The 113004-nt window shown below is 36.4% G+C and overlaps 15 protein-coding genes, 1 long non-coding RNA gene and 2 pseudogenes across 23 annotated transcripts; 8 read left to right on the forward strand and 10 right to left on the reverse strand.

Annotated features, from left to right (window-relative positions):
• The first annotated feature begins 3266 nt into the window (after nucleotides 1-3266).
• LOC140021514 (uncharacterized) lies at nucleotides 3267-4029 on the forward strand. Its single transcript, XR_011825343.1, has 2 exons — nucleotides 3267-3674; nucleotides 3764-4029. It is a non-coding gene; the product is annotated as an uncharacterized lncRNA (long non-coding RNA).
• LOC140021513 (uncharacterized) lies at nucleotides 3831-7790 on the reverse strand. 2 transcript variants are annotated; one of them, XM_072072528.1, is made up of 3 exons: nucleotides 6834-7790; nucleotides 4600-4940; nucleotides 3831-4004 (listed from the first exon to the last, which is right to left on the reverse strand). In XM_072072528.1, exons 1-3 carry the CDS (start codon nucleotides 7319-7321, stop codon nucleotides 3907-3909), a joined length of 927 nt encoding a protein of 308 aa, XP_071928629.1. In that variant the 5' UTR covers nucleotides 7322-7790; the 3' UTR covers nucleotides 3831-3906. The 2 variants fall into 2 exon arrangements, with proteins under 2 accessions (XP_071928629.1, XP_071928628.1); XM_072072527.1 differs by lacking the exon at nucleotides 3831-4004 and having other exon boundaries at nucleotides 4169-4940; nucleotides 6834-7774.
• A 4760-nt stretch (nucleotides 7791-12550) lies between these two features.
• LOC140021472 (pentatricopeptide repeat-containing protein At1g59720, chloroplastic/mitochondrial-like) lies at nucleotides 12551-14689 on the forward strand. Its single transcript, XM_072072384.1, has one exon. It carries the CDS (start codon nucleotides 12611-12613, stop codon nucleotides 14594-14596), a length of 1986 nt encoding a protein of 661 aa, XP_071928485.1. The 5' UTR covers nucleotides 12551-12610; the 3' UTR covers nucleotides 14597-14689.
• Nucleotides 14690-15241: 552 nt separating this feature from the next.
• On the reverse strand, nucleotides 15242-20253 carry LOC140004077 (uncharacterized). 2 transcript variants are annotated; one of them, XM_072072385.1, is made up of 4 exons: nucleotides 19504-20253; nucleotides 16565-17149; nucleotides 15974-16265; nucleotides 15242-15583 (listed from the first exon to the last, which is right to left on the reverse strand). In XM_072072385.1, exons 1-4 carry the CDS (start codon nucleotides 20107-20109, stop codon nucleotides 15543-15545), a joined length of 1524 nt encoding a protein of 507 aa, XP_071928486.1. In that variant the 5' UTR covers nucleotides 20110-20253; the 3' UTR covers nucleotides 15242-15542. The 2 variants fall into 2 exon arrangements, with proteins under 2 accessions (XP_071928486.1, XP_071928488.1); XM_072072387.1 differs by having other exon boundaries at nucleotides 15308-15580.
• A 5412-nt stretch (nucleotides 20254-25665) lies between these two features.
• On the forward strand, nucleotides 25666-28079 carry LOC140021475 (LEAF RUST 10 DISEASE-RESISTANCE LOCUS RECEPTOR-LIKE PROTEIN KINASE-like 1.5). The gene has a single exon (XM_072072403.1). The coding sequence runs from the start codon at nucleotides 25884-25886 to the stop codon at nucleotides 27882-27884; it is 2001 nt and encodes a 666-aa protein (XP_071928504.1). The 5' UTR covers nucleotides 25666-25883; the 3' UTR covers nucleotides 27885-28079.
• A 79-nt stretch (nucleotides 28080-28158) lies between these two features.
• Nucleotides 28159-32287, reverse strand: LOC140004531 (uncharacterized). Of its 3 annotated transcripts, none has more exons than XM_072072405.1 (14): nucleotides 32061-32287; nucleotides 31786-31938; nucleotides 31592-31690; nucleotides 30830-30931; nucleotides 30494-30637; nucleotides 29917-30011; nucleotides 29713-29842; nucleotides 29534-29638; nucleotides 29188-29294; nucleotides 29053-29104; nucleotides 28828-28917; nucleotides 28670-28754; nucleotides 28537-28601; nucleotides 28159-28415 (listed from the first exon to the last, which is right to left on the reverse strand). In XM_072072405.1, the coding sequence occupies exons 1-14, from the start codon at nucleotides 32148-32150 to the stop codon at nucleotides 28329-28331; spliced, it is 1404 nt and encodes a 467-aa protein (XP_071928506.1). In that variant the 5' UTR covers nucleotides 32151-32287; the 3' UTR covers nucleotides 28159-28328. The 3 variants fall into 3 exon arrangements, with proteins under 3 accessions (XP_071928506.1, XP_071928505.1, XP_071928507.1); XM_072072404.1 differs by having other exon boundaries at nucleotides 28537-28616; XM_072072406.1 differs by lacking the exon at nucleotides 29188-29294 and having other exon boundaries at nucleotides 28537-28616; nucleotides 28828-28910.
• Nucleotides 32288-35709: 3422 nt separating this feature from the next.
• Nucleotides 35710-39869, reverse strand: LOC113716398 (uncharacterized). Of its 2 annotated transcripts, none has more exons than XM_027240716.2 (14): nucleotides 39566-39869; nucleotides 39285-39437; nucleotides 39091-39189; nucleotides 38331-38432; nucleotides 37995-38138; nucleotides 37401-37495; nucleotides 37197-37326; nucleotides 37018-37122; nucleotides 36669-36775; nucleotides 36534-36585; nucleotides 36309-36398; nucleotides 36151-36235; nucleotides 36018-36082; nucleotides 35710-35896 (listed from the first exon to the last, which is right to left on the reverse strand). In XM_027240716.2, exons 1-14 carry the CDS (start codon nucleotides 39653-39655, stop codon nucleotides 35810-35812), a joined length of 1404 nt encoding a protein of 467 aa, XP_027096517.2. In that variant the 5' UTR covers nucleotides 39656-39869; the 3' UTR covers nucleotides 35710-35809. The 2 variants fall into 2 exon arrangements, with proteins under 2 accessions (XP_027096517.2, XP_071928561.1); XM_072072460.1 differs by having other exon boundaries at nucleotides 36018-36097; nucleotides 39566-39813.
• A 472-nt stretch (nucleotides 39870-40341) lies between these two features.
• Nucleotides 40342-41570, reverse strand: LOC140021491 (glutathione S-transferase U17-like). The gene is made up of 2 exons (XM_072072461.1): nucleotides 41147-41570; nucleotides 40342-40988 (listed from the first exon to the last, which is right to left on the reverse strand). Exons 1-2 carry the CDS (start codon nucleotides 41462-41464, stop codon nucleotides 40605-40607), a joined length of 702 nt encoding a protein of 233 aa, XP_071928562.1. The 5' UTR covers nucleotides 41465-41570; the 3' UTR covers nucleotides 40342-40604.
• An 8142-nt stretch (nucleotides 41571-49712) lies between these two features.
• LOC113715607 (glutathione S-transferase U17) lies at nucleotides 49713-51045 on the reverse strand. The gene is made up of 2 exons (XM_027239851.2): nucleotides 50458-51045; nucleotides 49713-50282 (listed from the first exon to the last, which is right to left on the reverse strand). The coding sequence occupies exons 1-2, from the start codon at nucleotides 50890-50892 to the stop codon at nucleotides 49911-49913; spliced, it is 807 nt and encodes a 268-aa protein (XP_027095652.2). The 5' UTR covers nucleotides 50893-51045; the 3' UTR covers nucleotides 49713-49910.
• Nucleotides 51046-54018: 2973 nt separating this feature from the next.
• On the forward strand, nucleotides 54019-57517 carry LOC140021669 (HIPL1 protein-like). The gene is made up of 7 exons (XM_072072958.1): nucleotides 54019-54392; nucleotides 54485-54642; nucleotides 55010-55807; nucleotides 55958-56174; nucleotides 56367-56545; nucleotides 56686-56927; nucleotides 57030-57517. Exons 1-7 carry the CDS (start codon nucleotides 54302-54304, stop codon nucleotides 57421-57423), a joined length of 2079 nt encoding a protein of 692 aa, XP_071929059.1. The 5' UTR covers nucleotides 54019-54301; the 3' UTR covers nucleotides 57424-57517.
• A 1119-nt stretch (nucleotides 57518-58636) lies between these two features.
• Nucleotides 58637-63625, reverse strand: LOC113715604 (uncharacterized). 3 transcript variants are annotated; one of them, XM_027239847.2, is made up of 4 exons: nucleotides 63494-63625; nucleotides 59902-62346; nucleotides 59326-59524; nucleotides 58637-58993 (listed from the first exon to the last, which is right to left on the reverse strand). In XM_027239847.2, the coding sequence occupies exon 2, from the start codon at nucleotides 62248-62250 to the stop codon at nucleotides 59992-59994; it is 2259 nt and encodes a 752-aa protein (XP_027095648.2). In that variant the 5' UTR covers nucleotides 62251-62346; nucleotides 63494-63625; the 3' UTR covers nucleotides 58637-58993; nucleotides 59326-59524; nucleotides 59902-59991. The 3 variants fall into 3 exon arrangements, with proteins under 3 accessions (XP_027095648.2, XP_027095649.2, XP_027095647.2); XM_027239848.2 differs by having other exon boundaries at nucleotides 59902-62337; nucleotides 63494-63597; XM_027239846.2 differs by having other exon boundaries at nucleotides 59902-63578.
• Nucleotides 63626-65303: 1678 nt separating this feature from the next.
• LOC140021540 (wall-associated receptor kinase-like 20) lies at nucleotides 65304-66780 on the forward strand. The gene is made up of 2 exons (XM_072072623.1): nucleotides 65304-66353; nucleotides 66461-66780. The coding sequence occupies exons 1-2, from the start codon at nucleotides 65501-65503 to the stop codon at nucleotides 66511-66513; spliced, it is 906 nt and encodes a 301-aa protein (XP_071928724.1). The 5' UTR covers nucleotides 65304-65500; the 3' UTR covers nucleotides 66514-66780.
• Nucleotides 66781-67545: 765 nt separating this feature from the next.
• On the reverse strand, nucleotides 67546-72737 carry LOC113717343 (hydroxyproline O-galactosyltransferase GALT6). The gene is made up of 7 exons (XM_027242147.2): nucleotides 71568-72737; nucleotides 70695-70927; nucleotides 70325-70615; nucleotides 70110-70238; nucleotides 69834-70007; nucleotides 68173-68280; nucleotides 67546-68087 (listed from the first exon to the last, which is right to left on the reverse strand). Exons 1-7 carry the CDS (start codon nucleotides 72388-72390, stop codon nucleotides 67878-67880), a joined length of 1968 nt encoding a protein of 655 aa, XP_027097948.2. The 5' UTR covers nucleotides 72391-72737; the 3' UTR covers nucleotides 67546-67877.
• Nucleotides 72738-79187: 6450 nt separating this feature from the next.
• On the forward strand, nucleotides 79188-80432 carry LOC140021537 (glycerol-3-phosphate acyltransferase RAM2-like; annotated as a pseudogene).
• Nucleotides 80433-80629: 197 nt separating this feature from the next.
• On the forward strand, nucleotides 80630-86470 carry LOC140021535 (exocyst complex component EXO84A-like). Its single transcript, XM_072072612.1, has 7 exons — nucleotides 80630-81083; nucleotides 81682-81779; nucleotides 82171-83215; nucleotides 83446-83958; nucleotides 84152-84340; nucleotides 85096-85232; nucleotides 85414-86470. The coding sequence occupies exons 1-7, from the start codon at nucleotides 80934-80936 to the stop codon at nucleotides 85574-85576; spliced, it is 2295 nt and encodes a 764-aa protein (XP_071928713.1). The 5' UTR covers nucleotides 80630-80933; the 3' UTR covers nucleotides 85577-86470.
• An 827-nt stretch (nucleotides 86471-87297) lies between these two features.
• On the forward strand, nucleotides 87298-90929 carry LOC140021538 (uncharacterized; annotated as a pseudogene).
• LOC140021536 (uncharacterized) lies at nucleotides 90521-96509 on the reverse strand. The gene is made up of 9 exons (XM_072072613.1): nucleotides 95626-96509; nucleotides 94340-94423; nucleotides 93709-94188; nucleotides 92857-92992; nucleotides 92579-92741; nucleotides 91827-91955; nucleotides 91408-91602; nucleotides 91076-91198; nucleotides 90521-90928 (listed from the first exon to the last, which is right to left on the reverse strand). Exons 1-9 carry the CDS (start codon nucleotides 95819-95821, stop codon nucleotides 90821-90823), a joined length of 1614 nt encoding a protein of 537 aa, XP_071928714.1. The 5' UTR covers nucleotides 95822-96509; the 3' UTR covers nucleotides 90521-90820.
• A 4629-nt stretch (nucleotides 96510-101138) lies between these two features.
• On the reverse strand, nucleotides 101139-104934 carry LOC140021027 (uncharacterized). Its single transcript, XM_072071742.1, has 11 exons — nucleotides 104602-104934; nucleotides 104470-104514; nucleotides 104280-104378; nucleotides 104071-104181; nucleotides 102987-103161; nucleotides 102857-102913; nucleotides 102451-102584; nucleotides 102295-102354; nucleotides 102128-102205; nucleotides 101536-101609; nucleotides 101139-101281 (listed from the first exon to the last, which is right to left on the reverse strand). Exons 1-11 carry the CDS (start codon nucleotides 104671-104673, stop codon nucleotides 101197-101199), a joined length of 990 nt encoding a protein of 329 aa, XP_071927843.1. The 5' UTR covers nucleotides 104674-104934; the 3' UTR covers nucleotides 101139-101196.
• Between the last annotated feature and the right edge of the window lie 8070 nt (nucleotides 104935-113004).

The following is a 113004-nucleotide window of genomic DNA, read 5'->3' on the forward strand; positions in this document are numbered from 1 at the left end:
ACGAAAGAAAGAGAATAATAAGAAGTTAAAGAGTGGTGGGAAAAGTCGAAAAATAAAGATAAATTACTACAAGAATGGACGAAGAGAGGGGAGAAAAAAGAATGAGATTATAGAGATATGACAGGAAAGATGGCACCGTAGTAAGAGATCTGAAAGTCATAGCTAATTAGCAGGTAAGAGAGAATATAAAAGGTGATAGTTTTTAATAATTTTGAAAATTTTGAAACACATCTTACAAAGATTATTTTAAATATATATTAAAATTTATGAAGAACATTATTCTATAAGCACTCAACAATTTTAGGATTACAAAATGAGAGAAAATTTTTCTAAAATTGAGGAAAATGAATTAGTTATACTTTATATTTTTTAGGGTAAACTACAAAAAAGCCCCTTGTGGTAAACTTAATATACAGAAAACCTCCCCATAATTTCAAAATATACAACACGACACTTCGTATTTTGAACTAAATTGTAAAAGTGACGGAATCCGTTAAACTTAACGGAAATGACTTATTGGAACCTAAAAAAAAAAATTTTATACCTAATTTTTAACAAATATACCTATTCTATCCTTTAACCCTCTATTATCTCTATCTAGAGAATAAAACAAATGATTTTTTTTATCTATCTTTTGCTTAATTATATCAGGGCATTCTGGTCATTTCATCCATTTCCGTTAAGTTTAACGGATTCCGTCACCTTTACAATTTAGTTCAAAATAAAGGGTGTTGTGTTGTATATTTTGAAACTATGGGGGGGCTTTTCTGTATATTAGGTTTACCACAATGGGCTTTTTTTGTTTTTTACCCTATTTTTAATGTTAAAAATTTTGATATATGGGTATAACATGATATATTGATAAATAAGTTTACAATTGCTCTATCATATAAATCAGTATAAATTAAATTATTTTATTAAAATTGTTATCATATATTGACAAACAATAGGTTAACAAAATTTGATTTCAACTTATTTAAGATATTAAAATTAAGAAAGTCCACTTTGTACTTAAGAAATAAATTTTTTTTTAACATGTTAAACATACACTTCTTTAAATTTTTTTGTCTTTTTTATATACTTTATCTTATACTATAATATATATATATATAAGTATTGTTTTAAATTGAAATTGAAATATAAATCTGTGGATAGCACGGGTTAAAATGCTAGTATTATAAAGTACACATATATACACCCACTTTTAGTCAACGGCTTTCTCCCAAAGATCTTATCCAGTGGAATCAGGGCTCTAAATCCAAAAAAAGAACACACACACACACACACACACACTTGCCTGCAGGATGCGGCTCTGCAATTTGGAACATAGACGATGCCTACATTCCTGCTGATGAAGAAGGAGAAAAAAGTTGACAAGGAAGATCCAACAATACAGAATTTAAGTAATTAAATCAGAGTTTGGATGCTGCTAATTAATAAAGAAGTCAATTTGGACTAAATCCACTACAGTGGTGCGATTAATGCAATGAGCCTGGCCAAAACCAATACAGTGATATCCCCTGAAAAAGGTGTCTGCAGGTGTACTAATATAACCTGCTTAATCTATTAGCGCATATTTGCAAAACATTTTCAAATGTGGGGGTTTTTTTTTTTCGTAATCCAATAGGTTCGGTGATAATCCAAGATCCTCATGCTTGCCTTATGCGGATTTTGGATACGAGTTAATTAGAAGATGGCATCTATGTGTTTATCGCTCATCCACTTCAGTTACCCAAGTTGTTGGCGTGGTAAATAGCATCCAAAATCCAGAATCAATCTAATTAGAACTTAATTCCATGATTGAATGGTCGAGATTTTATTAGTCCACGATGCCATTATTAAAAAAAAAAAAAAAAAAGGAACAATTTTTTCCTAATTGATTTCTGAGACTAAAATATCCAGAAACAAAGTTGAACTACAAGCATATATTTCCAAACAAAAAAAAGTTCATTACTCATCGTTAAGTATTTTCTTGGCTTTAATTAATGAGGTATTTTCTCATTTTGATCGTCTTAACCTTTGCACACCCTCTTTCTGTTGCAAGAAAAATCAAATAGAATGAAAAAGTTGCCAATAATGCTCAAGCTCAAAGGTTTTTCTTGAACGGACGGTGAAGGACTAGTTAATAGATTCTTAGCCAAGCGGGAAACCCATGGAGATTATTCTAGCCCAAACCACCACCTACCAACAATTTTCAGTCAGTTAGATTGAGGATTATTTATGGCATCTAAAGTGAGGTACAGAGGATTAAGAATGAAAATTCTTCTGTTTTGCGGCCAAAGGCAGCAGAATATATACGTGCAAAGCAAAAGTTATCTTTAGTCTTTAGACGTGGCGCTGGTAAATAGGATGGATGGAATACAATTCAAGGAGCATAATAAAAAATAAAAAAAAAATAGATTCCTCCTGTGAATGCATAAGCATCAATCCTGATTCTAACTCAACGCCAACGGTCTACGTTGATAAAGGCTCCATGGAATATAATCCTCGTCCAATTGCTAGAAGTTTTATTTTGAAAATTTTACTAGGATAATTACCTTTTGCAACATTTCTTTTTTAAATCCTCTTGCTACATTGACTAGTTGTTTGTGTGTGTGTGTGTGTGTATAAGGATCCCCATCCAAGAGTGATCCAAAGTGAGTGATTTTAGGGGGCTTATTGTTCCAAAGAAGTTGCAAATTATTATTCAGAAAAATTAGAAGATGGAAACCGAGGGTCAACAAGGCGCAGGCCTTGAATGAGGGTTCGCGTTTAGGAATGACAACGGGTGCGGGTGCCCGCGGGCACCTGCCCCGCGGGGTCTATTATTCCCCCCGCCCCGCCACCCATTTGGAAAAATATATATGTATATATATATGTGCATAATTATATATATAATGATATTATCAATTATACTACTAATTATACATGTCTATTAATAAAACTTATTAATTATTTATACTAAATTTATTAATACATTTATATTAAATTCCTAACTACACTTAATGCAATAACATTTTTTTCTAAAAAAAACACAATAATAATTTAATATTTGTATTTGTATCAAAAGTAAAAACTTAATTATTTTAGTTATATTTGTTTTATCATATTAGATTGTATTCAAATAATTTTTGTTTAATTATTTTTATGAGTTTCAATTGTGAAGTTACAATGAATAATAATTTGATGATATGTTGATATTTTAGTACTTAATTATTTGCTCAAATTTAATTATATTAAAATTATATAATAAATTTTTTTTAACTCCGCGGGGCACAGGATGGGGCGGGGGAATTAATAGACAACAGGGCGAGGGGCTGGGGAGGGATCCCCTGCCCCATTGCCACCCCTATTCGCGTTGCCTTTGAATTTGAGTTGTTCTGCAAGCAAGCAATGATGATTATGTCCGAACCCGATTCGGCACTGATGTGCAGCAAATGGGCAGAACACCCAGGAAACTGACAAACTGGTTTCCTTTTTTGAATGACTGCTATGCATATATATACACACCCACATATGTATATGCTACAAATTATTGCTGTAATCTATCTCTAAGTGGATCCTTTTGTGCTGTAAGATGGTCGGGGTCTTCTACTCAGCATCATCGAGTGGAGCTGGTGAAGTCACGGATTCAACTTTCAATGATCTTGCTGACAAGTACAAGGACGTTGCGAATGAATGTTGATGAGATGGCTGTATGTCTCTCCCTATATATATATATATATATATATATATATATAGACTTTGCACAATATGCTTAACAATCGGATATTATATCCAACAGGATGCAGTTCCGCAATTTGGAATACAGACGCCGCCAATGTGCATACTTGTGAAGGATGGACAAGAAGTTGATCGGCTTGTGGAAAGAACTAGAAAGGAAGATTGAAAAACTCATTTCGATGGAATCAGTACCCTAGGGGCAGCTTAGTTGTATGACCTGAATAAAGGGCAACAACTAGAGGAGGATTTGATTTTGCAACCCCGTGATGCTGGCAATTCAATTCTTCTGTCGTCTTCAATATCTGTGATAATAAAATTAGCCATTATACAGATGCGCTTGTATTCAATCAAAGTGAATCTCAGCGAAATGACCTAAAGATTATTTAACGCCATCAAGCAATCGAAAGCCAAGTCTTCGCCTATGAAACACAGATGATAGATATCCCAGAAACCAAGTCAACACAAGTTTTCACACAACTGGATCAAGATATTTATGCCAACAAAATACGAGGTTGACAACCTCCACCAAATCCAATATACCATTATTCGGTTTCTATTCCACAGATTTGAACATTGAACATCAAAATTAACATCGATCACTAGAACACCAGCTCAATATGCTACACTTGGGGCCAGACACAACTCAAATATATTGCACGCGACCGAATTAAACTATACTCCTATTATGCACAGTGTTTCCTACCAGTCCAAGCAAAGTTACGATGTATTTACATCCAGGTGCATTTCCACTATAACTGGTTAGCTATATTCTTCAGTGCTTCATTTTGGACTAATCAGCAGTCCTCCCAAGTACCCTCCGCAGTTCAGATTTTTGTTCTGAGCTGAGCCTGGATGGGAATTTTATATCAAACTTAATCCTCAAATTTCCTTTCTTACCAGGTTCTTTTGATATGGGCATCCCTTCATTTGGGATCCTCAGCTCATGGCCAGGTTTGACAATATCTTTGACTGGGATGCTCAGCTCTCTCCCATCCAAGGCTGTCAAGCTGAGAGTCTTCCCAGTGAGAGCGTCCAGCAAGGAAATCCTCTGATTCATGACAAGATCATTGCCATCCCTCTTGAAAACAGCATGAGGTTTTTCATCAACTACAAATATCAGATCCCCAGGAGCACGACCAAGTTCGTAGTTCCCTTTCTCAGGGAATGTAATCTTTGTACCCTTCTTCCAACCTGGTTTAATATGTATTGACAACACCTCTTCCACGGTCACAGGCTTGCTGCAATGATAACTACAACATCAGGCCAAACTGAATAGTACAACAAATATTGGTGGTTTTTATTCTAATATAAGATATTAAGTATACCAGAGAGAGCCAAAATTCACAAAACCAATTTACAGACAGCTTTTCCAGTGCAGGCACATTTCAGACACAAACATACCTCTGACAAATACTTGTTTATGGACTCATAACATTTGACACATGAAGTCAGGGATGCTTCCCCATAGAGGCATGAAGCATCACTCTACAAGAGAAGGGGATATGGATCCCCAAGATTAAGTTTATAAAATAAAATAAAATAAAAGGTATGGCCCATATGTTAGAACACTGTCGGTGAAATGTGAATTATCTTGTGCCATATGGTTCTAAAAAACTTACATACACAGAACAAATAATCAAATGAAAATTACATGATGAAGCATTGGAAGTAGAGACCATTCTTACCATGATTACTACCAGCCTGTCACAATCACTAAAGGCATCCTTAATTCATTATCTTTGGACTTTATCATATTTATATATCCTTGTAGAATCATCATATTTACATATTCTAGAAAAAGCCTTTCAACCCATTGTGTTGTTAACATTCACTTGTTATCTATCAAGTCATTTTTATATGGAGATATACAGTACAACATCATCAATAGACTTCTATATTCAAGTGAATACAGAGTGCAGCTAAAGGATTAGCAATTTCCCATTAAGGAAGTGCACGGGCCATATTCAGCAAACCAGGTTTGGATTTAACGTCACTGGCAAAGGACATTATCACCTCCGGAACTACAGTTTGGTCTGTTGTTTGTAGGTAAATACCGTAGAAAGCAGCAAGTGAAAATCTTCCCAGGGATAAAAATAGAACAATGCATAAATATGCTTTTAGCTAACAAGTTACAGCCCTCGTGAGACCTCTCTTAACATATTGCAATATTACACTCCTCCAAGGCACAAATAAGAAAGATCCACTTTCCACTCATAATGTGGAAGATTCATATTACTAGATATCACCCATAAGACATCTTTTACAAACCCGTGCTGACTACCATGGAAACTGATTATCATTTTTTCTTCCTGCAGCATTTCACATGGTCATTGCACATTCCAAATACACTAACTTTAATCTCATCTCTCTCCACAAGTCATGCCTTCGTGCAGACGAGGGACTTTCAAGTCTTACCCTTACCATGATAATTAACCGACAAAGTCACCAGAGCTTGTTCCAACTGTAGACATTTGAGGACACAACCAATAACATTCGTCTGGAGGCATTACTGGCATTGCTAGCAAAAGCAAAATTTTTCAAAACTTTTACTTTCTTTCTGAATTACCACATTGTTCATTACCCAGCAAGGAAAAGTTTTTTTCTCTTTCCAAGTATCCTAGTGGAATCACAAGATTTCAGCACAACAAAAAGGATCAGGTCTACTTTGGGATGGGCGACTAGCCTCAACCATCACAGTTCAACCATGAGAGATATTTTGTCACCTCGACGAGGATTAAGTTGAAAACGAAGGGTCAAGATTTGTTGGCATCAAAATGCTAATTGGTTTTACATTTCTCTCCACGATTGTCGAGGCCCTCAGCCCATAGCCTGTCAAGCTAATATTAACAAGTTGGAATCCAGCTATATTTAGCAAATTCCAGAATTCAACTCCCATCCATCAATTTCAAATTCTTCAACACTCGATTTCATCAAAAAGCAATCTTTAGTAAAGAGAAAACTAAGCATGAAAAAGGAAAAAAGAAAAGTGCCAAAACTAACATCTAAAGTAACGTCTATTTCTCTGGAGAATTCATCCAATTCCAGCCATTTTCCAATAAATAAAACCAACAAAAAATGGTAAAATTTTAAAATTAAAATGTAGAATTAGAGAATCAGAGATTATTACGGACCCGTAGTCATCAAGGACGATCCTGGAAATCTGCATCTTCCTTTTAGATCCTTTATACAGCTCCTCCAAGCTACAGGGAAGCTTATTCTCCATCGGCGCAGCCTTCTTCAGCTCTCCATTGCCGCCGCTAACAGCATAATTCCCGTCGAATCCACCGAAAAACTCAGCAAAAATATCATCCGCATTCCGAGGGCTAAACTTAAATCCTCTCCCACTAGCAGCGCCACCAGCACTAATAGGTGAAGCAGTAGAAAACTGGCCGGACTTGAGGCCTTCCTCGCCGTACAAGTCATAGATCTGCCGCTTTTGGGGATCGCTTAAGACATCATACGCTTCTGAAATCGTCTTGAACTTGGCCTCCGCTTCTTTCTTGTTCTCGCTGTTCTTATCCGGATGCCACTTCATCGCGAGCCGCTTATACGACTTCTTCAGGTCCTCTTCGCTTGCATTTTTCGGTACTTTCAATAAATGGTAGTAATCAATGCCCATTGTTTTGTGTGCCTGTTTGTTTTCTTTTTTTGAGTAATGTTCTTGGAGAAATGATAGCTGGGTTTTAAAAAGCGAGGTCGCTGAACTTCGATGCTGCTGGGAGTCGGTTGGGAATGTAGTAGTAATAGGGTAAATTAAAAAATTTGGACTTGAGTAATCCGAGAAGAATGTGGAGAGATATAGGGGAGGGAATATCGATGATTGGTTGGATTGGATAAAGAATAGAGGACGAGGAGGAGAGCTCCGGCGAGTCGGCCGGTCGTCAACGCTGAAGGTACGCGAATGCGCAGACTAGCTAAACGGCGGATGATGCGCTAAGATACGCAGAGAGCGAGATATTTTTAATGGGAATTTGTGTGGGTGACGAGGTGGTGAGTGAAGGTGGCGCCGCGACGCGAGAGATAGTGGAACAAGATGTATGGGGGGACAAGACAAGTGACTGAGTGAGAGGGGATTCAGATCAATCAGTAAATTGTGTGTGTTACCAATACTGTTTACTTTACACTTCAAACCAACTAATCACGAATTGTATTTGTATTTGTAGCACATGAATTAGTATACAATTGTCAATACCATATTACTCTAAAACTAGTGGGAATACCCGTGCTATGCACGGTGCTGACATTATTGAAAAAAAAAAATAAAATGGTGAACAAATAAAGGTGAACAAAATTTATCAATAAAATTAAAATATAATACCTATTTAACAATAGAATGTATATATCATTCAAGAACCGTCTTTTTCGGTTGTATGAGAATTTTTTGTATCATTGTATGAGAATTGTTAACAAAAAAATACAATAGTTAATATAGAATAGCATCAATAGAATTTAATACAATTGTGTTGTAATCAAATGAAAAATACGCACCAATTGAATTGTTATTAGCACCCATAGTTAATGAAGTAATCCCTATATAAAAATATTTTGGTACATGTAATAATTGGTAATCTATAAAATAAAATAAATTGCTAATCTATAAAATTGCTAAGTTGTCTATAAATAGCATCAATAGAATGTAATACAATTGTATTTTAATCGAACAATTGTAATACAATTGTATTGTATTGTATCTATAGTTGATTTAGCAAGATAGTGCAGCCAAAAAGTGTGTATGTAAGATGAGTATGACGATATAAGAAACTGTATATTTACCATAATCACGCAAAATCATTGGTGATGTGGATGCCTGGCGATCTTGAGGACATTAGATTTTTCATTTCTTTGATCTATAAATAAAATATATATTAAATTAAAAATCAATAGTTTATGTATTTATTTTATGTGTAAATAGTGATACATTGTATGAGAACTGTTAACCAAAAAAATACAATAATTAATATAGAAATAGCATCAATATAATTTAATAGAATTGCATTGTAATCAAATGAAAATAATTACAGAGAAGTGGTTACTTGAACTAAGGAATGCAGTTTTAAATGCTCAAAAGTGTCTTGACGATTGCACATATGTCAGGGGCTTGGTGAATTTTTTGCTCCTCTTGAATCATTTTCTTTTTTCTAATTGTAATATATTACTTGCAGGTGTTAAGTAGGACTTGGCTCTAACATTTCGTTTAAGTACTTTAAGCAATGAACTATTTATTCCATGAGTTGAATTGTGCTGTTGCTAGATAGATGAATCACGTAGTTGTAATTGTCATTGTTGATAAAGAAAAGAAAGGCTAGAATGCAATTTTGCCAAAAGGATTTCTGACGAAATTAAATAGTAGCATCTGAATTGTTTTTCTCCAATTATAAACCATTTTTAATTATCAAAAAATCTTTTTTTTTTATTTCATGCACGATCATTTTTGGAATAAAATTATGAAAATAACTATCGTAACACCTATTTTATGTGATAAATGTACAATAAAAAATAATTAAAAAAATTTCAGTAATACAAACAAATAAAATTTTATAATATACAATTTATGTTAGAAATAGTAGAACCCTCAATCATGAACCTATACCATCTGCAATGATATAAGCAAGCAATACCTTTTTATTTTTGCTTTACAGTGTAACAATAAGCAAATAACCGTTCATAAGATTTTGTAAAAAATTTTCAGAAATAATGGATGGTCAGAAAATCAATGCAATATCATTCATGACAAAAAACAAAGCAAAAACAAAACATACTTAAAAGGCAGAGGGGACTGACCTGGAAAATTAAGCCGGCCGCAAGAAGGTTGATTTCTGCTGGAGTATCTGCACATAATATCTTCCACTACTGCTCACAAAAGAAACAAAATCAATACATTTACAAAATCAATAGAGAACCCAAAACAAATAAGAAACTGGGAGAGAGGGTGAGAGAATTAACTCGATAAGTTAATTAAGTCAATCAGTAAAAGAAGAATTTGTAGGAGTAATTGTAGGATGAGTTAAAATAGTGAAATAGTGGGAGTGAGATAGTGGGAATATTGATTGGTGATAAGGTGATAGTGGAATAGTGAGAATATTGATCGGTGATAAGGTGGGTTATAACCCACTACTTTTTTATGTATTAAAATAAATACAAAAATATGAGTTAAGATAGTGGGATAGTGGGAGTGAGATAGTGGGAATATTGATTGGTGATAAGGTGGGTTATAACCCACTACTTTTTTATGTATTAAAATAAATACAAAAATTTAGAAAAAAGTATGACAAGTTTAGAAGGCATTGAGAGGGTTTCTGCTAAAAATCCCTTCCTGAATACATATAGATATAGATAACTTCATTTTACGATCAATCGAAAAAAAAATCTTCAAATAATTTCCGATCAAAACACTCTAGAATGAGAGATTTAATTATGCAAGACAATTAGCATACCATAAAACTATATTTGAGCATAAATTAGTCTGTTTACTTTCACATAAAAAAAATAAATACTCCCTCCGTCCCACTTTGATAGTCCTGTTTCTTTTTTCACACAGTTTAAGAAAAAATAGTTAATTTTGTTGGAAAAATAAATTTAGATTGCTATTTTCCTAAAATACCCTCACATTAAATAGAGTACAACTTTATGGGAACTTTAATTGATGGTAAAAAAAGAATCAACTCTCATTAAATGGGGTAGGTTTATAGTAACAACAACTTACATTGAATAAGGGCATTTTAGGAAAATTAAAATACGACTACATTTTTCAATTGGAAAGTGGACTACAATTTGGGACAGACGAAAAAAGGAAAACAAGACTATCAAAGTGGGACGGAGGGAGTATTTTGTCTACTTTTAGTTATACACATTAATTAGATTACATACATTATTTGATATAAGCTTACTTAGAAATGAAATGAGTGTATGTAAAAGTTATTGTACATAACTGAAATAATTACATGAAATTCTATATTAACTCAAAATTCATTACAATTGATACACACATATCCTCTGGTTACATTTATTATTAGATTATGAAATTAGTATTTTTTTTTTCGGACTCTCAAATTGTAGCAGTTTCGAACATTTAAAATCTTGACTACTGCTATTATTTGGATGAAAATTGAATTGAATAATTTACTAAAAGAAGTATAGAATTGGTCTTTTCTTTTCTCATAAAGATACAAAAACGACAAATCAAGGTTAATTGCGATTATGTGATGAGTAGATAAACATGTCTTCTGATTGGCGCATTTGATTTGTCCGACCTTTGGATGGTGTTTAGGCCCTCCATCCATGATGACGTCAGACACGTGGGGTTTGGGAGTGGGCGTGGGTGAGTGGGGGTGTGGCTGACGGGGCTGTGAGGGACGGGAAATGTGGGGAAGGGGTGGGGGTTGAAGAAAATGATAAAGAAAGGCGAGTGAGCGGTAAGGCAAAGGAATGGACTGTGGAGAACGTGCAGGCGCGTAGAAGGAGGCGTGGGGGTGGGCCGACAGAGTATCTTCAATTTCAAGCGTGTGCGGTCGTTACGGAATCTGTTTTGGCGTCGCTGGTTGGCAACTTGGCGACTGGACGCCTGGCCCTCTTACGACGTCGTCTCTTTGTAAACCAGATCATGGATCTTCTGCGGTCCTTGTTTGGATTGTGGTTCTGCACGGGGAAAATTTTTATATTTTTTGTGAACACATTTCTCAATCATCTTTTTATTTTATATATACATCAAATTGTACGGTACATTTTTTTTTTTTACAAAAATTCTTAAAAATAGTAATCCAACCACAAGAAGTGCATTAAAATCACTCAAATATAGGGCGTAAAATCCAACACTCTAGAGTTGAATTTTGTTTGTTTGTTTGTTTTAACGGGTTCAAAATAGTACTCAAAGTTTATTTTTATTTAATTATTGAGTTGAACTCAGATGATATTTCACTAAATAAAGTTTGACAATTTTAAATATAAAATTGAAATATGATAGTACTAATTGAGTTAAGTTTGAGATGAATTTGGAATCTTATCTTAGTTGACGAGCAAATATTTGAAATGAGTACAAATCAAATATTGAGCTATTTGATGGTTTAAACCTTGTTTTCTATCAATTGTTACAATATATGATTTATCTGAAAAATCCATATGGATACGTGGATAAAATGACGATGAAAAAAAAAATTTCTTGGCTTTAGACCCTACTATTGATTTTTTTGATATATTTTTTTAAAAATTTCCATTATTGCGAGGTAGCATGAGGAGGCCCATGGGCAGTGTTGGAAAAAGCTCCACCTGCATGATTCGGTTCAAACCAGTGGGCCAATTGATTCATGATTATTATTATAGTACTAGGCCCACATGAAACCCAGCAGTGTCAATCTAGTTCAAGTTGGAACCCAAGGGATCAAAAGGCAGATAGGAAGTAAGCTCACTGGACAGACACAAGAATATGTAAATATGAATTGTTGGAAAGTTGATGGTCTAGAAGATGTGTCTGTGACTTATTGCTACGCACCTTTTCTCCTTACCCCAAAACAAAAACAAAAAAAAAAAAAAAAAAACCCACCACACTAAAGAATTTCACACGTATGCAAATATGTAGCTCTTTGTTTTAATTGTCAACAATCTACACATTCTACTTTGTAGTAAGAATGGATTTTTTTAAAATTAATTTTGGACCAATTTTTATTCATTCTTTTCAACACATAAGAGTTGTACTTTTTTTTTCTTTTTTTTTAATAATAAACAAAAATTAACATTATAACAGAAGATCACACTGAAACATGATAATCAAAACTCTGAGCTTTGAAGAGGAAATTGGAATAAATAATCTCTTACTTTTTTTTTTTTTTTTTTGCTTTGGGTGTGTGTTAACCAATTGCTAGTGTGGGCCTGTGGTCATGCAGTCCACTTATCGTCTAATCTGCCTTTCATTTCAATGGCCCACATTCCTCTCTTCATCAATGGTGTGCATGTCAGTTGGAAGAAGCCCAACTCTTTTGCCAACTGTTGGCAATTTGTCTGCCGACCAAGAAAAGGTCGGGTTCGGGTTCACAGTTTAATCGAAGTTTTGGTTCGCGCCAGAAAGGCTCCAATGATTCTTGCCGCCGCACCCGGTCCGCCACCTTCTGTCACCGGCGCCATCATCCCAACCATCCTTTCGGTCAGCTCCCCTGCCCATCTCCTCCACCTGTTAACCCAATGCACCACCGTTTCTCAGCTCAAACAAATCCATGCTCACGCCCTCCGCACCACTCCCCCACAATCCGACCCAGACATATCCCGCCTCTTTAAAAAAATTCTCCAATTCTCGTCTTTGCATGACCTCAGATACACTATAAACGTGTTTAAACGGCTCCCAGATCGTGACTCGTTCACTTGGAACACTCTTATAAGAGCCCATGCTCATAGTGCAGACCACAAAGAACAAGCAATTATGCTATTTTATCAAATGTTAAACGAGGAAAATGTTTTACCTGACAAGTATACTTTCCCATTTGTGCTAAAAGCTTGTGCGTATTTATTTGCTCTATTCGAAGGCACGCAAGTTCACGGACAGGTTTTGAAACGGGGGTTTGGTTCAGATGTATATATTAACAACAGCTTAATTCATTTTTATGCTTCTTGTGGATGTTTGGAGTATGCGAGGAAAGTGTTCGAGGAAATGCCGGATAGAAGTGTCGTGTCGTGGAATGCTATGATGAATGCTGTAGTTGAGGTGGGGGAATTGCAGGGTGCGTTGAGAATGTTTTCTGAAATGCAGATGCTGTTTGAACCTGATGGATATACGGTACAGAGTGTAATTGCTGCTTGTGCTGGTTTAGGGGCGTTGTCTTTGGGCATTTGGGCTCATGTTTATGTTTTGCGGAAGTGTAAATTTGATGTAAATCTTGAAATTTTAGTAAATAATTCGTTGGTGGATATGTACGGTAAATGTGGATCAGTAAATTTGGCTGTGCAGGTTTTCGAGGGAATGAGGAATCGTGATGTAAATTCATGGAATTCAATTATTCTCGGATTTGCCATGCACGGGAAGTTTGAGGCTGCTATAGAATACTTTGAAAGAATGGTTAATGAGGGTGGATTTGTTCCTAGTTCGATAACATTTCTTGGTGTTTTAAGCGCATGTAATCATAGAGGTTTGGTTGACGAGGGTCGCAAATACTTTCATAAGATGGTTAAGGAGTTTGACATTATCCCTGTTTTGGAACACTATGGTTGTCTTATTGATCTTCTATCTCACGCTGGCCTCATTAACGAAGCACTTGATACTGTATTCAGCATGCCAATGAAACCCGATTCGGTGATTTGGAGGAGTCTTCTTGATGCTTGTTGCAAGAAAGATGCAGGACTAGAGCTTAGTGAAGAAATGGCCAGGCATATGATTGAATGTGAAGGCAGCGATTGCAGTGGTGCGTATGTCTTATTGTCAAGGTTGTATGCCTTAGCTAATCGCTGGAACGAGGTTGGCTTGGTCAGGAAACTGATGGCAGAAAAGGGTGTTAACAAAGAGCCTGGCTGTAGTATGGTCGAAATTGATGGCATTGCTCACGAATTTTTTGCTGGGGATACATCTCATCCTCAAACTACGGAGATTTACCAGCATTTAGATGTGATTGAAGAAAAGTTGACTTCTATGGGTTATAGTCCTGATATTTCACAGGCAGCTATGGTAGATGAAGGTGGTGATGGAAAAGGGCGGTCTCTTCGGTTGCACAGCGAGAGACTAGCGGTTGCATTCGGACTTCTGAACCAAAAACCAGGAGTGCCTATTCGCATATTTAAAAATCTCCGTTTCTGCAGTGACTGCCACAATGTGATCAAGCTAATATCCAAAATTTTCAATGTAGAAGTAATTGTTAGAGATCGTTTAAGGTTCCATCATTTTCTTGATGGGTCGTGTTCTTGCATGGATTATTGGTAATTTGGCTTTGTAATGCGCACTCACATTCTAAACCACACTGAATTCTCAAGGCCATTAGCATAGCATTCCGCCGGTGAAGAGGTTAACCATTTATTGCTCTGTTCGTACTCTCCCTGGTGCTGCTACCGCTTTAGGACCCGCGCGTGTTGCTGGAACTGGCAATGTATTGATGTCATGGCGCTGTAGTAATCTCCTCTGATAGTCAAGATTAGGTAGCATTTCGAACAAACAAAAAGTTGTGGCAGGCATAATCGATGTCATTATTGTTTGTTTCATTGAACCCTATCTACTCCTACGAGGAGGATCAATCACTCCACGGGACCTTTCAGCTGGGAATATGAAACGAGTAACAGGGGTCAAGGAAATGTTTCTCTAAGGTATATACGTATGAAGAGTGAAGACAAGACATGTTCCGTGAGTATATGGCAATGTTAGGTGAATGCTTTTATCAAATTGACATTGAAGTTTACTAGCTCGTTTGGCATTTTGTTCTCTGCATTCTTCCACTAAGTTCATCAACGAAACAAACAAATATTGGAGATTACCAAAGATCAAATTTCAGTTTTAACCTCAAAGACGTTTACAGCAAAATATTTGTAGAATGAATAGGATACAAATACAATAATAAGAATAAAAACTCCAGCAGAACAAAAACCTCTACAGCTTTTTTTTAAAAATCCCAAAAAAAAAATTACTACAAAATTAATTCCCTTTTGACAAAAAAAAAACTACAAAATTAATTCCCTCCATTCCTCCAAAATAACAGAAAGGACAGCCTAGCAGGCACAATTTATGACGTGTAACATATTTACAGACGCTTTAAGAATTCAAAAATATATCCTCTCCAGGGCTCCCAAACATTGGGCGAACTTACAGCAATAGCAGGCATAAACGTGTGGAGTGGCATTTCTGTTTACGCCAGTATTGTATTTCTCTCTAATTTGTTCTACAATGACAGGACTGGTTTTGGGAAACTTCTAGCCACTGCTGCACGAATATATGAGGAGAAGAAGTCAGTAAATACCTTGATTATGTATACATTAACAGATAATTAATATGTAGATGCATGATCTAAAACCAAGTTTTGAAAGGAATGCAGCTGGCCCAATGATCTGATCATGGAGGATGAACAAATTTAACAGGATCAGCACATCTGAACTACCACTCACAACTTGGAAGCATCAAAATTATCTAATTTACTTAGCCACACTTGGAACTTCAGATCACATTATGCAAGATCATAACATCTAAAACCAAGAATTCGATTCAATTGAGTGTCAGAAATTTTTGATATAAGCAATCAGCGACGGAAAAGAAGCACATTGGATGCAGAAAGATTAACAAATTATTGTTATAAAGTTTAAACAAAGTTCTCGCCTTTGGATGAGGATTGGGCTACAATGACGCGCATAGTTGCATTATTTGGAGGAAGCTGCAAACGAAGAGGATAAAGCTTCCCATTCAACGGACTCCTTGTACACACCACAATATCCTCAAGCCCGGTCTCTTCTTCCAATCTTTTTGTCAACTCCTCCACGCCATTGCTTTTGAACGAGATACAAAGCTCCTCCACTCCCTCGTCAACTTCTCCATATCCATCAGCAACACTATAATATATCAACCTGCCTTCACCTCCCTTACGTGGCGAACTTCCCAAAGAATCACCAGACTGCACAAAATTCACAGAATACTACTGTTAAATTTCATACTAAAATTCTCTCATCTTATAATAATTACTTATTTTATCATTGGTCAGGGGATTGCCAGGACTAGGACTCCGTTCGCCTGTACGACTGAGCAGGCATTTGACTACAGAGCTACTAGTCCGACGGCCCCAAAATCAATAGTATGAAATTTCTCCTTCATCTTTGCTAGAATTACCAAAGAATCCCATTGATAAAGTCACAAAGATTGATTAATTAGCGTGAAATAAAGCAAGCTATTGAGGAAATGAAAAGATTAAAGTACCTCTTGTCTAGAAAAGCTTGCAGATTTGGAGGAATGTGTGGAGGGAGAAGACGATTCGGAATCCACATGAGTTACCAAAGGCGGAGGAGGTCTAGGAGCGGGAGACTTAACCACAATATCGACGACATGAACATCCCACAAAATCCAATCTTGAGTAGAAGTACGATGAGGAATATCATGAGTAACCGAATTTCTCCAAGGGGGCAGCCCACCATTAGCTCTCAAGAACTGCCCATACCTCGTTTTCAGCTTCACTTGATTCCCATCCTTAATGGGTTCCCACTCAACCGAGGAATCAAGCCGCTTGGGGTGCGTTTGAACCACCTTACGCCCCGTCCATCCCAACAAAAAGGGCTGGTTAGAGGCGGTTAAGTACGCGTTGTAACAGCTCTTTAAACGGATAATATTCTCTGCGTTATCGACAAACTCAACCGTCCACCTCGCCGCCTTGGATGAGCCGTTACGGTCTTGAGTAACTGATTCTTCGTCTTCTTCAGCTGTCAAGTACTTGTTGTGCGCGCTCTTCAGCCGCACTGCCTTGGCGTTGTGAAAGAGTTCCATCGCTGTAATCTTCAGCAGAGGACTCTGCTTTTCGTCACCAAAAAGCAAAATAAGTTACGAACTAAAAAATGGTCTCGAAAAATCAAATTAATTTCTGGTTTTGTGGAGGGTTTTTTTTTGCTGAAACGTTTAATGGGATCGAAACTTGAGAGAGAATGACGAAGAAATGAATGCTTGGAATTTTGGTCTCTGGCCTGGAGAATGGCCGATGAAGGTTTGCTTTTATAGTTGGCTAAATACAAGCGGGTGGGAAATGAATAATATATTTTTAATCGGGAAGGAGGGATAACTACGAGCATGTACGTTGTTCAAAGTAAGTAGTACTTGGTCTGATTTGGGGTTTGTGGGTTTACTGGAAATTTCCGCAAGCAAAGTCGGCGCCAGCTAGCTCTAATAATAGCAATGGTTAATCTGACGCGTTCATCTTTCTTCCTTCTCGTGGCTTAGACCGAGTTTGACAAAATCCTGGACTCCATTCTATTTTGGCACCTGGCCTATATAGAAAGGTAAAATACTACCCGTGTTTGTTTTGTGCTGCTGAGTTTAGCTCTAATAGTCTCGTTTTCTTATGGACTAATTCGTTTGGATTGCTGAAATTTATATATATAAAAAAATATTATAATGATGTGATATATATAAAATAAAATATATTTTAAAAAAAAAATGACAATCTTTAAAATGATCTCTTTCTTTCTCGTGCCTGAACATCAGTAGTGAGATTTTAGGTTTCATAACAAAAGAAACTAACTAGCATGAGCATGAGCATGTTTATTGTTAAAGAACCAATCTTGATCACACACCAAAGAAAGAAGTCTTGGGTTCAGAAGCAACGTGGAATATGGTGCGGTTGCATGATTTACATGTGTGGTTGCGTAATGTTCTTATTTACTTCCCCAGGACGACAATTATTAAATACAGATTAAAAAGAAAGAAGGATTACCGTATATAAATCATGCTTTCAAACTATAATTGCCATTTGGCAGGTCAGATTGAAGTTGCGGGAAATTAGGGTGTTAGATCAGGTGATATTCGCAACGGATCTTCTGTCTCACACTCTGTGCCACTCTCTGTGCCACTTTTTATTATATTGCTATTTCTCCTGCATAAACATCATGTTTTAGTTCTTTTTTGTCTTCTTAAGATCCAATAACTATTAATTGAGTAATACATAAAATTTAACAAACTCAAAAAATCAAAATGCATAAAAAATGAGATTTTTTTATGAATTTTCTGCTATATTTTTTAATTTTCTATTATATATTGCTTTTTTGAAACTGTTGTATTTATTTTTTACTCAATTAATAGTTATTGGATTTTAAGGAGACAAAAAAGAACTAAAACATGATATTTATGCAGGAGAAATAGCAATATAATAAAAAGTGGCACAGAGTGTGAGACAGAAGATCCGTTGCGGGTGATATTCGGTTTCGCTGACTAGGAAAGAATATAATCTTACGGCCTTTACAAGTCAAGCGGTGCATTCCAGCAGAAGGTTCTCTGCATATTCGTTCCCTAGTCTACTTACTATCGAATGAATCTGGTAATCATATGCGGAATTTCCCCAGTATGCAATCTTTAAACGCAAACGCGCCTTTTCCTTTTCAGATTCAACTTTGGAGTAAACCGCTTATCATCATCATTTCCTTGACGCAAAAAAAAAAAAAAAGGGAAAGGAAAGACGAGACAGGTTTAAGTGAATCTCTTTTCTTTTCTTTTTTTTTTTGTGTTTGGGGGTATCCATTCCGGTAGTTCTCATGACAAACAGTAGTATCGACTTACCTATATACTTTTTTGTTGTCAATTTAATTATCCTTTTTATGCACAAAAGACGGTGATATGTTCACCTCAAGAAGACCAGAGAAATTCCAATTCATTCTGTACCCCCCTCTCTAAATTTCGTCGTAAGAATATCATAAAATTTATGCATTCATTAAAAGCTGAATAAAACCTCAATGCCTAATAAGTTTATTTGTTTGTTTCAATAAAAAAAAAATACTATTAGTTGTTTTTTTTTTTATCTCTACCCATTTTCCTAATTGCTCCACGCACTCACGGACGACATGCGCTCCTAACTTTTTTGTGACCCGCTCATATTGGCCTCAGGCCTTGTACTCAACTCCACTGCTCCACCTACCTCTTTAAAGGGCGGAAAAAAATCTAATGAGTGTCTAGGAGGCAACTGGCCACCGTCAACGCACTATAACCATTTTGACCCTTAAGGCAACTGAATTGACCCTCAATGCAAATCACCATATTAACACCTAATCAAGCTGTAAACTTCTCATTTTAAGATGATAACATTTTTTTAATCTCAACTCTTAAAAGATTCTTTGGGAAGAAAAATAATGGTAATTTTGGGAAGTTGGAAACGTACGTACCTTTCTTGGAGTTGTAGATGCTCTTGGAGAGTTAAAACTAGAACGTATTGACATGGGGGACCCGAGCTCCAAGCCGGAGAGTTCATCAGAGACAGATGAAAAACTCGAAACAATCGACAAGTAATCATTAAGATGCTCATCTTCCGGGACATCTACAGCCTCCACCTCCCACAGAATCCAATTATAAGTTGAACCCGTCTGAGGTTTATCATGAGTTATCGAGTTTCTCCATGGCGGAGTGCCTCCATTAGCCCGCAAATATGTACCTCCATAGGCCCTTAACTTCACCTGAAATCCATCTCTAACCGGCTCCCATTCAATTCTCAAGTCCTTCATGTTTTCCGGCACGGTTTGTTGGACTCTGTTACCGGTCATCCCCAGAAGAAAAGGGTCGTTCGAGGCGGTCAAATATTTCCCGTGGCAACTTTTGAGGCGAATAATATCACTAGTACCGCGGTCGACGACCTCCACTAGCCAACGGGCTTTTTTCGAGCCACCGTTCCGGCTCTGTCTTGTGCTTTCTTGATCATCGTCCGCCACTAAATATTTGTCCAGATGACTTCTGAGTCTAACAGCTTTCGTGTTATGAAAGAACTCCATGACCATGAGAAAATTTTCCAAAGAATCAGAAGCTTAGAGCGTGTTGCTATATAGTGATGGTGAGAAGTTGAATATGGTTTTAATTAACCAAGTATTAGATTGGTGGAAAAGAGGGCTTTGTCGGATGGTATTTGTACCCTTGCCAAAGTATTGATGATGAAGAAATAGGCTAAGAAAATAATTTAGTGTATATATATAGATAGTAGTATGGTACTCTATTTTATAGTCATATATTTTTGTAGTAGCTTAATACGTAAGGTTGGGAAAAGGTGTGAATGAATTATTGGAGGTGTGATTAGTGAAAGAATTTCCTTGGCTTTACCAGGAAAAAAAAGAAGAAAAATCCATGGTGGAAGAAGGACCAAGAAGATTTAGGAGTTGACAAGGAAATTTCGAGGTGGCATCATCGTCTAATCTCAAAGATCACGCCCTAAAAAGCGTGCGAGGTCTTAAAAGTCTTGTTTTGATACGAGATGTATCCTGCGAGTAAATTCATTTATGGCTGCAGGTGGATTTTTTTTTTTTTAATTTTTTGGGTGTGGGTGACATGTATATATAATAGTAGTATTTTTTAAAATTTTTTATGATAAATCATAATCAAATAATATCATTGAAGAATAATTTTTTGAAGGAGAAATATAGATGAATTTAACTCCGATCATTATTTATTAGGAGACATGTTATCAAGTTAGTGTTATATTTGAAAAAAGGGACTTTTTTCCATCTTTGTAGGTAAAAGCACTACTAGTTGCTCCTTATTGATTGAAAATTTTAACGGAAAATACAACTTTATTACGGACTGTAGTAAAAAGAAAGTGAAAGGCATCCATTTTGAAAATAATAAAATATATAAGACTTTGTTTGTTGGTAAGCACAGCTCATCAGCTGTATCTTTCACAATATATGCTCCAAACCCCAATAATTAGATAGCAAAATAAATTCATATTAGTTACCATTCTCCTCCTTTAGCTAAACTCACATGGATTGGCCATTTACGTGATAGATTTGTGGTTGCCACTAGCTTGATTACTCAATTTCTAAACTAAAGAAAATGTTGTAAAAGTCGGTTGATCTCCTTACATGATCTCAATTACGTTATTAATTATATTATTAAATTATAACTAAAATTTTATATTATGTATATACATGTATTGTATATATTCATAAATTTAAATATATATATATATATTTTTTTTATATGCGGGGAAGGGACGGGAAATGGGGCGGATGTGCGCTGCCTCACCCCCGCCCATTTCAAGCCGGGGGAAATTTTCTCCCCATACCCCCGCCCTGCCCCATGCCTACCCCGCGAGCACCTTGCCCCCTTGCCATCCTAGTTTATAGTCTATAGGCTATAGCATGAAGCGTAATAGCAGTTGAAGATACAAGTAGGCTCCACGTGTCCCTTCCAAGACTCATTTTGATTAAGAGGAATATTAGTCAATTGATTATCAGATTTATGATTTGATTATCAAACTCTCTCACGAGTCTAATTGCTTTCTCATAGCTTTTCGTGGTAATGAAGATAGCGTAATCCTTCTCATAAATTCATAGACCTCGTATAATATCTCTAGACTTGTAATCAAGGTTGGCTATCCCCGCATTAACAAATCATTTATTTTCTTCGCTAATTAAATCAGGATGATAGAATCTGAGTGAGGCGGATATTTTCTCCAGTGCATTGCTAGAATAAGCAATAGTAATTGTTAGTTTGTCAAAGTAATTAACGGAGAAACGGGCTCCTAAATTGCAAATCTCCTTGATGCCTTTTCTGGCTAGAGTCCGCTATGAATTGATTGCTCGACGAATAAGGCACTGAACCTCCTAGACTAATGATGAATGCAAAGGACATTTTGGAGCAATTGCATTTAAAAGGCTTAAAGCCCAAGTGCCTCAGAGTAGGTATCAAATATTAATGAATGATACTCCATTCTTTCTCGTCCATCCATTTTGATAGTTCTAGTTTTTTTTTTCACACAGTTTAAGAAAAAATAATCTACTTTGTTAGAAAAAATAAATTTAGGTTGCTATTTTCCTAAAATACACTTACATTAAATAGAGTACAACTTTATATTAATTATTCATAGAAACTTAAATTAATGGTTTATGAGAACTTGAATTGATGGTTAAGAAACAATCTACATTAAATATGGTAGTTTATACTAATAGCAACCTACTTTGAATAAGGGTATTTTAGAGAAATTAAAAGATAACTATATTCTTCAATTGAAAAATGGACGACAATTTGAGACAGACGAAAAAAGAAACAAACAGCACTGTCAAAGTGAGACGGAGGGAGTACAAAAGATAACACAAGTCGACTTGATTAATAAAGAATCATGTCCTAATCCGTGATGGATGGCAATTAGAATCAAATTCACCCAAAATTTTTTTAAAAAAATAAAAATGATATATATATATATTGTTGCTTCTGTGGCCCTGGCAGGTGAGCGGGTATATCGGTTCAACAAGTTTTCTGCAATTTAGTAACTTAAATTACTCATATCATATGATTAATGATACATAATGCAAAATATAGATCTCAATTTAGGCTTAATTTCTGGTGGGTGAGAGGATAAGACATGTACAGGACATTGCTATCTTGAATGTCTAGTCTTTAGTTTTCATGTAAAGCCAATTGCTTGAATGAACATATGTTGATGATCAAAATCATTCCAAGTGCAGCACAAGTCTGTTGCTTTGTATATGTAGTTATTTGAGATGAGCATATTCAAGAAAATTTTCCATTTTCTAAATGATAAGATGATATGGATCGCCATTTCAAAAAACAACAGAACCAGATGGAGCTGGAACGCAGGATGAAGGATGTGATAAGAAGGGGCTTCGAGAACTGTTTAGCGTAATCCTCGAAAACGACTGGCACTTGTTTTCCTCCGCGCAACAAAACCTATAGACCATGAGCAGAAATTCCATTTCCATTCCAACCGAACATGTCCAGAAACATGTTCTCAACAACATTTATGGACCAATAGTTGGGACGTTAGTGATGGTGGAAAGGACAAAAATATTTACAAGTGTTTAGATAGGGAATTATTTGGGATAATTTTTTTTTAAAATAGTTGGGACGATGCAAGTAAGATAATTTTTGGTGTTGGAAACTTGAGGCCCAGGCATTAATGCGGGCAAATAATGCGCGTGAGACCCAGTCGAACGCTGAGATTTCCGGAACGCATTCTAATTTTCTAGAAGGAGGAGGCTAGGACCGTCGAAGTCCGAAGAAGCCCACAATTCAACAAATGGGAGTCGTAGCGTTCAGACAATTGAATTGGATACTTGATGATGCATATTGTTTGTTGCCAAATTGCACGCAATTCACACTCTGATTTTCCCAGGCGCCAAGAGCGGGTTTCGATGTTTGCAGCCACCATTCGCATTATTGTTTGTCCTTTATCACCCACAGTCACGTGCGGCGGTCTTTATATATTATGATGTATCTTAATCTTAATTAAATAGCCAATTAGTTCTAATTAACAAACATGAAAATTGCTAAATTAGTTCAACTCCCACGCTCACCGCTATATGTGCGTGTGGCCCGTCTAAGTGAACTTAGGATGTTGACAACAAATACTCTATGAGATGATGAACATAATACTATTGAGTAATAATGGGATACAGAGTGTTGTTGGAAATATTATTTAAGATTAATTAGCGCAACACTTGTTATGATGTGTTATATGTTACATAGAAAGATGATTGAAAAGGTTTAAAAAAAAAAAAGAGTTATTAAAAAGCATGTTTTTTTATGTAAAAACGCTGCCAAGTATATTAGTAGTGATTGTTGATGTTTCTTACTCTTTCCATTTAATAAAGATAAACTCACTTTCGTGTATTCGTTTCGAATTATAAACTTATTTTTCATTCAAAAGGATAGCTAATTTATTAATTTACTAATACGTCCATATTTAATATATATTTTTATCAACAAACATGAGTCATATTATATTAAGGAGTGATAAGTGCCAAAAAATGATTAATGAACATGTGTCTCATACACTAATTTGAATGGAAATATATGAGTTGATAAAAGTACAAACGAGAGGCAGCCCTAAGTGCAGTCAATCTTTTTTTTTTTTAATTTGATTTCATCGGATTCTAAAGAGTGTGAAAGTGATGGAACAGTTAAGTGATTTTTCTTGATTTAGTACGCAGGCCTGAGATTGGAGTGTGATAAAACAAACAGAGCCACAGAGGTCAATGGGAAAAAGATGATTATATGACTACTGAGATAACAGAGATAAATGGGAAAAAGATGATTTCAACATTCTAGGCTTCAAGCTGATACCGATGTTTATTATTTTTTTTCCTAAATAAATTTTTGATAATCTCACTTTAAGATTCCACGTTATCCTCGAGATCTGAGAAGAGCACAAGCGGAAAATTTCACTTAATCCAGCATTTCTGAAGCCCTGAAAAGTGTTTCGGAAAAAAATAATAAATAAAGAAGAAAAGAAAAGAAAAGAAAAGAAAAGAAGAAGGAAGCCGAAGACAGCTTCTTCAAAATTGATCTAAGCTTCTTGAAAGCAATTTTGCAGATATTATTATATAGCTCTGCTGCCTCGGGAGAAAAAGGGTGGAAAACGAAATGGGAAATGGCCCGGCTACAGCATGGAAAACCCATCCATTTGCTAACCAAAACTTGTGGAATTAAGATGTAAATGGCCACTGAGAATGAACCATCTATGTGACAGAGATGTTCATCCCATCATCATATGGCTGAAAAATTATTCACACTTGGTGTTCTGAAGCTGTCGCTCTCATAACATAACGAAACAATCACCACTCTTGCTTGCAAGTCTTTCACCACAGTGCCTAACCATTCCACTCCCAGTGCCTTTTAGATTGGTGGAGTTGAAAATTTGCATCCTTGCACATCCCACTAAGCAAAATGGCTTCATAGTAGTATTAGTATGTGTCTGCTGACTCTGCTCCAAAGCCCATGCAACAAGGTCCAAATCTGTGTAATCTGTATCTTACCTAAATTCGAAATGATGAATGACGTATAGTCTGCTTAACGCTGATGCTTTGAGCTCACAAGCGTAGTTTTCTTTTAAGCTTTTGTCTTCTTGGATGGGCAGAAAACTAGGATTTGAACACTATGCTAATTCTTGAATAATACATCATACGGATTTCAGATACAGATATTGTCAGATTAAGCAGTTTTCTGTAGTAATGATCACTATTGCTGGAATATAATGCTCTAGTTAAAAGGCTCTTGCTTTTTCAGTCAGATGGTGCATAGATGAATTTACTCACAACGGAATTGTTACTACTAGATTTTTATCGCCAGAAAGAACAGTAGTAGTATCTGAATAGATAGAGAGTGATGAAAGAACTTTCGCTTCACTTCCATCTTCATCCTTCTCTACCCCTATTGAGCCATTGTACATTCCAAAGTGAAGCACACTCTCGCAAAGAAGCATGCCATCAATATCATATTTGTGATTCCTTCCACGTAGAATAGAATAGAATACAAGCGAAAAGGTGAAGTTTTCAACTTGGCCAAATTTCCACGGTTTTGGTCTCCTTAGCTAGTGACCATTCCTTTTGGGGTTTTGTCTTCACCCCATTCTCTTCACGTGCCTCAGACACTTGACTCCTCTCTCTTCCCTTCCTCGAGACCTCCCCACTTCTCTTCTTGTTCTCACATCGGCGGTGCCACCACAAACGACCTATGCAGTCAACCCAAAAGGCCAAAACTAGATCAAGATTTAGATCTTCCTCTCCTCATTCATGACTGTGCTTCGCAGTTGGGCTCCACAATGTCACCCGCGCCACCATTAAAACCACCAAAGCCACTCTCTCTGCAACCGCGTTCGGCCGCCACCACCACTATCTCTCTCTTTCTGCTCTTCCTCCTCCGCCTGCCCTCCTCGACAGCAGCTCATATTTGCTCAGAACTTCCCTCCGAAACAGCCAAATATTCATGTCCACCTTTCACTTACGCCCCGTCTTTTCCTTTCTCCTCGCATCCTGGCTGTGGTCATCCATCCTTCCAAGTCAAATGCTCACTTCCACATGCCATCATTTCCATCAATAACCTCACCTTTTCCCTCCTCCACTATGAACCCAACTCCCCTTCTCTCGTCCTCTCCCCTGCAACAGTTCTGCCGCCATCTTCACACTCCAAACAAAATTGCTCTGTTCAGCATACTCTGTTTTCCATCCCCAGCAAACCAATCTCCCTTGTTGGCTCCCCATTTCGGTTATCTGACTCGTATTGCTCTAGACTTTCAGTCGTCAAACCTTGTCCACCTCCAAACCTTCCAAACTGCAGCCATTGTTCTTGGGAATGCAAACTTATCAAGAACCCCGTAAACCTTCTTCCTGAATGTAGATCAGAACACCAAGAAGACTCTCAACAGGGATGCCGAGGTGATGTTCTGGGATTTCTTGACAATTTCTTGAAACTTGGAGTTGAAGTTGAGTGGGATGAAGACCAAGATAGCTACTTTACGAGCTGCAAAACCTGCAGGGCTAATAATGGCTTTTGTGGGTTCAATTCTTCGGACCCTGGAATGCCATTCCTCTGTTTCAAATCCCCAGCTGCACAAATTCGTGAAAAAGGGGCCAACAGGATTGCAATCCTGTGCATTCTTTTGTTGTTTATGTGTTTCTTGATCATATTTTTTGTTGCTACTGTTATTTTCAGGTCTAGGCAAAAAGGATTGGCCTCAGAAGAAGATCCCACTATTGTCTTCCTTCGGAGACACCGCTCAGCTAGTCTCCTTCCACCAGTGTTTACTTATGAGGAGCTTGAGTCTTCCACAAATCATTTCGACCCAAAACGCAAAATTGGCGACGGAGGATTTGGTTCTGTCTATTTGGGCCAGCTTAACGATGGCCGCAGAGTGGCAGTAAAGCATCTTCACAAGCACAATTCAGGCAGAGCAGCTGGGGAAAAAGCATTTTCGACAAAGTCATTTTGCAATGAGATCTTGATCTTATCTTCACTCAACCATCCCAATTTAGTTAAGCTTCACGGCTATTGTAGCGATCCGAGAGGGTTGCTTTTAGTGTATGAATATGTACCAAATGGTAGTCTCGCGGATCATCTCCATGGAGCGACGGATTTATATGCAAAGGGCACGTTACCATGGAATCTAAGAGTTGATATCGCGCTACAAACTGCAATGGCCATCGAATATTTGCATTTCTCATTAGTGCCACCAATTGTTCATAGAGACATTACCTCATCAAACATTTTTGTAGAGAAAGATATGAGAGTCAAAGTTGGTGATTTTGGGCTATCAAGGCTACTGATTTGCTCAGAAACCACGACGGAGAGGGATAATTCTTCAGGGGGTGTTTGGACTGGTCCGCAAGGTACACCAGGATACTTGGATCCTGATTATCATAGGTCCTTTTTGTTGAATGAGAAGAGTGATATATATAGCTTTGGAGTAGTGTTGTTGGAGTTAATAACTGGGATGAGGGCCGTGGACCAGAGGAGGGAAAAGAGGGAAATGGCACTGGCTGATTTGGTCGTGTCAAGGATACAAATGGGACTGTTGCATCAGGTTGTGGACCCTGTTTTGGTCGTAGATGCTGAGGCAATGGAAGGTGTTGGTGCTGTTGCGGAGCTGGCTTTTCGATGTGTGGCAGCAGATAAGGATGACAGGCCTGATGCTAGGGAAGTGGTGGCGGAACTGAGGCGAATTAGGGGCCGCCCCCGTGTGGTTGCTGGCGGTGGTGCTGGGGTTTTCAGATCGTCCAACTCCAGTAATGTTGTTGTTCCAGATAGTATTGGATTAACGAGCTAAAACAAGACACGTGAGCTTTGACTATTGTGGAGTTGAGAGATTGATCAAATTGTACGTGCCCGTAATGTTCATGACTTTGTTTACTGTGCAGCATTTAATTGAATACCAGTGCCGGCCTGTGTGCCACTCGATGCCAAATTGTTCCCTTTAGATTGTAACGTTGGCAGAAGACCAAGAAAACGGTCTTTTACTTTCTCTTTTCTCTCGTGTGGTTTTTCCTGGGCAAGTACGAGATTATAATCTCTTAACACTGAACTACTTGGAGCTAACAGGCTTGAACAAAAACTGGAACTATTACGCCTCTATGATTTTACCACCTCGCGGTCTCATTCAACAACTATTCATAGACTAGGAGATCATTAGGGTACAGAAATGCGGGACTTACAAGTAAAATATTCAACAGCCAATGCTAAGCATTTAAGGATGTACGTCCATCTAAACCATCTATGTGAAGTATGCGACCGCTAATGCACTGGCTCTCTCTCCAACGTTTGCAGCTTCTGGCCTTCCTAATGTATGGTAACATTTTTCCTGGAAAAACAAGGCAACACCAAAAAGACAGTAAGATCAGTATGTGTATTGAATTGAGAATGCTCACAACTCGGTAAAATTTTGCTCAAGCGGATGGTTTAAGTGGTGAACAGAGGCGTACTAAGAGGCGCCACAAGAATGGGGCTCCTTCTCTCTTCTTTAACTGCTTCTCAATTGCTTCAGTTGCTGCAATTGACAACACTAATTAAAGAAATGAGGCACCACAAACATTGATCAGTCAGAAATTGGCATACCTTTGGTAGTTTCTCCTCCATTGATCAACAAGATGATCCAAATTTCGTTGAAAACATCAAGTTGTTCATCTGATGCTCCAATAGCCTAATCATAAATAAGTTTTTGTAAGTACATAGAGATGAAGCTAAGCCCAAATGGCTCCCCCTCTCCACATTACCTTACAGTCAATTGCATCAAATTGAAGTCCAAGCAATTCTAGGGCCTTTTCGTTTTCACCCTTCCCATACTCGTAAAGTGCTTCTGCAAGCTAGAGTAGGAGAATTAAATCACAAATGAAAGTTGAAAGAGGAATATGACAAAAAGTACATGATTCCAAATGCAAGTACATAAAAAAGACCATAGCAAATCAGATAGTGAAATGGAGGAGGAAATGGGAACAAACCAGCATCCCTTTTTGCATCCGCTGTTGCTTCTTCTTTGACATCAGAGAGAGCCTGCAGAATAGAAGCAACAAATGATGTTGCAGTGATGTGATTGACAAACTATATGCAAGAAATCATCAGAGGAAACCCTAAACCTGGATTTCAATCCTGTTAAAAGATCTTCAGCTTTAGAAATCTCTCCAGTATAAGCTAAAGCCCACACTATCAACACATCAAAGTGCCACTCGAGACACCAGAAGGCCTAAATAAATTGCAGGAGTACATCATAACATGTTCAAACCACTCGAAGGTTAACATGTGTATTTAAGTAGAGGAGAAACAGACAAAATGAATTAAGTTATCAACCGAGATGATAAATTAAGCAAATAAAGATGGATAACTGACAAGGAAAATATCGAACACCCATGAATTTGAGGAGGGCAAAAAAAAGCACTTAATCACAAGTCAAAAAGAAAATTGATTAAAAAAACTTTTCCTTACTTTATTAGTCAGACATTTTGCTAAGACCTTCAGACGATCTTCAAAGACTTTTATATAACCTCTAACATATATCCGCAACAATAAACTGACAGCATTAAGGTAGACCTGCATGCATGAAATCAGAGTTAGAATCTGGGAAACATTGAAGAGGCTCGGGGAGGAAAATACATTCAACATACCTCGACTGGACTGGCATCACTTCTTTCCAATTCTTTCCAAATACATTCATCATAGACCTCTGCTACCTTGTCAATTGGGGAATTACCTTCCAAGTAACAAAGAGCAACATGCCACCAATTGTGAGTGTGCCTGACAAACAACCTTATTCAGCCATCTAAAGAATTGTAGCAATGAAGTTGAGGATTCTGTCATATCATACTTACATAAACGATGACAAAGGACTCCATGATTGTGAACATTCTTCCATGAATATCACTGCTTCCTTGAAATGACATTCATATTGATAAACATGACAGAGCTGCAACAAAGTCCATATTAAAGGACTAGTCAAGTCTGATGTCAACAAAACAAACTTCAAGCAAATGATAACAAATGGAAACTCTTAAACAAATTACTACATCACTTGAATAAGCTATTAGTTATAGAGTTTTAAAATTATATTAGCCTACAAACCAGTATATTTTTTATTCTTTCCCAATTCAGCAAGAGCACTAAAATCTGAGTCAATAATCATATGATTAACAAAAATTAGAAATAGTTATGATCAAAGCATAATGGAAAGATGGGGGTTTACCAGGAAGGAGCTGACAGAAAATTGGAACTTTCTGTTTAATGAAGATTGGCAATACAAAATAGGCCAACGATGTTAAAATGATACTCATTAAAAAATTTATTATTAATGGAAATAGAATATGAGGATTCAAGATGTTAAAGGTGGCAGATTTCTCATTGATGCATGCGAAAGACTGAAAAGAGAAAGATGTATTATATTTTATTTACAGCATGTTGAGTCCAAGGATCCTCCTTGTTGATTTCAAATCCCTCTTTAGCAGCTTTCTCAGCATCTACCATTCGACCAAGCTCTAGCAGAGGGAAAGCAAGCATGCCATAAATGAAATTTGCTTTTTCATTTTTTGATAGAACCTGTTAACCATACAAGAGATAAGTTTCAATCAAAACATGGACATTACAAAATATTCAATCACCCTTCCATGTTTCCCGAGTTTGGCAACAATGTTTTCAAACGTGTGTGATAATTTCTATGTACAAAGTTGATAAGGTATTCTTGATGACTATCATTGGTAAAAGAAAATAGAGAAGCTGATTGGGCACAACCTGTTGAACAAGTTGCAGAGATAGATCAGGTCGACCCATATAGAAGCACAGCACCTGTGCCCTCGTCAGAGATACTAGATCTCTTGGATAATCTTTCAAAAACTGCAAAACAACATCGACTGTATTTACCAAACGTGCTATATTCTCACACAGATACCAGATATTAAATTGATCAAAGGTAAAGCTTAATTGATGAGGATCTCATCCTGTACAACGTTGCTTCTTTATGTACAGAATGGATTCTTACAAACGCATTACAGCACAGCCATTCAAGCAAAAAAAATATGTAAGACGTGTGATTTAACTACACGAAATAACTTTAAAAAACCATTCCATTTTGGAACAGGTACGGGCAGAGAAAAGATGGAAACCACTTCAAATCATAGAAACTGCAGTTTCAAGAAGAGCAAATAACATTTCCAACTGGTAAATAAGCTTCCTAAGTAACCACCACATAAAGAGAACTCCATAACATTTGATTAGTTGGATTTATTCTTTCTGATCTAAATTATGCAAGCAAAAAGTTGCAGAGCATCTCTTTAGTTTAGTCAAATATCTCCTTGCAAAATTTAGCATGTCAAAAATCACCCTTAGGAGAGGAATTGTCCATTCATGAAAAACTCAAAAGCAAAGTCCCATTAGCTCAATAGTTACGTTTACAGGAACAATTACAACGGCCTGCGTCAATAATTTGCAACCAATCATACTGAAACCAGGCCTTAAAAAGAAAAAATGAACCTGAGTGAGGAAAAAGGAGTGTACCGTGGAATGTAAATCAACAGCAACATCATCATCTCTATCTGGCGAAATGAAATAACTAACAGCATCAAAAACTGCTTTCTCGTATCCACTAGCATTGTCCTACGACATTATCAACAACAACTATGCAAATTTTGACGAAAAATCAAGAAAGATGAAAAGAAATAAAAGAGTAAATAAATTAAGGAATGTCATACTAGACAAGAATTTGCAGCATCAAGGAAAGTAGGAACTCTAGAAGGATCAAAGGAACAGAGAAAACTAGCTGCCAAAACATTTCCCAAAACACAATCCGGGTCGGCTTTAGGAGCTTCCAAAATCACATCCCTTCTTCTTCCATAGCTAAGTACCTAAAGATTCAGTTCAACCTTTCATATCATGGCATAGTAAAACATATGCAAAACCCACTATGTAAAATTGCCAGGAGAAGAACGTAAGAAACCCAGATAGGAAAAAAACAAAATCAAAGGACCTGATGATAATAAGAGTTGATAGCAGCTATACAGGCATCCGAACTAGTCTTCACTTCATAACCCCACTGATCCAGTTTCACACCTTCCATTTCTTCGTCTGTGAGGATCTTTCTCCTCTGCCAGCTTGACTTAGAAAGGTAACAAGGTAGCGTGGTTCCAGTTTCAGTTTGGATGGGTTGGGTTACAGTTATGGAAAAGGACCTTAGGTACAGGCAGAAGCGGCAAGCGGGCTCCAAGCCTCCAACAATTGGCTTGTGTATCCAAATGTAGCCTTGTTTGGATTGCAGTTTTTCGTCGGAAAATTACATCATTTTCCGTGATCACATTTTCCTATTACCTTTTTTCTTCACATACATCAAATCGCTACAGTAATTTTTCCATGAAAAATCATGAAAAATACAATCCAAACACAACCTAAGTTGTCCTTGTATCCTTGTTCCCGTGCCAGTTATCCCTGCGTGTGATATTTGATGGTCCCGATTTATCCAAATTCCTGGTTTTAATAAGCGCGAGCCTTCGCCTGTTTTTTTTTTTTTTTAAGAAGTGAGGAGAAATCTAAAGAGGCTTGTGTCATTAGGCCTGTCAAAGATCCGGATTGTCTTGACCGGACTCGGATCGGATCCGTCAAATAATTTCGAGTGCGGGTAGAGATATAATTCCGTTACCCAAATTCGAATCCGTTTTGTCAAACAAAAAATGTGTTTCGACAGGAAATTATTTGCCCCAATTTATTTGCTTACATCATCATTACAATTTCCAATACACCTTTTTATCTTCTTAATTACCTTTTTATCCCATATACATCACATCACAAAAAGTGTTACAGTAAAAATATTTCAAATAATTTATAATCCAAACACACTGTCGGATACGAAATATGGTATTTCGACCCGTATTGAATCCGAACCCGGATATAAATTGATTAATAATTTTAAAAAAATATTTATTAATATAATACCCCAAATTTACTTCTCTGATTATTATCCATATAGTCAAATACACCAAAGACAAGTGTTGTTGCAAAAATAGGCTTTTGATGGGCCGTTTTCGAGTAAGCCCGACCCGGATCCAAGTAGAAGACTCGTCGGGTATTCAGGTCAAATCCGGAACTAGTATAGTATGCCGGGTCTGGGTCTAGATCCAGACTTTACTAGTGAACCTCGACCCGGACCCGGCCCGTTGACAGTCCTATGTGTTAGGGACTAACAGGTACACAGACTTTACTAGATCAAAGAGGTGTTTTGACACTATTCTTAAATTTTTTTCGTTGTAGGTAAAATTGGAACCTCGAAACTTAAATCCCACCTTAGTGGTCACTGAGCCAAGCTCCGTGGTTGAGCCTTCGCTTGTTCATTTGTCCAATCTTGGCAATTTGGATTAAAGCATATGTTAAAGATGTGGACGTTCAGGAATCCAAAGCTGTACCTTTTTATTGTCCCAGTTATTGGTTAATGGGCAAATGCGTTACATTGCGCAGAATTACCTCGAAGAAGGCTCACAGAACGATTGGACACCGTTAAATGTCCTAGTTTGGGCCACAAAAGTGCAGGAACGCCAGTTTACTTGCATATTTCTACTTCAAGTTGCACTTAATGCCTTGTGCTGAGTTCTTGAGCCCCTCCCCACTTTAATAAAATTCCTTTCTGATCTTCCTCAAGATTGGATATCAATTTATAAAAAGAAAAGAAAGGAAATAATTTGATTTTAACTTTCAGCAAGGTGCAATGTAACCAAAAGAAAAAAAAACTGTTTCATCGGTCATCCCACGAAATTGGAATCAGAAGAAATAAGTTTTTTTTAAAAAAAAAAAAAGAGAGAACTTCCATTTATGAATGGAAGCTCGCCCATTACAACTTTCATTTGGGAAAGGAAGCTTCCCCGTTTCAATTATTCTCGCACAATCCAAACAATAACAAAAATGATGACCACTCGGGCCATCATTGATGGGCTCCTTAAAATATGGGCCTTTTTCACTTTGAAGAAGCAGCAGCGGCCCAAGCTTGGAACATTTTGATAAGGTTAACGAGTTCCTCAGGCTCGGGTATAACACCATAACAACTTTATGAGAAGTAACCTCTCAGCCCATTCCACCAGGGCTGGTATCTTGGTTTCGTCCAGTATTTTCAAACCTGTAAATATTTCTCCAGCCCTTACCCATCCCAAGTAGCAACCCAGAACAATATCAAGGTAACCAAATTTTTCTCCACCAAAGAAGCCCTTCCCTTTGCTTGAATTCACAACTGCATCCTCCAACAATTTTAGGCCTTCAAATAATTTCTCTAAGGATGGCACGAGGATAGAAATGGGGCGGGCACACGGGATCCAAGTGCTACTTTTCTAGTGGCAATTCAGTATCACTTCTATATTTATGTCAAGTGTCTTATTTATTTAATTTGTCATGTGTTGTTTATTTAAATTTCTTCTACTATCATGTGATAAGTGGGATTGGCACTGGATTTGGCACCGAGTAGTGGCATAGAGGATCCCAACTGGGATAACAACTACCAATGGTATATTGGTATTATTTAAGTCAAGATTGGTTAATTTTTTGGGATAATTTCAGAAACCTCCCTGAGGTTTCTAACAATTTCATTAAGCTCTATTAAAGTTTAAAAAATTGCACATACCTCCCTTATTATTTAAAATAACAATTTTACCCTTAAATATTTTAATAAAATTCTCTTATTTGGTATACTTATATTTAGAATGAGTTTTAAAATTATTTTTTCATTCTTTTTCCTTCTTTTTCCTTTTTTTAAAAAAATTTTTCACCAATAAAATTGTAGAACTATTACTACTATCTTTAGGTTTCTATTATAACCAAATATCGAATTAATGATTTTTTTTTTATGAGTTAATTTTATATGTGATCCAATATTTTTGTTGATCTTTGTTTTCTATTTTTTGGTATTAAAATTAATAATAAATTAAAGGGTAAAAAATAAAAAAGCCCCATGTAGTAAACGTAATATATAGAAAAGCCCCTTATGATTTCAAAATATACAACACGACACCTCATATTTTAAACTAAATTGCAAAGGTGACGAAATCTGTTAAACTTAACAGAAATGAACGAAATGACCAAAATGCCCTGATATAATTAAGTAAAAGACATCTCAAAAAAACCATTTGTTTTATTCTCTAGATAAAGAGAATTGAGGGTTAAGAGGTCGAACATGTATATTTGTTAAAAATTAGTTATAAATTTTTTTTTTAAGATTTCAACATGTCATTTCCGTTAAATTTAACGAATTCCGTCACCTTTGCAATTTAATTCAAAGTACGGAATGTCGTGTTATATATTTTAAAATCAAGGGAGACTTTTATGTGTATTAGATTTACTACAGGGGACTTTTTTGTATTTTACCCAAAATTTAAAAAAAATTACCCAAAAGCACTACTAAATTATAGTAATAATCTAACTATTTCAAAAATTTATAAATTTTAAATGAATTATTTCAACATTTTCCTTCTATCTTATAAATCTAAATCTATAATAAAATACTATAAAAAATATCATATCATGGTAATAAAATTATTATTATAGTTTTTTATCAAATAGTAGATATGGATATGAAAAATTTGACACATTTTCCTTATAATTATACTAAATAATCTAATAATTGTATAGAAATAAATTAAAACTCATTCCACAAGAGCATTTTTGGGCATTCATTTAAAAAATTGTCCAAGACAATATTCAACAGCCAATGCTAAGCATTTAAGGATGTACGTCCATCTAAACCATCTATGTGAAGTACGCGACCGCTAATGCACTGGCTTTCTCTCCAACGTTCGCAGCTTCTGGCCTTCCTAATGTATGGTAACATTTTTCCTGGAAAAACAAGGCAACACCAAAAAGACAGTAAGATCAGTATGTGTATTGAATTGAGAATACTCACAACTTGGTAAAATTTTGCTCAAGCGGATGGTTTAAGTGGTGAACAGAGGCGTACTAAGAGGCGCCACAAGAATGGGGCTCCTTCTCTCTTCTTTAACTGCTTCTCAATTGCTTCAGTTGCTGCAATTGACAACACTAATTAAAGAAATGAGGCACCACAAACATTGATCAGTCAGAAATTGGCATACCTTTGGTAGTTTCTCCTCCATTGATCAACAAGATGATCCAAATTTCGTTGAAAACATCAAGTTGTTCATCTGATGCTCCAATAGCCTAATCATAAATAAGTTTTTGTAAGTACATAGAGATGAAGCTAAGCCCAAATGGCTCCCCCTCTCCACATTACCTTACAGTCAGTTGCATCAAATTGAAGTCCAAGCAATTCTAGGGCCTTTTCGTTTTCACCCTTCCCATACTCGTAAAGTGCTTCTGCAAGCTAGAGTAGGAGAATTAAATCACAAATGAAAGTTGAAAGAGGAATATGACAAAAAGTACATGATTCCAAATGCAAGTACATAAAAAAGACCATAGCAAATCGGATAGTGAAATGGAGGAGGAAATGGGAACAAACCAGCATCCCTTTTTGCATCCGCTGTTGCTTCTTCTTTGACATCAGAGAGAGCCTGCAGAATAGAAGCAACAAATGATGTTGCAGTGAAGTGATTGACAAACTATATGCAAGAAATCATCAGAGGAAATCCTAAACCTGGATTTCAATCCTGTTAAAAGATCTTCTGCTTTAGAAATCTCTCTAGTATAAGCTAAAGCCCACACTATCAACACATGAAGGTGCCACTCGAGATACCAGAAGGCCTAAATAAATCGCAGGAGTACATCATAACACGTTGTTCAAACCACTCGAAGGTTAACATGTGTATTTAAGTAGAGGAGAAACAGACAAAATGAATTAAGTTAACAACTGAGATGATAAATTAAGCAAATAAAGATGGATAACTGACAACGAAATATTGAACACCCATGAATTTGAGGAGGGCAAAAAAAAGCACTTAATCACAAGTCAAAAAGAAAATTGATTACAGAAAACTTTTCCTTACTTTATTAGTCAGACATTTTGCTAAGACCTTCAGACGATCTTCAAAGACTTTTATATAACCTCTTACATATATCCGCAACAATAAACTGACAGCATTAAGATAGACCTGCATGCATGAAATCAGAGTTAGAATCTGGGAAACATTGAAGAGGCTTGGGGAGGAAAATACATTCAACATACCTCGACTGGACTGGCATCACTTCTTTCCAATTCTTTCCAAATACATACATCATAGACCTCTGCTACCTTGTCAATTGGGGAATTACCTTCCAAGTAACAAAGAGCAACATGCCACCAATTGTGAGTGCGCCTGACAAACAACTTTCTTCAGGCATCTAAAGAATCGTAGCAATGAAGTAGAGAATTGTGCCGTATCATACTTACATAAACGACGACAAAGGACTCCATGATTGTGAACATTCTTTCATGAATATCACTGCTTCCTTGAAATGACATTCATATTGATAAACATGGCAGAGCTGCAGCAAAGTCCATATTGCAAGGTCCATATTAAAAGAACTAGTCAAGTCTGATGTCAACAAAACAAACTTCAAGCAAATGATAACAAATGGAAACTCTTAAACAAAATACTACACCACTTGAATAAGCTATTAGTTTATAGAGTTTTAAAATTATATTAGCCTCCAAACCAGTATATTTTTTATTCTTTCCCAATTCAGCAAGAGCACTAAAATATGAGTTAATAATCATATGATTAACAAAAATTAGAAATAGTTACCATCAAAACATAATGGAAAGATGGGAGTTTACCAGGAAGGAGCTGACAGAAAATTGAAACTTTCTGTTTAATGAAGATTGGCAATGCAAAATAGGCCAACGATGTGAAAATGATACTCATTAAAAAATTTATTATTTAATGGAAATAGAATGTGAGGATTCAAGATGTTAAAGGCAGTAGATTTCTCATTGATGCATGCGAAAGACTGAAAAAAGAAAGATGTATTATATTTTATTTACAGCATGTTGAGTCCAAGGATCCTCCTTGTTGATTTCAAATCCCTCTTTAGCAGCTTTCTCAGCATCTACCATTCGACCAAGCTCTAGCAGAGGGAAAGCAAGCATGCCATAAATGAAATTTGCTTTTTCATTTTTTGATAGAACCTGTTAACCATACAACGGATAAGTTTCAATCAAAGCATGGACATTACAAAATATTCAATCACCCTTCCATGTTTCCCGTGTTTGGCAACAATGTTTTCAAACGTGTGTGATAATTTCTATGTACAAAGTTGATAAGGTATTCTTGATGACTATCATTGGTAAAAGAAAATAGAGAAGCTGATTGGGGACAACCTGTTGAACAAGTTGCAGAGATAGATCAGGTCGACCCATATAGAAGCACAGCACCTGTGCCCTCTTCAGAGATAATAGATCTCTTGGATAATCTTTCAAAAACTGCAAAACAACATCGACTGTATTTACCAAACGTGCTATATTCTCACACATATACCAGATATTAAATTGATCAAAGGCAAACTTAATTGATGAGCCTTCATCATGTACAACGTTGCTTCTTTATGTACAGAATGGATTCTTACAAATGCATTACAGCACAGCCATTCAAGCAATAAAAATATGTAAGACATGTGATTTAACTACAAGAGCATAACTTTAAAAAACCATTCCATTTTGGAATAGGTACAGGCAGAGAAAAGATTGAAACCACTTCAAATCATAGAAACTGCAGTTTCAAGAAGAGCAAATAACATTTCCAACTGGTAAATAAGCTTCCTAAGTAACCACCACATAAAGAGAACTCCATACATTTGATTATTTGGATTTATTCTTTCTAATCTAAATTATGCAAGCAAAAAGTTGGAGAGCATCTCTTTAGTTTAGTCAAATATCTCCTTGCAAAATTTAGCATGTCAAAAATCACCCTTAGGAGAGGAATTGTCCATTCATGAAAAACTCAAAAGCAAAGTCCCATTAGCTCAATAGTTACGTTTACAGGAACAATTACAACGGCCTGCGTCAATAATTTGCAACCAATCATACTGAAACCAGGCCTTAAAAAGAAAAAATGAACCTGAGTGAGGAAAAAGGAGTGTACCGTGGAATGTAAATCAACAGCAACATCATCATCTCTATCTGGCGAAATGAAATAACTAACAGCATCAAAAACTGCTTTCTCGTATCCACTAGCATTGTCCTACGACATTATCAACAACAACTATGCAAATTTTGACGAAAAATCAAGAAAGATGAAAAGAAATAAAAGAGTAAATAAATTAAGGAATGTCATACTAGACAAGAATTTGCAGCATCAAGGAAAGTAGGAACTCTAGAAGGATCAAAGGAACAGAGAAAACTAGCTGCCAAAATATTTCCTAAAACACAATCCGGGTCGGCTTTAGGAGCTTCCAAAATCACATCCCTTCTTCTTCCATAGCTAAGTACCTAAAGATTCAGTTCAACCTTTCATATCATGGCATAAAACATATGGCATAGTAAAACATATGCAGAACCCACTATGTAAAATTGCCAGGAGAAAAAACCCAGATAGGAAAAAAACAAAATCAAAGGACCTGATGATAATAAGAGTTGATAGCAGCTATACAGGCATCCGAACTAGTCTTCACTTCATAACCCCACTGATCCAGTTTCACACCTTCCATTCTTTATCTGTGAGGATCTTTCTCCTCTGCCAGCTTGACTTAGAAAGGAAAGAAGGTAGCGTGGTTCCAGTTGCAGTTTGAAAGAGTATTGTTACAGTTATGGAAAAGGAGCTTAGGTACAGGTGGAAGCGGCGAGCGGACTCCAACAACGTAAGCTGTCCTTGTATCCTTGTTCCCGTGCCAGTTATCTCTGTCGTGTGATATTTGATCGGGTCCCGATTTTATCCTAGTTCCTGGTTTTAAAAAGCGCGAGACTTCGCTTGTTCATTTGTCCAATCTTGGCAATTTTTTATTTTATTTTTATCAATACAGGGGTACGGGCCCGACTAATCCCTGCGTTCAAAAATCCTTAAAGATGTGGACGTTCAGGAATCCAAAGCTATAACTTTTATTGCACCAGTTATTGGTTAATGGACAAATGCGTTACATTGCGCAGAATAACCCAGAAGAAGGCTCATAAAGCGGTTGGACACCGTTAAATGTGGGAATTGGGCCACAAAGTGCAGTAACGCCAGTTTACTTGCAAATTTCTACTTCAAGTTACACTTAGTGCCTTGTGCTGAGTTCTTGAGCCCCTCCCCACTTTAATCAAATTTCCTTTCTGATCTTCCTCCAGATTGGATAATCAATTTATAAAAAGAAAAGAAAGGAAATAATTTGATTTTAACTTTCAGCAAGGAGCAATGTAACCAAAGAAAAAAAACTTTTTCATAGGGTCATCCCACGAAATTGGAATCAGAAGAAATAATTTTTGAAAAAAAAAGGAGAGAACTTCCATTTATGAAAGGAAGCTCGCCCATTACAACTTGCATTTGGGAAAGGAAGCTTCCCCCTTACAATTATTCTCGCACAATCCAAACAACAACAAAAACAAGGGAAAAAAAAGAAAAAGAAAAAATGATGACCACTCGGGCCATCATTCATGGGCTCATTAAAAAATGGGCCTTTTTCACTTGGAAGAAGCATCAGCAGCAGCAGCGGCCCTAGCTTGGAACTTTTTGATAAGGTTAACGAGTTCCTCAGGCTCGGGTATAACACCATCCACAGCTTTATGAGAAGCAAACCTCTCAGCCCATCCCACCAGGGCTGGTGTCTTGGTTTCGTCCAGTATTTTCAAACCTGTAAATATTTCTCCAGCCCTTACCCATCCCAAGTAGCAACCCAGAACAATATCAAGGAAACCTAATTTTTCTCCACCGAAGAAGCCCTTCCCTTTGCTTGAATTCACAAATGCATCCTCCAACAATTTTAAGCCTTCAAATAATTTCTCCACTGCAGCTGCTTTTGACTGCTCGTCCGTTGCATTTCTAAGATCCCGCACCAATGGAAACCACTGCCACATTTATTAAACCCATTGACTCTTTTTCTTAGAATGTAGTAGTAGTACATGACAACTGAAGAATATGCAGAAAAAGTCGCATATATATATATATATGATGTTGAAAAGAGGGAGGGGAGTGAGTGATGAAGCAAGAGAACTTATAGTGGTACCTTTTCATCAATGTAAGCGGCCCAAAAGCGAGCTGTGGCGCGGTCATAGGGATCAGAAGGAAGGAGAGAGGGAGGACCAGACCAGACCTCATCAATGTACTGCACAATCACAAGTGACTCGGAGATGGGCTGATCACCATGGATGAGTACTGGGACCTTCTTGTGAACAGGATTAGACTTAAGAAGGAGCTCGCTTTTCTCTGCCAAGTTTTGTGGGATGAATTCATGGTCTATTGACTTGAGGTTGAGGGCAAACTGAACCCGGTTCACGAATGGGCTCGGACGTGCACCAAGAAGCTTTACATCACTTGCTGCCATGGCTAGTTTTCTTTCGAGCCTTTTTTTTTTTTGTTTTTTTTCAAATCTCCTTTAAACACAAAAATAAGCTAAAAATTTCACTTTGCAGAATATTTAGGGGTGAAGTTCCTGAAGTATAATAGTAATATTTATACTAGTAGCTACGAAGCTTGCAAGAGACGTCGGATTGGTGATGAGTAACTGTTCTTTAAAGTCTCAGGAAAATTTTGACTTTCCTGCTGGACAACAACTACTGATGGTATATTGGTATTATTTAAGTCAAGATTTGGTCAGTCAATATTTTTTTTTTGGGATACTATTGTGTCAGCAATGACGATTGGTATCAGGAGTTGACGGATGCGAATGCAATTACGTTTATGTCACGGTTGACAATGACGATTAGTAGTAGTAGTACAGAAAAAACGGAGATGCTTCTTCCCCAGCTTCTTTTTTTTTTCATTTTTATTCATCATATCAAAAGGCACAGAAGTTTATGTCACTTTTGTTTTTTTTTTTTTGGTTGGTTTGATCACCAGTACGGCACGGTGCCCAAAAGATTGGAATCTAATAAAACCAGCTTTTCATGTCGAAAATTGCGGAACTTTGAATGGAGAATTTCTAGCCAGCGGGACGAGGTCAAGAGTTCGAATTTTACCTCTTACAAAAATTGTCATAATATGTGACGATTTTTGTTGACCATTTTCGATGAAGTTTCTACTCATATTGAGCCCCCTTCCCCTCCCTCTAAAATAGGTTAATTTAGGTTATAGGAATCCTATCGTTACGATAAAAAAAAAAAAAAGAATGAAGAATTTCTACGTGTAAGCTCATCAGTAGTTTGATACGCACGTATGCATATATGTCATGTGAATTAAGGATCCATTTCTCTCTTTTCTTTTCAAAGAAGAAAACTTGTCACGTATGCATACATGTCATGTATGTGAAGAAGGATCTATTTCTTTTAAAAGAAGAAAACTTTGAATGGAGGGTTTTTTTTTCTTCCAGATGTTAATCACACTTTTTTTAAATATATAATGACCACTTCAATTATCATTTTCATCATATGATTTTTATTTATAATAGTGAAAGTGTCATCATTATTTTTAAAAAAAAAAGTTGGGTCGTGTGGCTAATATGTGTATTTATATTTTTTTTTTGATTTTTTGAGTGTCTGGTTCTACGCCGTCGTAACTGATGTCTGACAGAGAGAACGACAACTCACCATTTTCGTTAGAACTAAGCGGCAGCCCTTTTTATCAGTTCTGTTTTCTTCAGTGTGGGGACTGGGGATGGTAGGGTCAGCCGCGAGAAGATTCTAAGTCGAAGGCGATGCGACAACTGGGGTGGTCTCTTTGACGACGCCGGTTAACTCCTCCAAAAAACCGCCCCCCCTTCCCGCCGGGGAATCTTTTTCTTTCAGGCGCAAAGTTGATCCTGCATTTTCGGCTGCAGCTGAGGGAATCCCTTCATTGTTCATTCTCTCTTGAAGAGGTTGCTTCCCATGCCATGGATTCTTAAACGAAAGAATCCCATCTTTTTGAATTGCATGCTATACGCAGAGTGGCCTCTCTCTCTCTCTCCCTCTCTCTCTTTTATTTAGCAAGGCTGTTCGAAGATGTCTCAAGCACTCTCTAATATTTTTCTGCGGGTTTTAAGATGTCTTGATGATGTTTTCTAACCCAAAATGTTGTTCGAACTATGGCTAATTATACGACGCAAAGTGTAATAGGTGCTTGTACTTGTGGGAAGCTTAATTTGCGCTTTGATTTTCGAGGCCCATGTGTGTTATATATTTCACATACATGAATAACTAGTATGAATACCCGTGCTATGCACGATACTTGCGTTATTGAAAGAAATTAAAAGAGATGATAAATTTGAAAAAAGTTAAAAAAATTGTACCAACATAATTAAAATATAAAATTTGTCTAATAATAGTTCAAAGTATGACAAAATGTGTAGATCATTCAAGAATTGCGTTTTTACAAAAGATGGATCTTGAAATAATAATAAAAATTTATATTAGAAAATAAATGATATATGGATAGAAATAAATGTAATTGCATATTTTATTTGATTTCAAAATGACGTACTTACAAATATTATGCATTCGATTTGATAATCCTGTACAAAGATGCGAACATTTTTTACACCAATCAAACTTTTAGTATGAAAATTAATAATGGTGGTTTAATTAATTTTATTGAATTTCATGGAGTTCGTACTCTAAAAAAATGTTCAGCGAATCTTATATTTCTTGGAAGTGAACTTGCTGAACCTTTTAAAATATTTCAGTGGGATCACTACGGTGTAGGATTCGTTTTGTGATTAGTTGTTTGTTCCTTTGTAATTATGCAAGTTTGAAACTGAGACGCCATTAAAATCAATGATGGAACTAAGGAGGGCTAATAGGGGCCATAGCCTCCTACGTTTTAAAAATTTTAATTCATATTGTGTAAATATTTGTGTAAAATAAAGTTGGCCATCTTAATTTTTTACAATTTTAGTTTATATTATAAGAGTTTATATATGTGTGTGCATGAATTAACTACATTTGAATTAATTTTTTCTTTAAAAAGTTATTTATTTTTTATATCCTTTTATAATTAACGTTAATATTTGATGTTTTTAGATGTCATGTATTTAAATAGATAAAAATTATTTTATGAAATGCTTACAAACATTCTGTATTTGATTTGATAATTTTGTATAAAGGTGCGAATATTTTTTACATCAATCAACTTTTAGTGTGAAAATAAACATTGGTGGTTTAATTAATTTTGTTGAATTTTATGGAATTTGTACTACACAAAAATGTTCAACGAGACTTGTATTTCTTGAAAGTGAACTTGGTGAATCTTTGAAAATATTTCAGTGGGATCACTATAGTGTAAGATTCATTTTGTGATCAGTTGTTTTCTCTTTTATAATCTTGCAGGTATGGAATTGATACGCCGTTGAAATCAATGATGTAACAAATGGGGGCCATAGCCCTCCCCCTAAGTTTTAAAAATTTTAATTCATATTGTATAAATATTTGTGTAAAATAAAGTTGGCATTTCTAATTTTTTACAATTTTAGTTTATATTATAAGAATATATATATCTATATATATGTATATATGTATGCGTGTGTGTGTGAATTAACTACCCTTTGAATTAATTTTTGAAAAAAAATTATTTATTTTTTACATCCCTTTATAATTAAAAATTAAATTTTGATATTTTTAGATGTCATATATTCAAATAGATGAAAATTATTTTGAACATAACACATAAAAATAATTATGTTAAGAAAAATTTTAACCCCTCCAGAAAAAAAATCTTGATTTCGTCAATGATTGAAATCCTTGTAAGTGGGATTTATCCATTGTGAGAGTATGATATATAGTCTTTTTTTCTGTATTTAATTTATGTAATGGCAAATAAAAAGGGTTAGTGACCATTAGTTTTGTGAATGATAATGAGAGTAAAATATATTATAACAATAAGATACATAGAATTGTGAAAGTTGTAATTCAAACGAGTTTCTAAATTTTGGATATGTGATTTTCGTAGTTGTGAGTTTTTTAAATTAATAATTAGTTGTTGCTATTAAATATGAGTATTGCTAGCAGTGACGTGGTAAATATCAGTAGTAAATTATAAGACGTGAATTGATATTTGCAAATATCATTATATAGGGGTGATTATTGCCTATCTATATAAATTTGAGAAGGGATTTTCAGGAACAAGCCTCCACAACCCTTCCCACTCTCAACTCTATTTTCCTAGCATTTTACATTTATCTTATTTCGTAAAAAATATCATGGGCCCATTACATCCCCACATTTCCCTCAAATAAGAAGTTAATACCAACTAAAACTCCCACGTTCTCTCAAACAAAAATGTAACTTCCACTTACATTAAATCTCTAACACTCCCACGTTCCCTCAAACAAAAAAATAACTTCCACTTACATTAAAACTCTTCCCACTTACAATATAGTTGGTACTTGGCCCCTGATCCAACGGAATTGAGGATTGCACCTGATCTCTTCCCAACTGCCACGGAATATACTTGGTACTACTTTTGGGAATTATTACCTTTGGGAATTACTCTTACAATTTCACTCCACACCCACATTTCCACTTCATTTAAAACCCTTCCAATCAACTTCCTTCTCGAACCTCTCTAATTAGCTTCACAATGGAACATGGCCGTTTACAGGCATGTCATCAACACCTGAATTTCAAACTCGCAAGATTGCAACGGAGGAAACATCTGCTAATGAAACGAAAAGGACGCCACCACGGTCCCGCACAAGAATTGGAACAGTTCCAACAATTTTGCGTCGACGAAAGAGAAATCTCACATCAACTACGACGGATAAAATCTCGACTGCACCGACTCAAATGCCGCGCCAATCAAATTAGAAGTTTCGGTACTATTTATTCTTTTAATATTGACATTTATTCTTTTAATATTGATATTCTTTTAATATTGAAAACCTTATTATATCATGAGTTGTGCTCATGATGTGACTTATGTAGTCTTTACCCCAAACTCTTAATATGGTAACATATTGTAGTACCATCAATTTTGATCACGAAAAATAATACTACTATTAATTATGAGTTGTGACCTGTGGAGTTTCTTCGTTACTTTGAAATAAGATGTTCAGAAGGTTGACATTAAGAGATTACTACTAGCGGGTAGGTTCGTTTTTTGTGTTTTGGGTTTTTTTTTTTCGGCAGATTTTGTGTCTTACTGCATTACATGTCCTTGGGCTGTTCAAATCGGGATTATGCTGTAAATTTGCGGTGAAAAAGTTGGAATCGTGCAAGACAAAAATGTTGACGCTTGAGAGAAATAGCAAAAAAAAAAAGGGGAATAGATTCAAAAAATAAATCTTGCAAAAACATATGGGACAATGGCACCTAAGAATCTTATGTACAATGGCACCTAAGATCGATGGCTATAGATGCTTTAGCAATATAGATGACCTCCGTCCTGGTGCAGTGTACCAGGGGGTGAGACTTTTAGTCCCCTAGAAAGTAGGTGGTGGGAATCACGAAGATTCTGTTTTAGTGCCAAAAATGAACTCATAATCACATCAGTTTTTGTGGTATGGTTTGCTCATTCACTATTATAATCGTCTGTGAATGCAATTTCTGGCTTCTGATTTCAATTATTCAAATATTATAATTTCAATTATATAATTAAAATAATTCGATTATCGTGTTGACTACTGATGTTAATTTAATTTAAAAAACTTTAAAGATCCTTGCTTTTGAGGTAATGTTCAATGGCTGATTTGGAAGTATATGGTCACAATGGATGTGTATATAAAGTTTGTTTATCTTATTCAGCTTATGGTGTGAATGATGATCTGATTGTGCGAGTCCAGTGGACAGGAAACTCTTTTCGTATATATAAACTTTGGCTGCAGGGATGATCAACTGTTGGTTATGTTATGTTCTGTTACCTATCAGGGTTATATGGTTATATAGTTAACTTCGAAATATATACCAACATTGGCTGAAGGAATAATTAGCTAGAAATTTGTAACTTAATTTAATACGTATTTTAATACAATTATAATTTCAATTATTACTAATATTTCCAATATTATAATATGATTGTTGTTCCCATTGTTTATAAGTTTTGGTACTATTTATTCTTTAAACATTTATGATTTTCATTGTAGTTACCATATTATAATGTTATTACTGTTTCCATTGTTTATAAGAATCAATTTACAAATTTCATTTTAATTAAAATTATTAATAAAATTTCCTAACAATATTCCCCATATTATAATATTCTTACTGTTGTCATTGTTTATAAGAAACAATTTAGATTATTAATAAAATTTCCTATATTATAATATTATTACTGGAGTAGGATTGAGCCAGTAAAGTATACTTGAGCCAATTGGCAGATTAAGAGAACTACCAATTGGCAGTACCCCGTTTGTGCCTGGAGCAAGAAAGGACGCTTCACCATGTAATAAAGAGTCAATATTACTTGAAAACTTAAAAGCTGGGAATTCGGTTGACAGTAGAGGTGGCAATTTGTCCCAAGTCCCAATGGGTTACCCATGCCCATGGGGACTTTGGGCGGGATGGGTATTGGATTTTGATATTGGGTTTAAAATGGGACAAATCCCAATTGTACCCATTAATTGATGGAAATACTTGGGAAATACTTGGGTACCCATTGGGCTCAAATAACAAGGGCTCTGTTTGGTTTAACTATTTTTGGGGGGTATTTTTGAAATATTTTATTATAGCAGTGTATATGAAAAAATTTTACTATAATTTTTTTTTGAAATATTTGATATGCTAATATGGATGGGATGTTTTTTGAGTTATTGTATATTACTGTAACATTGTATTTGAAAAACTTATTTTTTGAAAAAATAGCCAATCCAAACAGAGTCTTAGATTCAAAAGTTATCTTTAACAATTTTTATAGTCATACTAGAGAATATAATCTAGTAGTTTTCCTAGTCATTATCCACAAGAATTTTCAACATTTCAGTCAATTTAGACCTGTCATCTTTGGACAATGATGAGAATAAATATTCAATACCTTAAGTACCTTGGCCATCTTGATATATGTTGGAATATGACTGTATATGTATTTTTTCCTTTATTTGTTAATCCAATTTTTGATGGAAATCCTGAGTATAAAGCACTTGCATGTTTATTTAATAAAATTAAAAAAAATTAATAAATCAAAAATATTAAAATTATATAAAAAATAAAAATGAATTAAAGGAAAAAAATATGTAGAAAATAGATTTGGGTATTGGGCGGGATCAATCTAAACCCATCCCAAAGTGATCCCGCCCAACTTAGTCCCAAAATACATATGGGTAAGATTGGGCCAAAACCCATATGACCCGGTTCCATCACAAACCCAAGCAAATCCCGCCCATCCCGCCCATTTTGCCACCTCTAGTTGACAGTCATGCAACTATGTCCAAGTTTCATTAGTAATCTACAATGTACAGTTTAGGGCTACGTATGATATGATTATGATTGCATGTCTCTATTTGGCCCGTGGCTGTGATCGACGCTGGGTTAGTGCCATTTCCTGTCTTCTTGCCTTCATTTTCGTCAAGTGGCCTGTGGCAAGCACCAACTCATGCCGTGTCCAAACTCTCTTCGGATTAAATCTTACATATATATATATATATATATATATATAGATATATTTTTTTTTAAAAAAAATTTCGAACTCTGGAAAAAATCCTATATTTGTTAAGCATCAAATAAAATGAATCCCCCAACATACTCGAACCTTAGTTATATATTTAGTCGCAAAATTGTCTCAACAGCTTGTGTGTGTGTTGTAGTCGATGGATCCTAGGAATGAGGTTCTAAAAAAAATTAAAATTCATGTCACATCTTGATTGTGCTATGCACGGGCACAATCCAGAATTAGATGGTTTCCATTGTTTATAAGAATCAAGTTAGAAGTTTCGCCACTATTTATTCTTTAAATATTGGTATTTTCTTATACTTACAATTATTAATAATATTTCTAATATTATAATATTATTATTGTTTTCATTGTTTATAAGAATCAAGCCGGTATTATCTATTCTTTATAGATTGCCATTTTCATTATAATTGCAATTATTAATAATATTTCCAATATTATAATATTATTGCAGTTTCCATTGTTTATAAGAATCAAGTTACAAGTTACGGTACTTATTCTTTGAATATTGGTGTTTCCATTGTTATTTCAATTATTAATAATATTCCCAATATTATATTATTATTGTTCTTTTCATTGTTTATAAGAATCAAGTTAAAAATTTGGGTATTATGTATTCTTTAAAATTTGGGCATATTATTGGGATTATTATTGTACTTCTAAGTATTAATAATATTCCGAATATTATAATATTATTGTTGTTTTCATTGTTTATAAGAATGTGGAAACAGTACCAATTTTTAGGAACAATCATATATTGAACTATTGTTACAAAGTTTCATTTTTTAAAATATACTTTCATGTGCCCGTGATTATAATATTTTACTATTTTTAAATTCTTCCATAGATTGTAATTTTTTTTTAATAATGTAAGCACCGTGCGTAGCACAGGTATTCACACTAGTTAGTTGAAATTTAGGAGTTTTGATTTTGTGAATTAGTGGATCACGTGTGAATTGAAGAGCAAGAAGGGATAAGGAGAAGATAAGAGTTATTGAATTAAAATAAATCTAAAATTATAGTAAAAAGGGATTTAGATATCTGTCGCTCGTGGAAGCTCCTCCTCAGAAACCTGTTCTCTATAGATATAGATTGTTTGTTTGGTTGAAAATGAAATTCACTTGAAGTTTTAAGAGGAATTAACTATTACATCACTTTCTTATTGATCGATTGGACTCGCGACAAGAAAACATAACATAAAATCCAGACACATCTCAATTCTCAACCACATGCAGATGCAGATGCAGTTGCTACTTTCAGTTCTGAGGATTTCTGAGTTTGGCCATCAGAACCTTAGCAAACTCCAAGAGCTTATCAGTGTCTGGAATAACATCCTTGACAGAATTATCAGCACAGAATTTCTCGGCCCATTTGAACAAATTTGGTGTCTTGCTTTCATCAATTAACTTCACACTATTCATCTTCTCCGTCACCCTTACCCACCCCAAGAAACTGCCGAACGCGATGTCCAGATATCCAATTTTATCTCCACCAAAGAAATTCTTGCCTTTGCTGCTCTTAATAAATTCCTCTTCCAAGTACGCCAACCCTTCGATCACTGGCTCTATCGCAGCTTTTTTGGCATCCTCCCCCTCAGCAGTTCCTATGCCTCTGATAGCCGGAAACAACTGCATCAGCCATTCCAAACAGTGTCATCTTGTGAAATATAACAAGACAAAAGGACAATTTTACATCTTTCTATTTGTCGATTTAAAAGGGAATTGTAATATCACGATGACAGGCATGATCAGAGCTGAACGCAGTCTTATATAAAACAGAGAAAGCAGGGCAAGAACAGGATACCTTTTCATCGATGTAAGCAGCCCAGAAGCGACCAGTGGCACGATCATAAGGATCTGAGGGAAGGATTGAAGGGCCTGAGCTCCAGACCTCATCAATATATTGGACAATGACCAAAGATTCACAGATGGGGTGGTCATTATGAATCAGAACAGGAATTTTTTTGTAAACAGGATTTGATTTGAGCAAGAGCTCACTCTTGGAACCAAATTTTTCCTCAAGAAATTCGTATTTAACGGACTTAATGTTTAGTGCAATTTGAGCCCTATTCACAAAGGGGCTAGGCCATGCACCAATCAATTTCACATCATCCTTAGCCATGGGATAAAAATTGTGAATTGGAGGAAAAAAAAAAAGAGATGAGGTTAGAAGTGGCTGGCCTCTAGACTGTAATATGAAAGAAATAGAGGATGTGGTTGTCCTTGATGTGCACTGCATTTATAGTTGAGGTCCTTGGGCAAGAAGGCATAGGAAAGAGGGCGAAGCATTAAAGCCGGAAGAGTCGGTGTAATTTCAGCTAAGCAAGGTCAGTTGTCAGGTTTGAATGGGTACTCGGAAGGATGATTTCCGGACCTTTGAGGGCGTTGAAACTTGAAAGGGGGAGGTGGGCTGATTGGTACGCTAATTCATGAATCACTTTTTTATTTTTGTCCGAAGAGGTGGTAGTGTCATTGTAGCAAATATTATGGAATCTAGATGTTCCTTAATAGATGTTTATTCACCAAAAAAAACAAAGAAAAGAAAAAGATGTTTCTACGAGGAAAATAGATTCTGATTCTACTAGCAACACCAATTGCTTTTGTTTTTCTTTTTAAATTTTTGTATTTCCAAATCTTTGCATTCTGAATTGAGCTGTATATTCTGCAAGGTTTAACGTGTAGTTTGTTCAAGATGTAATAAGTCAATCGGAACTATAACGTCAAAGGGTATCAAAACCAGATATTGACATCGGAAACCGTCCAACTAATGCCGCCAAATTTTGAGGTGGGTAAGTGGTAATGAAGCCATTGTAGTAAGTGAAGCAGTCAAGGAGAACTCGAGGTTGTTGGTAAAATGTATGGCTCAGACTCCTCCTCCCATTTTCTAATTTCTTTCTCCTGTGTTTTATTTGGTGGAAAGCACCCTTCCACGACAACCATTTTACGGTCGCTCGATTCCCAAGCAAATTAATTCAAACGTTGTCTTGTGAGGGAGCCACGTCCCCTACTTTCTATTTTAAAATATTTTTTTATTAAAAAAGTCAAAAAATCTTCTAGTCTCCTTTTTCAGTATATTCCTTTTCTTTAATTATATGCACATGCATGTTACTATTTAAATTCAAATTTTGAATTTATGAAAATAAAATTAAAAAAAAACACAAATATCACAATCAAATCACTGTTATTAAAAAGCTAGATTTTCGAAACAGGATGAAATAATTGAGACGGAGGGATTCTATTTTATGGTGGTGGATCATATTTTGTTTTTGTTTACTATCCACTAGACAAGATATGACTATTCTTATTGCTTGATGATCAATAATTAATATTAGTGCTATTAATTGATGCATATGGATCGTGTAATAATTTTTTTGAGAGATAAGAAAAAATCTTCAAGTATTGTTGAGTACTTGAATAGTAAAATTGCGTACAGTTATATTTTATTATTGATATTTTTTGGTTTAATTTGAGTAGAATTCTATGATTTTTTGGTATATTGTGGAGAATTTCGCTTTTATCATGCAATATCTTATGAAATCATCTTTATTAATAAGTTTGGATATACGTTACATGTGCACAATTTAAAACTAATATTTAACCTGGATCATATGACACATATATGAAAGATAATATGTCAAGAGTTTTTTTTTTTTTTTTTTTTTGGGGGTACAATACAGTCAAACTTCAAGATTAAATGTTGGACCATTAATAATTCCTCGACCCTCGTCCAACGATACTTAATGAATAAGGCTAGCACCCTAATTAACGCCCCGCTGCTAGCTAACTTTGGTACATAAATTCCTCCTTTAAGAAATGGGCCCAAAACCAAACTGAAAAAGTCAGTACCCCATCCCACAAGTTGTCTTCTTGCGGGCAACCTTTGTAAATGCCCAATGTACAAAATTTCCAATCTTTGTACGGTCTTGGCCAGCTAAGTTGAACTTAACGACATCGAATCGGCCGATTTGGAATGGGAACCCCAAATCATCCTTAATGATAATTGGTCTGGCCCTGAATCGCTCCTAGAGCGTTACAGCTAGTCAGTATTCAACAACTCAACGCTATTTTTTATTGAGCAAATTATCCGAATGGTCATTAAATTTTTAGAATCATGAAGTTTTAACCACTGAACTATTAAACGTCTCATTTTAGCCACTGAACTATCTAATGTTTAGGTCGTGCTTGGATTGTAATTTTTTGGAGTTTTTGTAGAAAATGTACTGTAACGATTTGATATATGTGAGATAAAAAGGCGATTGAAAAATGTGTTTACGAAAACATAAAGATCTTTTAGTGATTGTAGTTTTCTGGATTTTCTATCGAAAGACTATTGTAACGAGTTGATATATATGAGGTAAAAGAGTGATTGAAAAATATGTTCACTAAAAACATAATAATTTTTTTTTTGAAAAATTGTAGTCCAAACAAAGCCTTAGATTTCGGACCATTTTGTCAAATTTAATCGTTAACTATGCCCTTTTCTTTTGTCTCGTGAATCGTGCGAGCACTCAGATCTGTCATGTTTAACGATGAAATCTAATGGATTGATCCGAAATCTGAACATTAGATAGTTTAATAGTCAAAACCAGACTTTTAATAGTTTAATGGTCAAAACTCAACGATTCCAAAAGTTTGGTGGCCATAAAATAATTTGCTTTTTTTTTATTCAACCCATCTTTTGGCGGTGATTCCAAAAGTTTGGTGGTGATTATCGTGTCGTGAATCATTTCTTTAACATAGCGTTTCGAATGCTAATTACTCACAATGAATAGCATTAGCGCCTAGCCATCCACTTCTGATTTTCGCCTAATATTTAAAGCAGTTTATATAATACTAACAGCTTTCTGACAAGAACGTGACCATGTCCTTCAACGTTTTTCTAATCCAATGAACCAAATCTATTTCCCAACGAAACAGCCCACTATGCTCAGTTGTTTATGCATCCCAAAAAAGCAATTCAAGGATCCAAATCCTCAAGCGATTCACTTGTTTCAGATTAATAATATTTCTCCACTGAGAAGCCGTTATCTTCGAATTTTGCTGTAAGCGCAGATCAGTACGCTAGTGGAGAACACAACACCACTTCTTGTTTAGATTCCTTGCAATCTGGATGTTCAAATGGGCAATAAAAACAAGAAGAAATGTGTACAGATATCACCAGTACTAGTGTCCAAGACTTTTAGCCAACTTTTGCCTGTATTATATTTATGTCATTTTTTTTTCACAAGAAGAAGTTGCTTTCCCATCATTTTCAACTACCGCCCTTTCCACTGAGATTTGCAGGTGGACAAGTCAAATTAGGACCTGAATTATTGCTCAACTTGGTTGCCTCAAGTCTTCTCACATTTATCAACTTTTTAGCTTTCTAGTTGGAGGGTACTTTACTCAATCAAGCGTGTAACAAGTTCAGATTTACTGAGCAAACATTCGTCAACTGAAAATGGTCCCAGGAAATTGGAATAGTCAGCTCCTTCTGGAAGCCTTTGATACATTTCTAACCCCATTTGCAGTCTTGACTCTTCAGTGGAAACTGGAAAATGATAAGCTTTGTGCGCATATGCGAGTCCTTCTTTTCTGAGGTGGAAGATATAAAATAAGGTAGCTCCCTTTGTTGCACGTTCTTGTCCTCTCTTCTTATCTGCCAATCAATGGCTGATGTCCTTCCTGTGCTCTCATTCTTTTGTCTTCTTCTCTCGTTACCTCATCCATCATCCACACTCCCCTTGTGTACAGACTTGAGTAAGCCTCCCTTTATCTTTCTTTGTTTGCATATTTGTGATTTGCTTATTTTATATGGTTCTGTTTTGAAAATGAGATATCATTATAAACAGGGGCACCAGTCACTCCAAAAAAGCCTTTGGCTTTTTGCCCATACAATGGCAGTCTCTGCTGTGACTCATCTAAGGATTTGCAACTACAGAAGCGTTTTGATGCAATGAACGTAACTGATGCTGCCTGTGCATCTGCAGTGAAATCCATTTTATGTGCAGTGAGTGGTTGCTTTTTCTAATTTTCTTTTATTGCATTATCACTCTTTCACATTCATTTATGGGTGAACTGAAGTTCGCAAAGTACATGAATGTTGAATAGCACGAGTCATCATGGATGGAATGTTAGTTATTTTTGTTCAACCCCTTGACAAATACTGAGACAAAGTACGTTTTGCCCGGCATGTCTACATCTGAAACCAATTTTTCTATTATCCTCGAGTTGTACATGTTCGACCTGCAGATCTTAGACTCTTAGTATGCTGTTAAAAGTTGCCCAGCAAATGATTATTCAACTAGATTTGCTGGACTATGTTTTACATCATGGTAGCTTGCTTCAAGCTTAGTTTTGGATCATTATCTTTGCAGACCTGTGATCAGTTCTCAGCAGATCTATTTGAGGTTAAACTGGGACCTCGGCCTGTTCCTGTTCTTTGTAACTCCACGACTGAGGGAGGCTCGTCATCCAAAAGCCAGACGGATGGTAGTTTTTGCTCAAATGTGTGGGATGTTTGTCAAAACATATCAATATTGGATTCCCCTTTTGCTCCTTCATTAAAAACCAAGACTGAAGTGCCGCAGAATTCGACTGAATCGAAGCTAAGTGATCTCTGGCAATCAAAAACAGACTTTTGTAATGCATTTGGTGGCGTCTCCAATGAAGATTCAATTTGTTTTAGTGGTAAGCAAGTTTCACTGGACAAAACCCAAACATTGCTTCCTCCAAGAGGCATGTGTCTGGAGAAAGTTGGTGAAAAATCATACCTCAACATGGCAGCACATCCTGATGGATCTAACCGTGCATTCTTTTCTGATCAACCTGGTAGAGTTTGGTTGGCTACAATTCCTGAGCAAGACTCAGGGGAAGCTTTAGGACTAGATGTATCTAGCCCATTTGTTGATTTAACAGATGAAGTTTACTTTGATACCAAATTTGGAATGATGGGAATGGCATTTCATCCAAACTTTTCACAGAATGGACGTTTTTTTGCGTCATATAACTGTGATAAGACCAAGTCGCCAGATTGTACAGGAAGGTGTGCCTGTAACTCTGATGTTGGTTGTGATCCTTCAAAGATAGGTTCTTCGGAGGGAACTCAGCCATGCCAGGATTATGTTGTGGTTGCAGAGTTCAGTGCTAATGGGACTGCATCAAACCCCTCAATGGTATGAATAATCTTCACTTTCGGATGACAGACCATAAATATGGCTTTCGCTTAAGGTTGTTTCTGGAGGACTACAATTTTAGGCCATGAAATGGGGGTAAAATGATTATTAGTATCTTCCTGCTTATCTGAGTTTTCTATATATTTTCAGGCGAAAAATGCCAATCCTTTTGAAGTTAGAAGAATTTTCACAATGGGACTACCTTTTGGATCTAATCATGGCGGCCAGATTCTTTTCGGCCCAGAAGATGGATATCTGTACTATATGATGGGAGATGGCGGTAGTAAGGGTGATCCTTACAATTTCGCCCAAAATAAGAAGTCTTTGCTAGGAAAGATTCTCAGGCTTGATGTAAATAACATACCTAGTAAGTCTTCTCCTAACTCTATCTGCACTAGTTTCCTTTGGTTTTCTTAGTTTAAGATGGGGTCACAAAAAATCCTAAAAAAAAAAAAATGATTAGCTCAATTGACTTCCTTCTTGTTCCATGAATCTTTATTATAAAGGAATAAACAATTTTACTTGCTTATTCTTCTTTTGAATGCATGATTGTTAATAGGTCAGGAAGAAATGGTTGATCTTGGTCTATGGGGAAACTATTCTGTACCTCACGATAATCCATTCTCTGAAGATAAAGAATTGGAGCCAGAAATTTGGGCCCTGGGTTTGAGGGATCCTTGGCGCTGCAGCTTTGATGTAGAAAGGCCTTCTTATTTCCTTTGTGCAGATACTGGGGAGGTTCAAACTTGAAACATTGTCTTGCTTTCGCTCTTTCTCTACACTTTCTTGCTTCACTTCATGTAAATGTACGCCACTTTGGTAGAATATTTCAATTATCCCCATCACTGACCGTGTTGCGCTCGCAAAAAATTCTCTAGGATCAATACGAGGAGGTGGATATCATCACAAAGGGAGGAAATTATGGATGGCGCGTTTTTGAAGGGCCTATTCCTTTTCAACCTCAACAGACTCCAGGAGGGAATACTTCAATTGATTCAATTAATCCCATTTTCCCTGTGGTGGGATACAGTCACTCTGACGTAAACAAGAAGGAAGGATCAGCAGCAATATCAGGTGGCTACGTTTATCGCTCCAAGACTGATCCATGCCTGTATGGAAGGTAAGTTTTTGCCAAAAAAAAAAAAAAAAAAAAACCATTAATAGATTTCTCTATAGAAGCTGATTAAAAGCAGTCAACTGATATTCCAAAATGCCTGTGCAGTTACCTGTATGGAGATTTGTATGCTAAAAACATTTGGGCAGCTGCAGAAAACCCCAAGAATAGCGGCAACTTTTCAACTACAGATATTCCTTTCACTTGTGCTGCTGATTCCCCACTTCCATGCAGCTCGGTGCCCAACAGTCCTCTTCCTGCTTTAGGTTATGTATTCTCTTTTGGACAGGATAATAGGAAAGATGTTTTCATCCTTACTCAGAGTGGTGTATACAGAGTAGTTCGACCAAGTCGCTGTAATTACACTTGCTCCAAGGAAAAAGAGGTGGCCGTACCCCCTCGTCCTCCGCCTCCTCCTTCATGCAGTCATCTTCTTGTTCCACTATCAAAGTTGGTGCTTTCTCTGTCTTTCTTTGTGCTTTTTGTAGGTCTGATCTTGTAACATAATTACGGATATCTTGGATAAAACTTGAGAACTTGGCAACATCTAATTAGTCTTCATTGATTAATGTATTCTGGAATTACCTTTTCTTGCAGAGGCTTGAACATTTTAGCATGTAAGGTGAGAAGGTCTAAATACTCATGGGATGAAAAAACCTTGTTCCAGTCCTATACACAACCCCTTGTGATTTGGTTAAAGCATCACCGTTAATTTTTTTTCGTTAAAACTAAAGGTTAATAATAAAAGATCAAAATCAAAATAATAAATTGTTAAATTTATCCTTTCATTACTTCTCTTTATTTTCCTCCAAACATAAAAAAGAAGAAATTGAAATAAAAAAATAGATAAATAAGAACTAGAAAATACCATTAAAAATTAATTTGGTTTAAAAACCTATAACGATATTTATAATATAAAAAGATTTGGTATTTTTTATTTTTTTATTTATTTGTTTTATATTTCTCTTCCATCTTTTTTGTTTCTTATTTATTTATTTTTATTTCCCTTCCATCTCTTTTGTATTTGGAGAAAATTAAGATTTTGTAAACCAAAGTATAGGTGAATTTGTCATATAAAAGTGAGAAAGAAAAGGAAAAAGGAAAAAGTAGTAAAAGGATGAATTTATCAATTTATTAGTTTGACTTTCGTTTTTTACTATGAACAGTTAGGTTTAAAGGGAAAAAACTATTGGAAACACTTTAATCCAAATCATGAGAGGGTTATATATTAGTTTTTAGATTACAAGGGAATTATGTAGTAAAACACCAAATCACAGGAGATAAATTATACCCTTTGTTACATAACTTCCATTGCGAGTTGTCAAGTAGCTAAAAGAATATTTTAACGAGAATATCTACCAAATTTTGGATATGTGGTACATTATTTGATGTATATTATCATATTATAGTGAAAGTATGTAAATAAATTTTTAAAAATTAGTAAATAATTGAACATTTAAAATACATAATTTTTTAAAATTAATATGAATGAGCATGTAGAACTGTTGTTAATTTTTATATTTAAATTATTCTTATTTGTATAAATTCACAATAAATAAAAAAAGACCGTGCTAAGGCACGAGTAAAATTCTAATTATGTAGTAAAACACCAAATCACAGGGAGGTAAATTATACCCTTTGTTATATAACTTCCATTGCAGAGAAGGATATTCCGATAATTGTTTGTTTGATGTTGAAAACTTGAACACAAGAGAGACTTTAAAGAGAGGCTATCATTTTATCTATATAAAACTTTTGACAAGATTTATTAAAAGTGATAACAGATACATACATGCAGGAGATCTTGCCCGACCATTCTTCTGCCAAAAAAAAAGCCTATCTACAAATGTTGAAACCACCAACAAAAAAAAAAAAAACTGTTGTACAAAAACTCGAAGAGCGTCCAAGTCAAGCTCTCTATATACTCGAAGAACAGGACTGCCTTGTGCGCAATAAACTTCTAACACTGAGGACAGCACCATACAACGTGTGAAAAGAAATAAATATATCTTTGCGCGACAGAATTTCTATCCGCAGAGTTGCTAGCTCTTCCTTCTGCATGCGCTCACTTCCTGCAAGGTTAATAAAAGAAATTACGTTATGTAAAGGGACGTAGCAATATTGCAACATTGGCCACTATCCATTCATGGTGGCAAAAGAGGGAAAAAAGATTCCTTTGCATGTCCTCGATTTAATTCCCTCATCACCAATTTAAAACTCCAAGCTGGGATAACTACTTTTGCATCACACCTGATATCATCACAAGTTTTAAACTGCTTGCGTTTCCACATATTTTAAACAATAGAATGTGTGCAATTTTTTCATTTACTGTTGTCTATAATTGGTAAGATTGACAATAAATGAAGGAAAAAGTTCATAATCAAACCCCAATTGCAAGACAAACCTTTAGCCGCAAAAAGGGTTTAACCAAAATTCAGTGGTCAAGACCTTTGAATGACATTTTAGATCCCTGTGTCTCTTAAATTGTCTGCCTTTATAGGCATTTGGAAGCATCAGATTCTTTTAAGGGACACGTTGAGTAAAATTTCATACTCAATTTCCAGTAGATATCGCCAACCTTCAGCCGCTATTCTTGGCCAACCCTGAGAAAATGACATCAGAGTTCGTCAGCAAAATTTCAGAAGCATCTTGCCATGGAATGCTAATTTTATCATTATGCAAAGTAAGTCACTTAGAAAAAGAAGACCGATCAAATGGAAAAGGAACCAGATTTCATATCAAAAGGAAAACAAACTGTAATTGCAAGTCTTTGTCCATATATGATATAGAGATGCAGTCGAGCAAGTTTACAAACACAGCTGCATAAGCAGTTAACTAAATCACGGCTATATACACATTCAAACATGCAAACTCCCAATGGCTATTAGACGAGAAGGCACCATTTGCAGGATCCATAAAGGATGCAAAATCTCCAAAGTTTTTTTTTGCCCTCTACAAACAACAATAAAAAAACCCATACCGTCATATGGAGGATAGGCATTTTCTTGGATGACATGAGATGGCAGCCAAAAGTTTAGCTTCATGAATGTTTCCAGCATTGCAACTAAAATCATGTAACTCCACCACTGCTCTTATTCAGAAGGCAATGTTCTATTGATTCATCACAAAGCTCAAGCGTTGAATTAATATCTCCTTCCTTGTACCTTATATCTAGAAAGATGCCATATAATTCTTGATCTCCATGCAGCCCTTCCATTCTCATGTCTTCAAAAAGTTGTCTTGCTTCCAAATATTTCTTCTTCTTGATAAAGCCTTTGATGAGACTTATATATGCATCAACTGCAAGGCTAAGACCCTTTTCAACCATTTGTCGATGCACAAACCATGCCTCTTTCATGTTCCTTGCCTTGCAATGCCCTCGTATTAATATATTATAGGTATTTCCATCTGGCTCAATTCCTTGATCACACATTCTCCGGTAAATGTGAGTCGTTGCACGCATATTTTTCCTAATGCTGTATTGCTTCATGAGAGAATTATATGTGGCTGCATTTGGCATTACACCTTTCTCTAACATCCACTGTAGCAACTTTTCACCATCTTCTAGCAACCCAGACATACAAAATCCATTTATCAGTACATTAAATGTAACAACAGTTGGTTGAAGTCCTTTACTCAACATCTCATGCAGAAGCTCATGAGCCCTGATCAACTCTCCAGATTTACAGTATGCATCCATCAATGTGGTGTAAGTATATGTATCAGGCCGAATTCCAGAGACCTCCATATCTTGCATTAAACTAACTGCTTGCACTATATTTCCAGATTTACAAAAACCATTGACCAGTGAGTTATAGGTGACAATATTCAGTTCCAGACCTTTTTGACGCATCTCATGAAGCAGCTCATTTGCTGCATCTAATTCACCTTGTTTACAAAGCCCATCAGCAAGTGCAGTATAAGTAACAACGTTTGGTATCAGTCCCTGTTGCACCATTTGGTTGTGTAGAGAAAATGCAAATTTAATTTCACCAGCTTTGCAATATCCATCAATAAGTGTTGTATAAGTGACCTCATCTGCTTCCAATCCTCTTCTAAGCATTTCCTGGAAGAGCTTATTGGCTTCAACAACTTTTCCACTCTGACAAAGACCATAGATGAGAGATGTATATACCACATAATCAGGAATAAGTTTCTGAATTTGCATTTCATCAAACAATCTATATGCAGCAGAAATATTTCCAGCTTTACAGAAACCATCAATAAGAGTAGCATAAACTACATTATCTGGAGCAACCCCCTGGGAAATCATCTCCCTCAATATTCTCTCAGCATCCAGTACTTTACCAGCCTTACACAGAATTAGGATGATGCTATTGAAGGTGAACACATTTGGCTTCAACCCTTTTACCTGCATTGCTTCAATAATCTTCAAAACAATTTTAAGTTCCCCAGCTTTAGAATAGCCATCAATTACAGTACTATAGCTTATAACATCAGGTATACAACCCCTAAACTCCATTTGCAAAAGTAAACCGTGAGCTTCTTTCACTTTATTTAATTGACAGAGACAATGGATCACCATATTATATGAAGCAGTGTTCCAGCAAACACCCAGTCCAGATAATTCACCATAAGTCCTTAGTACCTTTTGTATCCCGTGATTACTATTCGACAGATGGGATAGATACAAATTACATGAATCAACAGATAAAATCAACCCATAATATAACATTTTATCAAAAAGCTTTCTTGCATTGTCCAAAATCCCAACTTCAACAAGCACTTGAAAAAAAATATCAAAAACATGAGGACTAGAACCCCAATCCTTATATGTGTATATTAATTTTTCAAGGAATTGTGGAAAAGAGAGATCTACATCTAGATTGGGGTTTGTCCAATAATCATGCATAAGTCTGTGAGCCATTGCAGAATCTTTTGCAGCAACAGCAATCTGAATAACAATGCAACGAGCTTCCAATGATGGGTCTCTCCGCAAGCAAGACCAATCAAAGAAGTCCAAAACTAATCTATAATCATTCTTTACATTCATGAGAACCCAAATGAGATGATCAGGCCTGAATTTGGATTCAAAGGGTCTCAGAGTACGGCGAAGCTGTTCAGATCGGCGCTGCTTAAGAGTCATGGAGATTTGATGAATGAGCTTGCTGTCTTTAATAGAAGGTTTCTTTGGACAATAGTCAGGGAATGGTCTTGCAGTACTGGAGCGAAAAGCAGACAACTTTCGGATAAAAAATCTATTAACATAAAAGATGAACGAGCAGCTGCTTTTTGCAGAACCGAAGTGTAAATGAAATGAGAAGACCTGACAACGATGAGCTGACAGGAAGATGGAATACTTATTCATATCTATAATAGAATTCCATCAAAACAGATGCCCAGCATACACCAATCTCCATCTAGAAAAAACCCAGGCAGATGAGTCCCTTCATCACTGCATCACCTGGAAGAGTATTACACAAGGTTCTAAACAAGTTTGCTCAAGCACAAAATGATTTATATATCCGGATGCTCAAAATTTTCTGCCAGAACAACAGCCAGACATACATGTACATGTCGATGATCTCTTCACGCTCTTATGATAAATTACAGTGAGAATTTTATCAACATTAATTTTTTCTTTTTGCTTACAAATACAACCATATTATGAATTTGACCAGTTGGTGATCAGGTTCTGATACTTCTTGATGTAGTTAGTTTGACTAAAGTCTAATATGGCTAACGAGCAAAGTGGATAGTTGTGTCACTAAATGCATAAAGTTTGTATCGACAAGCAAACTTTGGCTATGTAGCCCCAAACCCAGTATAAAAAGGCATCCCTTACTTCCTCACCATTGACTCAGTGGCCATTCAAAATTTTGCTCTGCCTACATGTTCACTATTACTTATTCTAGAAGTTTATTGCTTAAGAAAACCAGCATCCGTTCACATACAATAAGATGTTCCGACTTAATACTATTAAAACTAAAACTTGGGCCAGTTATTATTATCTTTTTATCAATAAGTGCGGCTTGCAAGAACACTATGTACCGGGTAATTTTACTTCATCAAACACATTTTCACGTATTTTCCCCTTTCTATGTTTTTCTTTTTGGGACTAATCATACAAAAATACATTTCAGTAACAACCAGCACTAATCCAAAGTTATGTCCGTTCTAGTTCCTGAAATTTCAAGAAATGATTTAAGCAGGTCAAATATTTTACGAGTAAAAAAATTCACAAAGCAACGATAAACTGCAATTCAACTGAAATTTAGAATTCTTTGAGGCATTTCATCAAACAGCAACCAAGCAATTACAGATGTTACCGTGTTCTCATTAAAACATAAAACGTCACAACTAGAACAGGTTGCCAAGATACTAAATTTTCAAAGAAGAAGCAGACTAAAGCGATAAAATGGATATGGTAACTGCTGTCGTTCACGTAACATGAGTTAAAGCTAATGGCATAAACCTTTTACACATTCCAGAGAGGAAAGAAATATCAACAGCCAAACTGGAAATGATGAGTGCCCTAATAAATTAATGGAAAATGGGGAAAAGAAAATTAACAAATGTTTGGTATGAAGATGATGAACTCAGAACCTCACCAGTGGTAATGGAGATGAAGGTTGAAGCATGGAGCAAGGACTAAGGAGCATAGGAGAAGGCTTTTTGGGTGCGTTTGATCCTTGGGCATGTAGAAAGTAAGTCCAAGTTAGTGTTTTTGGGCCAACTTAGACATTCAGTTTAAACTCCTTTGGGCCTTAGTCCATTTCAACAGAGAACGCATATGATCCAACTGGGCACCGCGGTGAAATTAAATTGCGATTTGGAACCCCCTATTTTTTTTTTAATTTTTGGGTAGAAACTGAAATAATAGTTCTAAGGATAATAGATACTTGAAGGCTGTAGATTTCAGATGCCCGGCCCCATGCTTCGTAGCCTAGATTTATTTGCATCTTGATAAATAGGAAAGTTTTTTATTTTTCTGCAGCTTTGAAGCTTGGAAAAATACATATTGATCCATAAGGTATGCGGTGTGGACCGAAATTCATCCCTAATATTTCAATAAAAACACATTTCATCCCTAAAGCATCAAATTTGGATCAATTTATGTCAATTGATCTTTAATTAAAAATTTTGGTTAGGAGTGAAAATGGTAGCCCACACGTGCTATTACTGTATTAGATCGGATAGGGCTGCAAACGAGTTGACTCTTGATTTAGTTTTATTAAACTCAAACTCGACGAGTTGCTAATCTAAAGCTCGAACTCGAGTTCGAGCTTGAAAAAATAAAAAATAAAAAATTTATTTTTTAAAAATGAATCAAATAATTTTTTTAAAATAAATAATTAAAAATTAGGGATATATTTATAATTTTACTATTAAAATAAAAAATAATAAAAATGTATATATACACTCGAGTTTGTAAGCCAATTCGCGAGTTAATGAGTTTGATATTTTGAGCTTGAGTCGAACTCAAGTTCAATTTAGCCAGTTCGAGCTCGACTCGAGTTCAATATTGATCGATCTCGAGTCGAGCTTTGACTCGAGCGGCTCGCGAGCGGTTCGATTCGTTTGTACCCCTAAGGCCGGATACTTAATTGAACACTTGCGTCTCTTCTCTATTGCTCTAATGGCGCATGTGAGCCACATCTTTTAACTCCCGACCAAATTTTCTAATTAAAGATCAAGTGTCCTAAATTTGTCCAAATTTGATGCTTTAGGGATGAAATGTGTTTTTATTGAAATATTAGGGATGAATTTCGGTCCACACCCCATACATTAAGGAAATCTTGGATATTGGAATGTAAACTAAAGGATTTGATCCTTTGACCTAGACCTCAAGGCTATTTTGGTTATCTTATGGTACTCACTTTCTTGAATTTTTTCCAGCCGTGCATGCATATGCCTTACATTGGGATTTTTCCCAGTGTAAAGAAATGGAGAACGAGATCCGGAAGGCATGCACGGCGGTTTATGCATCCGATCCTGCTTTACTGCACATGCTCAATAGTCCAATATACATAGCACTACTAATAAGCCAACTTCTAAGCATAGATTCCAAACAGAAAAGCGCAAATTTCTCCACATACGCAGTTATTATTTTGATATCTTTTTCATCCCATATATGAGAGGAAAGGAAAAGCGATTATAGAATAGCAGATCAAAATCCTATAAATCAATCATGGTACGGCCCTTAATTGCCCTCAACTAATTATTCAATTACAGCAGCATCAGCATGCGGTTGAATGAAGATTAGGAGGCTTCCGCAAGTCAGCTCAGTATGCTTTTTATTTCTAATATTCTACTTTTGGAGCTAGAAATCTTACAGCCGAGACATAAAATCAGGGCATCAATAGTTTAATGTTCACAAGGGCTAAAGCTAATTAGTTACTATTGCCAGAGTTACCAAGAACCAATCTCCGTGCAATAAAAAAGCACATAAAAAACTTCAACTTAAAGCACTGGCTGCACATCCTTATATTTAGTGTTCCACCACAATCAGCATATACCCCCTCCTTTCTCCCCTCCTTTAAGCCTCTGTCGTCTTGTGTGTGTGTCTGCCTATCTGGTTATTTCTGTCATATTTCCTAGTCAATCAATTGATCAACATGAAGATCAACAAAATTTCTGTTAATTCTATCATAACATTCACTATGCTGATCGTATATGTCCAGCCAGCCTTGGGACAAGCTTGCCAGAAAACCTGTGGCAGTATACCAATCAAATACCCATTTGGCACAGGTCCTGGATGTGGTGATCCCCGTTTCCAATCTTATGTAACTTGCAATCAGCAACAACTCACTTTCTCCACTCACACAGGCTGCTACCCCGTAACATCCATTGACTACAACAACCAAGTTTTGTACATCACTGATCCCTCCATGTCAACTTGCTCTTGTTCACAACCAAGTAAAGGCTTCAGCCTGGATTGGAATGCTCCCTTCAGCTTTCGCGACGACGTGGTTTTTGCTCTTCTTGACTGCTCAACTTCTGCTTCTCCAATATACAAATCCATTCGTGCAAGCAACTCGACTACTTTTCCACTGTGTGATCCTCAGGGTGCAAGTGTCTGCAGCGTTCTGTATTCTTGTCAAGCCATAAGTAGACTAAACATCCCAGTTTCTACTTGTTGTGTTTATACACCTGTGGATCTTGGGCCGTCTTTTGAGATGGATTTGCAGAAATTGCAGTGCACAGCGTATTCTGGCTTGTATGGATTCAATGGCCAAGAATCTAATCCGGATGCTTGGAAATATGGGGTAGCTCTGAACTACAAGTTCAATTTAAATAATGATTATCCAGCAATGTGTGCTAGTTGTGAAAAGAGCAATGGAGTCTGTGGATACGGTGGACCTTACAATTCTTACGTCTGCAACTGTCCTAGCGGATTCAACACATCAACTGATTGTTTTTATGGGGCTGCTTGGAGCAATGGTTTAAGGTTTTATCCGTGGCAGACAGGTACCCCTAAAATTCTCTCCGTCTCATTTGCTTCAAATTTCTGTCATTTAGCATATAATCTTGGTGAGTTGATTATAAGTTCCGAACCTTTTCGTTTTTTGCTGCAGGGATTGTTTTGGTGTATTCTTTGGCATGGTTTGCCATACTTTGCGCTGCTTAAGCTCGAGTGATGATGCAGCGGAGTACCAATGATCGATTTGAGCACTTTATGTAATTAATTGGAACATGTTTTCTTGTCGAAATTTCTCCAAGAGAAAGTTCTTCATATTGTGCCTCGATGCGAATCGAAAATACGACCAATAATTCTTAGTTGATAGATGTTTATTGCGAACCCTTTTTCTTCCCACTGTCTCCCTTTTGTGCTCCAGAAGCTTTTAGTGCCTGAACGCAATTGAAATCAGTAAACCAGTAATTATTATTCTGTTTTCATCTTAGTTCAAAAATTAGATCAACGGTCGAGAGAACAGCATCCCCCTTGTGTTAATTCCAACCGCAATGCAACACGCCAGAGTCTGGAATTTAGTGTTAATCCCCTTATTAAAGCTCGACCACCCAATCCCAATGTAGGGTACTATGTGATACAGCTTGGAAAGTTGAGCTTGTAGGGTTTTGAGGAATCGATCATACAAGTATTTAAAGGCTATAAATGGGGAATTCTAACGGAATAAGTTCCCACCCAGCTTTTGAGCAACTCTGGTCCTCCACCAACAGAGGATCACTTTGGTTGTGACTGTTCTTCTTTTATCTCAAATTCCATGGAAAGCTCCGGACGTGAAAGAGCAATTGAATATATATATTCTGCTTTCCGCCCACAGCTTCTGGAAGGATTGGGATACCCACTGCATTAGCTTTAGCTAGGCCCCGGAGGTTGATGCTAAAGTTTTCCATGTCTGTGCTGTTCGGTATAGTATAGCATAAAGGAACCTTTTAGTTTAGTTAGGACTTAGGACGAAGTTTTTTCTATTGTGTCCATCAAGCTGTAAGGGTTCCGAGTTCATCGACATTATGATGAACCCTAAGCCTATTTGACCGCCTGGAGCAAGATCTCTAACAACAAAAGACCTTCCAATGATGCCTAGCCAGTCCCACCGACTGCTTGGACCGTAATAATAATTAGCACAGGCTATGCAGTAGATTAGACAAGAGCAAGTGCAAAAGCATGTGCTCCTACCTCAAAGATTGGATTCTGATATAAGCAGGAACTACTCGCTCGTTGATTTTACTCGTATAAACTGTATCATTTTAGTCTACATTACAGGACCTGAAATTGCAAAAACTATTCTCATCGAGTTCAATGTCCAACTGACATGAGATCTCAAAGACATCAGAACTCATGAGACAAGGCCCCCAAAAAGAAAGTGAATAAGCAATGGATTAGGAGGATTTAAGATAGCAGCTCCATTTTGACAGTCAAAATCTACTCACGTATGTACAGGCTATAGCCGCAAAGCCTTCTCTCACTTCTCTCTGTGCAAATCCTCAGGGTCTAACCATTAAAATCTAATCAGGAGAGACTGAGACTCATCATCTCATGTTGCAGCAGCGAGGTTTTCCCTTCAGTTGTAATTTATCCCACAAGCAGATCATCTGTCTCGGAGACTGGTAATGTGCAGTATAATAATCATCAATGCATCCAAATTGACAGAACTTCAAGCTGTGCACATACTCAACTTGCTTTGAGCTATTAAACCGTTCCACCCACATTCCCATGCTCACATCTTCCATCTTAAACAACTGCAGCACAGTGTTTATGTCAATAGGCATTAAACAGAGAGAGAGAGAGAGAGGTTCTGAAGAAAATAAAAGTATTATAACGCACCCTCAACCTATGTTTCTCAAAATCCGTCACTATAGAGTTTGCTATGTCAGATGACATGACATAACCAGGCCCGTTTGCATAGGGAGGATACTCTTCTTCTGGCCATTCCTGCATTTCCCAAGGAAAACAGAATGAAAAGATAAATAAGCATTTGATCATGCTATCAACAATTGACATAGATTCACCCACAGAAAAGGAAAGAGGAAATGACTTTTTTTTTTGTTTGTGGGTTGTTGTTGGGGGGGGGGGTTTGGTTGTGGGGGAGGCTAGTAGAGCTAAAAGCTGATTTGCTTAAAATGTAAAAGTACCATCAATTCAATCAACTTCCCATTTGATATGCATCCGGAAGACAAATTATGCAAAATTAAAGGATGAAAAAATCTTTTTATCTGATGATTCAGCTACTAACGAATGAAAAAACGAAAAATTGTTGCTTTAAACAAAATATGAGAACATAAAGAGATGCAAATTTTGTTTGTGCTTGAGGTAGCCAATTAGATGTTCAGAAACTTTACCAAGTGTCCAAAAAGTTAATTCTTAGCAAATATGTTACTGATTTCACTGAATGACATTATTAAGCCACAATCAGAAAAGTAATACTTGTGTAAGAATTCAGTAGAAAGAAAGAAGCGAAGAAAATTTATCAAGGAGCAAAATAAATACAACAAAAAAAAATGAGAGGCTTTTTATTCCTCTGGCCGGGAGCATAGGAGAGAAGAAATAATTAAGCTTTTTTTACTTAGTTTGAAAGGTGGGAATCACAGATAACTTAGCAGAAGATTAAGTCTATTTTATTTGTTACACATGCACCCATTTTCGTGTGGATACAAATTCTTCGATATCGGACAATTTGACAAATAAAAGATTTTATTTACCAAGTTAATCTATCTTTCTGTTTCTTCTAAGATCTGGAAGGAAAATACAATGAGCATTAGAAGAATCCATTTCTTCTCCTTCCCTTGCCTTCTAAAACTCCCAGATAATTGACAACTACAATATTTTCTTCCCAACTCTTTCATTTCCCCATGTCTCCACCAAAGGCATAGACGCTTTCAGCTCCACGGCAGAACAATTCTATGACATCATTATGTCCAATTTGTATGCAAAAGAATAAAGGTCTAGTTTCACAAATAACAACACCGGAAGACTTTTGTAGCAGCACAGTTCCATTAAACAAGAAGAGAACAAAAGAAAACATACTATTATTTTCTTCAGATCGTAATAAATTTACCAATATAATCTAAAGCATGTGACTTTCACTCAAGGAATCAAAATGTAGGAGTACAAACACATCAAATTGCTGTTTTTGGATACGTATTGCAAGTCATATGGTCGCCCAAGTAACAAATCACATATACTAACTAAGTTGAATTTCCTACATCAAGTAACATGACCAATCCAGCAGTATGTAGAAATTAAATCTGGAATGTGTTTTAGCACATTCCAATCAAAAGAAGGAAAAGTATAAATTGCTAAGCTTTAATTGAATGCACTTCAACCATTGAAACAATAAGGAGAAAAAAAGTTACAAGTGCCATGCAGCTTCTTGAGGAATGCAAGAGAATCCACCTCAAGTTGATGCAAAGATTATTGAAGCACAGCCATAGAGATTGTAACATTGTAAGGATTGCAGAACTAAACCAAATATAAAGAAAGTATACCTCATATGTCACTGCCCATTTACCATGTCGCAAGGGTATGTGATAGTAATTAATATTTCCAATATACAGGCTTCTACCACGGTGGACTTTCTTCACTTCTTTCATGACAGCATCCACCCTTACAAACGTGTCATCATCACACTTCATTATGTACTTTGCAGCAACCGTCCGAACCTATAAACATCCAGCTTATATAAGCAAAAGGAAAAAGAAAAGCAATTTAACAATTATGGAACAGCAAAATAAGTTCTAAATTTGCTATAATTCATGGCTCACCCCATATTCACAGATTGCTATGGTCTTTAAAACAACAAGATCATAATGATCCATGTAAGGCACTATGACAATATCACCGAAAAACTCTGCTTCTTTCATTAGCTCCACATTTATTTCCTTTCTTCTGTGCTGCCAAAATTCAAAATTTCAAGCATCAGAGCTTCCAAGAAATTCTTGATAGGAACATTCTTTACAAGTTAATGCCTAATCTTTACCATTGCCACAAAAAATCGAGCTATATATTCCGAAGATTTGATTGATTTATACTGCATCCATGATTTCCTTACTGCCATCCGCTCAGAAAAATGATTGCCGGCAGAAAGGATGCCAATGAAGAGTTCCACGGGTCCATCATGGAGAGGCGGAGCCTGCCACTTAGTCAGCATCTCCAGATGCTGCTGTGGAGCAAAACTTGGATGCGTAGTTGGTAGTGATGCAGCTAATATTGAATGAACATCAATGTTTCCATTAATATATAGTCCAGTCGCATCCTCTAGAGTGAAACCCTGTCAATATTTAAAACTTTCCTCAGCCAAGCACTTCATTTGATTTTACTTCTCAACAGCTGTAACAATAAATACTCACAGGGCGATAAGGGAATGAGGTAATATGCCTCCCATCCACATTAATATGATAACCTTCCAAACCAGCACTAAGTGTAAGAACAAATAACTTGCCCTCAACAAAAGGGTAAGGCCAGTCAACTGTCACCTTTCTTGTCCTCCCAATCAGCCTTTTTAACCACCATGTGGCTTTGGATTCTTCAGTGCGATCATCGTCATCTCGAATCCACTTTTCACATTTCACCTGTCCATCAACTTCAGACAATCCAAAGATTGTACACATAAATAGCTCTAACAATCCTCAAAAGCTCGATGCTCACCCTAAGCCACATTGTATAAACAAAACCCACAAGCAACTAAATACAAGTATATAACCACTGACAACTAAGAACTCACACAAGGAGACAAGCCTACATATTCCACATCCAGTTTCCTCCATATTCAAAGGTCTGATTTTGTTGAGTCAGAAACGGAGAGAAAACCTTATAAGACACAAAAAAAGGGACAAAAAAGATGCCATTGCTATCGACCAATGATTGTACAGTAGTATCTGGTTCTGACAATCCTACTTTGCCGCTATATATCTTTAAAAGGGAGACACCATTGTTTCTGGCTTCTCCTACTGTTCCTATTTGTTGAAAAGTAAACTTAACATTCAATTCAAAACATTATAGCCCACAATGACTCCCTTTCTCAAATACGTCAACACAAATAAAATCTTAAATAATTAATTCAGTACACTCCAGCAATCCAATAGCACCAGATTTGAAAAGTCACAAACAGAAAGATACCAAAATTAACTCCCTGCAACCAACATGGCAAAATAATGATGCAGCTAGATACTCATCAATCAACACTTAATCAAATATTCGATAACAGTATTGCAATCCCTTACCCGTTTCTTCATCAGCGTTAGACTTCCACCCTTCACACCTCAATGCTGATCCCCATTGCATTCGGTAACACGTATTCTGCTCGATGACAGGCCTTCCACTCCAATCCCCTTTAATCCGGGGATTAAAATGCAGAATCTTAGGAGGGTCCTCACCATCCACAACCCTCAATCCTTGCAATTCCATCATAAACTGAGACACCATCAAAGTCTCATCCCCCTCCCTTAACAATCCTATCTTCGGATCCCGCTCTGGGTGGGCCCACTGCGGCCGAGCCACCACCGTTATGTGGGACCCCAGTGTCAATCCGCAAGGTATAACCATTAACTTGCCCTTCTTTTGCATTTCTACCCCTGATAAAGACACCGAACTGGGACAAGACTCTGTCCGGTTTTGAGTTCGATTTTGCAACTCGGCCTTAACATTTCCCGATTCAATTTCTTCCAATATTTTCTTCCCCATCACAAATGCGTCCCTAACAGTCGTATGAAGCTCAGAAAAGTCATCTTTGCTTACACTATCAAAAGCAATTTCGTCGAAAGTAAGCCCTGAAACTTTCTTAAACTGTTCCTTTTTCCTCTCCTGAAAGTTGAAAACTGGGTTTTCCTTGACGAAATATTCACTGGCATCAGGGCTTCTAATGGGCAAAGTGTTGATGGAGATCGTTGAGCCGGGCTCGGGCGTTTCTAAGCCTAACCCATTTCGTAAAACTAATGGAATTTCAAGGCTCATTAATACGAGATAAAGAAACAAGAAACCCATCAGAATTTGAATCGATCTGATTCGGCTCACTGAGATCAGTGAGTCGAACTTACCTCGCTTCATTTTCTCCCAAATCCCCCAAAAATGGTTAAAAAGCCCCAATGCTATCTGGTTTTTTCTGGGTTCGAGTCAGATTCAAGAGGAGAGATATATATATATTTAGAAAAAAAAAAAAAAAAAAAAAAGAAGCTGCTGCTTTCTTTATTTAGCTTTGTCTCTTCTTTCCCTCGAAAAACCCGAATGAACCCTAGATTTTAGTCGAACGAAGAGGGAAAATGGGGTTAGTTTATCAGGCTAGCTGGGATGAACTGGTATCCGGACGTCCTGGGAGATTTAAAAACATGCATATCAAATGCATGACAGCAGTTCGGAAAGAATGAGAAAGAGAAAAAAGAATGAAAAGGAAAGCGTTTTTAGTATTGTTTGTGGTACGTGGAAAGCGTTAATAATTGCCGAAAAGGGAAACTCGGGGTCCACTGTCACTACCATATAACTGTGCTCGTAAGCTGAAGCAATTTTGAGCTTTTACGGTTACACTCCTCCATGTTTAGCGTTGCAAATCAATTAGAAGTCGCAACTTCATAAATGCCAGTAGTACATTATCTTTTTTTTTTTTTTTTTCATAAATGCCAGTAGTACATTATCTACCCATAAGAATCTTGCAAGAGATTAATTTCTTTGAATTTTAAGTAGATTCATTTTGTTAATACAATCAATTTGACGTGGTGTAACTTTTACGGGCCATTTCTCTTTTTGGGTAGGCTGGTGGGCGGCTGAGACAAATTGTTTTTCTTTTTTTATTTTTAATAGAAGGAGACCACATTGTTTGAACTTTGAAGTGTGAGCTGGAGAAAGAGGAGGGTGTTTTGGTCCTTCTCGGAGGAATAATGGGCGCCCACATGATCTCATCCGTGGTCTTCAGGTGAATCCCTTTTTCTTGATTCAGGTGAATCCCATTTTCTTCAGGAGGAAATGAAAGACTAGCCTGGACCGGACCGATCGGTATTATTGAACCGATCGTGAACTCACCCTCTTTTCAAATTGATTTGTAGTATAGAATTATTTTAGTCAAAAATCAGTTAAAATCATAAAAAATTGGTTAGACCAGGACCGATTCAACTGATTGACTCGATTATCAAACTTGCCTTTCTTCTTTTCCACAAACATAATTTGAATTACCTAAATTGTAATATTTTTATTTATTAATAGGAATAAGAGAATGTCACTCATTTAGTGTAAATATCAAAATCACTCGCTTTTCTAAATGATTTCTAAATCAAGATGTTTTTCATCCTTATGATCTCATTAATTTAGCATCAGTGTTTCCAACTTGCATTATTTTGTTTTAATTTAGTTTTTCAAGTAGTTTTGGAGAATGGACATATTTTAACCATGAATTTACATTTTTGTGTATAATTATTAGGTTTATATTTGATTGCAAGTCTAATATTTTTAAAACATTTTTCATGATTGGCCAAATATAACCAAGAACTTAATTTCAATATTTATGAACCTTCTAAAAATATAAAATAATTATAATATCATGCTGATGTCAGTGAATTTTTTAGAACGGTCCGATCGATTCGACTAGTTGACCCTTGACTCCCAGCAGTTTAGTGGAATCACTTTTCGATCCGAATTTGACAACAACATTGGTTAAAGAGTAGTAGTATATGATGCACTAAGTAACTAGAACTGGAAACTTTTAAGCGGGCGTGTTGCTTATCCACTTCTCAAATTGGTGTGTCAGGGACTGGGGGTTGGTGAATTGTGTGAAGACGGTTGGGAAACATGTGGTTGTTCCAACTTCCAAACGGAGTGAAGACTGGAGAAAAATCATGGACCGAGTCGTCACATGCCAATTGACGTTTGGTTTAGGGCGTTTTAAAATTTTAATCATTAGAAGCCCATATCTTCTCGTTTTTTAGGAATTGAAATGTCAAGACTTTTAGCAACGATTCTTGTGCCTTTCTTCTTCTTTTTTTTTTTTTTTTTTTTATCAAACACGCCACAATGTCATGTCAAGAGAAAGAAGAGCATTTGAGGTTATAAATGGAATCTCAATAAAAAAAATATTATATACTAGTCGATGATATGATTCAGCGATAGAGATAAACTAAAAAAATGATCCATCTCTTTGATTTCAGAGACTTCATATTTGTGTCCATCGCTTATAAATATTATAATTTTCAATGGCCTTTTTATAAATGGACTCACCTCAATAATAGAAACCCTTTGGGATCTAAAATGCTGGGGACTAGTTATTTCCTTCGCCATGAGAGAAAGTAACGAAGAAGGTATTACAATGAGCATGTTTTATGATTTGTTAGCCAAAACATGTAAAGAACTAAATAGAAATAGAGGCATTTCTAAAAGAAAATTTTGACGAAATAATTCCGGTGGTGAAAGTTTTGGCCCACAGTTGGGCGTTGGACAGCATTTGATATTTTGGCGTCGGAGTGTTGAGTTCTTAAACTCTGCCAGAGAGGTTGGGCTTATTTGGATCATGGTGTAAGCTCTGGGTAGATTAGCCCAAAAATTGTTTGGGCATGTACCGAGATCAAGAGGCCATCATTTAAGTAGGCGATGACTTAGGTGCCTCATTTATTGAAAATATTTTAGGCTTTCGGCTGATTCAGTGCCCGTTATCATTGGGTACCTTTTTAACTTTGGAGCTAAATAAGGCAAGTTTACTGATTACTCCAATGTTTCATTAATGACGCTCTTATTCCTTCATATTCTTTTGTAAAAAATAGATGGCGTGTCATTAACAATAAATAGGTGCTAATATCAAAAATGTTACACTAACTAAATATGGTCATCACAACAATTAGTAATGTATAAAAAAAATCTCGCAAAATGGAATAGAAGACAAGATTTGAGTTTTATTTAGCTTAAAAAAAAAAAAAAGGTGCTCGATGAGCTTGATGACAGGGTGTCAGCCTGTGCAATAATAAAAATCTGCTCAACTAAAGTTAATTTCTGTAGATAGTGATAAGCAGGGTCGAATCCACAAGGACTAGGTGTAACTGTTTCTTTTCAAATTCACAGTAACCAGGGGGTATTTTTGTGTAGAAGGTGACAATCAAATAAATGCAAATAAAATCCAAGAAACTACTAAAAATTAAATAACAATTTACTAAAGTCAAATGAATGATAAATAATGATCTAGTTAAGAAATAACTTCAGTAATGGTTCACCTAATTGATCTTCGATGCACAAACAATTCCAATTATTTATTAATAAATAGGTTATAACTGTCAAACAAGCGATGACAGTCAACCCCTCCTTACTGTATCGGTGATTAAGATACGCCCGTTAACCACTGCTCTAATTGAAAAATAATGCTAAGTACGCCCGTAAGATTTAATTCCCCAATTACCTTACGTATTAGAGGAACTCTATTCTAACCAAATAACGCACTACCAGGGTTATTTCAGATTAGCCCGCGTATCCCCTGACACAAATCCAATCATGCCAGCTGTCACTAATTCAAGGCAATTAAACAATTACGGATTTAACTCCCCAATTGACAATAGACTCCCAAATTAACTAATTATCCGGATCCAAGACAACAATTAATTGAACAATCATAAACACTGTAATCAGGGAATATGCGAATACCAATAAATAAATAAAAAAAATTAAATTAAATTAAATTAATATTATAATTTTAGATGATCCAAAGCATCTGTTATTCATTGATTAGAAAAGGGAATTTAGTTCATCCCGGATGAAAAGAACCTACGCGAGAATTCAATGCTTCTAATCATCCCTGACATGCGAGGGAAGAAAAAAAATGCTAAAAGACAAGGAAGGAAAAGTCAAGGAAAACAACCCCTCATTTCTCCTGACATGCGCAGGAGAAGTCCTACTCAAAAGCATCCAAGGAAAAATCAAAGCTCCGTTTCCAATTCCTATCTTTTTCCCCCTACTGTGCGGCGGCTCCCCAAGGAAATAGCAGACTCCGCTTGCCCTCTTCCTCAGCAATTACTGAAATGGGCCCAAGTTTTCCGTTGCCAACAATGCTCCTGGGATCAGCTCTGTGATTTGGACTCCTTTCCTGTTGAATTGACACTTATTATTATATTATCGTTCTACTCCCTGAAATAAATGTAAAATACTAAAAGTGAGTAGAATCCAATAATTAATCCACATCGGATCAGATAATAGGGAAAATTAATAATAAAATAAATGATAAAATTACAACCTATCACTTGAACTCGTACTCAAATACTTCTATTTGTTAGTAGAGTCGAACTCCATATCCCACTCGAATTCAACTTGACTCGATTATAGCCGTACCCTGCTTCAGTTGATTTTGTTTGGTTTGGTCCAACTATTGTAATTCTTAGGACTTTAAACATAAAATTGTACATCTTTGGTGTGGATCGTGAATTAGATGTATGAGTTAACAAAAATTTATGTTTACACCAAAATCGTACCATTTTGCACCAAATGTTGTAAGAATTACTATATAATTGGAGAAAACTAGATAGAAGTTCAATTGGAGAAGCCTTGAACCAGATTCTCCTATATTGAAACCAGATAAAAGTTCAATTAAAAGTTTCTTTCAACTATATAATATCCTCTGTCTTTCAACTATATTAATTAATAAATAGCAGGTTATTGTTTAGGGATACAACTGTAAAATAATAAATCCTTTTAGTAGACGAGAATTCAGAGGGAAACTTTCCAAAAGTCTATTTATTTTGCTCCCTTGAGATAGAAGTAGCTTTGTCAAATAGTTCCCTACTGTTCATGGATTGTATTGTAAATTCGGTATATATTTCTAATTTGATTTCCATTCAGCGCATTTGTTTTAGTGCAATGATTAGAACTATATAATATTCATAAGTCAAGCAAAACTACTATTTTCTTTTAGTTTTCTACATTTTTTTTAAAAAAAGTTCTGAGCCCTGATTATCTTTCTTTGATTTCCTTGATGTTGGGGGTTGCATTATTCCAAATTTAAGTTCAATAAAAAGGATAGAACCAGTAGTCCAGTACACTTAAAAAACCATTCGAACAGTTCAATTTTGGTGTTAGTTTGATTAACTAAAGCATTAGTTCTAGTTCCAGATTAAGCTTTAGGTGACGAGGTCCCTTCAATTAATACAATTAAAATTCCTTAATGTGTAGATAGAGGTGAGCTCATGATGATGAGTAATGGAATTTAGGAGGCTGGGAGTGTAGGGTGTGAAAAAATATTCCATATGTCTTCTAAACTTTCTCTAATTATATTTTGTATTTAGGGACCAAATTGACATTTGTTTAGAGGTTGTAAATGAATCTTGAATTTGGATGTGGAGTATGGACTATGAATAGCAAAGTCATATTTCATTCAACGTAATTTTCTAAAAAATGCACTTCATTCATTTTAAAATTGCGAATCAATTTTATATAAAATTTTCATTACTAAAGCAAATTGTGGTAGTTTAACTTCTTTTTTTTTTTTTATCAAAGAAAGGCTACTTTAGTAGTTATAATACTTAGAGTCAGTCATTTTTTCAACATGGGTTTAGATGAGTTATGGTTAAAAATAGTTATAGACAGTTATTTTAGCAATTTATGTAAATAATTATAAATGATTTTCAATTCATGAGAATAAAATTGAAAATATATAAAGTGATAGAAAATGTTTACCCAGACCCCATCTCCCCCTGCAGCCTTTTATATATATATATATATATATATATATATATATATATATAGTACTAGTATAGGTAGTAATGGTACTATTGCACACCGCTTATCTTGCACCATTTTACCTTCTTTCAGAAGGGACTTGCAAATTTCTCCGCGCACTTAACGTGCTAGGGTTGGGTTAGGGCGCCGGGCCTGGGCCGCAGGGAATTAATCGGGCCCCGTAAGGATTGATTCGGACACTCCTGTGTCGACAAAAAAAAAAAAAAAAAAAAAGGACTTGCAAATCCAGCTACATGGTATGGTGCATTTCGGTTTTCATTTGCTTGCTTTTGCTGCTTCTTTGTTTTGTTTTATACGTCAAATCTTGATCCTAGTTCCCGTTAGGTATGGAAGTTGCATGTGGAGATACCGCTATTTAATGGTTATTAGCTGGTTGGACTACCTTTGTTTATTATTCACTACCTTATTAGAGTTGGGAATCAAGTTATTTCAAAAGCACAAGCATCAAATCAACCTTTTGTTTTTTTTTTCCCCCTTATTTTGGGGCAAACATGCATAAAGAAACTTAAACTACTTTAGACCCGGGGAAATTCGTCCTCATTAAAATATGAAACCTAAATAAAATTCTTACATTTGGATTGCTATTTTACGGAGTTCTTATAGAAAAATATACTATATAAAGTGATTTGATATATGTAACTTAAAAAGTTAATTGAAAAATGTGTTTACAGAAATTTGTAAATATTTTTCGAAAAAAAAAATTTGCAAACAAGGCTTTAAAAGGATTTTACTAATCAGACACTTGTTAAAAGAACGTTTATGTATTATTATTATTATTATTATTTTTGCAAAAAATGAAGTTAAGTCTAGAAAAGCATCTAAATGAAATGCAGGGACAATGAATGTAGATGTATGTCTTCCATTGGAATAATTTTTTTTATTATATTTATCTTCCTCTCCTCTTGTCTCAGGGACAAGGAGTGAGACGTATGTAGCAAACGACATCCCTATCTCAATCAAAAATTTGTACTAAGTATGCTCGAAAGCGCTAGGAAGATTCCTTTCTCATATTAGCATTGTGTGTCTTGTAACTAACGTTGCAAGGCATGTGATATACGTTAACGTTACATGCGTGCCTCATAAAGAATGGTGCTGGATGAAGAATCTAAGTATACTGAAGAATATTACTTGCAAGATTAATTGCATAATATCGTCAAAAAATTGACTACTTTAGCTTGACAGAATTAGTGTTGTAAGTATTACCTCAGCATCAAAGTTTCTTGACCACAAGTCTTCTGAATGCAGGAGGGTTACATTGTTCCACCGAAACCTGATGTGAAGGCCGTCACAAATGACAAACTCCCGAAGCCCCTATTGTTCCATGATGGCCGCTTAGTTCAGAAGCCAACACCCCTCTTAGCTCTTCTCACCATCCTTTGGATCCCAATCGGTTTCCCCCTCGCTTGTCTTCGGATCGCAGCTGGATCACTCTTTCCCATGTCAATGGTGTACTATGCACTTTGGGCACTTGGGGTTCGTGTCACAGTTAAGGGCAATCCACCACCCCCTGTCAAAAGCTCCTCAGGCCGCCGATCCGGTGTACTCTTCATTTGCTCCCACAGAACCCTGCTCGACCCCATTTTCCTCTCTACCGCCCTTGGCCGCCCCATTCCAGCTGTTACATATTCCGTCTCCAGACTATCGGAAATCATTTATCCAATTAAGACAGTTAGACTTAGCAGAGATCGTGCTCCAGATGAATCCATGATAAAGAAATTACTTCAACAAGGTGATCTAGCAATATGCCCAGAGGGTATTACTTGTCGCGAACCCTTTCTTCTCCGATTTTCAGCCCTTTTCGCTGAACTAACCGACGAATTAGTAGTGCCCGTGGCTATGGAGAATCGCATGAGCATGTTTCATGGAACAACAGCAGGAGGGTGGAAAGGGATTGATCCATTTTATTTCTTCATGAACCCAAGCCCTGCTTACGAGGTCACTTTCCTGAAGAAGTTGCCAGCTGAATTGACATGCAAGTGAGGAAAGTCTAGTCATGAAGTAGCAAACTAAATTCAGAGGTTGATTGCTGCCACTCTTTCTTATGAATGCACGACCTTTACTAGGAAAGACAAGTATCGAGCACTTGCTGGGAATGATGGAACAGTAGTTGAGAAACCTCGGATCAAAGCAGACAAGGTTTTGGGATGCTGATTTAATTTCCTGATGCTGGACCACAACCGGGAGAGTACTAGCTTGTATTATGGTTTTCCCAGTTGGGTACCTTCATTAGGAACATCGGACACGAACACGACCCGTGTTTGCAAATTCTAATGTTTCGTGGGTACCTCTGAATGCATGAGAAGCTAATCTGTTGCCTTCTTAAATTTAGGAAGAAACAAGTGATGAGAAGTTGGAATTATAGTCTAATGAATTGAGATCCCTTCTGTTTCTGAAAATGCATTTCATGCATCCATGTACCCGTTTTTCCTTTGAGTACAAGTGAAAGCATTGATTTACCTAACGTAAATTAGCTAAGAGAATCATCAAGAAAGAAAGCCCCTAAAGAAAGTTTGTTTAGAAGTTACAAGTAGTGATCCACCTAACACATCCACTTTTCGGATCTGTGTAAATTAGGGGGACAAATTGCAACTCCAAGGATAAATTTGTCTTTTGATCAGTTTTGATCTGGGACTGGCAGCTTACCCCTGGCAAGAAATAGCAAGGGAAAATACAAAATCGAGTACAAAAGGAAAAAAAAAAAAAGGAGCGAGTCCGAAGCGCGTGATCCATGAAAAATTGCGTCGTCTTTGTCCCTCAACTCATTCTCCTCGTCCAGTTCTTTTTCTATCTTCATACTCTCCTCTTGTTATTTTCTTTCAGGCCAAGATTTTGTACTACATTCCCTTCATAATGAATCTCATGGTATAGAAAGTTGAGAAACACAGGCAAACGGAAACATGGATTTCGGGTCATTCTCATCAAGCGTAGAAGATTCAGCAGAATTTGATAAAGATCTCACTCTTAGTGAAAAACTTAAAGTCTTCAAACCATCAAATTTCGATCCAGAGGGCTATGTCACCTCCAGATGCCGTCGGATGGGTGAAAAGGTCACCCCACCAACCTTTTTCCTATCCACATGTATTCTTGCATGAATTCTCTATCACCTTTATATTTACACTAGAAATTTCCTAATGTACTACTATGATTTTCTGCGTATGATGGGATTGTCGTACTAGAGGAATTTTTTGTTTGATGACGTTGGTTAACATATTTGGTCTTTAAAAATTATCTCATGATCTAGTCAGATAATTCTTGAGGGCCCATTTTCAAATGAAAACTATTGCATTGGCAGCTTCATTGATCCAGGTATTATCAAATTCTGCCTGCCAAAGTTTTGCTTTCTATATATTAAGGAGGCATGATTTCCCAACCTTAGATATGTAAGAACGAAAAAAATTGTCTCCTACATAGAGGGATATGTTCTATCATGACATTATAATCACTTGCATTGCTGGGAAATGAGTTTTTGACAATTAGCTAACGTAGTCCAAATCATTAATCTAAATATTACTGCGATGTTTCAAATTTCAATTGCTAAGGCATACATTTAATCCGGTACATTGGCCTACATCAGAAACCGTTTAAAAGTATAATAGGTCCTCTGTGAGAAACAAGGCTGATGATAAATTCTTGATTTCCTGACAGGAAATTAGGCATTTGTGCATTTACCTAGTCGATTTGAGGAAGGCTTCAGCTGAAGAGATGCGGAAAAGTGTTTATTCTAACTATGCAGCATTCATTCGGTAAGCATAACTACAGAATAGGCCATCAAGATTGAACCTTTCTGATTTCTGACAATGCAGTTGGAAGCTTAATGTGTATTTTTCTTCATCCTATGATGTTGTTCTTACATCATAAGGCATAGGCATTGCAGTTTGCAAAACCGAGAGATGATTAATAATCTAATAGCTATTGAAAAATTTTACTGCAATTCCTCAGTGGCTTTAGTTACACTTACTAGCACTTTGGTTGAGGTTAGCAAAGTTTTATCATAAGCATGTTATATTTGTGCTGCTTTTGAAGGATGTATAGGTTGAGCAACTTCTAAATCAATGATCATGGTCCTTTTTTGCAGTGTCTCTAAGATGTTGGTACATGACATGAAGAGCTATCTGATACTGTTTGCATATGCAGCACCTCGAGGGAGATTTCTGATCTTGAAGGACAGCTTCTCTCCTTAAGGAATCTCCTCTCAACCCGAGCAAATCTTGTTCATGGTTTAGCTGATGGAGTTGGCATACATTCTCTGTCAGATGGCCCCGAAGGTTCCAAAGCTGAGGACGTTGTAGGATTGGACCAGGGACCTTCAAAAGTCGAAAATTGGTTAGCTCAATTTTTGGAGACTCTTGAAGTTTTACTGGCTGAAAGAAGGGTTGACGAAGCTTTGGCTGCCTTGGAAGAAGGGGAAAAAATGGCAGAGGAGGCCGAGAAACAAAAAAGTTTAACTCCATCGGCATTGTTATTATCACTGCAGGCAGCTATTATGGAGAAGAGAAAAAAGTTGGCAGATCAATTAGCAGAAGCTGCTTGCCAATCTTCAATCACCATTGTTGAGCTTCGCTCGTCTGTACAAGCTCTTAAACGACTTGGGGATGGCCCACGAGCTCACACACTACTTCTGAAAACTCACTATCAGAAGCTGCAGAGTAATATGCAGAGTCTCCGGCCATCAGGATCTTTGGAAGGAGTAGCATATACTGCTGCACTTTCCCAGCTTGTTTTCTCAACCATTGCACAGGCAGCAAGTGATTCGTTGGCTATATTCAATGAAGAGCCTGCATATGTATCTGAACTTGTTACTTGGGCTGTCAAGCAGACAGAGAATTTTGCACTGCTTGTGAAGAGACATGTTCTAGATTTACCAGCAGCTTCAGGGGGACTCAGACCTGTTGCTGAGTCGGTTCACATATGCTTTGGTCACTGCTCTTTGCTAGAAGCTCGTGGATTGGCCCTTTCTCCAGTTCTCTTGAAAATCTTTAGGCCTTGTGTCGAGCGGGCACTGAATGCAAACTTGAAAAGAATTGAACAGAGCACTGCTGCGCTTGCTGCTGCAGACGATTGGTCACTCAATTATCCCCCTGTTGGTTCACGCGCTTTTGGTACCACGTCCATTGGCACTGCATTATCATCCCAACCAAGGCTCTCATGCAGCGCTCACAAGTTTAATTCCATGGTTCAGGTGATTTTCTGGTGTATATGTGTACAGTGTTCATCGTTATTTCTCGTGCACTAGTATAAAGTTAGGGATTTTCTGCTTTGATATTGCAACAGTTGTGTGTTAATCTATCTGAGAATGTCCAGAAATTTTGCAACAGTATTGTGTTAATCTATCTGCTTTTGAAAGGCTTTCTGATAGCCCACAAGTTTGTATGGTTTCTACTGTATTAACCAAATTAAACATGGACTCAGGAACTTTGCGAGGATGTCAGTCCCCTTGAGAGCTTGCAGTTGTCTGATGCAGCTTTAGAAGGTGTTATACAAGCTTTTAACGCATATGTGAACTTAATGATAAATGCATTGCCCGGTTCAACAGAGACTGAGAACCTGGAGGAGACTGGACATAAAATTGTCAGGATGGCAGAAACCGAAACCCAACAAATTGCCTTGCTAGCCAATGCACTAATGCTGGCAGACGAGCTTCTTCCACGTGCAACCATTAAGCTCTCATCGTCACAGCAGATTTATAGAATGGATGAACAATCTCGAAGGACTTCAGATAAACAGAACCGTCTTCCAGAGCAAAGGGAACTTAAGCGCCGGCTCCAGCGCATGGTTGATCAATTACGAGATACCTTTTGCAGGCAACATGCCCTTGAGCTTATCTTCAATGAAGATGGTGGCGTTCGTTTGGGTGCAGATATGTACTTAATCATGGATGGAAATGCTGATGAGCCAGAATGGTTTCCCTCACCAATATATCAGGTAAGCATTTTACTTTTGAGTGGTGATGCTGTGTTGTATGGTGTTGACATTATTCCCCTGATTAGCAGCTCCAATGTTCCTCTCTTTCTACAGAAAAAATCCTTAAGATTTTTCAATCTCTTCTATAGCATGGACATCATTGCGAAATCAATTTTGTCAGGTTCTTAATTTTGATGTATAAAACCTGTTTCAGGAATTGTTTCAGAAGTTAACATACATTGCGAGCATCGCTTCAGATATGTTTGTGGGAAGAGAAAGATTTGCTACTATTCTGTTGATGAGACTCACAGAGACAATCATCCTATGGCTTTCTGATGATCAAATCTTCTGGGAAGAAATTGAGAACGGGCCAAGGCCTCTGGGTCCTTTTGGGCTTCAACAGGTTTTTCTTGCGGATTTTTTTGCTTTTACCTTCCGAATGCTGATTTGTTTATGCTGTTATCTAGGGTAATTTACTCAATTATTGCATTTTTAATTGGAAATTACAAAACAGTATTGTTACTTTTGATGGGCTCCCAAAAGTACAGAAGCCTACTCCTTAGAAGTCCACTGCCAGTAAATTTTGAAGTCTACTTCCAAGAAATTGACTTTAAAGTCAACTTTTATTCTCCAAGAGGTTTTCTCCTTCTTCCATTCCCAAAAAAAAAGTATAATCCATGATTGGAAAGAAGGTTTTTTTGGCTCCATCTTTCTACCCCCTTGTTTCTGCCAAGAATTTTCCCAGCTCTTCAACATGATTAAGAGAACCAAGAAGCCAAGTATTGTTTGGACGCTTGGTACCTGTTATGCTGCTAGTGCTTTGGTGGCCAGTAGCATCATCTGAAGGTTGAGGGAGCAGAGTGAGAGTTGAGATAAATTTTTGTGAGGAAAAATATTTGCTTTTTGGTCTCAATAAGTGACTTCGAGTTCTTAATAGTCTGACTTCTATACTTTTGAAACACTGTTAAAGCCAACAATAATATTATTCTTTTAATTTTGAATACAAGATTCCAATACTTAAATACATTATCCTTGTCATTTACGGTAGGTGTATCTTAGAATGAGACATAATATCGGGTAAAAAAGGAAACCCGACATACTTTTCTTGGTATATTACTGAATAAATTACTGAACATTACTTTTCTTGGTATTCTGTAGTTTTATTTGGATATGGAGTTTGTGATACTCTTCGCATCACAAGGGCGGTACCTATCCCGAAATTTGCATCAAGTTATCAAAAACATCATTGCTAGAGCTATTGAAGCGGTTGCTGCAAGTAACATGGATCCTTATAGGTAATAAGTCCTGGTAAATAATGTTAAACCTTCGTGATCAATCAAGTTGTACTTGTCATACAGTATTATCATGTAGGACGTTGGTGCAATTAGCACTTTTATTGCCTATTTCTCATCTTAAGTTTTAAAATTAACCACCATTATTCTTTTTCTTTCTTAAAATTTTGTTGCTCCCTCCCAGTATGTTGCCAGAGGATGACTGGTTTGCTGAAGTAGCTCAAATTGCAATAAAGATGTTGACCGGGAAAGCCAACTTTGGGAGCTTGGAGAGAGAGACTGGCAGTCCAACCGCATCCATTTCTGCAAGATCTGCTTCATCTGTCCACTCCCATGGAAGTACCTAGCATTGATAGTTGTTGTTATGCTATGCCTCCATATTTCATATTGCCATGCAAATTCTCCACTCCACTCTGTAACCCTCAGCAAAGTTGCTTCTTCTTATTAACTTTTCTTCTTTTTGTCATCTGATTCCCATGAGAGAATAATTAATATCATCTAGAGGCATGTGGAAGTTGTGTTTGCAGCTTCCAGGATGGATACATCAAGTATATCAAAGGACAACGTTGCAACTAAAACACATGCTGCTTTCAGTAACACGAAGAGTAAAAAGGAAAGATGCAGTTTGAAAAGGACAGAGCTGCCTACTTCTTTTACAAAAATTGATTCTTGTTATAGCAGCAATTCTAGTAGAGGTAACTACTACTATTAGATAGGTACAAGGCGAGAAATGAGTGCATAGGCTTTGTACTCTGATTATGCATCTATGACTCTACACCTATATGGATGGTCATCTTCCCAGCTTTTCTCTTTTTGCCATTGTTTGCACCGGTAGAGTCATACAGATGAATCTTCCTGGTGCCAAGACCATTGGTGATGCTACTGCTCAGACAAGCATGGATGGCCAGTTATCTCCATCCTTGCCACTCCTGACCTCCCTTGAAGTTCTTGATCTTACTGGACTTTCTTACCTCAAAGGCCAGATCCCTCCGCTGACTGAGAATCTGCCAGAGCTCCGAAGTTTAGCCCTCTCTTTCAATGGTCTTAGTGGTCCAATACCAGAAAGCACAGGAAAGCTATCAAAACTTGAGGGCATGAATCTGCGCTATAACAAATTATTAACTTTTTAACTTTTCCAGCTCTCTTCCTTCAAGCCTTGGCGGACTCAGGAGTCTTAAAACACTTGATGTAGATTGAAATCATCTTTCTGGTTCTATTGGAAATTTGATCGATTTGGAGAACTTGTATCTTCAGAATAACTCTCTATCTGGACATATACCAAAAAGTATTGGTTATCTGCAGGCTCTCCAAGATCTTCAGCTATTAAACAATCAGTTGAGTGGGAGAATTCCGTCTTCCATAACCAATCTAAGTTCCATAAAACGCATCTTACTGAACGATAATCGTCTAAGAGGAAGTATACCTTCCTCTTTTGGGCAACTGAAGCCACTTCAAACACTCTCTTGAGAATAATCGCCTTTTGCCTTTCTACAAGCACAATGTACCTGCCAAATAAATCGTCCTACTTAATCACTTACAGTTCCCAGGAGAGTTTTAAAATTCAATAAAACATTAAAGGCAGAAATGATGATCTGCCCCTTATCTGAGGAAAGAAATGTCAGCCCCAGAAGGTTTTATTTGGACCAAAACGAAGACAACTCTGAAACTAAATACAGCTTTCTGTATCAACATTGTACGCGATAGCCTCGTTACAGCAAAAAATCAACTAAAGGCATCAAAACTCCAGTTGGAAATCATCCCCAAGACTTCATCAAGGATAACCCAGATTGGAAATCCTAGGGTTTCTACACGGAAAAGTATGACTAAAGTAAATGATTTGGAATTATATGAAACCTCTTAAAAATGTCCAGGGACTCGAGAAATAAAGCACTGGTTTTCAACGTTAATTAACTTTCTGAGCGCTTTCAATAAACTGCGCTTGACATTTTCGTGCAAAAACAAGGGAGTAAAAACACGGATTTGGAAAATACTGGAAGAATAACTCCATAGATTTAGGCAAAAAATGATGAGCCTCGATTTTTTTTCCTTTTTTTAATATTTAGTTGCTCTCGGTATGTTGCCAGAGGATGACAGGTTTGCTGAAGTAGGTCAAATTGCTATAAAAATGTTGACTTGGAAAGCCAATTTTTGGACCATGTAGAGAGATGGTAGCAGTTCAACAGCTTCCAATTCTGCAAGATCTGTTTCATCTGTCCACTTTTCCTGGAAGTAACTAGAATTGATAAATTTTGTGTTTTATCATGTTTCCAAATTTCCTTTTCCCCACGCAAATTCGCCTCCATATTCATGGATCCTCGGCAAAAATGCTGCTTCCTATGTTTCTCTTCATTTTCTAATTTGTTTCCCTCTTTAGTATGTGAAAATGAGAAATTAACATCATCTAGATACAATTCCTAAGACCAAAAAAGATAGAATCGATCACTTCTCAATCAAAATTCGTCGCTGCTATGGCGACAATTCCTAGCTGGGATAAATATTAGGTACAAGGCGAGCAATGAATGCGTAGGTACCAGATTGCTATATACTCCTGTTTATGTACCTACATGTACTCTGCCGGAAAAAGAAGAAGGGGAAGCTGTCGTCCCTATTATAGTATGCCAGTGGTACTTTTTCCAGCTAATCTCATCGTTTCGCCATGCCTTTAGTTACAGTCGAGACTGCTAGTGCTGACGACTAAAGAGAGCTTGATATCTTGCACGTTTTCACACGATGAATATGAACACATCAACGGTTGGTTTTCCTGATTTGGTAATTCAAGCGTGAGAGCCCGTTTAGCTGTTTTAGTGAAGTATTTACCCCTTCCCATCCCTCGCATCCTTTAAGCCTGTTTAGCTGTTTTTTTTAGTAAGAAGTATTTGCTACTTCCCATCCCTCGCATCCTTTAAATCACAAGCACTGAATTAAGAAAAGAATCAAGAATGAGAAAATCCATCTTGTTTCATCCAGAAAAAATGGGTTCTAAGGAAGTTTTAGTTCTTCTAATTATTCTCATGATCACAAAGGGAGAATGCAAGGCAAGTGATGGTGAAAAAACTTGCCACCCCAATGACCTCAAGGCGCTGATCGATTTCAAGTCTGGGATCCGCCATGACGATTCATTCCGGCTGGAGAAGTGGATTGGGCGTGATTGCTGCAAATGGGATGGCATTGTTTGTGACAATGTCACTGGAAGAGTCATAAAGATGAAACTCCCTGGTGCAATGACCATTGATGATGCTCCTGCGCAGACAAGTATGGATGGCGTGTTATCTCCATCACTGTCACTCCTGACCTCCCTTGAAGTTCTTGAACTTAGTGGACTTTCTCACCTCAAAGGGCAGATCCCTCCGCTGATTGGGAATTTGGCAAAGCTCCGAACTTTGGCCCTCTCTTACAACAGTCTTAGTGGTCCAATACCAGAAAGCATTGGTAAGCTATCAAAACTTGAGGAAGTGCATCTAAATTCTAACAACTTCTCTGGCTCTCTTCCTTCCAGCCTTGGAAATCTCAGCAGTCTTGGAACAATGGATCTTACTTCAAACCATTTTTCGGGTTCTATACCTCATTCTATTGGAAATCTGATGAATCTGGTGAACTTGTATCTAGAGAATAACGTACTAACAGGCTATATACCAAAATGTATTGGTAACTTGCAGGCACTCCAAGATCTTAAGCTATCAAACAATCTGTTGACTGGGGGAATTCCTTTTTCCATTGGCAAGTTAAGTTCTTTGCGCTCTATTTTACTGGATAATAATCATCTTACAGGAAGGATACCTTCTTCTTTTGGGCAACTGAAGTCACTCGTTACACTGTCCCTTCAGAATAACCAGCTTGAGGGGCCAGTCCCTTCCAACTTAGGCCAGTTACAATCATTGGCAGAGTTAAATCTTGGTGGGAACAGATTATCTGGTAAACTACCAAAAACTATTGGCCTGCTCCCACTTTTCACCTTAAGCATCTCGAACAACATGTTGAAGGACCACTACCTGTGGAGATGTCTTCTCTCACGAATCTTTCAAGACTCTATCTATCATTCAAGCCGCTGAATCTTTCGTCAATTCCAACTTGGCTTGTGGATATGCCATCGATAAACGCGATTCACTTGGCTGGATGTGGAATAGAAGGTGAAATTCCAAGGTACCTACAAAGTGCTGCAAGCAGATGGGCGGAATTGGACTTGTCAGCTAATCATCTCACTGGAAGCATACCTTCCTGGCTTGGGAGCTTCCACCTGCAACATTTGAATCTCTCAACCAATTCACTTTCTTCCGAGATTCCTGCTACCTTTATAAGTTTCGAAGACTTGGAAGAGTTGGACCTTCACTCAAATAAATTATCAGGTTCACTGAACTGGTTATTTCAAATGAGATGTAGTTTCCCTTTTGGATTGTCATATGTTGATCTTTCTAATAACAGATTCAGAGGTGATATCGAGCTGATTGGCAAGGGAAGCCAACAGAGAATTACAAAACTTAATTTGTCGAATAACTTGCTCAACGGTGAACTGCCAAAATCCATTGGAGAGTTAGGGTGGCTGTGGAGTTTGGATTTGAGTTACAATCAGTTGAACTCTGTCCTGCCAGAATCACTAGCAAATGCAAGCCTCTTAGAGAGGCTGAATCTGCAACAAAATAAGTTCACCGGTACGATACCATATGAGTTTTTGAAGTTCAAACATCTAAGAGAGTTGAACCTGTCAGGTAATCTTCTTTCAGGGGAAATTCCTCAAGGCAAGCCACTGACTGGTTTTCCAAAGAGCTCTTATTCTGGAAACAGAGGTCTTTGTGGCGCACCCCTTCCTCCTTGCAAGAGGACTCAAACATCACATCCATAGTCTTGTTTTTAGGCCTTGGCTTATAACACATAGTATGACAATGTGATATAACAGCAGTTGCTGTTCTACGTGGAAATAAGAAAGTACAACTAAGCTGAACTTTGAAATTTGATCTTCTACTTTCACAACCCTCTGTTTATTATAAATACAGTCATGTATGCGTATCCCTATCAAAAGTCAAGCCTAACTGTGCGGCCCAAAAACTTCAAGCTATTAGCGAACCAGCGGGCTAGAGGTTATATTTCATTCCCCCCGCCCCATACTCCAGTTTTGGCTTGATTTAAGTGTGTAAAAAGGTCTTTCACGCACCCTCAGAGGAACGACGAAAACCAGAGCTGGCTCAAGAACATGCACAAATTTTTTCTACTGTTACACTGTTGCATGTGAGAGGCCGGGATATAATACACCGGAATTCAGGTCCGAGCAAATCAGGACCCAGAGATGGAGCAGGACATGATGGCCCAAGTAGTTCATCGAAACCTTGCATTGCTTAATGTAAAAGTCTAGAATGACGAGCATTCTCAGCACCGTCGGAACTCTATTCAAGATTCATTAGTTTAACAGCAGTCTCTTTGCTTGCTAGAAAACTCAGATGATTTACTTTCTTTTTAGATTCAAGGGATTGTTGTCATCCACAGATATATTTTTGGCGTATCCAAGAATGTTAAGCTTCCCGGGGCGGCAACAAAAGTTGCTGTAGAATGAAGTTTTGCACTATTCGTCATTATCTTGAAGCTAACAAGTTCTCCACCTGCTAAAGGGACTCATTACTAAACTCCAATTGCTGATAATTCGCATAATCAATTTCATTTAGCCGTATGCAGCATAAAATCTGCTCCGGCAACTCCTCAGCTTTGTTACCCTGGTATGCCACCAACCAAAAAAAAAGGGGACAAAAAAGAAAAAACATGTACATTAGAAAGATATTTTACGGCCCAGAACTGTATTAAGAAAGAACGAACGAATAAAACAAGAGTGAAAGAATTGTGCACTCAAAACAGTTGCTTGCCTGAATTGTGAGGCCAAAGTCCAAGATGCAAAACTTTAGCCGGTCTAGGAATGCTTCAAAACCTTTTCTAGAGATGTAGCTAAATCGATGCATATCCAAATCAATCTCAAAATAGTTTTCTCCCTGCAGAAAAATTTTCATGGTTCTTAGGGATTGATATCATCAAGATGTTTGTCTCTCTCTACAATTTCAACGAGTATCAGTGAGAGCTCTTATAATTGAAAGTTTCAAGCTTTTATCCATAATTATGCTGCTTCTCTACATAGATGGCTAACAAGACTAAACAAGAACATCTAAACAAAAACAATTTCAAGCTTAAAGTTGACTCTCACCAAGAAAAATTCATGTTGCGGACGTGAAAGAACAGGCTTTTCATTGTAGGCATGCATAAGCTTTCGCTCAGGCGCACTTAAACGGAGATCATCCACATTGCCTACACGCCCCAAGATTTTTAACCTTTCCCTGAAAGGTACATTTGTATCTACAGGAAAGCCTTTTACTTTTTCCACCTCATCATTGATTAACCTCTGCACCACAATATATAGTAAACCAAGAAAAAAGAGTATTACATGAAAATTTTGGCAAGGCATTCATGGACAGAGGTGTTATTATATGTTCTCTTCACTGAGTTATTATTGCTCAAGGAATATTTCAACTAGAAATGAAGTGAAAAACTCGAGCACTTTAGGATGCTACCTTCAAATTTTAACTTGTCAAAATTCAAGTGAAAAATTAAAATGATCCAACTTACCCTGATACTTTCTTGAAAATGGAATGGAAGTTCCTTTGCATAACTCTCTGAAAGTTTAAAGTACATAACAAAACTAATCCCGTCTCCATCAGTTTCATTTTGAAAAATTGTGGCTGGATACAGTGGTATCTGTATAACCACGAAAACATGAAGGATACTTAAATAAACAGGTGTTAGATATGGAACAACTGAGCAACTCAACTTCTATAGTAATGCAGCTTTATCTTAAAGAGCAATGTCTAAGCAAATATTGAGGCATAAGCCAACATATAAACTGATAATCCTGGAGAGAGAAACTAAAATGATCAGAGAGGAAAGGATAATGTATGAGAATTAGATAAGAAAAAGCAATTAGAGACAGGTAGAAGGCTTCATAGACAGTTAAAGGGCACTGAACTAGAGTCAAGACTTCATGCTAAAGTACACCACATGCTTTGTCATGAATTTGAAGGGAAAAAAAAAAAGAAGACAGAAACAAACTTGAGCACAGTATTAGAACTAATCCAACTCAATATCACACCAACCATACATCCTGTAGCTTTCTAGAAGGTTGTCTAATTCCAATAAATAAACTGAATGAAGAAATAGAACATTATCGGAACTTTATGTGCATTGTCAGATTTGATAACCTCTGAGGAAGCAAATAAAATCCAGGTAAATATCGTGATATTCCATGCAATTCTTTTCTGGAAAAGTCATTTCTGTATGGTGTTAAATGACAAGGAACTGCCATAAATTGCAAGTTTTAATACCTGAGCATTGACAACAAGAATAGAAGGAAGTGCCCCAGAGTAGTTTATGGCTGGAAGCTCCACAAATCGAGCAATATGATTAACTTTCTTCGGAGATAAAAATACATCAAGACCAAATGGGTAATATGCTGCATAATTTGGAGCAAAATCCTTCCTTTTATCTCTGCATAGTAAAAGCACAAGAGAACCACATGAGAGAGATGGGAAAGACCATATACACAAAATGCATAAATGTGTTTGGGTGCAAAACTTTGAAATAGTTGAGAATGTCCTCCAACCTATGATAATTTGGCCCCCGAACTTTGAAAGTACTCGGTTCAATCTGAGACCAACTGTCAGAAATCTTCTTCTCCAAGGGACAAAAAGGTACCTGGGATCCGGCAATTGGCCTTTGTAAAAGCGCCTTTGAAGAAACTGCAAGGAATAATTATCAGTACTCTGCCAAACTTGCCGATGACTATAGTAGCTGTATTATAGATGAAACTGCCTCATTTGCAAATGCACCCTTTTCCCCATTTCAGCATTTGTGAGGGATTCAACATCACATATCAAGCAATTTCGTAAAAGCATTCTTATAGACAGTTTCTCACCATGAATAGCAGTCAAAGCTACTTGAATGCCTGAAGGAACCAAATTTAAAATGCCCACAGGATGTAGAAATAAATCTTACATAGCTTCATTACACAAGGCCTTTATTCAGTCCTGAAGAAGTTACTGAGGGTCATTTTTTAAAGTTAATAGATTACCATTTGAATGAAAGATAGCAAACTTAAGCAAGTAGCATGCTCAATAATCATTGGCAGTCTAACATAACATTAACTATTTATGCTTCATTAGAAAAATGATCCCGTTAAATGTTTATAGAAAAGATTTTCCCCCACTTTTCTTTCTTATAATAAGCATGTCCACTTCATATCTTATACCCAGATGAGTGATTTCATCTCAAACAATATGTGTAAACCTATAAGGAGCAAGAGATGATGCAGTTTGACCGCAATACCACAGAGAGAAGAGGTGGGTATGAGACAGCAGTAAATAAATTATAAACATAGAAACTCAACCATAGGCATAGTTAATTTGTAGTTTCAAGTGGAAGTGGATACATATGCAAATCAAATACAGTTACTCACGCAAATTTGCACTAGAATGTCCTTCCCTCCACTTGAAGGAAAGTTTCGAGGCAGCCTTTTTCCTAGCACTTGGTGGACTGGAGCTCAGAGATCTCCTCTTTTCCACAGATGGGACAGTTGAAGCTAGACAAGGCAAACAATTGTTTGGAAGAATACCACAGTTATCCATCAAGCCATCCTCCCTGTCAGCACTTTCATCTGCCGAAGAGGATATTTCATCAAGGAAAACAGGTTGCACCTCACTGGAGGATCCATCAAATTTCACCCGCAATTCACAGTCATTAGGATGCCCTGAACTTTTTGAAACTCCACTGACAGAGTTCCGAGCAGAATTCTGATTTGACAAGTCTCCTTGCCCCTGTGGCTGCTCAATAGAGGATACACATTGCACATTAGCATCACCATGTCTTTGATTGGCATATTTGGGAGAAGTAATACTAGACACTGATGCAGCATCACAGCCATTGAGGGAGAGCAAATCTGTCCACAAAATAGTCGTGAGATTTGATAAGAAGTGTGAAACCGTATTAGATCATAGACAAACTTCTTCTTTTTCTAGTTCAAGAATTCAGTTGATGCATCATCAAGCTATACATTTTATGAAATTTTGATCAATGAGTAGTTTATGTACCATCAGGAACACTTTGAAAATCATCGTCACTACAGTCAGATTCAAGTATTGCAGCAGAATCATGCCATTCCTCCTCAGTGCTTCCTGTTACCATTACCACAAAGAACAAAACAATCTCATCAAAAAATCTTGATCAAACTTCAAACAATTGAAAATATATTTGTAGCAGAGTTTTATCTCCAGCAGCAGGAATCTATGATCCCTTTATTGTCCATTAACGTCCTGATGCTGATACAACTACTTCAATTAGAAACCTTGATGCATAACTGAAAGTCTCACCAGAAAATTCATGCTAAAATTGTCCAAATGACAAAACTAGAGATGCATCTTGAAATCAAAATGCACCTTCGAGCTCATTATTACCTCCCAAAAAGTACAATGCTGCATTTATGATTTTCAGTCGTGTTAATATCCTGATTTCAGAATGCAAAATCTCCACTAAATCTGAATGTAAGGATATCAATCTAAGAAATAAATATCTAGTGCTTAAATCCAGATGTCATCATGCCAAAAACAGAAGAAAGCCTTGTGCTCAATATACTGGGAATACTCTACCACATCTGAGTAATTTGCACAATCACAGTTCTCACCAGATTTTTGCTTAGTAAGCTCAGAGTTCAATCATTTCCTGCCAGCAACAAAGTTCTAATCCCAGTATTAACAATCATCTGGAAAACCACAGAAGTTTCAACCATGTTTAACCATGACCAGCTCAACAGCTCAAAAGGCTTGGCTGGCAAACTACTTAGTGATCCTTTAGCATTTCCACATCTTCAGTATGTTCGAAGAGCAAAATACACAAGCTCTCAACAGCCTCGGCATCATATAAAAAACATTGCATTTCAACTAGGAACCCACATTTTGCTCTATCAGTAACAGCATGAACTTGTTAAATAACATTCCAACCCAAAACTCAGACACCCAAAAAAGGGAACAAAACAAAGTCTCCTTCTTTTTCTGAGGAAAGAAATGCCAGCCCAAAAAGGGTTTAATAAAGAAAAACTCAAAATATTTCTGCAGTCAGATATGGATCATCAGCTGCTACGGGAAAATGCAGCACCCAATCTCCACATTTCCATCACATGCAATGCATCAATTAATCACAAAAGTCAACTGAAGACTTCAAAACTCCAAACAAAAATCAGTCCAAGGCTTCATAAAGAACAGCATACCAGATCAATAACCTAAATAGTTAAATCCGAGGATATAGATACAGCAAATTGAATGACAAGGAGACAAATTTTATCAACAGAAAGAAAACGTACAAAAGGGGAGAGAGAGAGAACCTTTATTATAGGTGGGATTGTTGAAGGAGGGATCCAAAGGAAGAGACTTGTTGTCAAATTTATCCAATGATGATCGGTCAGGTAAGTGAGAAGGAACTTTTCTCCTCACCCCTTTTCTTCTTCTCCTAGACTTTTTCTTGGACCCTCCAAATTTACCTCCCACACAACTCTCTGGCCTTGATACACATGCACCCATGTCCCCTACCCGGCTGCTAACCCCCCCCCCCTCCTCCCCTGTCTCTTTTCAGTCTGCTCTGCAAAACGTCACAAATCGAAGGCAAAATCCACAAGTCTTTTTTCTCCTTTATATCATCTAGACCCACTACAGCTGATGATCAACTAAAAATATAAAAATCCCAGATGGGAAGCCGTGAAAAAGAATAGAACCCGCAACGCAATATAGAATCAAGAAAGGGAACTTATTAAACTTGGTTCTTATACTCATTAGACTATCTTTTTCGTTTTCTAGGTGGAGGGGTTGGGAATTTTCTATTGAGCTAGACAGGCAAATAAGTTAACGTAAAATTATTTAAAAAAAAAAAAAAATTTTGGTGTGGTGAAGACCGAAGCCAGAGGGAGCATAGTCAATACCATAATCTATCTAACTATCTAAGGGACAAAATCAATCAGTGAGAAGGCAGTTGGATGATCAGGGGCGGTGGCCGTGGTGGGGAGAGAGCCGGAGAGGTGAGGTGGGGGAAGCACCATCTGGGATTGGGGACCCAGTCAAGGAATAGCCCACGTGGCGCAATTATGGGCTCCTCAACGTGTGGGATCGTCAGTTTCAGGCTTTCAGCTTCTAAAAATCCCTCACGCTTTTTTAACGTTACTTGTCTCAGCTGTCTGTCACCGAAATCTATTTACTGCCACTGCTTAAATCTGGGCCCAAATAGTAGTCTGTCTGGTACGTGGATCCATTTTACACTACTTTACTTTAGTAGTAGTAGTACCACTTTAATTAAAAAATAATAATAATGCTACTTATATATATTTTCTTTTCTTTTTTTGTGTTTGGATATGCCCATTAATATTAAAATAAATGTCCGGGTCAATTTGCTTATATTTATGGGAATTTACTTATAGAATTGCTCTAATGACAAAAATGTTTTCGGTAGTATGATGACTCATCGAACCCTCACGGTACAGCTCATCAATCATTATCTACTAGCCTCCTTAATAATGCTTATATTTCAGGAATTTTTTAGAAGTTAAAAGTAGTTTAGATTTGCTTAACGCTTGTAGATTCAGACAAGGACAATTGTCCCAGGTCCCTGGTTCTACAAGTACGAGTACAGTTACTACTATCTTGTTCATGTTTGCAATGGTGTCGGATTTTTTTTTTTTTTTTTTTTTTTTTGTAACTTTGGTTCAATAATGGGTTCCTTCAAAAAATAAAAAATAATAATGGGTTGGTTTCGATTTGCGTTGAATCTGCGCTCAGCTATGATTACAATAATGTAGGACTATGTGAATATGAATTTCGGCAAATACTAGTGCTGTAATTGCTTCTTTTTTTTTTATACAAGATATCTGGATCTTCGATCCGACTAATTTCCTGTAACCCGAGAGGAGCGATCCATTTTTCTCGAACACCCCTTAGGCCCGACAATAATTGCTTCAAACCACTCCTTTTTGTCCCGCCTCTTGTATGGTGTAATCTCGTACCAAACTTTTTTTTTTATTTACCATAAAAGTAGTAAAAAAAAAAAAACTCGGTATCTATTCTTATGATATGCTAGATCGAAAATTTTGTCGTTCTTGTCTGAGTAATTGTTTGACTTCAAAGAAAATCAAAGGAAAAGGAGATGGGAAATCTTTTTAGTACCAAAGAAATTCGAGGATGATTATATTATTGTCAAAATTGTAGGCAAAAGGCCAAGAGGGGCATTGAGTGTAGTGCATCAAGATGTGCGCTTTTTTCTTTCGAGCAAAGTGTGGGGTTGATGAGATTTGACTGGGGAAGTTTGCGATCTATTCACCAGTCAAATGGGTAATTAATGGATGTCATAAAATCCTCAACAACTTCTATATCAGCGATCACGCTTTTAAGATTTAATTAATAAGAAGCCCAAAAGTTACACTGATTCATTACGCTGCAATAAAGAGTGATTAATTACTCTTCCACCTCTCTCGACATTGCCTCATGGAGTAATTAACTAAGAAGATCCGTAAACCTATTAATTTGTTTGAAGGATATAGTAATAATGGCTCTCTGAGATCGTGTGGCAGTACATAAGGTGTTGAAAAATGTGCAGTGCAATAAAGAAAAGGAAGATTTGCAGTAGAGATCCAAAGCAAGGTCTGCGTAAAACTTGCCAATAATGGTCTCAATTTGAGTAGACCTCAAGCTAACTTGTCCATCCAATTCATTTACCCCCCTAAACCATATACAGTGCATATATAGTAAAAAATCTTTTACTTTCATCACGCTAATATCTTGCTTGTTTAATATAGTAGAGCACATGATTTCCACAGTCCCTTTTAGGTACTCCCTTTTTTCTAGTATCAAATTGTTTGGATTGTGATTTTCTACCCAAACAAATTTTTTTTACATTTTCTGTAAACATATTTTTCAATCACCTTTTTATCTCACATACATCAAATCGCCACAGTACATTTTTTTATTCAAAAAAATCCTATTGAATTATATTTGTGTGTCGAATTCATCATGAAAATACAAGGAAAGAAGTAGGGTATCATACTCATGCTCTGCACTTTAAGGTAATAGAAAAGTCTGAGTTCAGTTAGAAAAATTAAAATTCATGGGACAAAATAGTCACCTTCAAAAAAAAAAATTTTTTTTTTTTTTTTGGTTTTTGCTCGATATACTTGTTTAAGAGGATCCAAAACGTACTCGGCATTAAGAGACTCGGTGTGGTTTCCTCAAAATAAAAAGGTGGGAAAATTACAGAAACAGTAGTAATTAGCTGAAAATCAAGAGAGCGAATATGAAATATGCTACGCCGCCCAGTGGTCATCCCAAGCCTTCTTAGGCTTGGTGGTGCGGGAGGTCAAGGGTTCGAACCTTGCCTCCCACAAAATTTGTCACAATATGTGACGGTTTTCATTGACCAGTTTCGATGGAGTTTCTACTCACATCGAGTCCCCTTCCCCTCCCCCTTAGAATAGGTTAGCTTAGATTATAGGAATTCTATCGTATCGACAAAAAAAAAAAATACTAAATATGCTACATATTGATTGAGGTGCTCTACTTGTTCTCATAATTAATCTCGTTTTATTAGGATTTTTGGGAGGTAATGAATGGCGTAAAAGAGTAGTGTAATAGCATCCTTTGCTGCTTAAAGAAGAAAAAAAATGGCGTTCATGGAGCGAGGATAGTATAGGTTTGTAGTATCTTGTAAGCAACCTTTTCCTAACTCGAAGGCAAAAAACAGACAAAAAAGAAGTAGTCTTGTGAGCAACCATTTGCTATAGAAAAAAGTTACTTCGTTGCATTCTTGCTACATTACGATTTTTCGAATATTTGATTTTAAAGAAAGACACAGAAACGTAATGTAATGGCAAGGCATTTTTTTTTCCTTGATGATATTTGAAGAAATGCATTCCTTTGCAAAGTGAGATTATTTATTTATTTATTTTTTCCTCCACATCTTAAATTTTGTTCTTCCCTTATTTTAAAATATTCATCCTTTTATTATTTTAACTACCCTTTTATTTTACACACTTCACGTCATATATTATATATTAAAAAAATCAAATAATTGTCAATCCAAATGCACCTTTGTTTGGGGAGCGGCGGCAAAGGCAATCGTAATGCGAACGTTGTCTGCAGCTGCGATGGCGTGAAATCTTTCATAACCCGCTTCTTTAGCCTCTTTCTTTGTTGCTTCTATTTCTCATTTTCCTTTTTTTTTTTTTTTTGTCTTTTAGGTCGTGGGACACGAAACAAATTCTACCGGAAGAAACAAGAATATATTATTGTATAGTAGCTAATAATAAGTGTACTCGCTCAAGATTTTTATTGTTCGAGAAAAAGTACTTGTTCAAGATCGAGGTGCTTCGAATCTTGGATATACCCTAAAGGTGGATATACCCTAAAGGCCAAGCCTATAAAGACTAAAGAGATTTATATCTTTGGCCGAATTAATTATTTCCACTGGTGGAACCTTCTGCCATTGCTTTTCATCCCACTTTTTTTGAGCTATTTATTCTGGATAATAGTAATAGCATAAGTTGCATAAGGAACGTACAGAAGATAAAGAGAACCTAACAGAAGAAGGTAGAGAGACAGCCATTCAAATAGGTCTGCGAAATTGCCGAAAACTATTACTAAAAAATAATGAGCTATTAGTTCAATCACTGAAATCCCTACCACACCAAATGCTCAAAAAGCAGAAAAGGCATTACTCTCACATTTAATGAGGAAAACAACATTTAAGTAATTATAGCAAAATGAGAGTTGGAATAACTTGTACTCAATGCTACAATCACAGGCCGAACATTCTTGTATTTCCAAACTACCATTAACCTTAAATGTCCCAAAAGCCAACCATGTAATTACAACAAGTTCAAAACTATCATGACTTGTGTACCTAATGCTCTAACGATACTCCAAATATTCTCAGATTTTCAAACTATTTCTGCTCTTGCGGTTGAAATTCAAACACAACCTTTGATCACAACTCATTTTTATATAATATAAGAGATAAGAATTCCATTGTACTCGGGGTAATCTTAAGATTCAGTTTTACTTCTTCGAAAAATTAATACTTGAGGTCCCATTTATGATTTAGCCAATGAATCTCTTAGGCAAAGCCTTCATACAAACAAAACATTGGGACATAATTAATAGGTTGATTTTGACTAAGTATCACAATGACAATGCTGAAAATGATTGTCTTTATCACCAATCATCAGCTGTTTCTGGATTCTTTCGTGGATTACCTAAACTACGACCAAGATGGCAACGCATAACATAATTAGTTTGTTTTTTGTGAATCTTGTTTTTTGAAATCTTAAGATCATCGCGCTACGAAACTTCATCTCTTTCTGTTTCTGCCGAATATTCTTCGGTTTGGTACAACAGCTTGGCACATTGCTAATGGTGTATTGCAAGTTGCCCAATATAGCTAACTGGTCACATATTTTTTCTTTTGAATGGGAAAAAAGATTATAATTCCTTGCTAGTCCTTGAACTTTAAAATGAAGCGAGAAATCATCGGAGAACATGAGGAGTTAGCCTGCAATTCCAACTCAAATCAGATCCGAGCAGAGCCCGACAGAAATCACCAATTGCCCCTTGTGGTGTTATTTTTTTACACTTGTTATTTAACTGTTTAAGTGCATACCATTATTGTATTAGTACATAAATTTACTGTATCACGACTACACAAATTAGTAAAGAGAGTTTCAAGTAATAATACAACTATGAATATGTCATATATGTATGATTTGAACTTAAAACATTTTCCTTGACCATGTCACGACTGTCAAGACTACACAAATTAGTAGACAGAGTTTCAAGTAATAATACAGATTTGAACTTCAAAGCATTTTCCTTTATGATTCCTATTGATTGTTCCTGAATGTACAACTCTGACATCCAGAAAACTAGAAGAACCCTGAATTTTCAACAGCTCCTACAGCAGAAGTATTTTGGTGACAGCCATCTTCCTCTTCTTGAACATCTCCTAATCTGCGCGCAAATAGACAGCCAATTAGAAAGACTCCACTTTTTTGCTCCTTCTATGGATGATGATCTTTCTCCTCGTTTATTGATCACATTTGACTTTATGCTGCCTAGTGATGATTTACTAAATAACACAATTCTCGAACTACCAATATAGCATGAAAGGATTTGAATTCGACAAAGTTAGACTAAGACACCAAAAGTTCATTAATAAAAGGTACATAAATGAATCCAACAGTAAGCAAGCAGGGATGGATTACCCTTTGACTTCATTGCTTTCATTTGTTACGCATTCCTCTGCTTCATATAAAATTGAGGAAAATGATTTCCTATTCTGGAACAGCATCAAAAGTTTAGCAATTAGTGCTGAAGAAGAAAAATGAAAAAGTAATGCTGAACCACATAAATGCAATCCATAGTAATAATAATGTTTCTAGGCATTTCGACACCACCAAGGGGTTAGAAAAGGTTGATTGAACTGAGAGTCCTTGCAAAGAATCACCTAGAAGAAACAACTAAACTAACAGCTGTACTTGTACTCCAAAAGTATCATTTGATAACGTATGGTAATGTCACTAAGTGATCTATGGTTGACGAAAACTCCATCTGAAAGAGGAAAGCCATAAAGAATTCATGGCAGAAAAACCCAACTATTAATATTCCCCATATTGACTTTGCAGCATGTCATTTCTTATTGAGCTGCAGAAGCACGGACAAGATAACTCATGTCTAGAATTCTGATGTCTAGAGTCTCGCATACTTGTACTGATGAGGAAATGGTTCAGAAGAACCACTACTGACAATTATAGCATAGAGCGATCCTGTGACATATAAAATGGACCTTTCTCTAACCTCTTCATCCATTCCTGAGACAGCATCTTGAATCTTCTTCATGGTAAAACCCAGATTACGAACTTCAAAATGCAATGCCTGATCAATCAATGTACAAGAAAAGGTTTAAGAGTCATAATGATATTTATTGTGCTTTAAAGGAACAAAGCAAAAATCATGCTGCCTACTTGTTTCTCCAAGATTAAATTCTGTATAATGATTTCCTTGGCAGCTAATGCATTCTGAAGGTTTGGCTAGTCAAGACAAGACATTCAAAAAACTTTTCTATTATCAATATAGCTAGGATAACAGACCACAAAGATCTTTAAAAAGTTCATGGATATCTCATCAACTCTTGGTTGGAAGTCATAGGTTGATTTTGCTGCCTCTATCTGTGCTTCCAGATCCAAAATGATTTTATCCTTCCTTTTGAGCTCATCATCATCTCTCAGTTTTCTTTCCAGGTTATTGATTGTTTCTGCGAGGAACAGTGTCAAAGCAGTTTTTTCACAAAAAAGAATTATATTGCTCAGATTTATGCACCCAAGAGAGTTTATAAATCACCAATAAAGAACATCCATTTTTCAATTCATGCTGTGGTGGTATAATCCGATGACACACTGTTGTACAAAAAAAAACTCTGGAAGAGAATAACCTGGTCAATTTTTTAACGTAGCATAAAATGGGAGGACTTCAGAAAATGAATGAAGAATGCGCCACACGTGACAGTAAATAGAGATAGCAGGTTACCCAAAAATAGTGTTTCCCACGTAGAAGCCTCATCAAATTTCCTCTTTAATCCAACAACTGGAAGAAAAAAGAAAAGTTAACATGGCAAGACTACAAACAATAAAGCTCTGCTCTGCAGAAAGTTACATGCCTACTTCTTCTCTTTCTTTTAAAGCGTTCTCTGCATTACTCACGACCTGCTTGATAGAATTAGCCTCCTTTTCAATTGTGTCAAATAGTAGGGAATGAGCTTTTATCTTCTCAGAAAGAACAGCAATCTTTTTATCTCTGTCTTCCATAGCTCGTTTCATTTCTCCAAAGGAGTCCTGAGAAATAATGTAACAATATTAACTGCCTCCTTGTATTGATTGCAAAAACAAGATTTGAAGTAAACAAGCCCTCTGGGATGATTGAGTTTTACTGTTGCAACTATAAAATCCACTACTGAAGAACAGAGAGAGGGCAATCTCGTAACTACAGATATAAAGACAGCGTAATCACAAAATGCTTCTAAATCCCAGCTAGCACACAGAGCAGCTAAAAATAGTTTTCAGCCAACTTTATAGACTTGATAACATGACATTTAACTGTTCCCCAACACATGCTTATCCAATTGAAAGAAAACAATTAGCAATGATACTAGTATGAAACTTAAAGTAACATTTGGAGCCAGATGAGGAAAAGTAGACTTGCAAATTGCAAGAGGTTTCCTGATTATAATGAATGCAAACCTTCATCTTCAACAGCTGCGATTACAATTGAACAATGAAAGAGAAGACTGCATTAACAGAACATACGATACTTTCTGATCACAGCGCTGCTTTTGCACATGGATTATTAGGAATACAATGTACCAGCTTCGCAACACAGATAGAACATTCCACCTCTAAGCCATTAAGCAGCAAGCTTCATTGTCGATCACCAAAAGAAGAGAGATTCAATAAATTTTTTTCTTTTTCTTTTTTTTTTTTTTAAAAGAAAGATCATAATAAAGTTATTAGCTTGACCCAAAGAGACTAGAAGTTATAAAATTTGCCTCGGACGTTCAATTTGCATTCTGGCATAGCAAACTCAAACGGGTCTTTACCTATTAATCCACTCAAACATAAACAACCCCACCTCATTAAACAGTTAGAAACACAGTAATTAATTTTCTATCACCTCTAACTGCAATCCGTTTACCAATTGATAAACATTCAAACTTTCCTAATAACAGAAAAGCAACTAAAGCAAACCTCATAAACTTGGAAAAAACTCTGTTTTGATTGAAGTAAGCTGCTAATTGTCTCCACCAACTCCTGCTGCTTACTCTCTAGCAACCCATTTTCACTCTCAAGGCAACTCACCTATCAAAACAAATTTAGTTTCCAATTACTTCAACAGATAAGTTCAATCTAATTGACCAATTTATCATCATCTTATTCCAAAAAAAAAAAATGCATACCTTCTTTTCGAGTTTCTGTCGGATATCATTAGATAAACTTAATTCAGCTTGCAATGCCGTTAACTTTTTACTAAAAACCTCGTCTCTTTGCTTTTGTTTCTGTAGTCATCCATGGAAAACAGTTGCTACAGAAGAAATTAAAAATAAATAACTAAATAAATAAAAATGCTGAAGCGGATTGAGTCCAAACCTGAGTCAAAACTCGGACTTGATCATTAGCTGAGATTTCTGTATCCTGCAATTTAAAGTCAATTAGGAGGAGAAGATATACATTAAGACGTGGAATTAAAATAACAATGAATCATCTGTCATAAATTAGTACTTTGAGTTGCTTGACTTCGGAGATTAGGGCTTTGAGTTGGAGCTTGAATTTTGATAGTTTCAGAAGCTCCATTTTCCCGCCAAAAATTCTCAAGTCGTAAAATCTAATCCACTTTTTTCTCTTGCCAAGAAGATGATCTTTGCTGCTTGAATTGATCCGGCAAAAAATATTACCATTAAGGATGATGAAATATTACAGAACTAGTTTAATAAATTGCAATCCCAAATTTTTTTTTTTTTCCGTTTTTGGGAAGAGAGGGAAAAGGGGGGGAGGGGTGAAGGAAATTGGTGTGGCTGATTAATACTTTCGGACAAGAAGTCAGGCCTCGTACCCCAAAATTAAAAAAAAAAAAAAAAAAAAAGGTCAAGCGTCGTCGTTCTGGGTACAATGCATTTCTCAAACTTCAGGATTTGCTAAAAGCCGCGCGCGTTGTTTTGGCCCTTTTAGGGACTTTGCCCAATCCAAGCTCGAAGAAAATTCCCAAATTTCTTCCATACGTTTTCAAAAAAGATTAATTTGGATTCAAAACATTTCACTTATATATATAAAAAAAAGGGACTTTTCTTTTCTGTTTTTTTTTTGGTCAATTTAAGGAGAGAAAAACAGTAGTTTAACAAATTGAGGCACCAAACTGGTTGAGATTCAAAACTAAATTTGAAAATTGTAATAGGATTTATGCAAACTTGAGGGACTAAGTAAATTAAACCACACTCAAATAACAAGGGATTGAAATAATAATCATCCAACAACATTGTATGCATTTGCCAAATGATGATAATACTATTGTATTGGTACAAGAATAAGATTGTCTGCATTTTGTGATTTGTAAAACATCACAACTAAGGTGAGATAATTCTATTTTGATCTTGGTAAAATTCAAAAATTGGATACGCACACTTCTTCTTGATAAAGTAAGTTGCTCGTGAGCAGATAAATCAAGTGCTTGCTCGAATTTGGACGAAATCGAGCTCGAACATGCTTGGTAATGAGAGCTCAAGCATAGTAATACTTTACTCTAGTTTTCGTTTGATAATTTATCATTTTATTTATATAATATTACTAAAAGACCTCACCATTTTAATAATTTACACGTTTTACTTGTGAAAGTGATCTCCAACATCAAATTTTGCATTTGATTAATTTCAAAAGTCAACAATAGATCATATATTCTATCAATGTATTTATATTTTATATAAATTTACTAAAATACACTACTTTTTAATAATTTACATGTTCTGCTCGGGAAAGTGATCCAAGCATCAAATTTAATAGTTGATTGAGTTCGAGCACATCGACCTTATTCGATCTCTAGGTCAAGTAGCAATATTTACGGTTTCCTGACTCGTTTAGGGACCTTTTTTTTTTTTGATAGAAAAGATAATTTCATTCAAACAAATCTGCATTAATAACAGAAAATACATCAAACAAACATAACACAAACACATATAGATTTGAAATCAATAGATATAATATATCTAAGAAAATAATACAAATAAAGATAAAATTGATACTCCTATATGTCTTGCATCCGGATAAATCACCTACTTCTAAGCATTTCATGACTCGAGCAAATAATGCAAATCTGTTTAGAACATTATTGGTTCAGTTTTTCGAGAATCTCCCCTGGGAATCCAATAGTCCCAATAGGCCATTGCTTTCTTTTCGAGAATTCAACAAAGCCTTACAAGTTCATGCACCCATAGATATGGAATTCCCAAAATGATTAAGAAATCCGAATTGCAGTCCCATTTAGTTCCCCACGCACCCAATATTTCTGCAACTGCAAGGGCCAAGTTCGACGTGCATTTTCATCGCAATATTTCATTAAATTGGGAAAAAATCTCTAATTTCTTGACATAGAACCCCACAACAATATGAATCAATCTCCATATGACTGCCTTTCGGGGGGTTGGGCGCGGGGCCGTTGGACAATTCATGGCTGGTGAGGCCACCAATGCTAAGGCAATAGTCCGTACGTAACATATCAAGCTGGAATTGGGTCCTTCATTTGTTCTTTTCTTCTGTTTTTCCTCCCAACTCATTTGATCAATATCGCATGTTTCCATTATGCATTTGCCTTCTTTCATATCCACTACCCTGCAGAATAAAAGGGAAGGACTAGACAATGGAGCACTGATTTTGATGCCTCATCTGCTTTATCGACCAGCAATTGGTGATGCTGCATCTAAATCCACAAGAACAGAGAAAACCCAATAATTACGTCCATCAAATTGGATTTGTGGTCCTAAATACACGTTGCAATGTTTGAGCCATTTAAAGTACCGTCACTGGGACATTACTAGCAAATTAGGTATAGTTACTAAGAACAATATTCATGCAATTTTTTGGCAAAAACATTTCAAATCAGTGATTCAGGCTAAAATTGTTAATTGGTTAGCTTGCCAATCGAATTGTATTAATCAATACCGAAGTTCTTTGCAAAGCTACACATTTTTAAGGTGCACCTAGCTGGCGATAATACATGTCCATTTCTTCAATGATTCACGAAGAAGAACAATTATCAACTGAGCATGGTTGTCATTTGTTTGTTGGAAGTTAATCTAGATGGTCCAATGATAATGACTGATCGGTCACGCCTCTTCATGCATTGATTGCCCATTGCAGTTCTGGATATCACTTTCCAATTTACTCAACGTCTAGTTAAAAGTGAAAAGAAAAAGGGAAGCATCAAGAGTCCCAGTCGTAGTGGAGATCATGAAAGTACACATATAGCTAGTGGCTGCATAAGCACGCTGCTCCACCTCTCTCAGCTCCTCTCATGGCTTGTATATGATACCAACCTTCGTCTGTCAAGGACGCCATTTGCTTTGATATTTCGAGAATTTTCTCACATGGCCTGCATGGCAATTGGCATCGCCACCATTCATTTGATGTTAGTGTAGAATCATCTAGTTTCTCTCCGGACATGTTTTTTCACCAGATATAGAAAGTGGCACATATTTTTCAATCTTCACGTGGCTCAAAACACAATCGAGAATTGTTCCCACTCGGCACAGAGATGACAAATCCAAAAAGCTACACTTTTGTATTCCTCCAACAAACTTCTGATAGAACGAAGCATTCCCGTCACAAAATCTCAAATCAAGAAAGAAAACGAGCTGGGATGGTACTGATTTCTGAACGAGTGTCACGAGTCCAAAAAAAAAAAAAAGAAATTTTTTTTTTTATCATGGTCCATCTAGAGTTGGATAGTATGAAACCGCAAGAATTAGGATACAAGAGTCTATAGAGGTGCTGCTCTTTCCAGCGATGTTTGATGTCTGACCAAATCAGGATAAGCAGCAGGCAAAATTCGGCACCAACAGTTTTCAAGAGCCGTCACTGTTCAGTTTTATTTTTCTTCCGCATAGTTGTACAGTGGCCATTACCGCTAGCACCAAACCAAACCATCATGTTAGGCAGTTCTTGAATCAATCAACTGGCCCAGTTAATTAGTCCTCAGCCAGGAGCTTGATTTGAAAGATGTGCAGCTGTTGCTCGTCGAAAAGTTGTTGTAACATTAACTCTACTCAGATATGGAATTCACTCCATCGCTCGGTTGGGACGACAAATATATATATATATATATATATATATATATATAATTTTCATGATTTACCCAACAGAAATCAAACACGCAACGGCAATTAGAAGTGAGTTAGAGGGACAACTTTGGGAAAGCATAGATCTCCAATAATCCAATGGGCACGCACATCTACCCCCTTTTTCTTGGTATGGAATCCCAAGGTAAAAAAAAAATTCCAGTGGCCATTAAACTTTTTTTTGCATCGATTATTGACTATCAATAATTTTTCATCACAACTTAGCTACTAAACTAACTAATCGGTACAGCCGTGATCATTTCATCGATTATTGCTTTGAATTTTTCAAACAATTAGAATTGTGTTTTGATAAAAAAAAAATACCCACGGTGGATATATATACTCTAGGATTTTGACACATGTTCTGATTATTGGGTAGATTTAGAGCAATAATCGACGAAATGGCCACGAATGAGATGATTAATTAGTTTAGTAGTTAGAAAAAATTATTTGACGTCAAAAGCCGATACGAGCGATGATAATTTAATGACTGCTAATGATTTTTATTAACAATCAGGACAAGGATTCAGAACAGTTGTATTTTGTACCGAAAAAATAAACTACTTGGAATTGGGACCCCGAGCAACAACTAGGACAACTAACAGTGGTCATAAAGCATAAAAGTCATCCGACTCCTTAACCAACCACTAACAAAAAGTGAACCGAGGTTACTTTTATCAGGGGGAAGGGAAGGTGGGCTGGGTTGACGTGTGCTAGTTACTGCACAGGATGCAAAGGAATCAAACTCAACTATTAAGTATTAACAAGCTTGCTTTGTTAAATCATCAATTCAAACCTTATATATGAGGTTTACATGGTGGATGAACTTAATCAAAATCAGTCAGACAAACATCTATATATTGAAGCTTTTATATTTATTGGTGTGGAAGATTTGTCTTATCCTATATATATAATTATATTAAACATTAATTTTTATCAATTAATATTGACCAGTCTCGGTGGTCGAGTCATATCAGCTCGAGCTCGAACACGAGTTGAAGTAAGTTAGAACTAAATCAAGCAGAATATTGTCCGCAACAGATCTTCTGTCCCACATCCTGTGCCATTCTCTGTCCCATTTTTTATTATATTGCTATTTCTCCTACATAAACACCGTGTTTTAATTTTTTTTTTGTTTTCTTAAGATCCAATAACTAGTAACTGAATAATATACAAAATTTAACAAATTCAAAAAATCAAAATGCATAAAAAATGAGATTTTTTATGAATTTTCTGCTGTATTTTTAAATTTTCTATTATATATTGCTTTTTTGAAATTGTTGTATTTATTTTTTATTCAGTTAATAGTTATTGGATCTTAAGGAAACAAAAAAAAACTAAAATATGGTGTTTATATAGGAGAAATAGCAATATAATATAAATAGAACAGAGAATGGCACAGGATGTGTGACAGAAGATTCGTCGGGAATATTGTCGCTTGGGTATTAGATTTGCAGCCCGCGGCATAATTCTTGTGCCTACTGATTTCTCTATGAAGGCAGCTACGTGCAGTGACTTCAGCTGTAGGGGTCCAAACAATTTGATAGTTTCCTGTAGGAACATAGGGCATCCACATGTTTTACAATCTACGGGAAGTACGGATGATGAAATTCTTCCCAGCTGTGAGCCCGGTTCATCATCTCCATGTATTCCATTACAACTGACATCTGACATTTACAATTACTGCATCATTATTTACTCTTTTTAGGGATCTCCATTGACAACTCTGAATTTTGCATTCACGTTGATTTCTTTCATGGAGTACAAACATGGGGTGGTGGGTTTCGTTTTCTCCTTTGAATAGATGCATGCAAACAAGGAATGGAAGGCAAGTAAATGCATTTCGCGGGATGTGAGCAAATATTTGGCTATTCGTACCCAGATTGAAAGAACAAGAAGTATCGCTCTTGCTGTGGTTTGTCTGTTTTTGCCTCTTGCGCTGCAGACAACAAATTGCACGGCTTTTCTTCGTTCTCATCCGTCTTTGTGGAAGAAAGTTGTACCCTTTCTTCCTTTCAATACTGCCCGATTTCGCCTCTTCGTAGTCGGTACGCTTTCATTTTCTTGGTTCGTTTATGGGTTTAAATCAGATCAAGGAAAGAAGAAACCTTTCAAGCTTTGCAATGAAACTCACTGCAACATCTAGACATTGAAACAGTCATTTGATTGTCAGCACTAACTTTCTAAAAGACTTAAAAATTCCTACTCAAGAATTGTTGTATGAAAAAGGCATTGTCAACAGTTACTATAACTACATCTCTTTATCATTTCCGTGTAAAATAGTTATTTGATTGCAGGCATTATTAACTTTCTAAAAGGTTTACAAGTTCTTACTCAAAAAAGTTTTGTGCCAAAAGACGTTATTAATGGTGTCTACAACTGAGTCTCTTTATTATTAGCGTGTATATATACCTACCGATATGTAATGCCCAATTGCACCTATCGATCCAAATGAGGCATAACATTAAATTTTCAATAGGTTTTGTTAGTGTGAAATCGTTGAAATCACAAATGAAATGAGAAATTAACTTTGAAATGCGAGCTTTGATATAGGAGTACACACATTTGAGTGCATAATTCTACCAAATAACATTTTCAATTTTTTACTGAAGCAAAAGTGTTTTTTTTTTTAAGGGCAAAAAAGCTAGTTTCCTAAAACTTGGAGGGCACTGGACCCTCCCTATCCCCTTTAGTTCCTTCTATGATTTAACACTTCTTAAGGGACCAAGACATATTAAGTCCATTCCATCAGAGAATATATATATATATATATATATATATATACATATTTTTCCTGAATCCATGTATAGAGTGTAATTTCTTCATTGCGTTCCCTTTTTCATAATATTTTGAGTTTTGTATGATGTTAGTGCAGAAAAAAATAGGCTAAAATAAAATAGTGACTAAATAAATGCTTTACTGTATCTTCATCCATATAATAAGCTGTATGCCTATTGGGTGCGTGGCTGTATGGATCTTGGATGTTTGCACATTTAATGCATTCTGTAAAATATTAGAGAAAACTGAAATTTCGGAGGATGGAGATATAAAAATTATATAGCCTACATTCAACTGGATTGAATCTGACCAATCTCGGCATTTGCAAAGATATATTACTATTCAACTCGACTCTTCCAAGTTCTGCGAAGCTGCCAACTACCGAGGAATTTCCATGAATGCAAGAACACCAAGTACGCATGAGAAATTGCTTTGCTACACAGAATGGGCTAGCTAAGACTCAAGAGTGAGATAAGTTAAACCTCAAGATTTTAACACTCTTTTTTAAATGAAATGAGAAATTTTCAAATTCAGAACTTTCTATTTACAATTCCTTCCACCTTACTTACAATACGTGGATGAGATGAAAATGCAATAAGGTTTCGAAACGAAAACAAAAGAGACGATACTGAATGAAAATTCTAGTGTTTTTTTTTTTTTTTTGGTTGCTTTCTTTTTAATAGTATCAATTAGACGCGACACTAGTTGTTTACGCGCATTAAGATAAATTCATTTTTTTATGAGACCGAAAGAAAGAAAGAAAAAATTGGCATTTTAAAAGTCAGGAATCTCGCCTAATTCAAGAACAATGGATAATCACGGAAATTACGAAGATTCAATTATTTAGTTGATGGAAATTTCATTTTTGATACATGAAACTAATACTAGCAGTATTATTTAGTTTGCTGAATCAAGAAAAGAAACAGGACCAACAAAAAAAAAAAAAAGAGAAAGAAAAAAAAAAGAAAAAACATTCCTCAGTTGTTAGGTAATAGACCACATCTTTGCTTTGCAGTATCCAAACTAACCTCCAAAAGGGTGGGCCAAAACATGATGTGCCTTCATTGCGATCCACTATTCCAGATTTCATATAGTATCTGCTAAACCCATGTAATTTTCTAACCCACAACTATCATTATCACTAACCTTTCCACAAATAGACCACTTAATCATAATTCCATCAATCATTAATTAATGTACCCTTTAACGGCATTAATCCCTTTGTTAATAAATGCCTATAGCCAATATCATAATTAGTATCTTTCCCAAAATCCGAAATATATCGTGAAACCAGAATATCCAATCCTAACTTTTGTACTACACTGTATGCGTACTTCTCATTACCTAATGACGCCACCCCCTTTCCCATTTATCACACCAATAATACTCTCATCTACACCGCGCGTATGACTTCATTCATATCCCCTACCGTCCGATCACAGGACTGCGCGTTTGACTTGTTGAAAACAAACTAAACTAAACTAATCTTTTTCCTTTTTTTTTTCCCCCCTCTTTGGTGAAAAGCAAAATCTATATTAAAGACAAACTAAACTCTTTTTTTTCTTGGTGAAAAGTAAACTAAACTGCCGAATCTAATTTGCAGTAGTGGTTTTTGAACTAGTTGAACTGGTTCTCAACATTAATTGTTTCTTTTCCAAAAGTAAATCATTTCCATTTCCCTCATCCTTGTATCTGGTAGATTCTGTTACACACATCTAAATTTGAACAAAGATAAGTTTGTATTAAGTATTTCAAATAATTCATTTTAACCTTTAATTCTTTTTAATTTATTTCAAATAAGGAGTGGGAATTAAGAAGTAGAGGAGAAAGCGAGGGAATTTGAACCCAATAACTTTTGGTGCCTTAACGTTAGCCATTAGATTAAAATTTCCTCGCCAGATTCGTTTCAAGCAGGAGAAAATAATAGCGGTTCTAGTAATTTTACCTACTACTTCCTCCGTTCCATTTTGATAGCTCTGTTTACCTTTTTTATCCGTCCCAAATTATCCAAGAAAAAAAGTCA

This window comes from Coffea arabica, chromosome 11e, assembly GCF_036785885.1.
Source record: "Coffea arabica cultivar ET-39 chromosome 11e, Coffea Arabica ET-39 HiFi, whole genome shotgun sequence".
Lineage (NCBI taxonomy): Eukaryota > Viridiplantae > Streptophyta > Magnoliopsida > Gentianales > Rubiaceae > Coffea > Coffea arabica.

Coding starts and splice junctions, on each gene's coding strand:
- LOC140021540 (XM_072072623.1), top strand. CDS start 65,501: ATGAAGATCAACAAAATTTCTGTTAATTCTATCATAACATTCACTATG. Junction 66,354..66,460: donor GTTTTATCCGTGGCAGACAG/GTACCCCTAAAA, acceptor TTTTTGCTGCAG/GGATTGTTTTGGTGTATTCT.
- LOC113716398 (XM_072072460.1), bottom strand. CDS start 39,655: ATGGAAGGTGTGAAACTGGATCAGTGGGGTTATGAAGTGAAGACTAGT. Junction 39,438..39,565: donor TCAACTCTTATTATCATCAG/GTCCTTTGATTT, acceptor CTGAATCTTTAG/GTACTTAGCTATGGAAGAAG. Junction 35,897..36,017: donor CATTCTTGTGGCGCCTCTTA/GTACGCCTCTGT, acceptor TTGTTTTTCCAG/GAAAAATGTTACCATACATT.
- LOC140004077 (XM_072072385.1), bottom strand. CDS start 20,109: ATGGTCATGGAGTTCTTTCATAACACGAAAGCTGTTAGACTCAGAAGT. Junction 17,150..19,503: donor CATCTACAACTCCAAGAAAG/GTACGTACGTTT, acceptor GACGAAAAGCAG/AGTCCTCTGCTGAAGATTAC. Junction 15,584..15,973: donor AGCCCAATCCTCATCCAAAG/GCGAGAACTTTG, acceptor ATATTCGTGCAG/CAGTGGCTAGAAGTTTCCCA.
- LOC113717343 (XM_027242147.2), bottom strand. CDS start 72,390: ATGAAGCGAGGTAAGTTCGACTCACTGATCTCAGTGAGCCGAATCAGA. Junction 70,928..71,567: donor TAACGCTGATGAAGAAACGG/GTAAGGGATTGC, acceptor GATTGTCTGAAG/TTGATGGACAGGTGAAATGT. Junction 70,239..70,324: donor CTCGATTTTTTGTGGCAATG/GTAAAGATTAGG, acceptor GAATTTTGGCAG/CACAGAAGAAAGGAAATAAA.
- LOC140021491 (XM_072072461.1), bottom strand. CDS start 41,464: ATGGCAGCAAGTGATGTAAAGCTTCTTGGTGCACGTCCGAGCCCATTC. Junction 40,989..41,146: donor CCGCTTACATTGATGAAAAG/GTACCACTATAA, acceptor TAAATGTGGCAG/TGGTTTCCATTGGTGCGGGA.
- LOC140021669 (XM_072072958.1), top strand. CDS start 54,302: ATGGCTGATGTCCTTCCTGTGCTCTCATTCTTTTGTCTTCTTCTCTCG. Junction 55,808..55,957: donor CTGCATCAAACCCCTCAATG/GTATGAATAATC, acceptor ATATATTTTCAG/GCGAAAAATGCCAATCCTTT. Junction 56,928..57,029: donor GATCCATGCCTGTATGGAAG/GTAAGTTTTTGC, acceptor ATGCCTGTGCAG/TTACCTGTATGGAGATTTGT.
- LOC140004531 (XM_072072404.1), bottom strand. CDS start 32,150: ATGGAAGGTGTGAAACTGGATCAGTGGGGTTATGAAGTGAAGACTAGT. Junction 31,691..31,785: donor ATGCTGCAAATTCTTGTCTA/GTATGACATTCC, acceptor ATAATGTCGTAG/GACAATGCTAGTGGATACGA. Junction 30,932..31,591: donor CTGTTGATTTACATTCCACG/GTACACTCCTTT, acceptor GTTGTTTTGCAG/TTTTTGAAAGATTATCCAAG.
- LOC140021472 (XM_072072384.1), top strand. CDS start 12,611: ATGGCCCACATTCCTCTCTTCATCAATGGTGTGCATGTCAGTTGGAAG.
- LOC140021027 (XM_072071742.1), bottom strand. CDS start 104,673: ATGGAGCTTCTGAAACTATCAAAATTCAAGCTCCAACTCAAAGCCCTA. Junction 104,379..104,469: donor AAGTCCGAGTTTTGACTCAG/GTTTGGACTCAA, acceptor GGATGACTACAG/AAACAAAAGCAAAGAGACGA. Junction 103,162..104,070: donor GTTTTTTCCAAGTTTATGAG/GTTTGCTTTAGT, acceptor ATTATTTCTCAG/GACTCCTTTGGAGAAATGAA.
- LOC140021535 (XM_072072612.1), top strand. CDS start 80,934: ATGGATTTCGGGTCATTCTCATCAAGCGTAGAAGATTCAGCAGAATTT. Junction 81,780..82,170: donor AACTATGCAGCATTCATTCG/GTAAGCATAACT, acceptor TTGCATATGCAG/CACCTCGAGGGAGATTTCTG. Junction 83,959..84,151: donor TTCCCTCACCAATATATCAG/GTAAGCATTTTA, acceptor AACCTGTTTCAG/GAATTGTTTCAGAAGTTAAC.
- LOC140021475 (XM_072072403.1), top strand. CDS start 25,884: ATGTCACCCGCGCCACCATTAAAACCACCAAAGCCACTCTCTCTGCAA.
- LOC113715604 (XM_027239847.2), bottom strand. CDS start 62,250: ATGAATAAGTATTCCATCTTCCTGTCAGCTCATCGTTGTCAGGTCTTC.
- LOC113715607 (XM_027239851.2), bottom strand. CDS start 50,892: ATGCAGTGCACATCAAGGACAACCACATCCTCTATTTCTTTCATATTA. Junction 50,283..50,457: donor CTGCTTACATCGATGAAAAG/GTATCCTGTTCT, acceptor TGGCTGATGCAG/TTGTTTCCGGCTATCAGAGG.
- LOC140021536 (XM_072072613.1), bottom strand. CDS start 95,821: ATGGGTGCATGTGTATCAAGGCCAGAGAGTTGTGTGGGAGGTAAATTT. Junction 91,199..91,407: donor CGCAACATGAATTTTTCTTG/GTGAGAGTCAAC, acceptor ATTTTTCTGCAG/GGAGAAAACTATTTTGAGAT. Junction 90,929..91,075: donor ACTTTGGCCTCACAATTCAG/GCAAGCAACTGT, acceptor GTGGCATACCAG/GGTAACAAAGCTGAGGAGTT.
- LOC140021513 (XM_072072527.1), bottom strand. CDS start 7,321: ATGGGCATTGATTACTACCATTTATTGAAAGTACCGAAAAATGCAAGC. Junction 4,941..6,833: donor ATCGTCCTTGATGACTACGG/GTCCGTAATAAT, acceptor TTATCATTGCAG/CAAGCCTGTGACCGTGGAAG.